The 136,711-nt window shown below is 54.7% G+C and overlaps 11 protein-coding genes across 14 annotated transcripts in view; 6 read left to right on the top strand and 5 right to left on the bottom strand.

Annotated features, from left to right (window-relative positions):
- The window catches only part of DMRTC2 (DMRT like family C2), a 4,775-nt gene extending 2,606 nt beyond the window's left edge, over positions 1–2,169 (bottom strand). Inside the window, exons 1-5 of the mRNA XM_004620707.2 lie at positions 1,943–2,169; positions 1,701–1,858; positions 1,384–1,460; positions 731–911; positions 61–187 (exon numbers count right to left, since the gene is read on the bottom strand). Of these exons, the coding sequence (XP_004620764.1) occupies positions 61–187; positions 731–911; positions 1,384–1,460; positions 1,701–1,858; positions 1,943–2,169 (770 nt within the window). The remainder of the gene's footprint in view (positions 1–60; positions 188–730; positions 912–1,383; positions 1,461–1,700; positions 1,859–1,942) is intronic.
- Positions 2,170–6,901: 4,732 nt separating this feature from the next.
- On the top strand, positions 6,902–8,936 carry LYPD4 (LY6/PLAUR domain containing 4). The gene is given in 8 exon segments (XM_055146440.1): positions 6,902–6,923; positions 6,926–6,967; positions 7,125–7,260; positions 7,921–8,108; positions 8,111–8,173; positions 8,176–8,253; positions 8,509–8,549; positions 8,922–8,936. Coding segments are annotated over 8 exon segments (585 nt in total).
- A 14,609-nt stretch (positions 8,937–23,545) lies between these two features.
- On the bottom strand, positions 23,546–28,813 carry LOC101543446 (CEA cell adhesion molecule 21). Its single transcript, XM_004620767.2, has 4 exons — positions 28,750–28,813; positions 26,286–26,873; positions 23,626–23,897; positions 23,546–23,581 (listed from the first exon to the last, which is right to left on the bottom strand). Exons 1-4 carry the CDS (start codon positions 28,811–28,813, stop codon positions 23,546–23,548), a joined length of 960 nt encoding a protein of 319 aa, XP_004620824.2.
- Positions 28,814–38,166: 9,353 nt separating this feature from the next.
- Positions 38,167–41,829, bottom strand: ERICH4 (glutamate rich 4). The gene is made up of 2 exons (XM_004620768.2): positions 41,650–41,829; positions 38,167–38,589 (listed from the first exon to the last, which is right to left on the bottom strand). Exons 1-2 carry the CDS (start codon positions 41,827–41,829, stop codon positions 38,356–38,358), a joined length of 414 nt encoding a protein of 137 aa, XP_004620825.2. The 3' UTR covers positions 38,167–38,355.
- A 2,884-nt stretch (positions 41,830–44,713) lies between these two features.
- On the top strand, positions 44,714–51,823 carry DMAC2 (distal membrane arm assembly component 2). The gene is made up of 6 exons (XM_004620769.2): positions 44,714–44,770; positions 46,969–47,165; positions 48,925–49,005; positions 49,907–50,043; positions 50,341–50,503; positions 50,796–51,823. The coding sequence occupies exons 1-6, from the start codon at positions 44,753–44,755 to the stop codon at positions 50,977–50,979; spliced, it is 780 nt and encodes a 259-aa protein (XP_004620826.2). The 5' UTR covers positions 44,714–44,752; the 3' UTR covers positions 50,980–51,823.
- Positions 51,824–54,267: 2,444 nt separating this feature from the next.
- Positions 54,268–55,777, top strand: B3GNT8 (UDP-GlcNAc:betaGal beta-1,3-N-acetylglucosaminyltransferase 8). Its single transcript, XM_004620770.2, has one exon. It carries the CDS (start codon positions 54,447–54,449, stop codon positions 55,617–55,619), a length of 1,173 nt encoding a protein of 390 aa, XP_004620827.1. The 5' UTR covers positions 54,268–54,446; the 3' UTR covers positions 55,620–55,777.
- Positions 55,778–56,159: 382 nt separating this feature from the next.
- BCKDHA (branched chain keto acid dehydrogenase E1 subunit alpha) lies at positions 56,160–75,987 on the bottom strand. 2 transcript variants are annotated; one of them, XM_004620771.2, is made up of 9 exons: positions 75,866–75,987; positions 65,241–65,420; positions 65,063–65,149; positions 62,268–62,376; positions 59,540–59,701; positions 57,499–57,705; positions 57,204–57,345; positions 56,903–57,074; positions 56,160–56,548 (listed from the first exon to the last, which is right to left on the bottom strand). In XM_004620771.2, exons 1-9 carry the CDS (start codon positions 75,962–75,964, stop codon positions 56,378–56,380), a joined length of 1,329 nt encoding a protein of 442 aa, XP_004620828.1. In that variant the 5' UTR covers positions 75,965–75,987; the 3' UTR covers positions 56,160–56,377. The 2 variants fall into 2 exon arrangements, with proteins under 2 accessions (XP_004620828.1, XP_055002279.1); XM_055146304.1 differs by lacking the exon at positions 75,866–75,987 and adding an exon at positions 75,309–75,830.
- A 471-nt stretch (positions 75,988–76,458) lies between these two features.
- Positions 76,459–85,880, top strand: EXOSC5 (exosome component 5). The gene is made up of 6 exons (XM_004620708.2): positions 76,459–76,674; positions 81,692–81,805; positions 82,606–82,727; positions 83,154–83,294; positions 84,975–85,064; positions 85,731–85,880. The coding sequence occupies exons 1-6, from the start codon at positions 76,533–76,535 to the stop codon at positions 85,821–85,823; spliced, it is 702 nt and encodes a 233-aa protein (XP_004620765.2). The 5' UTR covers positions 76,459–76,532; the 3' UTR covers positions 85,824–85,880.
- A 2,349-nt stretch (positions 85,881–88,229) lies between these two features.
- Positions 88,230–97,518, bottom strand: TMEM91 (transmembrane protein 91). Of its 3 annotated transcripts, none has more exons than XM_055145414.1 (5): positions 93,023–97,518; positions 91,811–91,938; positions 91,366–91,577; positions 89,189–89,338; positions 88,230–88,546 (listed from the first exon to the last, which is right to left on the bottom strand). In XM_055145414.1, the coding sequence occupies exons 3-5, from the start codon at positions 91,561–91,563 to the stop codon at positions 88,388–88,390; spliced, it is 507 nt and encodes a 168-aa protein (XP_055001389.1). In that variant the 5' UTR covers positions 91,564–91,577; positions 91,811–91,938; positions 93,023–97,518; the 3' UTR covers positions 88,230–88,387. The 3 variants fall into 3 exon arrangements, with proteins under 3 accessions (XP_055001389.1, XP_055001390.1, XP_055001391.1); XM_055145415.1 differs by having other exon boundaries at positions 88,230–88,361; positions 93,023–97,508; XM_055145416.1 differs by having other exon boundaries at positions 88,230–88,387; positions 93,023–97,502.
- Positions 97,519–101,438: 3,920 nt separating this feature from the next.
- Positions 101,439–112,384, top strand: B9D2 (B9 domain containing 2). Its single transcript, XM_004620710.2, has 4 exons — positions 101,439–101,660; positions 102,064–102,155; positions 110,238–110,363; positions 111,858–112,384. Exons 2-4 carry the CDS (start codon positions 102,068–102,070, stop codon positions 112,169–112,171), a joined length of 528 nt encoding a protein of 175 aa, XP_004620767.2. The 5' UTR covers positions 101,439–101,660; positions 102,064–102,067; the 3' UTR covers positions 112,172–112,384.
- Positions 112,385–112,856: 472 nt separating this feature from the next.
- TGFB1 (transforming growth factor beta 1) lies at positions 112,857–130,924 on the top strand. Its single transcript, XM_055145792.1, has 7 exons — positions 112,857–113,917; positions 117,318–117,478; positions 120,609–120,726; positions 121,806–121,886; positions 121,998–122,145; positions 129,612–129,765; positions 130,578–130,924. Exons 1-7 carry the CDS (start codon positions 113,566–113,568, stop codon positions 130,734–130,736), a joined length of 1,173 nt encoding a protein of 390 aa, XP_055001767.1. The 5' UTR covers positions 112,857–113,565; the 3' UTR covers positions 130,737–130,924.
- The last annotated feature ends 5,787 nt before the right edge of the window (positions 130,925–136,711 follow it).

Genomic DNA, 136,711 nt, shown 5'->3' with positions numbered 1-136,711 from the left:
TGCGGTGGGGTCCAGACCAGGATTAGGCACACAATGACCACAAGTCCTTTCTATACTCACGTGCGGGGCAGGACAGGGGGCCCTTGGGATTCTCCGGAAAGAGGAGCCGTCAGTATAGGGCGAGGTCCTGGGCAAGTTGGGAGAGACCCATGGGTGGGCAGCCTGAGGGAAGTGCCAGGGTCAAATCCTAAGAAAGGTAAGAGAATACAGAATTTAGAGGGGTCATAAGTGATGGTGTGGGGCTGGAGCGAAAAGTAAGGCTGGTAGGACATTTGCCTCACACGTGGCCAACTTGGGTTGAGCCCCAGCATCCTATATGGTCCTCTGAGCACTGTCAGGAGTGATTCCTGAGTGCAGAGCCAGGACTAAGCCCTGAGCATCACCGGGTATGACCCCAAAACCAAAAAAAAAAAAAATGAAGTCATGGCGTATCTTGGTCTTCCTCTTGCCTACCCTGTGTCTTCTTCCATCTCTCTCCCTCTCCCCCTCTTGTTTTTGGGACATACATGGTGGTGCTCAGGGATTACTCCTAGCAGTGCTCAGGAGACTATATGGGATGCTCAGGATCAAATCTGGGTTGGTTGCATACAAGGCAATGATACAGCAATGATTCCTGGGTAACAACAGGTCATGGCTCTATCTCGGTCCTGTTTCTCTGTTACTTTCTCTTCCTGATAACAGTGCTACACTGGCATTCACATGTGTTGCATGAATGTTAAGGTGCTCTTACCAGGAAAGGAGTGCAGGGGAGCAGCAGGTTCCTGGCACAGCAAGCGGCACACCACTGGGGGTGGCATTGAAAGGCTGGGAGGCAGCCAGTGTCCAGGGGCCCAAGGGCCTGGAAGCATCGGAGTCCAGGGCAGAGGCAAGGCTTCTGGGGGGCAGCTGAGCAACAGAGGCCCTGGAGAGTTCTCCTGTGAGGACCCAAGGTAAAGGGATGGGGGTGTCAGGTACCAGGTAGGGGGAAGAATGGTTTATGTTGGAGGATGGTGATAGGACCCCAAAAACTATAGAGCTTGGAGCTCAAAAGATCTCATCTCTGGGGCTGGAGTGATAGCACAGCAGGTAGGGTGTTTGCCTTGCACGCGGCCGACCCGGGTTCAAATCCCAGCATCCTATATGGTCCCCTGTGCACTGCCAAGGGTGCATTCCTGAGTGCATGAGCCAGGAGTGACCCCTGTGCATTGCTGGGTGAGACCCCAAAAAGAAAAAAAAAAGAAAAAACATCTCATCCCCTCATTTTGCCCTTCGCAAAGAAGTGACTTGCCTGAGGTGATATAGCAGGTCAGGACTGAACCTGAAAAAACCTAGGCACCGAGGAAGGGACTTGGGTTGGAGCTAGGAGTATCACTTTCTCAAGGACCCGGTCCCGGCTCTGCTTACCTTCACAGGGGGTGTTAATGCCAGTGGGACTGCCCCATGGGGGGTCTGAGGCAAGGGCCCCGTGTTCTCCTTTCCAGCTGTGGGGAGAGAGCTTTGGTGAGCCCTTTCCTCTGACCCCCCACTCCTCTCCAACTGGATTCTTCACCCCACCCCCACTTCTATATGCTAAGCCCACTGGGTCCTCCGGGCACTTGCTCATGTGTCACCATGGGGAAGGCTGAGGCCCAGATAGGAGGAACCTCTCCTCCAGAATTACCCCTCATCCCCCTATTTAGGAGTTCTTCCTCATGGAACCCTCTCAGGTGGTACACACTTACAGGGGAGTCCTGGGTCAGTGGTTCCCTTCTTGATTCGGCTGGGGGCTCGTGGGGGGGCCGCCCCTTGCCTCATTAGGCCCTGAGCCAGGTGCCTCTTCAGCTGTGCCTCCTGCTGCCTGCGCAGAGCCACCTGGGCAGCCATGACTCTTCGGCGCTCCCTGAAAGTGCGGTGTTGGGGTGCGGGTCAGTGGTTCCAGCCCCAGAGTCCCCACCACCACTCCTGGGGAAAGGCTCATACTCACAGGATGAGGACACACTTGTGACACTCGCACGCCTGGAAAAGGCAGAGGCGCTTGTGGCCCTTGAGGTGGGCGGTGACCCCGTGGTTGCGGCAGCGGGCGCAGGTTGGGGACCGGCTTGTAGCTCTTCTGGCCTGGATAAACTCCATGCCTTGGGGGGCCTGGGACTCCCCCAGAGGTCCCAAGTCTGAGGGGCAGTGGAGAACAGCAGGCATTTCACTGGGTTCCATGGCTCTAGGGGCAGGAGTGGAGGGTCAGGGCGGCCTGGGGGATACCCCATGAAGGCCACAGGGGGGTGTCGGTCTCTCTTGGACCCACCCAGGCATGCATCTTGTACCCCCACCTCTTCCTGGGTGACTCCCTTCTTCAGCCCACCTTTACATCTGTGTTCTTGCAACCCCAGTACATTCTCTTCCTATCTTGGGGACGGTTCCAGCCACAGATCCCAGGTTGGAGCCCCTTCCGGGCTCCCTTCACCTGACCCGACACCCAACAACCTGTGGCAGCCTCTTTACCAAGGATCTGCTTTCATCCAACTGCTACCAAGACTTTTCTTTTTTTTTTTTTTTGCTTTTTTTTTTGGGGGGGGGTCACACCTGGCGATGCACAGGGGTTACTCCTGGCTCTGCACTCAGGAATTACCCCTGGCCGTGCTCAGGGGACCATATGGGATGCTGGGATTTGAACCCGGGTCGGTCGCGTGCAAGGCAAACGCCCTACCTGCTGTGCTATCTCTCCAGCCCCATTCCAAGACTTTTCTGCCCCCTCCCCCCATCTTTTAATCCTCACCCTCCTGTTGGAACCACATTCGCTGCTCTGAGTTTTGTGCTTGCTCCCTTCCACCCCGCAGTAAGGACTCGGTCCTCAGAGATTCCTCACGGTTATTATTCCTTTCAGTAATGATTTTCATCCAATCAACACCAGCCCCTGCCAAGTACCAGGTCCCCAAGAGTTCTTTCCATGCACCCCCCGTGCCTCCAAACAGGGGGCAGACCCTTGCCTGTACCCTGAGCTCCAGGTACCTTTGCCCGCACCCACAACTCACTGCAGTACAGCGCCCCCCACCGGCTGCAGTGGTGACGGAGGTGCACTCACTCCCTTTCTGCGTCTGCACCCTCAAACTGGGTGGCCGCCGCCCTGCCCCCCTCAAAGGTCCCGGGGAGGGGGTGAGGCACAGAGGAGCGTGCCGAGGCGAGGGGAGAAAGGCGCGAGCAGCAGCGAGAGGAGGGTCGAGGAGATGCCCGGGGACAAGGGGCCCAGCACAAGAGAGAAGAAGAGAAGGGACCAGGAAGAGCGGGGTCCTGTTTCCTTTGTCAACCCGGTGGGTTACCACAGCCTCGAGCAGCACCGTCGTCGTTGTCGTCTCGCTAGTCAAATAATCAGACCGCCTCAGTCTGGAGAAAGAAGCTTGTGAGGAAGATCGAAGAGGAACGGCTGGGCTCGTGCTGGTTTTCCCGCCCCTTTCACAAGGACCAATAAGCTTCCAGCGCGGCGTTCCGTTGCCGAGGCCGGTGGCCAATGCGCTACAAGATCCTACACCGAAGGCCCGCCCCTTTCTCTTGTCCCGCTTCTCCCGGAGTCAGGCTATCAGGTCAGCCAATGGCGCTTCGAGTTAGTCTCCGGCCCCTTCCTTCTCTCTCTGGTTTCCCTTCCCCGATTGTTCATCCCCTTTGAAGTCGGTGGCCAATGGGGCGTCGAGTATCGTTTTTTCCCTGGCGAGCAGGGCCCTTCCCCCTCAGGAACGGCCAACCCGGCCCCGCCCCCAGAGCGTTGATCTGCCTTGTGAGCTCTGGGTCTTAACTCCCTTGGGTCGCCCAACGCCCGGGCTTTCTCGTCCTTCCCTCTCGCTGCCTCAGCAACCGAATCACTCTTTTTTGAGCCCTTCCCCGACTCTGTGATTTCCCTGCCCCTCTGTCCCTCACGCCCCTCCTCCTTGGGCTGCGTCCCCCTTTTTGCGGTCAGTGCTCTGTTCTCAGCCTCAGTCTCCCGCTTTCTCGCCGGCTTGTCAGTGAGACAGGCAGTCCTTGGCTTCTGTCCCTTGTATAACTTGAGCCTCACCCCTGCCCTCATCCCTTTCTGGGGCTGCCTCGAGTTTCCTGTCATGTCAGCCCTTCCCTCCCTCTGCACATCGCCTGAATTTCACGGCACCAGGGGCTCGGCGCTAATAGCCGACTTCTCTCCGTTTTCTCGGTTATCTCTCCATTTCCATTATCTCCCCCTCCTCCATGTCGTCCCGTTTCTCCGCGCATCCCTCCTTACCCCTTCTTTCATGCTCTAAGATCGTCTCCCCCAGCCCAGTCTTTGTGGTCCATTCGTATTTTCTTGCTCTCCCACCACCCCCCGCCCCCACCGTGCTCTCTCATCTCCCTGAGAGATTTCCCGTCCCTCTGATTTCTCTTCCATCGGGTGAGTGTTCCTTCCTTTTCTTCCTTGCGCCCCTGAGTCCCTGAGGATTTCATCCCAATCTCCCCCAGTTGTGTCCCGTCTCGGATCCCGATCATTGGGGTCCTGTGGTTTGCATTCCTGGTTGGGGTGTGTCCTGATTTGCCCTTACTTTGCGGGATTCTTTACCCATCTCTTACCCCTACCAGGTCCCTCCTCTTCCGTGGGTCTTAGCCCCTTTGTACCAGATTTCTGGTACAAAGAACCGGGTGTCGGCCATTTGGACCAAAAGGATGACAGAAGTGACCAGCAGCTGGACTTCTGTGTAGAAGAACAATGCCAGGCAAAGTTGGAAAGGTGGTTTGGGGTCACTGGGGAGGGATGGAGAACTCCTGAATGCCAGCTAAAGTAGTTGAATTCAGTTCTTTATTTTTTCCTTTTGGTTTTGAGGCCATACCCGGTGGTGTTCAGGGTTTACTCTTGGCTCTGCGCTCAGGGTCACTCCAGGTGGTGCTTGGGGAGGACCCAATGTGGTGCCTGGGATTTATTGAACCAAGGTTATTCAGCTGCAAGGCAAACACCTTAAACATAGCGCTATATCTCTGACTCCACAACTTTTGGTTTAAAATGATTATTGATTTACAGGAAGTTGTAAAAATTTTTTTGAGAAGCGTACTTTAACTCCTTCCTCTAGACCACTGTGGTGATATATAAAGTGCAGGAAGGAAAATTACACTGGTACAATACTCTCAATTAGATTCACTTTCATCAGACTCACATGCCCTGTTTGATATGTAACATATATATATATATATATATATATATATATATATATATATATATATAGCTTTTTGGGTCACACCTGGTGATGCACAGGGGTTACTTTTGGCTTTGAACTCAGGAATTACTCCTGGCAGTGCTCAGGGGACCATATGGGATGGGATGCTGGGGATCGAACCCAGGTCGGCCTCATGCAAGGCAAATGCCCTACCCGCTGTACTATCACTCCAGCCCCTCTTTTTTTTTTCTTTTTGCTTTTTGGGTCACACCCGGTGATGCATAGGGGTTACTCCTGTCTTTGCACTCAGGAATTACTGCTGGCAGTTCTTGGGGCACCATATGGGATGCTGAGAATCGAACCTGGGATGGCTGGGTGCAAGGCAAATGCCCTACCTGCTGTACTATTGCTCCAGCGCTAATATGTAATATTTTATTAACATTCAGTTCTATATGGTTTTGGAGCCACTTTTGGCTGTGCTTATGGCTTACTCCTGGCTCTATGCTTCTTCAGGGGATATTCCTGGCAACTCTCATGCTGGGGATTGAACTCAGATGACTGCATGCAAAGCAAGTACCCTACCTACTGTACTATTGCTCTAGGCCAATATTTGGTTCTATATACATTTTACTTAATTTTTTTTCTTTTTATTAATTTTTGTTTTGGGGCCACACCCAGTAGTGCCTGAACTCCTGGCTCTATGTTTAGGGATCATTCCTGGTAGGGGTGGGCGAAGTGATAGAGGATTGAACTTGGGTCAGCTCTGTGGAAGGCAAATGTCTTACCTCCGATACTAGCTCTCTCTGGCCCCTACAATTGTTTTCTATTTTTTTTTTTTTTTTGCTTTTTGGGTCACACCCAGCGATGCTCAGGGGTTACTCCTGGCTTTGCACTCAGGAGTTACTCCTGGCGGTGCTTGGGGGACCATATGGGATGCCGGGGATCGAACCCGGGTCGGCCGCGTGCAAGGCAAACGCCCTACCCGCTGTGCTATCGCTCCGGCCCCTACAATTGTTTTCTAAAAAAAATATTCTAATATTCATGTAGAGTCCCTTTTGAACCAAAAATTGTTTAGTAATATGTCAGTTAACTTTAACATGTCCTGCGTTGTTCCGGTCTTAATATCTTTGGTGGAAAAACTGTCTAATAGGATTGTTTTGAATCAGCCACCACCCTCTGCTCCCCACTGTGTGCCCACGGGAGGAGTTAAGCATGAGGATCAGAGCTAGGATTTGAGAAGCCCTCAAAGTGGGTTTGGGATGGAATAGAGAATAAACTGTGGACATAGGAAGACCCGTGTCTGGGGGTCTCAGGGAACCTGTGTCACAGAAACGGAACATCGTATTTATTTATTTACTTCACCTGATGATGTTCAGAGGTTACTCCTGGGTTTGCACTAAGGAATTGCTCCTGGCGGTGCTCATGGGACCCCAGCATATGGGATGCTGGTGATTTCTTGTTATTGTTTTTGGCATATTGAATATGCCACAGGCAGTTTGCCAGGCTCTGTGGTGCGGGTGAGATACTCTTGGTAGCTTGCCGGGCTCTCTGAGGAATTGAACCCGGGTCGGCCGCATGTAAGGCAAATGCCCTACCTGCTGTGCTATCGCTCCAGCCCATGCAAGGCAAACATCCTACCCATTGTACTATTGCTCTGGCCCCTGACCATTGATTGTCTTTCTGCTCCAAAACAGAGACTGAAAGACAAATGACAGAATTCAGGAAATGACGAGAACCAAGCTTGAACCTAGACTGAAACTGGATTCTGACTGACTTCTGGACAAGGAGCCAGAGCCAGGACCATGGGACCCCAGCATTCATATCCTGTCAGCTGCTCTGTCTCCTAGGGGTCATCTCCGCTGTGCTCCGTATGTCCTATGGGGCTGGATCTCTGGGATTCCCAGAGGATGGGGGGCTGGCTCCATGTGGCAAGAGATGGCTGGGTGCCTCAGGGGACAAGCTCTGGAGACTGAACTCTTGGAGGGGCTGAAAAGACAAATGAATGGAAGAGCGTTCTCTCTCCAGGGGCCAGAGCTCTCTTATTCTTTGAAGCAACATCTTCATTCATCAGAGCTGTTAACTTGCATTACTGTAGGTGGTGTCTAATGAGGCGTATGGTGTGTAAACTGAATGAGGGCCGTGAGGAGATGCTGGTGCTCATTGCTTATTGGAAGGAGCTGGCTAGGCTATGTTTCCTTTTGCTCACTCTGCTGACTCCACAGATCCTTTGGTGGCAGGGAGCATCACCTTCATCTATGAACTCTGTTCCCTGATTCCAGATCTTTCCCCTATTCTATATCTGGATAAGAGAGGGGCAGGACCTGGCTGGCGGTTGTGTGGGTGGACCAGGCAGAATGGAGAGGGGGGAATTCCAGGAGGGGGTGGGGTAATCTGGGAAATAATAAAGAGTGGGGGGACAGAAAAGAGAGAGGGTCCGGGGTTGGAACGATAGCACAGCGGGTAGGGCACTTGTCTTGCACGCGGCCGACCCGGGTTCGGTTCCCAGCATCCCATATGGTCCCCTGAGCTCGGCCAGGAGTAATTCCTGAGTGCAGAGCCAGGAGTAACCCCTGTGCATCACCAGGTGTGACCCACAAAAAAAAAAAAAAGCAAAAAAAAAATAAAGAAAGGAGAGAGGGTCCTATTGGGAGAGGAGTGAGGAGTCACACTTGGAGACCTTGAGATCTGAATCCTGGCCATTGAGTGAATGGACAGGTGGAGCAGTCAAGGTTATCATGGGGAAGAGCAGGGCTGTGGGTGGGAGTGTGGTCTCAGGCTGAGGCCAACAACACTGATCAGAGCTCTCTCTCTCTAATCCTTGCTCCTCGGGGACCAAAAGGGGAATTGTAGATTATAAAGGCTGCAGCCCAGTTTCACCATACCCTCAGAAAGCCTCCTACATCGTGGCACTCCCTGGAATTTCCAATGCTTCCTACATCCGCATCTGCCACATATATCTCTGCAATAATCTCACCAACATGGATTCTTTTCTCAAACTCAAGGCTTGCATTTCTCTACTATAACCTGTTCTTCCCAGGTTTGTCCAACCTCTCTGGGTAGACACACTGGGGAATGCTTCCAAGTTATGTTTCTTCTAAGTCTTGCCCCTGTAATGCTATTAACTGTTACAGTTCCACCTTAAACTTTCAGGCAGGTGAGAGGAACGTTCCTGATACGCTGTGTGTGTCCTGCTTTTCCATGATTTCCCACAAGAGAGAGGAGCTTGCATTCAGAGAAGGGTTGAGGATTGTGGAAGCCCAGATATGTGACCTCCAAGAAGGTAGGAGGAAGGTGCTGGGATTCCCCATTCAAAATGGGGGAGCAAATGCCCTGGAGTGTGAGGGAATCTTAAGGTGGGGCATGGTCTGAGTCCTTAAAGGTCCCTGACTCCTCCTTTATTTCCTTGCAGGACCTTAGAACTCCACTTTCCTCCTCATGGGCTGTGCTCATGTACAGGGCAAATTGCTAACACATTTTCAGACTATTAAGACCATCAGAGGGGCTGGAGAGATAGCACAGCGGGTAGGGCATTTGCCTTGCACGCGGCCGACCCGGGTTCGAATCCCAGCATCCCATATGGTCGCCTGAGCACAGCCAGGGGTAATTCCTGAGTGCAGAGCCAGGAGTAACCCCTGTGCATCACCAGGTGTAACCCAAAAAGCAAAAAAAAAAAAAAAAAAAAAAAAAAAAAAAAAAAAAAAAAGACCATCAGAGTGTGGGAGGTCATTGGCATCTTAGAGAGGTTCCAGACTGTGGGTACTGCCCCCTATGGTCCGGGGGTTTTGTCAGGGGCAACATCGTAGGCCTCCTGTTTGCCTTTAGATTGAGCTGGACTAGATGACCCCAGATCCCTTCAAATAACTGAGTAAAGAATGAATTATCTTTCTGTTCTGTCCTGTGGTGCATAAAGGTTTCAGATGCATGAAAATATGAAAAGGCCTGTGAAGGGAGGTGGGACATGGGCAGGGCATGGTGAAGTGAAGGGGTGGAGGGAGGTGGTGGAGGAGGGTTGTGGCAAAGTGAAGGTGTCATGTTCAGCAAGTGGATGGAACCCAAATATTTCTTTCCTCTACCCTCTTCCTCCAGGGCTCTGTGCTTAAGTCTGGGTTCAGCCCCTGACTTAGCAGATGCTGGTAAATTCTGTCCCTCTTTTCTGGACCTCAGTTTCCTTTCCTCTAAATAAAAGGACTTAGGAATTAGAGCTGAGGCTCATCAGGTGATTTTATTTCATTTATTGTTTTTTTTGGAGGCCACACCACTGATGCTCAGGGGATCATATGGGTTGCTGGGGATTGAACCCAGATTTGACTGCATGCAAAGCAAGTATCTTACTAGCTCTAATATCTCTCTGGTCACTCATCAGGTAATTTTCAAAATGGGTCACTACACTGTGTCAGATAGTGTGCTAGTGTGTGTATGAGGATTTTACATACAGGTTCTAATTTCATCTTCACTGGAAGTTTTAGTCCTCTCTTACAAAGATGAACTGACTCTAGGAGGTGAAATTACTGACTCAGATAGAATCCCTCTTGTCTTCTCAGCAGTTATGTATCCGCAGAGGGAACTTTATTAAGATATGTGGATGTCTGAGTTGTTATCCTCTATAAGGCAACTACTTTGTAGATTAATATCAATGTAATTAATTTTATTTTAAATTTTATTTATTTATTGCTTTTTGGGTCATACCCAGAGATGCACAAGGGTTATTCCTGGCTCATGCACTCAGGAATTACTCCTGGTGGTGCTCAGGGGACCATATGGGATGCTGGGGATTGAACCCGGGTCGGCCACATGCAAGGCAAATGCCCTACCCACTGTGCTATCGTCCCAAGCCCTGTAATTAGGTTTAAAGGTAAATTGATGTTAATGTAAATTAATGTCAGTTATTTATTTCCCTTGTTTTATGACTGGAGTGATAGCACAGCAGGTAGGGTGTTTACCTTGCATGTGGCCGACCTGGGTTCAATTCCTCTATCCCTCTCGGAGAGCCGGCAAGCTACCGAGAGTATCCTGCCCACAGGCAGAGCCTGGAAAGCTACCCATGGCATATTCAATATGCCAAAAACAGTAACAATAAGTCTCAAAATGGAGACGTTACTGGTACCCGCTTTAGCAAATCAATGAACAACGGGATGATAGTGCTACAGTGCTACAGTGCTTATAAAGTGGGGAGGCACTGAGGTTATTTTTACTAGAGGTAAAGCATTTATTGTGTATTACCTTATTCATTTTGCTTTTTACTGAGTACTTATGATCATGTTTCGTTTTCCTTTACAAGTAAAGAAACAAGTTTAACCATGGACCTCGCCTTTGTTCCTAGTTTGGAGTAGTGGGATGTGAAGTAAGCATTTGTGGCCTAAGAATGGAACTGGTATGAAGAACTCAGCTACTATGGGTAGTGACTGAGTTCAGAAGGGTCTCTGGACAGCAGAGGAGGGCATGGTGAGTGCAGTGTGTCTGAGTTGTGACCAGAGAGCTATGGAGAAAAGCCCCTGGGTCACTGACGGAAGGTGGTTTTATGGGAGATATTTACTAATGAGATTTATACGATCTGAAGAGAAATGGGAGCGATAGCATAGCGGTAGGGCATTCACCTTTCACGCAGCCGACCCAGGTTCGATTCCTCTGCCCCTCTCAGAGAGCCCGGCAAGCTACCAAGAGTATCGCGCCCGCACGGCAGAGCCTGACAAGCTACCCGTGGTGTATTCGATATGCTAATAACAGTAACAATAAGTCTCACAATGAGAGATGTTACTGGTGCCCGCTTGAACAAATCAATGAGCAACGGGATGACAGTGATACAGTGATTTACCAATGGGTTTTATCCTTGTGACTGGTTTGGCTACTATATTTTAGAGGAAACTTGGTTAGAGGAAAATAGTTCAAGGCCTATTTTCATATATTTGTGTTTGTTTTGGGGGGGCTTATCTGGTTGTTCTTAGGGATAGTTACTCCTGGCTCTGTGCTCAGGGATCACTCCTGGTAGACTTAGAGACCAAATGGGAGACTGGGGATCAAACCCAGGTTGGGCTGGAGCGATAGCACAATGGGTAGGGCGTTTGCCTTGCACGCGGCCGACCCGGGTTCAATTCCCAGCATCCCATATGGTCCTCTGAGCACCACCAGTGGTAATTCCTGAGTGCAGAACCAGGAATAACCCCTGTGCACTGCCAGGTGTGACCCAAAAAGCAAAAAACAAAACAAAACAAAAAATCAAACCCAGGTTGGCAAGAGCCTTATCCACTATAACATCTCTCCAGCCCCCGGAGATTCTTTTAATCCTACAAGCCAAGGAGGTGAGGACATCAATAACCTTCAAAGAGAATTGACCGATTCAATCTGTGCTCCAGGGCTGGAGTGATAGTACAGCAGGTAGGATACAGCCTTACATGCTATAGATCTGGATTGATCCTCAGCATCCCATATGATCCCCTGAGCACCACCAGAAGTAATTCCTGAGCACAGAATTAGAAATCTAGTAAGCCCTGAACAAAGCTGGATGTGGCACACACAAAAAAAAACAAAATAAAAACAAACAAAATCAAATAAATTTGTGCTCCAACTAGATAATCCCAATCCTGTTACCAATGGTGAGACATATTCACTCTGCAAAAACAGATTCACTGCATCACTATCATCTCGTTGCTCATTGATTGCTCCAGCGGGCACCAGTAACATAATTGACTTGTATCACTTGTTATCCCATTGATCTTCAATTTGCTCGAGTGGGCACCAGTAATATCTCCATTTGTCCCTGTCGAGTGCTAGTGTAGTCCAATGATATCTGCTTGCTCCAGGAACAGGAAGAGCCTCCAATCGTTCATTCAGGATTTTGACAAAGAAGTCTGACTAACTTGTTGGTGGGTGGCTACGCAATCTTTTGATGTCCAGTGGAATCCAGACGGTAACAGCTCTAGTTCAGCGGACGTCTCTGAATCGCATTATATGTCCAGCCCATCTGATTTTTGACACCTGATTTTGACAGTAGCAGTAATGTAATTGACCATGGTAAATTGTCTATTGTCATCCAGTTGCTCATCGATTTGTTCGAGCGGGCACCAGTAACGTCTCTTATTAAGAGACTTATTGTTACTGTTTTTGGCATATCCAATACACACGGGTAGCTTGCCAGGCTCTGCCGTGCGTGCAAGATACTCTCGGTAGTTTGCTGGGCTCTCCAAGAGGGGAGGAGGAATTGAACTCGGGTCGGCTGCGTGAAAGGCGAATGCCCAACCGCTGTGCTATCACTCCAGCCCTCTAACCATGGTAAATAATGTAATGAATCTTGCAAATGTATCATTTAACCACAAGGTAGACTATCTCCCTTGGAGGTTCTATAAAACGATAAAACAGATAAACAAATAATGAAAAGAAATAGGATATCACAAGTACTTTGCATCTCCCCATATCATCTTCATTCCTCCACTCTTGAGTAACCACTACCTTACATTTAACTTGGCTTAGATCATTTGTGTTTTTGGATCATGCCTGGTGGAACTTGGGATTTACTGGAGAATCAATGTTGAAGATCTCTCACAATGGTGATGTGGGAATTACAGGGTGCTAAGGAATGAATCCAGGCCTCTTGCATGTAAAGCATATATTTGGTTTAGATATTGATATCCATTAATTTAAATAATAAGAGCTATTTTGAGCTGCTTATTATTATTTATTGAAAATGGTATCATGTAATTTTCTGGAAGTTGCTTTTCGTTTGGCTTCCACAGTGGTGCTGGAGTCCACCAGAACTGCACAGAGTGGAAATTGGGAGGCCGTGTCAGGCGAGTAAAGAAACCTGGAATTTTGTGCCTTCCAGGCAGAGGTTCTAGCTCTTGACCTATATCCCCAGTCCTGAAACTTTTAATTTATTTACTTATTTATTTACTGGGGTGCCATATCCAGCGATGCCCAGAGAGTCAAGAGTAAGCCCTGGGCATCGCTGGATGTGGCACCCCAATAAATAAAAACGTGATCCTTGGGATATAATCTGGTTCAGTGCATGCAAGGCAAGAACCCTACCCACTGTCCTATCCCCTGGAATGTTTAAAAACTCACTTACTGTCGTAGTCCTAAGATTCATCTATATTCTGCTGTGATATTTCACTGGCGTGTCCATCTTACTGTGTTCTTATTTCATGTACAATTCTTTTTCTTTCTTTTTTTTTTTTTTTTTTGCTTTTTGGGTCACACCTGGCAATGCACAGGGGTTACTCCTGGCTTTGCACTCAGGAATCACCCCTGGTCATGCTCAGGGGACCATATGGGACGCTGGGATTTGAACCCGGGTCGGCCGCGTGCAAGGCAAACGCCCTACCCGCTGTGCTATCGCTCCAGCCCCTCATGTACAATTCTTTTTTTTTTTTTTTTGCTTTTTGGGTCACACCCAGTGATGCACAGGGGTTACTCCTGGCTTTGCACTCAGGAATTACTCCTGGCGGTGCTTGGGGGACCATATGGGATGCTGGGAATCGAACCCAGGTCAGCCCAGTGCAAGGCAAATGCCCTACCTGCTGTGCTATTGCTCCAGCCCCTCATGTACAATTCTTGTAATGATGCTGGACCCCTCTTCCCAAAGTTTTTGCTACTGACGACCTTTGCTGTAGTGAACACTTTTTCATATGATCCCTCATGCTTGTGTGTGTGAGTTCCTCCTGGGATGCTGGAGTGGAGTGCTACACAGTAAGTTTGAGAGATAATGCCGGGGCTGGAGCAATAGCACAGCGGGTAGGGCATTTGCCTTGCACGCGGCCGACCCGGGTTCGATTCCCAGCATCCCATATGGTCCCCTGAGCACCAACAGGGGTGATTCCTGAGTGCAGAGCCAGGAGTAACCCCTGTGCACCGCTGGGTGTGACCCAAAAAGCAAAAAAAAAAAAAAAGAGAGAGAGACAATGCCAATTTGTCTCCCAAAGTGGTTGTAGTAAGCATGTTACTGATTGAACAAAAATAATTTTTTTAATGTAGGAGTACAGCTATTTAGCAGCCATTGATTAAGATGATTGAATTTGGCATAAACTTCATATTACTTTTTAAAAATTCAGAATGTTAATTTTATTTTATATAAAATTTTATATTAAATTTAAATATTAAATAATAATTTTATTATTATTTTTAATCACTGTGAGATACAGTTACCAAGCTTTCCTGTTTGAGTTTCAGTCACACAATGATCGATCATCCAACCCTCCACCAGTGCACATCTTCCACCACCAAGGTCCCCAGTATCCCCCCCACCATCCCACCATCCCCCACCATCCCTTTGCCTCTGTGGCAGACAATCTCCCCCATGCTCTCTTTTTTTTTTTTTTTTTTGCTTTTTGGGTCACACCCAGCGATGCTCAGGGGTTACTCCTGGCTTTGCACTCAGGAATTACTCCTGGCAGTGCTTGGGGGACCATATGGGATGCCGGGGATCGAACCTGGGTCGGCCGCATGCAAGGCAGACGCCCTACCCGCTGTGCTATCGCTCCGGCCCCCCCCCATGCTCTCTTTTGTATTGCTTGTTATGAATAGTGTAAGATGTCACATGGCCACGAGCGTGGCTATGTGCTCCTGAAATTCTAAATTTTTAGATAATTAGGGTCTGGAGAAATCTCTGCAGTGAGCTGCTTGGGTTTGGAGATTCCTTTTGTGTGTCTCTGGATCATGGCCAATAAGGAGCTTAAGTAGTAGCCAGAGACAGTTTGTGGGCATGACCTCCAGGATCCCATGGGGATGAGGGATGAAAGGGACTGGCCCATCCCCTATCCCTTGAGGCCTGGAGTTTATCGTCATTGAACTCTTGTACCTGCACTTTTTTTTTTTTGTACCTGCACTTCTCATTGTATTCTGGAAGTTGGCAGCCTCCGGGGGTTTTTAGGGAACAGGTGGAGGAACGACTTGTTCATCTGAGGCACCTGGGTGAAGTCAGCCTGGCTTGAAGTCCAGAGGCATCTCTGCAGGAAGCTTCTCAGTTCAGAGATTCTTTTGTGTGTCTTTGGATCATGGCCCTTGTTTCCATCTTTTCCAGGGAAATAAACTATCGGCATATGCCCTGCAAGGTGTGGCCGATGGCCCACATTGCGCTATACTGGCCCTAACTGCGGCTTTTGATCTCTTTTGAGATTTATGGGTCTCTGAAATAAGGCCAATACATGAGCTTGTGTAGCTGAGTCAGACATGATTTGTGAGTGTGGCTCCCACATACTTACCTAAATTTTGGCTGTTTAATTTTTCGGTAAACTTAGTCCCAAGTTGTTGGGGTCTGATCAAAGGCACAGCGGCAACTTGGGGGTATCTGGAAGTCTGAAGGCACCATCAGGCTGCTGATGCACTCGCCCTGCAGGTATAGGTTGACCTACTGGTGGCACCATATAGCCCCTCACCCCCAACCACCGAAAAGAATTCTTTTGGATACACATACTTTCCAAAGTTTTAGACTTGTGAATTTTGTCAATCAGGTGTGTGTGGAATGATATCTTATTGTGACCTGGATTTGTCTCTGCCTGATTACTAAGAAGGTTGATGTGATCCAAAAATCCCAATGGCAGTACCACAAAGATAGCAGTCATTATGTGGGATGGTGCCAAGAATTGAACTTCCAGGCTACAACCTGCAAAGCACTTTCCCACTAAGCCACATCTTCAGACCCTAGTTTTTCTCACTGATGTATATGAGTTCCTTATGTGTGCTTATGGGGTCAAAGCAGTAATACAGCAGGGAAGGCATTTGTCTTGCACACAGCCGACCTGGGTTTGATCCCTGGCACCCCATTGATCCTCCGAGTAATTCCTGAATGCAGTTGCTGGATGTGACCCAAAAAGCAACACACACGCACACACACACACACACATATACATATATATATATATATATATATATATATATATATATATATATATATATATATACATATGGACTGGAGCTATAGCACAGCAGGCAGGGTGTTTGCCTTGCATGCGGCTGACCCAGGTTGGATTCCTCTGTTCCTCTTGGAGAGCCTGGCAAGCTACCGAGAGTATCCCACCCACAAGACAGAGCCTGGCAAGCTACCCATGGCGTATTTTTTTTTTTTTTTGCCTTTTTGGGTCACACCTGGCGATGCACAGGGATAACTCCTGGCTCTGCACTCAGGAATTACCCCTGGCCATGCTCAGGGGACCATATGGGATGCTGGGATTTGAACCCGGGTTGGCCGCGTGCAAGGCAAACGCCCTACCCACTGTGCTATCTCTCCAGCCCTACCCATGGCATATTTGATATGCCAAAAACAGTAACAAGAAGTCTCACAATGGAGACGTTACTGGTGCCCGCTTGAGCAAATCGATGAACAACAGGATGACAGTACTACAGTGTAGTGCTGTTTTGGGAGATGATTTTTCATTTCTTATATATATTTTTATTTTTGCATTTATTAAAAAAAAAATAGTTGCTTCCCCAGCGGGGTTTAATGGCACAAGGGGACAGTGCTGGAAACACCTGACTTGGCATTGTGGAGTGTTGGCTCAGTGTTTGGGCCTGGTGGTGCTTTGGTTACCAAGGTCAAACCTGGTGTTATTTTTTTTTCTTTTTGGGTCACAGGGGTTACTCCTGGCTCATGCACTCAGGAATCATTCCTGGCAGTGTCAGGGGACCATATGGGATGCTGGGAATTGAACCTGGATCGACCGAGTGCAAGGCAAACGCCCTACCTGCTGTGCTATCGCTCCAGCCCCCCCCCCTTTTTTTTTTTAAACCTGGTGTTATTTTGAGGACATTATGGTGCCAAGGATCAAACTCAGAGTCTGACACCTGTTGGGCATGTGTGCAACCACTTTTTAGAAATTTGTTTGTTTGGGGGCCACACAGAACACCTACAACTGGCTCTGTGCATGGTACTTGCTCTCGTCCTTGTTTGGTGGGGTACCATGTGGTTCCCAAGTTGAGGACTGAACCCAGGCTTCCCGCATACAAAACCACATGACACCACCACTTGGAACTATCTTCTAGGTTCTGTCTTCACTTTGTAGGTATTTTTACACCCAACAGTGCTCAGTGCTTAGGGAACCAAATGTGGTACTAGGGAACAAACCTAGGTAAACTACATGCAAGCAAGCACTTTACACACTGTACTCTCTCCAGATCCTCCAAAAAATGTGAAAACAAATAGCATTGTTTGTTTGTTTGGGGGGTCACACCCAGTGTTGCTCAGGTTTTCTCCTGGCTCTGTGCTCAGGGATCACTCCTGATTGTTCTCAGGAAACCATGTGCTCTGCAGAGCTTAGGCAGTGCTGGGGACCTGAGCTAAGGTTGGCTGCGTGTAGGGCAAATGCCTTACCTCCTGTATGTGTATCTATGTCCTTGAACAACATGTTTCTAAATAACTGTGGGTTAAAAGGGAAAAAGACATACACACACACACACACACACACACACACACACACACACCGCAACAAAAACCAAAAAGCCAGGGAGGTAGCTCCATGATAGAGCACTTTCCTTACATGTATGAGGCTGAAGGTTCTACCCCCAACATTACAAAATAGTAAATAAATAGGATTTCCCCCAGAGGAATTTTTAAAAAGACACATAATTCAGTAATACTGAAAAAATTAAACTCTAAAACCACCAACTGTGGATGGATTTTCTGTAGTGCACAGAGAATAGCTTTTCGCACTAACTGCTTAGATTAGAATGAATAAAGACAAGGGCTGGAGAGATAGCACAGCGGGTAGGGCGTTTGCCTTGCAAGCGGCCAACCCGGGTTCAAATCCCAGCATCCCATATGGTCCCCTGAGCACCTCTAGGGATAATTCCTGAGTGCAAAGCCAGGAGTAACCCCTGTGCATCGCCAGGTGTGACCCAAAAAGCAAAAAAAAAAAAAAAAAAAAGAATGAATAAAGACATAGGCCAGAATGTAGCTCAGAAGTGAAGAGCACTGCTTTCATGTTGGAGGCCCTGGGTTTCATCCTGGCAATGACAAATAGGAAACCTGTAAAACAATAATCTTAAGTTCCTACCACAAAGCGAGCTAAATCACAGGACCAGGGATATAACTTAGCACTTGCAACACGTGTGTGATGTCCAAGTATGATTCCCCCTCCTGCTATTCCTCTCCATACAAAGAGAACCCGTAAAATGAGCCTCAACACAGAGGAAAGAATAAAAACAGGAGCCCCCAGGGGCCCTGGAGTGGACAGACTGGCCCTGAGGCCATAGAAGGACAGGCTGGGCCTGTGGGGCCACAGCTGCTGCTTCCGGTAGGATGTGGTGGGTGAAGATCGGAGGACTGCGAAGGCCCAATCTTTTCTCTTGGAGGGTTCTAGGCAAGTGGAGGAGCCCTCAGGTATTGGTTCGGCCTTGGGATACTGGTCTTCTGGCCTCACCCATCCCCAGAGGGATCATTGAGCTGCTGGAAGATCAACAGGTGGCAAAGGTACAGACAGGCCTGGGGCTAGGCCTGAAAAAGCTGGCAGGGGTGGGGGTGGTAGTGTTCAGCTCTATTGCTCAGGGGAACAGGAAAGGGGGTCAAGGATCAGGATGTTATTCAGGGGATGCTCCCTGGAAAGGGGACTTACTTTGCTTTGCATCAGTCCTTCAAGCAAGCTCCTAACATTTTGTTATGAATGACAAAATTTAGTCTTTTTGAAAAATAACTGAGTAGTAGTCTATTGTATAAGTGTACCACAGTTTCTTTTTTTTTTCTTTTTGGGTCACACCTGGCAATGCACAGGGGTTACTCCTGGCTCTGCACTCAGGAACCACCCCTGGTGGTGCTCAGGGGACCATATGGGATGCTGGGAATTGAACCCGGGTCGGCTGCGTGCAAGGCAAACGCCCTAGCCGTGTGCTATTGCTCCAGCCCAGTTTCTTTATCAATCCCATATGGAAGGGAACTTCAGGAGCATCCATATTTTATTTTAGCTATTATTGGACTGGAGCGATAACACAGCAGGTAGGGAGTTTGCCTTTTATGTGGCTGACCCAGGTTCAATTCTTCTGTCCCTCTTCTTGTCGGAGAGCCCGACAAACTACCAAGAATATCCCGCCTTCGAGGCAGAGCCTGGCAAGCTATCTGTGGGGTATTCGATATGCCAAAAACAGTAACAACAAGTCTCACAATGGAGACATTACTGGTGCCTGCTTGAGCAAATCGATGAGCAACGGGATGACAGTGCTGCTACATTATTGACAATGCATAATTCATTGTGGTAGACATAACTTTTTTTCTTCTTTTTTTGCTTTTTGGGTCACACCAGCAATGCTCAGGGGTTACTCCTGGCTCTGGACTCAGGAATTACTCTTGGCGGTGCTGGGGGACCATATGGGATGCTGAGGATTGAACCTGGGTTGGCTGCATGCAAGGCAAATGCCCTACCTGCTGTACCATTGCTCCGGCCCCGACTTCTTGTGTTTATTTATTAGTTATTAGTTTGGGAGCCTCACCTAACAATGCTCCAGGGTTACTCCTGGATCTGTACTCAGGAATTATTCCTGATGGTGTTCCAGGGACCGTATGAGATGCTGGGGATTGAACTTGGGTAGGACACATGCGAGGCAAACACTCTACTCACTGTACTTTCGCTCCGGCCCTCTTGTGTTTATTTTTTGTATTCTTTGGATAGATACTCAGATAGATAGGAGATATATCTTGCTTTGCATCAGTCCTTCAAGCTCCTAACATTTTGTTATGAATGACAAAATTCAGTCTTTTTGAAAAATAACTAAGTAGTAGTCTTTTGTATAAGTGTACATATATATATGTACAAGCATATATATATATATATATATATGCTTCCCATATATCATATGGTAGCTTTGTCTTTATTTTTGTATAGGGTCTTCCACAGCTGACATCACTTTGGCAGTGCTCAGAGGGCTATACAATGCCAGGCAACAAATCTGAGCCTTTTGCATGCAAGGCCTGCACTTTACCCCCTTAAGCTATCTTCCAGTTTCTGTATTTAGATACTGCCACAGCTTCTCCTTCCCCTCCTCCACTTTTTCCTTCTCTTTCCCTCCTCATCCTTCTTTTGAACCCAAGGCATGTGTTACTGCAGAGCTACATAACTGGAATGTGTGTCATTACTGAGCTACATACTTCACTTCCCTATATTCAACTTTTTAAAGAAAAGTCCATAGTGTTTTCTAAAGTGCTTATAACAATCTATCACCGTCACCATATCACTGTCATCCCATTGATCATCGAATTGCTCAAGTGGGCACCAGTAACGTCTCCATTCGTCCTAGCCCTGAGATTTTAGTAGCCTCTCTTTACTTGTTCTTCCCAGCGGTGCCGCATTGGAGGTTCTTTCAGGGTAAGGGGAATGAGACCCATCGTTGTTACTGTATTTGGCATATCGAACATGCCACAGAGAGCTTGCCAGGCTGTGCCATGTGGGCAGGATCTCTCGGTACCTTGCCAGGTTCTCTGAGAGGGAGAACTAGGCTATAAGAGGTGAAACTATGCTTCTGGGAGCTTTCTTTTATAGTCTCTGGATCTTGGCCGTTGATGGGATAACAAGGTGTGTGTGTGTGGGGGCAGTTTGTGGGTGTGGCTGCCAAGCTACTGGAAAAGGGGGGATCTGGGTGGAGGAGGCCCAGTTCTGATCCTGATCCAAGCAGGCTTGGAGATCTCAGCCCCAGGTCCTGCACACCTGGGTTCCTCTGCCGGTTCCTTCATGCGTGAGGCTCGTCCAAGTGTGTGGAGAGTGGCCTTGAGCATGGCTATGGCTAGGTTCCAGTGATCTTCGGCTGCCGGGGCTCTGCTCGGGGCAGGGAGGAAAACTCAACCCACTCCCCTCCAAAGGGCCCCAGTGAAGACAGCCAGGCGCGGGGGCAAGAGACTCTGCGTTGGTGTCTTGGTTTTGGAACTATAACTGTTGGGTGGTCAGAGTTAACTACTGGTTCTGTGCTCAGATCACTCCTGATGGGGCTTGGGGATCATATGTGGTGCAGGGATTGAGTCTAGGTCAGTTTAAGGCAAGTGTCTTACCCACTGTGTTATCTCTTCAAACCACCCATTTTATTCTTTTGTTTTGTTTTGTTTTGTTTTTGGGTCACACCCGGCAATGCACAGGGGTTACTCCTGGCTCTTCACTCAGGAATTACCCCTGGCGGTGCTCAGGGGACCACATGGAATGCTGGGATTAGAACCCGGGTCAGCCACGTGCAAGGCAAACGCCCTACCCGCTGTGCTATTGCTCCAGCCCACCCATTTTATTCTTGTTTGTTTGTTTTGGGTCATACCCAGCAGTACTTAGAGTACAGAGCCAGGAGTAGTCCCTTAGCACTGCCAGAAGTGGTACAAATCCCCATCCCAATAATAATGATATTAGTTGATGGTTTTTGTGGGTCATATGTGCTGGGCACCATAAAATTTCACATTGGGGGCTGGAGCAATAGCACAGCGGGTAGGGCGTTTGCCTTGCATGCGGTCGACCCGGGTTCGAGTCCCAGCATCCCATATGGTCCACTGAGCACCGCCGGGAGTAATTCCTGAGTGTAAAGCCAGGAGTAACCCCTGTGCATCGCCGGGTGTGACCCAAAAAGCAAAAAAAAAAAATTTCACATTGGCCTCATCTGACGTCCTATAAGGGAGAGATGTCATTCCCCCCTCTGTAGAAAGTAGATCTGAACATAGAATCTGGAAATAGTCCAAAATCTCAGAATTGGGGAGTGATTAAAACTTTGGGGTGCCTCTCAAAAAGTGCTTTTGGTCGTAAACGAAGTGAAACTTATCACTTACAAGGGCGGGGACTGGGGGGCGGGAGGGGATGGGAGGGGGCGGGAGGTATACTGGGGTGATTGGTGATGGAATATGGGCACTGGTGAAAGGAAGGGTGTTTGAGTATTGTATAACTGACATAATCCTGAGAACTATGTAACCCTCCACATGGTGATTCAATAAAACTTTAAAAAAAAATTTCAAAAAAATTTTTTAAAAAAGTGCTTTTGGTGACCAGCAACTCCAGCACAGGCCTGACAGTTTACTATTTTGTTAGGGTGGTGCTCAGAGGTCATCAGGTATAGCCAGTGGTTCTTTTTTTTTTTTCTCCTTTTTGGGTCACACCCGGCAATGTAAAGGGGTTACTCCTGGTTCTGTACTCAGGAATTCCTCCTTGGGAGCCTATATGAAATGCTGGGAATCATAAGGGTGCAAGGCAAACCCCCTACCTGCTGTACTATCGCTCCAGCCCCCTAGTCAGTGGTTCTTGAGGGGACCAAAGGGTCTCAGCATAGAACTAGGGGCCTAGCATATGAAAATATAAATATGTGCCCTACAGTGGGGAGAGTACTTGCCTTGAATGCAGCTGACCCAGGTTCCATCTCTAGCATCCCATATGGTTCCCTGAGAACCAACAAGAGTGACTCCTGAGTGTAGAACCAGAAGTAAGCCCTGAGCACCGCTGGCATCTACCCCCCAAACAAAAACGATGAATAAATAAAAATTTAAAAGAACACATATATGCTCTAGCCCTATGTATTACTTCTTGAATCCCTGAATAACATTTTCCCAAATTCTGCTTTTCAGTTTAAACCAACAACGTAAACTTAAGAGGGCCTGGGAGACAGTACAAAGGTTAGGGCACATGCTTAGCAAGTATCTGACAAAGGTTTGATTCACAATATCACATGATCCCTGAGTGTTGCTGGGTGCATCCTTGGCACCATCCCCTCCCCTGACTGGCACCACCGGGGTGGGTGGCCGATTATCTTCAGCACTGCAGACCTTGAGCAGTATCAAACCCTTGTGCCCATGGGGCTGGAGCGATAGCACAGCGGGTAGGGTGTTTGCCTTGCACTCGGTCGACCCAGGTTCAATTCCCAGCATCCCATATGGTCCCTTGAGCACCACCAGGAGTAATTCCTCAGTGCAGAGCCAGGAGTAAGCCCTGTGCATCTCCGGGTGTGACCCAAAAAGAAAAAAAAAAAAAACACCCTTGTGCCCATGTGTAGAACAGATGGTGCGGTTGGCTAATAATTTCCCTAGGGGATCCTGGACCTCTTGAGCATTGCTTGGAGAATGCCCCCACACCAACTAAGAGAAGGGAAAGAATACAAGGGCCTGGAGATGTGGCTGAGACTAAGAATTTCTGGCATTCGTGCAGACACAGTCTGATCTCAGGAACGGCCCGCAGCACCACATGGAACCTGTTGTGACCCTGAGCATGACGAGTGTACCACCTCCAGTGGGCACCGTCACCCAGTGTGTGAGCACCACTACCCAGCTAGCACAGCAACAACGAAAGGAAGGGATCAGTAACCAGAATCCTACGTTGTTCAGCATCCGAGTTGACATTTAATCTCATGAATCCCCCAATAATCATCAATAATAATGAACCTAAGATCCGGCTATTTTTTTCCCATTTGATACATGAGGAAACATCAGGAGGGTGAAATCTCATCTTGGGTCAGACAGCTGGCTTCTCAGACCTGAGATGAGATGCCTTTAATCCTGCTGCCCCTTTCACGTGGCTCTGTAGGCGCTACAGTAGCAGCAGTTTGGGCTCTTCACCCACCACCTGTGAGATTAACCAAAAGGGGAAATGGAAACGGAGGGTTTCACCTGCAGCTTCAGGTAAGCACTTTTTGCGGAACTGACAGGGTTGGAGACCTCACACTGATACGCCCCTGCATCAGCCTTGGAGGCAGGCTGGAGGGCGAGGGTCATGTTGTCTGCAGACAGCTTCCTGTTCCCTGAGGGCTGCAGAGTCTTGTCATTGAGCAGCCACTTGATGGAGACCCCAGTATCTGTCGTGGAGCAGGTCAGAAACACAAGGGTAGCACCTTCTGTCACTTTGGTGTGGGTGGCTTGGATATGGGGCTCTTCTACTGGATCTGTGGAGAAACAGAGCAGGGAGAGACGAGAGGGGCTAGGACCAGGAACAATCCCTGAGTACAGCCAGATGTGGCCTCAAAACAAAACAAAAGAGCTAAAATGTATTTAAATTGGAATGAGAAGTACAATTGGGTATCTTCGCAGATGATACCCAATTGTAACAGAAAACCCTAAGGAATCCATAAAGTGTTATAATGAATGAATTTAACAATTTCACTAGACATAGAATTCACATAAAATATCAGTTGTGTCACTATATATTAGCAATAATCAGGACATTTTAAAAATGTATGTTATAATGTGAAAAAAAAGTAAACTTGGGGCTGGAGCAATAGTACAGCGGGTAGGGCGTTTGCCTTGCATGTGGCTGACCTGGGTTCAATTCCCAGCATCCATCCCATATGGTGCCTTGAGCACTGCCAGGAGTAATTCCTCAGTGCAGAGCCAGGAGTAACCCCTGAGCATCTCCGGGTGTGACCCAAAAAGAAAAAAAAAGTAAACTAGAGGAACAAACTTAGCCAATGAGGAAAAGGACTTATACATGAAAATCTATAAAACAAGCTGAAAGAAAAAAAAAAAAACAAGCTGAAAGAAATTAATGAAGACAGAAATAAGTGGGCACACAATCTATGTTCATAAATGGAAGTACTTCATATTGCTAAATAATATTTCTACAGAGATCCACAGATTTATTGCAATTCCTATCAAATACTAAGAAGTTGCTTTGCAGAAATAGCAATTTCTATGTATGTAGAGAATGTCAAAGGAAGACAGATATCCAAAATAATTTTCTTTTGGGGGGGGTCACACCTGGCGGTGCACAGGGGTTACTCCTGGCTCTACACTCAGGAATTACTCCTGGCGGTGCTCAGGGGACCATATGAAAGGCTGGGAAATAAACCCAGGTCGGCTGCGTGCCAGGCAAATGCCCTACCCGCTGTGCTATCGCTCCAGCCACCTTCAAAATAATCTTGTAAAAGGATAAGTTGGAGTAACCTAGTTTCAAAACTGCAAAGTTATCATGTTGGAAATAATGTGGTTTTAAAGAGACCAATGGAATGGACAGAAATGGCATAAATAAACCCCTACTTACATGATCCTTTGATTTACAACAAGGTTGCCAGCATCATTAATGAGGAAATTACCTATTCCTCAGGTTGGTGCTGGGAAAACTACTCATTCATATGCAAACCAGGGATGTAACACCCTTTCCTATCCTGTCAAGTTAGCATAAAATGAGCATGCACTATGAATCAAACTCAAAATACCAAGAAGAAATCTAGAGGAAGAACAGATTTGAAAGGGCTCAAGAGAAAGTATAGCAGGTCAAGCGCTTGCCTTACTTGCAGCCAACCTGGGTTTTATTTTGCTCATCCTCCCTGGTCCCCTGAGCCTGCTAGAAGTGATTCCCTGAGTGCAGAGTCACAAGGAACTCTGCACTGCCAGCTCTGGCCCACAAACCAAATTAAAAAAAAAAAAGGCTTATTTGAAATTGGATTTGTCAATGATATTTAAGATGTGACACAAAAATATAGACAGCAATGGAAAAAGTAGGTAAATTGGTTACATCAAACTGTTTCCATTTTTCTTCTGCGCATTAAAGGATATAGTCAAGAGAGTGATCGACAGGGCTAGAGAGATAGTACAGTGGGTTGGGCGCTTGCTTTGCACGTGGATGACCCAGGTATGATCCCTGGCATCCCATATGGTTTCCTGAGCACTGCCAGGAGTGACTCCGGAAGCAGGCTTCTTCCTTCGGAGTACTGGCCTATGCACATAGGTATTGGACCACCTGACACCTATGGGCTTCCTCAGCTGCCAGCCTACTGTACTAACACTCCGCAACCCTGCCCCCCGCCCCGTTCCTTCACCCCCCCCCCACCCATGTATATGGACTTGAGTGGATCAGACGTGACCTGGCCTCAGTCAGTGTGGCCCTGGGCTGAGCCCTGTCTGAGACCAGCTCGGGGCCCACAGGAATCTTTGCTCCCCGTCACTCCTTCCAGGAGGCCACCCCAGCTCTAAATAGGCTCCCCAGGGCCACGGAGTCAGGAGGCTCGGTGGAAGACCTCCCATACTGAGCCACCCAGGGCTGCACTTAGGCCAGTATCTGAGTGAGCCCCACAGTGTCTCTCTCAGGGTTGGGTTCTTGGTGCAGGGACTGGACCAAGACTGACCTCTCTCTGCTGGGCGACTGACTCCCCTAGACCGGCCCTTCTCTCTAACAGGGAAGCCTGCAGCCCCAACTCCAGAAAGAAATGCTGTGTGTCTTTCTTTCCTTTTGTGTGTGTCCTGCACACATGCTCAAATACCAACACTGGGGAGCTCTATGTGAGCAAAAGCAGCCCCTTGCCCACCTCCCCTGAAGTCAGAGAGGGATCACTCACGGTACACCTGGAGCTGTTTTTCTCCAGTTAAAAGGTCGATATTGGCTGTCAGGACTTGCAAGCGGTAGATCCCTGTGTCTTCCTCATAGAGGTACCGGAGCAGCAGAGAACCATTGGAGTACAGGGTCTCTCGGCCACTGTATGCAGGCCCATGAACCAGGGTTTCTGGGTTTTTCTTCAATCCTGCAATGATGTTCTGCTGTTCCATTGTTCCTCTGTACCAGTATAATGCTCTAATAGTTTCTGGCTGCCTGGGGATAAGCAGGAGAACGTTCTTCCCTTCCATAGCAGCGCGCGGCACCAATTCCACAGTAATGATATCAGCATTGGTGTTGGCAGTGGTGCTGGCAGTGGTGCTGGTAGTGGTGTTGGCAGTGGTGTTGGCAGTGGCGTTGGCAGTGGTGTTGGCAGTGGTGTTGGCAGTGGTGTTGGCAGTGGTGTTGGCAGTGGCGTTGGCAGTGGTGTTGGCAGTGGCGTTGGCAGTGGTGTTGACAGTGGTGTAGGCAGTGGTGTAAACAGTGGTGTTGGCAGTGGTGTAGGCAGTGGTGTTGGCAGTGCCAGGCATGCTCCAAAAAGGTAAGAGTGTGGCTGGAATCAGAGAAAGTCAGAATATTAGACCTTCAGATTAGATTAGACATTCGCCATTTAGATTAGACATTAAGAAAAGTATGTCCTGAAGGGCTGAGAACTACTACAAGGATTAAGACATTGCCTTGTTGAGTCTGGAGCAATAGCACAGCGGGTAGGGCGTTTGCCTTGCATACGGCTGACCCAGGTTCGATTCCCAGCATCCCATATGGTCCCCTGAGCACGGCCAGGGGTGATTCCTAAGTGCAGAGCCAGGAATAATTCCTGTGCATCACCGGGATGTGACCAAAAAAAAAAAAAAAAAAAAGACATTGCCTTGCAAGTGGTTGACCCAGTTTGATCTTTGATCCCTGGCACCACCAGGAGAGATAACCTGTCTACAGAACCACTGGTGTGGCCCAATTCACTCACCCCTTCCTCCTTCTGCTAATTGAAAAAAAATAGAGGGAGGTGTCTGGGAGACAGAAAATCTTAAGTCCTGTAGGTTTTGTTCAGCAGCAGGATCCTTTTTTTTTTTTTTTGCCACACCTGCCAGTTTTTAGGGCTTACTCCTGGCTCTGTGCTTAGGGGGTCACCCTTAGTGGGACTCAGGGGATTGTATGGGTTCTGGGGATCGGTGTGCAAGGTAAGCGCCCTAACTGCTGAGCAACTCTTTTTTTTTTTTTTCTTTTGAGACTGTAAAGTTGGGCCAGAGGCTAAGGCAGTGAGGTGGCACAACACCAGCACTATAACTGAAAAACTTCACAGGGTCCTGAGTCTGGAATTGTCACAAATGGGTGCACCGTATCCGGTAAAACAGGATCTGATAATGATCAATGGCCCAAGAAAACTAACCAATTGAAATAACGCCCACTTCTTGGCTCCCCCATTCCTGATTTTGTTTCAACCCTATAAATCTTACAGTTTTTGCCCTCAGCGTGACTCTGCAGGCTCTTGGAGACCTGCAAACCTCCCGTGCCCCAAGCACATAGATGCTGGGGATGGAACTTTGGTTGGCTGTGTGCAACGCAAATGTCCTACCCACTGTAATATCACTCCGACCCCTTGCTTGGGAGCTTTTAATAAACTCTTGCTGAATTCTACTTCTCTCCTCTCCTCTCACTGACTCACTACTGGACCTTCCAGAAACCACCATTACTTTTGCTCTGTCACCTTCTCCTTCCCAGGTGTCGCCTCCTTCCTCCCTCCTGTCCCAGATCCCGCTCACTCAGGGCCCTGGAGAGATGCGCCCTCCTCCTGCTCTGAACCCCCCCCTTCACAGTGGACCCGTCCCTGCTGTCCCTCCCTGAACCTTGTCCTTCCCTAACTGCACCTCCTAGATTCCTTGTGGTCTGTCTTCCTGGCCTTGGGACTTGAGCCCGTGAGGACGGGGCCCATGGTATGGCTCCAACCCTGTGCTGAGTGACGGGGCTCCAGGTCCACCGCCTGGTTCCCCGAGTCCTGACACGGTGCCTGAGGACAGCACTCGAGGCCCCAATCCGTGGAGATTAACGGAGACTGAGGGCGTCTCATCCTCTGTGCAGCTGGGATTTTCCTGCCCCTCCCGTCACAGCATGAGAATTCCCGTGCCAGCCCCCACCCCGATACTGTTTTGCTCTGTTGTTTGGGCCATACCCGGTGTGCCCAGTGGTGCCTCCTGGCACAGGGTTGGGGACCGTGCAGAGTTGGGGGTCGAGCACATGCAAAGATGGGCTTCAGCACTTTCACCTGTTCCCCGAGGGCCCCCTTCCCAATCTCACCCTGCCCCCCTGTGTTCTCCCACTCCCTGCCCCCCACACACCCATGCAAAGAGAATGCTCTGTCCCCTCTCAGAGCTCTGTGCCCCCAGAAGACCCCAGCCTGTTTCCCCTGCCCACCCCAGGAAGGTCCCCCTCACCTGCAAGCAGGAGCCCCTTCCAGGGCACGCGCCCTCTGTGGGCAGGGGCTGAGGGGGGCTCCATGTGTCCACTGCTGCTGGCTCCCACCGGCCGAGAGAAGCGCTGGAACCCCAGAAAGACACTCAGGCTTCGCCTGGACAGACAGACATATGAGCCCTGGAGCTTCCTCCTCCTGAGCTGAGCGGCTCCCAGGAAGGAGCCTGGTCATGTGGTGGGGCTGGCTCTGTCCCCTCCTCTCTCTGTCCCCTCCCTACTCCTCCTCTCTCCCTCTCCCAGCCCTTCTCCTCTCCTGTCTGCACTTTGCTTCCTGGGAAAGACTGAGACCTCTCCCTCTTCAGCTGGGATTGCACATACAACACACTTGTGTACACATACATGCACACATACGTGCACACACACCCTGGTTGTGGGGGGAGCTCAGTTCTGGGGTGATTGTGTCCAGGCTTCCCAGATTTCCAGGTGGGTGCACTGCTCCCTGCCTTGCTGCTCTCTCCCCTCTCCTAGATTTTCCCTCCAGAGCTGGAGCCCGGGGTTTCCTCGGGAGTTAGTGTCACTTGGTTCAGCCCTTCAGTGACCAGGAACCACCTCTGGCACATTATAAAGGTGGTGCATGCCCAGGGGAGGGAGGCCTTAAAATGCTACAGCAGGGGGCTGGAGTGATAGCACAGCGGGTAGGGCGTTTGCCTTGCACGCAGCTGACCCGGGTTAGATTCCCAGCATCCCATATGGTCCCCTGAGCACTGCCAGGAGTAATTCCTGAGTGCATGAGCCAGGAGTAACTCCTGTGCATCGCCGGGTGTGACCCAAAAAGCAAAAAAAAAAAAAAAATGCTACAGCAGCTGCAGGAAACGAGGACCCCACCAGGTTAGACCATGACATGTGTGTAAGACCATGACCCTGTCCTGTGTTGGGGTCTTCTGTGACCCTAAAAAATGTGAGTTCCAGCTGGCAGTTGTGGGGACCCGAGAGTGTCTTATCTACCTGGCCCTCAGGGGGTTCAGGGTCAAACCTAGGCTACATCTGAAGAGCCTCTGTCAGGCGGGTAAGAAAGACCGCTGGTTTCACTGGGGTCCTGAGATATTTCCCTCAGCTTGTCGTGACAGCCATATGAGCTGCAGCCTGCATGCCGATGACCGAACATTGGATAAAGTGATCACCATGGTCTCTCGGAAGTAGCATCTGTGGCATCCTGGTAGACCCACCCACCAGCATCAACACCCAGGGGCATGTCCGAATCAGTGAGCGTCTCTGCTCACTCTGTTCCTGACTAGCCCAATAGATACGATCTAGTTCATCCACAGTTAGCGTGGCGGCTAGGATAATGGGAATACCCTGCCAAGCCAGATCACATAGTCTGTTCAGTAGTGGAACACCTTAATATAGAGGTAGGCAGCAGGTGGGTGAGGGGAGAGGTGGGTAGCGAAGAACATGGCAGGAGAAGAGAGTGGGTGGGCAGCGTAGGAGGCGACAGTGGAGAGAGAACCTGTCGTGGTGGTGGCTTCAGCATGTGGGGCATGGGGCTTGGCTGGGGTGAGAGTCTCCCACAGTTGCTAGGGTGTGAGAGGAGGTTGGTTCAGGCAAGGGTAGATGAGAAGGAAGAGTCCGTGGGGGTGCAGCGAGAAGCTGGGAGAAGCGCCTTCCAGGGGAAGGGGTGGAGGAGCGGTCCGTGGAACAGGAGGGAGGAGGGGTTCAGGAGGTTCAAGTCATCCTCGAGAATTGGTGGAGAGTAGGGAGGGGTCTTAGGGGTGTCATGAGCAAGGAGACCTTGGAAAGTGTGAGGGGTCTTGAAGAAAGAGGGGCGGGAGTGCAGGAGAAAGCAAGCCTGGACGTAAGGAATTTCTGTCCATTTATTGTTATGTTGGCAGTACGTCTTTAGGCTGGTCAATGTGGGATGGCTGTAAGTTCCATTTCTGGGCCAGTGGATACCTTCATTCAGTGGATAAGGGGTGACTATCTGTTTTGTTTTGTTTTGTTTTGTTTTGTTTTGTTTTTTGCTTTTCGTGTCACACCCAGCGATGCACAGGGGTTACTCCTGGCTCTGCACTCAGGAATTACTCCGGTGGTGCTGTGGACCATATGGGATACTGGGAATCGAACCCGGGTTGGCCGCGTTCAAGGCAAACACCCTACTCACTGTGCTATTGCTCCAGTCCCAAGGGGTGACTCTCTGGAACTAATTTTAAGGCCTTAAGGGAGGCCAGGAGACAATCCAGTGGTTTAGAAGGGTCTACTTCAGAATTTTAACTGCCTGTAATGTTCTTAGGATGCAGTAATGAGAGTCTTTTGGACAGAGATCCAGCATCCTAGTCCCCTTGCAAAGGGGCCCAGAAAATGGGAATGTCAGCAAGACAGTAAGGAGGGGACGTCTCCTCATCCTTTTTTTTTTTTTGCTTTTTTTTGGGGGAGTCACGTTCAGCGATGCTCAGAGATTACTCCTGGCTCTGCACTCAGCAATCACTCTTGATGGTGCTTGGGGAACCATATTGTATGCTGGGAATTGAACTGGGTCAGCCGCATGCAAGGCAAATGCCCTACCCACTGTGCTACCACTCCAGCCCCTCCCAATCCTTTTGTTGCTTGAATGGTGGGGTGTTCTGAACTCTGGTGGGAAGATGGGAATAGCAAACGTTCTTAGCCAAATCTGGACTCTGGTTAGGGAGTCTGAACTCCACTTGGGGGAGACTGACTCCGGACAGGGGCGACCCTTATAGGAGCTCACGGTTTATAGTCAGGGTGCCTGGACAGCTCCACAGGGACCAAAGAAAATCTCTGAACAGCAATGGAACTTACTGAAAGCCGAAATATGGGGGATGGAAGCGAGGCGCCTGTAAGGATAAGACGGATGTACAGGGATATAAAGGAGGTCTGGGGTGGGGGAGGAATACACAGCTCAGAACCAGGTCCTGTTTCTGCCTGAAGAGGGTTAGTGCCAAGGTCAGGCCCAAATCAAGGACTGGAGATAGTACAGTAGGTAGAGCACTTGCCTTGCTTGTGACTGATCCGGGTTCGATCTCGGCACCCATATGGTCCCCGGAGTCCTTCCAGGAGCAATTCCTGAGTGCAGAATCAGGAGTAAGTGCCCAGTAGCGCTGGGGCCACCAAGATCACACCCTCTGGTGCTCAGGGGTCAGTCACCAGGGGTCAGTTGGCATTGCTGGTGGAGGAATGTGGTGCCATGATTAAACTTGGGATCCTTGCATGCAACGCCACGCACCATAGCCCTTCCAGCCTGCTAGGGGCCGGTGATGAGCGACCTGGATAGCGAAGGGGACCTGAGATTTCCCTTCATCCCCTGTGAGCTGTGTCCTCCCCTGATCAAGTCCCTCTCCCACCCTTCCTGCTCCCCTCTCCTTGCCCCTCACCTACACAGAAGCCCCAGGCCCCCTCTCGGAGCCTAAGTTCCCAGGACACCCCTCGAGTCTCTGTTCAGGAGGGGGTGGGGGATCGAAGCCTTTTCTGGTCCTCGGGAAACAGGCCTGTGATGGAGCTGAAGGGGCTACTGTTCCACTGTTTTCTGAGCGCCCTTTATTTTTTTCTGTGGGTGTCCCAAGCAACTTGTGGGGGGGGGGCAGGGGCAGGGCAAGTCACTCTTGGAAATGGTTGATCAAGTAGTTATAGATCACATCTCTTTACAAACATCTGAAAGAGTGCGTCTTGTGAGAAAAGGAAGGGAAAGGAAGTTTTATAGGCTTCTTTTGTTCTGTTTTGGTGTCACACCCAGTGGTGCTCAGGAGCCACCCCTAGCTCTGTGTCGGGACTCGTACCATATGGGGCCGGGAGCTGGAGGAAGAGTTCAGCGGGTACGGCATTTGCCTTGCATGCGGCCGACCTGGGTTTGATTCCCAGCATCCCATATGGTCCTCTGAGCACTGCCAGGGGTGATTCCTGAGTGCAGAACCAGGAGTAATCCCTGTGCATTGCCAGGTGTGACCCAAAAAGCAAAAAACAAACAAACAAACCATATGCGGCCGGGACTCAAACCTGGGCCTCTTGCATGTAGATCAGCCCTTTGAGTGGTCCCTCTGGTCCTGTGAATGCCTTTTTTAGATTTTCATTGAAAACCATCATATTTAGGGGCCGGAGCAATAGTACAGCAGAAAAGGTGCTTGCTTTGCGTGCACCCGACCCAGGTTCAATCCCTGGCACCCCATATGGTCCCCCCCACACTGCTGTTGAGTCGAAAAAAAAGATATTGGGTTGAATGGATAGCTGCCCACTTTTGACTTTTTGTAACCTCGCCTTGTTCTGCTTCTGTAACCATGCTTATGCCCTTGAGCTGTACATAACAATGCACTATTACTGAGAATGCAGAGCCCAGCCGGTCCCACGGCCCTGCAGATAGTGACTCCGGACCAGAGCCCAGATAGCGACTCTGGTCCCACGGCCCCTGACGCAGAGCCCAGATAGCGACTCTGGTCCCACGGCTCCACAGATAGTAACTCCTGACGCAGGCCTAGATAATGGTTCTGGACACACGGATCCGGAGAGATAGTGGCTCCGGACAAGACTACGTGACTACGTGACTGGCCCTGAGGGCTCAAGCCCTATAAAAAGGCTTCCCTAACTAGCGCAGACTGCTGCATCCACCTGAGGTGCAGCCCCAGCATGTTGGTCTGAATAAACTTTTTCTCTTGCAAGAGTCTTCTCGACTATCCCGTCTCTCTCTCTTGCGGCTCCGGTCCCAACACTGCCAGGAGTGATTCCTGAGTCCAGAGCCAGGAGTAACCCATGAGCATCTTTGAGTGTAACTCCCAAAAAATATCCCATCACATTTAAACAGGTAAAAGGAATACTACTGGGGATATCCCCCCCACCCCATTAAACCTAGAATTACTGTACAATCCCTGTAGTTCTCTTTCTCATTCAGAGCATACATTCCTAATTGTTGATTTTTGTACACCCATATTCGAGTTCAGGGGGCTTATTTCTCTGCCCTTCTGAGGCCTCCCCGGGTTACACAGCAAACAACTTTACCTCAGACTCATTGGGAGCAAAGACTCAACCTAGGATGTACATATGGAGAATATGGGCTGGAGAGATAGTACAGTAGGGAGGGCATTTGCCTCGCACATGGCCAACCTGGGTTTGATCCCCAACACTACATATGGTCCCCCAAGCACTATCAGGAATAACTTTTGAGTACAGATCCTGGAGTAACCCCTGAGCACTGCCAGGTATGGCCCCAAACAAACAAACAAACAAACAAGCACATATGGAGAATCCACATGGTTATAAATACTAAAGTAAATAGGACAAATCAAGGGGTTACACTGGGCAAAAGAATAGTATAGGATCTTGGGGTGTCCAGAAAAGGGAAGAGAACCCCCAAGAAAGTCGGGGGACTTAGACTGGCAATGAGCAGAGAATGAAGTCCTGTTTGTCCCCTGCTGTCTGCCAGAAGACAATTTCTCTAGGTAAACAAGGATCTTCACTCCCATTCCTTCCCATTCCAGTTGTCGCATGATGTTCTCAAGGGTGGCACTGAAGAGTTTCGGTGAAATGGTATCACCTTGCACCCCTGTCTTTACATCAATGATCACTTCCTTGTAGAATGGTGAGATCCTGGTGGCGAATCCACAATACAGCTCACGGAGGATTTTGATATACTGAGTTTGAATGCCCTGTTTGACCAAGGCTTCGATGACTGCCTCAGTCTCAACAGAATTGAAGGCCTTTTTTAAGTCGATGAATGTTAGACAGAGCGGCATCTTGAACTCTCGCAAAACTTCAATGAGTTTGGTCACTGTGTGGATATGGTCTATCGTGCTGAATCCTCTTCGGAACCCGGCTTGCTCGCATGGGTGCCCTTCGTCTAGTGTTCTGCCTATTCTATTCAGGATGACACGAGTGAACAACTTGTAGACGACAGACAGCAGGCAGATTGGGCGATAGTTGCTGATGTCGTGGATGTCTCCCTTCTTGTACAACAGAACGTCCTACTGGTTTTCCAGTGGGACAGAACCTTGCATTCAGACAGGTAGCGTGTGAAGAGTCCGGCCAGTGTATTGATGAGTACTGGTGGCAGATTCTTCAGGTGTTCGGGTCTGACCTTGTCTGGACCGGGTGCTGTTCGAGTCTTTACCAGCGAAATGGCGTATCGGATTTCAGAAGGGAGAACGTTGGGAACGACATATCCATCCTGCAGATTTGGTATGTGGGCAGGTGGACATGGCTGTCAAAGAGATCCGAGTAGAAGTCGTGAATAATTTTCTCCATTGCCTTTCTGGAGGATGTGATAGATCCATCGGGACGTCAGAGGGCAGTCATCTTGGTCTTGTAGTTGGCGAAGGACAGGCGAGCGTTGCGAATACTTTTCCCGGCTTCTGCTGCACTGGCCAACACTGCTGCTCTTCTCTCTTTGAGGTCTTCCTTTATCGGCAATTACACCACCTCCGCTTCGCTGATGGCATCGTTCTCATAATGCCAAACATTAGCCAAGCGGCACAAATGCTGGCTGACTTCGACCGCGAGTGTGGAAATGTCGGATTGCAGCTGAATCTCAACAAGACGATGTTCATGAAAAACGAACTGGTCCCTGAAGCTCCATTTGCTCTCAATGGAATGAACATCTCCGAATGCAGCAGCTATGTGTAACTGGGTTGAGAAATCAACATGAGGAATGACTTGGTGCCGGAACTGCGCAGGAGGAAGAGAGCAGCGTGGAATGCCTTCAAGAGCGTCGAAAAGGTGGTTAAGAGAATGAAGAACCTCTGACTCCGGGCACATCTTTTTGATTCCACCGTTCTTCCTGCACTTACATATGCCTCAGAGACCTGGGCCCTATACAAGCAGGATGAGAATGCTATTAGGGTATCCCAAAGAGGAATCAAAAGAGCTATGCTGGGAATATCATGTCTCACTTAAGTGAGAGAAGGAATCCGGAGTTCTGACCTCCGTCGACGGTCAAAAATCAGGGATGCTGTCTCGTTTGTCAAGGCATCAAAAATCAGATGGGCCGGTCATATAATGTGATTCAGAGATGACCGTTGGATTAGAGCTGTTACAGACTGGATTCCACGGGACGTCAGAAGACCTCATGGCCGCCCACCAACTAGATGGTCAGATTTCTTCGTCAAGTCTCTGAGTGAATGATTTGAGGCTCTTTCTGTTCCTGGAGCGAGCAGGTATCTTTGGGCTACACTAGCTCACGACAGGGACAAATGGAGATGTTACTGGCACCCGCTCGAGCAAATCGAAGATCAACGGGACTACAAGTGATACAGTGAAGCAAGGATATCTCTGGGCCTGAGAGATAGCACAGGGCTAAGGCACTTGCCTTGATTGCAGATGACATTGGTTTTATCCTGGCACACCATATGGTCCCCTAAGCACCGCTGGGAATGATCCCGGAGCACACAATCAGGAGTAGTCCCTGAGCACTGCTACATATGCCCCACCCCCTGAAGAAAAGTATAAAGCTATTCTAATACTGTCCATAAAGCTAGCTAATTTATCTAGCTCATAAAGAAAAATCTGTGTTTTTTTTTGTTGGTGGGCATTTGGGGCCATACCTGGAAGTACTTGAGGATCATTCCCAATACCACTCAGGGGGCCATGTGGAGTCAGGGATTGAGTCCTGGGCTCACTGGCCTTTTGAGCTATTTTCTCCACTCCTTAATCTACCTTCACTATGGCCGGGATAACAAATGCTTAGGAACAAATGTCTTAAGAAGTTCACTCTGGAAGTCTTGGAAGAAATCTGGATACGAGGAGAGGCTGGTCTTATGCCATGTTTACAACAATGTCCTTCACAATATCCAAAGAGTAGGAACAACCCACGGTCTGCATGTGTGGATGGATGGATGGTAGGTGGAGGGTAGATGGGTTGGATGGGTGGATGGATGGATGAATGATGGATGGATGGATGAATGGGTGGGTGGATGGATGTATAAATGGGTGGATGGATGGATGGGTGGGTGGATAGATGTGTGGATGGATGAATGGGGGATAGATGGGTGGGTGAGAGATAGGGTGAAGGATGGGTGAATGATGGCTGAATTTATTTGTGTGTGGATGGGTAAATGGGTGGGTGGATGGGTAGATGGACAGGGGATGGTTGGAAGGGTGAATGATGGGTGGGTGGATGAATGAGTAGGAGGTTGGATGAGAAACCACAGATGAAGAAAGGAAAAGTATGGGAGCATGCAGTATGGTAGAAGTCAGCTCCAAAGGCATGAAGTCCTGGCATGGTGACCTTGGCTATACCTGAGAAACAGGCTGCTCTGTGACACCAGTCAGACTCCAGGGTGCCAACATATACATGAAGTCCCCAGAATTTCAAGTTTTTGGTTTCTGAAGCCCCATGTCAAAGTCACGGATTGGGGCTCTGCAATCCACTCATGCCCCAAAGTGTGCAGCACAGGATGTGATCACCAGCATCACCAAAAAATTTTAGTTTTTCATTATAAACATTTAGTAGTCAAAATGAGTAGAATGGAGCTTTCCAGGGGTGGCGGAGTGTTGCAAGAAGAAAGCGTTCTTTTCACAGTGTCACAGTGACATCCTTGTATATAATGTAACTGAACTACAGACTCACAAGTCGTGAAAATGGTAAATTTATGTTAGTTTTACCAAAATAAAACATTTAAAAATAAACAGCCGAAGTTAGTAGTATATTTGTTTATTCCAGATATCCAAAGTTCTGTCCTTTCAATGTGACTCATGTTTCTAGTGATGAAACCTTTACTATTTGTATTATACTGACTCTTTAAAAATTCAGTCTTGGGGACTGGAGTGATAATACAGCTGGTAGGGCATTTGCCTTGTAATAGGCCGACACTGGTTCAATCCCCGCCATCCCAAGTGATCCTCCAAGCACCACCAGGGGTAATTTCTGAGTGCAGAGCCAGTGCAGAGCTAGGAGTAAACTGTGAGCATTATCAGGTGTGACCCAAAAAATTAAAAATAAAAAATCAGTCGAGGCCAGGGTGACAATGTAGTGGGTAGGGCACTTGCTCTTTATACAGCTGAACTGGATTTGACCCCTGGCATCCCATATGATCCCTAGAACGCTGCCAGGAGTGATTCCTCAGTATGATACTAGGAATAACCCCTGAGCATTGCCATGGTATGGCCCCTAAACAAATAATACTACTACTAATAAAATAAAATAAATTCAGTCTGGTTTGACACTCCATTCATACCTGTTTCAAGTTCTCAACAGTCACGTGTGCCCTGAGTTTCCCTTGATCTCAATTAAACTGATGGCCTTGATCTCAGTTAAGACTTCATCTTGGACTGGAGTGATAGTACAGCAGGTAGGGTGTTTGCCTTGCATTCGGCCAACTTGGGTTCTATCCCCAGCACCCAGTACGGGCCCCTGAGCACAGCCAAATGTGGCCCCAAAACAAAACAAAAAAAAATGTCATCTCAAGAATCTAGTCCATACCTGCAGAGACCCACATCCCCTCAGGATGTACCCACAGTTCATGTGCAGACACCCCACGGGCTCAGCCTCGCCCCCATCCCCCAGAGAAGGCGCTTGTTCAAGGAACATGTGTTGGTCCTCCATCCATGCTTGCAAGTGGATCTGACCAGCAAATCCCTCCCCTGCATACATCTGCATACATTTGCATCCCATTCCTGTGTCTACCAGGAGCAGGGTCTCAGATGGTCATCTCAAAGTCAGGGAGCCGATAGCCTGGCACAGAGCAGGAGACCCCCAGGGGTCCTTTCTCCCGATTCTCTGGCTCTTCATCCTCTTCATCTACCTCTTCCTCAAGGGGCTCCTCCTCCTCTTCCTCTTCCAGGAAGGCCAGTTCCTCCCGCAGTGCCTTCAACTCCAGTCCCAGGCTGCACAGCTGACCCAATAGCTGGACATCCACCCGACGGAGGTTCCCCTGTCAGTGGGAAGTAAGAGTCATGGGCACCCCAGTCCAGATGTCAAGGATCAGCATCCCTCCCTCCTGCTCCCAAGAAAACAGGGTGGGAACAGGTCCCAGCTCAAGTCCTGACCAAGATATTTTGGTTCTTTTTTTTTTCTTTTTGGGTCACACCTGGCAATGCTCAGGGGTTACTCCTGGCTCTGCACTCAGGAATCATCCCTGATGGTGCTCAGGGGACCATATGGGATGCTGGGAATTGAACCCAGGTTGACTGTGTGCAAGGCAAACACCCTATCCACTGTGCTATTGCTCCAGCCCCGATACTTTGGTTCTTAAGCCCGGTTCCTGAAATTTATCCTAGGCCCATCTGTGGGCTTCCTTGTAAAACCCAGTTTTGGGACCAGAGATGTGACCCAGTGGGAGAGCCCCTGCCTTGCATGTGTGAGGCACTGGGTTTGATTTCTGGCAGCACCAAATAAACAAAATAGATAAACAAAAAGGTTATTTGAACTGAGAAGGTGGCTCAAAGTGCATGCTTTACATGTGGGAGACTGGGCTGCATCCCTGGCACACTGGGATCCCTGAACTACCAGGAACAAACCCTGAGCAATGCACCAGGTGTAGCTTCTGAACACTACTAAGTGGCCCACCATAAAGAATACAATTTGGTGGACTGGAGCCATAGCACAGCGGGTGGGCATTTGCCTTGCATGTGGCCGACCCAGGTTCGATTCCCAGCATCCCATATGGTCTCCTGAGCGCCGCCAGGGGTAATTCCTGAGTGCAGATCCAGGATTAATCCTTGTGCATCACTGGGTGTGACCCAAAAAGAAAAAAGAAGAATAAAACTTGGGGGACCAGGGAGATAGTCCACAGGTGGCATGCTTGCCTTGCACATGGATGATCTCAGTTTCATCCCCAGCTCCCCACAGGGTGCCTCAAGCCCTACCAGGACTGATCCCTGAGTACAGAGCCAGGAGTAAGCCCTGAACATAGCCAGGTGTGCCCCCTCCCAAACAAACAAAAGATATCCAACATTGGCAAGAATACCGATACTCTATAGCTGACCACTTAGATTGTAGTTTTTAGGGGGTGACTCCTAGGGAAAACTTGGGAACCATGTGGTGCCAGGGATCAAACTTGATCACCCTGTAGGCAAAGCGTGGGTTCCAGCCATTGAGTTATACTCTGGCCCCACTCTTGGAATTGTTAAAAGAAATAAATGGGGCTGGAGGAATAGTACAGTAGGGAGGGCACTTGTCTTGAACATGGCTGATCCCAGTTCCTATATGGCATCCCATATGGCCCCCTGAGCACTGCCAGGAGTGATTCCTGAGTGCAGAGTCCAGGAATAACCCCTAAGCATTGCCGGTGTTGCCTCCAAACAAACAAACAAGCAAATATCTTAGATTTATCCTTTTTGGCAAGTCTAAAATGGAGGCACTCATGCTAAGCCTGCCAAGACCTTCTACCTAATCTGATTGCAGTGTGAAGTTCCATGGTGTTAGCCTTCCCCAGGAATGCATTGCCAACTGGTCAACTGGAACTTTCTGATCATTAATGATGAAGGTCATGTTTTCAGTCTCCCCAGTGGATGGGGTCAGGAAGGAGGAAGGAGAGGGAAGAACTCCAAGCTGAGGAGATGACCTGAGCCTGAAACCCTTCCCTCTTCCTTTATCTTGTCTTCTCTCTGCCTTTCCTTTTATGCAACTTATTTTCGGGGGAGTCATTAAACCCAGCAATGGGCAGAGGACCGTGCAGAGTTGGGGAGCAATGCAGGTCTGCTACATGGTGCCTGTGTTCCAGTCCTTGGACCTCTGTCCCTGATCCATCTCTCATCCTGCCCTCTCTCCCTCCCTTCCTCCCTCCCTCCTTTCCTTCCTTCCTTCTGGATTGAGCCAGGACACAATTAGGTCTTGGTGTGTGTGTGTGTATGTGTGTGTAAGGGCTTACTTCTGGCTCATTCAGGAATGACGCCTGGTGGTGCTCTGGGAATTAGTCCTGGTTGGCTATGGGCAAGGTTAAATGCCATACCTCTGTCCTATCTCACAGGCCCCTTCAATTAAGTTTTTTTTTCTTTTTGGGTCACACCTGGCAATGCACAGGGGTCACTCCTGGCTCTGCGCTCAGGAATTACTCCTGGCGGTGCTCAGGGGACCATATGGGATGCTGGGAATCGAACCCAGGTCGGCCTCATGCAAGGCAAACGCCCTATCCACTGTGCTATCGCTCCAGACCCTCAACTAAGTCTTTCAAGTGAATTCAATTGCGGGGCCGGAGCAATAGTACAGGAGATAGGGCATTTGCCTTGCATGTGGCCAACCAGGGTTCGATCCCCAGCATCCCATATGGCTCCCTGTGCACGCCAGGAGTGATACCTGAGCAAAGAGTAAGTCCTGAGCACCAGCAGGTGTGGCCCAAACCCTTCCTCCATCCCCCAAAGTGAAGTCAGTTGTTTGTTTGTTTTGAGGGTGTGAGGTGGTTGGCCACAGCTGGTGGTGCTCAGGGACTATTCCTGGCTCTGTGTTCAGGAGTGACCCCAGGAATTGCTAGGGGACCATAGGAGGTGCTGGGGAGTCAAACCATGGTCGCAACCACTGCAGCTATGTTTGTGCCTTCCTCCTGTATGATCTCCCCTTGGCTGGGTTTTCATTAGTTAACCATATCCAAAGGCTTCCTCCCCGTCCAGGATGCCCTAGTACTGTGCACTCACTCTCACCTGCCTTCTCAGGTTGCCCGTTATCTCAGTCACCCAGAGTCACCCACCCCCGCCCCCAATGTACCCTCAGTCATTTCTCACCTATTCCCACACCCCTGCTCCTTGCTCTCTCTCTCTCTCTCTCTCTCTCTCTCTTTCTCTCTCTCTCTCTGGCATCAGTCATGTGGCCTCTGTTCTATATCTCCCTCCCCAGGCACCTCTGTCCTGGTCCCCAAGTGCTGTCTCCTCTTTGCATGTCAGTCTCTGTCCCTAGGGCTGTCCCTGTCTCACTTTCTGTCTTTCTATTCCCATTTATTCCCCACAACTTCTCTCTCCCCCACCTCGAGATCCACCCCTGTTCCCCACAATTCACTCACCAGCTCCTCCCAGATCCATCGAAGACTCTTGCTGGCACTGGCACCCCAGGATTCTGCCCTTGAAGATGAGAGGGTCGAGCCAGCCGTCTCTGCTGGGGGGACCCCCAACAGGGCCCGGGGTGGTGGGCCGAGCTCCGGGGGCACCATTTCTGCCTGCTGCAGTTGCTGCCACAGCTCCATGTCTCTGAGCGGCTGCAGGATCAGGAAGTGGCAAGGTCCAGAGTGAGCCAGGCCTGTGGGGGTAAAGGGCAGTGGAAGGGTGGGGGGCAGGATGGCATCCCAAAGTCCATTGTCTGATGGGAACCAGCTGCCTGGCATGAGTCAGTGTCTTTTCCTCCTCAAGACTTTGTTCTGGGGCCAGAGCCACAGCACAGCCGGTGTTCATATTGCACGCGGTGGATCTGCGTTAGCTTCCCCGGCACCCCACATGGTCCCCCCGCGCACTGCCAGGAGGGATCCCTGAGTACAGAGCAAGGAGTAAGTTTTGAGCACTGCTGGGTGTGGCCCCCTGAGATGAAGACTTTGTTCACAGGGTCCACCCACAGCCCCCCCAACCTCTATGGCAGAGGCCCAACACCCCAGTTCCTGCCTCTGCTATGTGTCTCCAGCCCTCTCCTGGGTTCCTTCCTGCTCTTCCTGTGCTGCCTTCTGCCTGCCTTGAGCCCTGCGTCACCCCCGGCTGGGTCCTTGCTCAACGGTGCCTGAGCTGCAAGTGTCCAGGCTGGGGACCCACAGCTGAGCTAGCCCCCCACACACCATCTCTCTCTTGTGCTCCAAGCAGCCAGGCACTGTACCCATCCCATCTAGCTCCCAGTGCCCCTGAAGTCTCTGGCCCTGGTCCTGATCTCCATATCCCGCCAGCCTCAGCCCTCCCCTCCCCAGCAGAACTCTCCAAGGCCAGATCACGTAATTGTATTTACTTCACTATAGCAACACCAGATCACAGCCACAACGGCCCAGAAAAGGCAAAGTCATTCTTCGCAGCTCCTGAGGGCATAGTCTACGGTAAATCATGGGGCTGGGCTCTTCCTGAACACTGTGGAGAAGAATCTCCTTCTAGGCCATTCTAGCTTCTGGAAGCTGCCTGCACTCCCAGACCCCTGGCCCCATCTTGTGTCACTCCCCCATGCTAGTGCTATCATCCTGTACTCTCTGGCCTCCATCTGGTAGGATCCTGGGGTGATCCAGAATTTAACCTTCTCCACCTCAAGATTCTTAGAAAGATAGTTCAGTGCATAAGGGACTCATCTTACATGCTGATGACACATTCAATCCCCTGTAATGCTTAGGGTCCCTGGAGCACCTCCATGAGTGATCCTTGAGCCTGACAGAGTCAGGAGTAAGCCCTGAGCACCGCTGGTTATGGCCCCCAAATCAAAACAAACAGAACACCTTTATTACATCTTTCCTGTACCATAAAACGAATATATTCTCAGGGATGGACAGAGGGTACAGTGGGTACCCTCATCAGCCTTCCAAACAAAATTTTAAAAAGTGAAATATTCGCAAAGTCAGTTTTTGGGATCAGCATGTGGATCTTATTTTTCTTTCCCTTTTTTGGGGGGTGGGGGCCGTCTTCAGTCCTGTGTTGATTCAACAATGAGGATACAGTCGTAGATGTGTATCATTCGAGGATTCTGTCCTGTGTACACATCATAAAGTGTAATTACACAAACGACGGCTCACCTGTGAGCACAGTGCTGCGTGTCGGGACCGTGGTTGCACAGTGTCTGTCACTGACCCCAGGGGCATTAAGCACATGAGGACATTCAATCCATCCTATGCTGAGCTCTGACTACCAACTGAGGAAATAAGTGTCCCGATTATAGAGTTTGTCTGGGAATGAGCGTAGTGTCCTCTAACCTTTGTCCACACCTGGCAGAGCTCAAAGCTTACTCCTGGTTCTGTGCTCAGGGATCAGATGGGGTAACAGTTGAGATGCCGGGGATCAAATCTGGGTCAACCACGTGCAAGGCAAGAGCCCTTCCTGCCGGCCCAAGGGTTTCCTGCCTCTCTCTGCAAGCTGATTTCCAGCTCTGATCCTTTGACTTGGCTGTCATCTCTTCCAGGGAAGACATCCCTACCTTTTTGAAGGGCTTAAGTCTCCCCTTAAACACCAATTCTGCAGAGACTTACTCCCAAGTAACTCCCTATCATATTGTTGCTTTTATTTGCCTTTTATCAAACAATTACAATCACCTTGATTATTCATGTTTCGTATCCATTCTCTCCCCATCTGGAATGTTGACACCCTGCTCGCCATGGAAACCTTGGCAAACACAACAGAGCTTGCCTCCTGGTGCTGCGCAGTGAACATTTATTTTGTCTTGTTTTCTTTAGTTTTGGGGTCACACCCGGCGTTGCTCAGGAGTTACTCCTGAGAGTGTTGGGGAACATGGGAAGCCAAGGATTGAACCCGGGCTGAACTGTGCAAGGTAAACACCCTCCCTACTATGGCTCCATCCCTGGGCAGTGAACATTTGTGAAAACAGTGACTAAATAAGTCTCTTCACAAGACTTCCCAGGCTGAATCTTCACGCTGAGATGAGTTCTCACTACTCATCTGAGCATTATTCATGGTGTCTGCGAATTACATAGTGGTCAGGATATCAAAACTGCAACCACAAATACGTCTTGAGATCTGAGGAGCTGAGGGGTCACTCCTGGCGGGGCTCCGGGGACTACATGGGGTGCCCGGGAAAGAACCCAGGTCGGCCGTGTGCAAGGCAAGCTCCCTCCCTGCTGTACTAGCGTTCGCTCAGCGGGATATCTGACCCTCGGGTACAGCAATCTACCTTTTCCCCTTGTCAGGTCTGTCTTAGAGAATTTTACAGTCATTCCATTTTAAGGAGACACCGAGCTGGAGGGAAGCCCAGGGACACCGTGACTGCAGTCGGGAGGGACGGGTTGCCCACCCTCCTAGAGAAAGGCTGAAGAGAATAGGGGGAGGGGTTGTCTGTGGGGGGAATTCATCAATCCCGTCAGCTTGAAAGTGCGTGCGCCTTTAAGAGGAGGGGAATGGGGGCGTGGTCACAAGAGAAGTGAGCGCCAATTGGGTGGAGTAAGACGAGACCGGCCCCTTCCGTTTACGTAACCCAGCAAGATGGTGGCGCCCAGTGCGGTAGGTGACCGAAGCTCTTGGAGCCCCCGAATTAACTTCGCTCTTTCTTAAGGGCTTTTGTCTGCACCCCGGGAGTAAGGAACTTTAGGAGCACGGGAGGCCTCTCCCTCTACGCCTCGCGCTGGCAGTGCGGACGTGTGGCTGTTGGAGGCCGGGAGGGATCAGCGCCCGGCAGCCTGCAGCTGCGGAGCGTCTGCGAGGACAAGGAGGCGGAACCTAGCGCGAGACCAACGGGAAGGCAGGGAGTAGTTCCGAGCCTGGCTCGCCCAGCCAATCAGGAAGGGATGCGACTGTTTGCCCTAGGCGTGGTGGGCGGGCGTGGGAGTGCTGGACTGAGAAACTGGGATTTGGGATCTCAGGGCGCGAAACCTAAGGATGTGAATAAAGGAAACGCTTCGGAGATTTGGGAATGTTGGCAGGAGCCGAGAGGTGAATTCAGGAGTTTCAAAGGAAGACGTCGGAGGTATTAAAGGGAGATTTTGCGATGTTTGTGTAGAGAATTCAGAGTTTAAAGTCTCAGAATGAATTTAAGAAAGATGAGATTCGAAGTTTGGGAGGGGAAGAGGAATTTGGAATGAAAATTAATATTTGGGCAAAATTTGGAATAAAGAGGATTTGAGAGACATCAGGCGGGCTAAGAGAGGACTATGAAATTGAAGCAAAAGTTCAGCAGCTTTAAAAACAAAGGTAAGTTTAGGGCCTGAGCTATAATACAGCAGGAAGGGCGCTTGCCTTGCACGCAGCGGAGCCAGTTTGATCCCTAGCATCCCATATAGTTACCTAGTCTTGCAGGAGTGATTCTTGAGTGCAGAGCCAGTGCTTAGGTAAATTTAGGATGGGGCATAGTATAGCGGGAAGCAAGTCCCTGGCATCCCTATGATCCCATGAGCACCGCCATTAATTCCTGAGTGAAAAGCCAGGAGTAACCTCTGAGGGTCTCCAGATGTGGCCCCAAAACAAACCAAAGAAAAAAATAGCAGAGGGCAAATGGGAAGGAAAAAGGAAAGCAGGCAAATAAGTAAAAGGTGTGTGTGTGTGGGGAGGGTGTCATCCATCAGTTTTACAGTGAATGACTAAGTTATTCATGATGAACATAATATAAGGTGTTGACCTATACTGTCACTGTCATCCCGTTGCTCATCGATTTGTTCGAGTGGGCACCAGTAACGTCTCTCATTGAGAGACTTATCGTTACTGTTTTTGGCATATCCTATACGCACGGGTAGCTTGCCAGGCTCTGCCCCGCGGGCTTGATACTCTCGGTAGCTTGCCGGGCTCTCCGAGAGGGGCGGAGGAATCGAACTCGGGTCGGCCGCGTGAAAGGCGAACACCCAACCATGGGAGACTTATACTGTACAATTCCATGTACAGTATAATTCCATGCTATAAGACTTTGGAAGGAACAAAATGGTTTTTCTTTTCCATACCTAGCAGTGCTCAAGGTTTACTACTGGCTCTACACTTAGGGCTCATTCCTGGCAGTGACTTAGGAACCATAGGGGGTGCTGAGATGAACCAAGATTGGCCACAGTACACGGCAAACACCCTTTACTATATCTCCAACCCCAATAAAGTGTTGTTTTGTTGTTGTTTTTTAAGTAAAAATGGTTTGGAAAGAAATTAATATGTTTATATATTGGGGGGAATGATGGGTTATTGAAGGCTCCATCAAGAATTAGTTAAAATTAGGGGGAGTATTTGGAACTTAAGAGGTTAGATAATGGGGGCAGAGCAGCGAGGAGGGCATTTGCCTTGCATGCAGCCGACGGTTTCCATCCCCGACATCCCATATGGTCCCCTGAGCACTGCCAGGAGTGATTCCTTAGTGCAGATCCAGGAGTAATCCCTGAGCATCACTAGGTGTGACCCCAAAAGACTTCCCCTTCAAAAAAAGTGGTTAGATAATGGGGGTTTTAAGAGAAAAATAAGGACTTGGGACAATTTGGGAAAAATCAAACTAGAAAGAGGATATTAAGCAAGCTAATAATAGTATATATTAGCTAATAATAATATCCTAATATTAGGATATTAAGGGGAGACACTTGTGAAAGACATGAGGAGCCCTTTGGGGTTTCCAGAGTCTCAATTTGAAAGGTGTGAAAACAGAACTGAGGGAGCCCTGAAGCTTGGGTGTGGTGGGGGATCTGTGAGGCGGGAACAGGGGCCCCTGCTCACGGCTCAGGCCCTCTCCTCTTTAGTCCCAGCACCTGGTGAGGCCAGTGTGGAACTGGGGAGCCAGGAGTGTCCGTGGCCTGAGCAGTGTGCGTGCCCCCGAGGGCAGTCAGAAGAAGGGGTGGACGCTGCTGCAGTCCCTGAGCGATCGCTTCTCTGACGTGAAGTTCCTGAGGGAGTACCTGCTTCAAAGGCAGATAGCAAAGGTGCACAAGAAAAACAGGTGAGAATTCCTGCCTCAGACCTCACTGAGGACCCAGATCCTGGTACGCCCGTGCACTGCGCGCACGCACACACACACACAGTCCACTCTCACACACAAACACATACGAACACACATACTCTCACATACACACATAACAGTGTCACACACACTCACTCGTACTCTCACACACACATTCACACATAGACTGTAGCACTGTAATCCTGTTGTTCATCGATTTGCTTGAGCGGGCACCAGTAACGTCTCCCTTGAGACTTGTTACTGTTTTTGGCATATCGAATACTCCACAGGTAGCTTGCCAGGCTCTGCCGTGGGGGCAGGATACTCTCGGTAGCTTGCTGGGCTCTCCAAGAGGGACAGAGGTTGAACCCAGGTTGAATCCAGCCCGATAATGATAGCACCCTTTGTCACACATAGACAAGCACACATAAACACACACATAAACCAGTCTTACAGTCTCTCACATATACACAAACACAATACTGTCTTTCACACACACACAAATACTGTTACACACAAACACAAACATTCTCATATACACCCACACACTTATACGTACACACACTCACACATTCTCTCCTCCCTTCCCCCCCCCCACATACACACAATTGCCCGGCACAAATACCCGCCTTTTGCCTCTCCATCTTCAGCCTGCTCCCATCCCAATCACCATGGCCCTTGGAGGCAACCAGCTGGCCACTGCCTCCTCCCAGTGTCCCTGGCACCTCAAACCTAATGTCACAAACAGTGAACCTGCATCTCCCCTGGAAGATTTGCTCACGCCCACTCCTTCCCCATCTCAGCAGCCACTGCAATGCACCCCCGACCCACACCCTTGTGTAACCATCTGGACTCCTCCCTGCTTCTCTGTCCTCCACAGTCCCCTGTTAAAATGCCATATGGTCCCTAACCACTTCTTCCTCCTCCGGGTTGTGTAGGGGGGCTTGGTGTTTTCCTTTGCCCCCGAATCACTGCAGCTTCCTGGTCACTGGTGCCCCCTACAGGCTATTGACAGGCAAAGCATGCAGTTGCTCCTAAGGTTGGTGGCCTGCTTTGCGAGAGTCCTAGGCTCTGCTTTCATCACCACACGGTCCCCTGAGCACTACTGGGTGTGCTCAGAAACAAAGAAAAAATGAAAGTAAAATAGAAAACATTGCTTTGGCTTAAAACCCTCAATTGACTTCTACTTGTTGCTAGAATCAAAGTCCATATCCCAGACCTCAGATCAGAGCAAGCTTTGAGGCCCCTCCCTCACTATTTACCCTGCGGTGCCGGGGAGGGGTGGAACATGGGGCCTCCCCGGGGCTAGCACTTAGCCATTGTCCCTGTCACCGTCCTGATTTGAGCTTCCATGCAACCTGTGCCTGGACCTTGGCATCTCTGCCCACCACATAGCTGTCCACTCAGGTGGCACCATCTCCTAGGGGCACTGCTTAGCACCCAAGCTAAGGGAGCCTCCTGTCACCGCCACCTGCCCCCCTCCCCCCAGCCACGCCGTGTCATCCCTGTGTGTCATTTTCACCATGGAATCAAAGCTCATCAGTTTGTTTTGCTTCCCCTGCTGTAGTCTAGATCTGCCTGGACCAGCCCCATCCCCAACTGTGGTCATGCCCCTCTCCCCGTTGCCCGGCTCCGAGGTCCTCTGCATCTGTATCTGTGTCCTGTCTGTCTTGTGCCAGTGATCCTGACCCTCCCTGCAGCCGTGGGGCGAGGTGGGAGCAGTGTGCCCACCCTCACCCCATTTGTCATCCCTCTGCAGGTCCTTTGCCCACCTCCAGAATCGCTATGGCCCGGACATCGCTGGCGCCTGTTTCATCCTGAATCTGGGCGGCTCAGTCAAGTATGAGGCTCATGTCCTGGGTGTAGAATGGGATGTAGAATGGGATGGTCATGTGTTTGGGGGCCACACCACCTGGCAGTAGGTCTTATTGCTGGCAGTGCTCAGGACCCAATAGCATGCTAGGGATTGAACCCAGGCTGGCCATTTGCAAGACCAAGCACCCTGCATAGTCACTGTACTATTGCTCTGGCCCTAACAATGAAGACATTTTTTTCAGGTTGTTTATTTTGGGGCCATACCTGGCGATGCTCAGGGCTTATTCCTGGCTTTGCACTCAGGAATCATTACCAGTGAGGCTTGGGAGAACCGTATGGGATGCTGGGGATCGAACCTGGGTCAGCTGCATGCAAGGCAAGCGCCCAACCTGCTGTACTAACACTTCGGCACCAACAATGATGAAGTGTTTTGGGTTGTTTTTTTTTTTTCTTTTTTTTTTTGGCTTTTTGGGTCACACCTAGCACTGCACAGGGGTTACTCCTGGGTCTGCACTCAGGAATTACTCCTGGCGGTACTCAGGGGACCATATGGGATGCTAGAAATCGAACCCGGGTCGGCTGCGTGCAAGGCAAGCGCCCTACCCGCTGTGCTATTGTTCTAGCCTCAGTGATGAAGTTTTAAAATAAAGTTTCTATTTGGAGCACTTTCCCCAGCCCCACCCTTTGAAGGGGTGCGGAGTCTGACATGCCCCTTCAGTCCATATTTTAGCGCTTGCCTGCCGCAGTCAGGAATCTCTGACCCCCAGCCTCCATGTATGCACAGTTGAAAGCTGAGCAGGCTCGCTGTCCTGCGGGGCCTGGCAGTGGATCCGTGCAGACCCATTCTCAAGTCCCTTAGTGCGGGCTGGCAGAGGAAGGGACCACAAATGTCTCTGTGACCTGCCACATGCCCGCCCACTCCCCAGGTTCCAGGGCCATGAGTGGTTGGGCTTAAAGGGGCATGGCCGCTCCTCCCTTGACATCAAGAAGCTGCAGACAGTGCATGTGGAGGCCGTGGACGCCAGTGGCTGTGCCATCAACTACCAAGGCCTGGACAACCTCAGTAAGTGTGTGTGTGTGTGTGAGTGTGTGTTGGGGAGAAGTAGGCACGGCGTTCATTCATGGTGGGCTCCCAAAGGGCTCTCTCCTCCATGCTGTCACCCTCTCCTCTCTGCAGTGTCCCTGAGGGCCTCAGTAAGAGAGAGAGAGAGAGAGAGAGAGAGAGAGAGAGTGTGTGTGTGTGTGTGTGTGTGTGTGTGTGTGTGTGTGTGTGTGTTGGGGAGAAGTAGGCACGGCAATCGTTCATGGTGGGCTCCCAAAGGGCTCTCTCCTCCATGCTGTCACCCTCTCCTCTCTGCAGTGTCCCTGAGGGCGCTCCAGTCCCTGTGGCTGCAGCGCTGTCCCCACATAGATGACTGGTGTCTCAGCCGCCTCTACCAGCTGGCCGACTCGCTGCAGGAACTCTCGCTGGCTGGGTGCCCCCAAGTCTCCGAACGGGGCTTGGCCTGCCTCCACCACCTCCAGTGAGGCCTCCACTCGGGGGGCATCCCCCACCACCCCGAGGGTGGGAGGGAGGTTCCCTTGTCACCGCCTCTGGGAGCAAAAGCATGGGAGGGGGCGGGGGGTGGAGCCAGACCAGGGTGGGAATGACACACCTCTCCACCTGTTCTCCTGGGCCTTGAGGAAAACTGCTAGTTTGAGAATAGTGGGGGCTGTGGGATGTCCATGTGCAACGGACACAGTGGAGTTAGGGGGATGGTGCCAACTTTAGGTGGGGCCCTGATCCTCAGGCACTCCCCTGCTTTGCCTCCTCAGGAACCTCCGCCGGCTGGACATCTCGGACCTCCCGGCCCTGTCCAGCCCCGGCCTAACGCACATCCTGGTGGAGGAGATGCTGCCCGACTGTGAGGTTGTGGGGGCTGGCTGGGCCCAGGAGCCTTCTGGGGGCACAGCCAATCCCTCTCCTGCCTGTGCCTCGGCCCCCTCCCCCTCCAGCTAGGCTGCAGGTATAGACAGGTTGAACGCCACTGGCGTCCTGCTGATGGAAAGGCTGAAGCATGCTGGTATAGACAGTGCCTGGACTGACTGTTTCCCATGTTCGGGCTCCCGGTGGGATTCACTCAGCCTGGAGTCGGAGCAGGTCGGAGGAGGGAAAGCCCAGTGTTCCCCACCTCCTCAGGCTGCCTGGAGGTGGCACCCCAAGTTCAAGGCCCTGCCCTCCTGTTGGGCAGCCTCTTCCATGCTCCTCCTTTCCATCTTCCTCCTCTCTGACCTGGGGTGGGAGGGTGAGGGCCCCTGTTATGTAGTCCTCAGAGCTGCAGGCTCCCTGGGGGTCCCCCCAACTCTGCAGTTCTAGATTTGGCAACTCTTGAGCATCCTCACCTGGCCTGTGCAGAAAGCTGCTCCCATGAAGGGCTGCCCATCCCCAGCACGGCATCCCCGGCCCACACTCGCCAGGCACCAGGGCGCCCCAAGTCCCGTGGCGTTGTCTCTTCCTGATTCACTGACTCTGGCTCCAAGCTCAACTTCCTGGACCACTCTGTGAAAAGTGATCTGGATTCTTCTGTGCCAAGTGGTCTGGCCAGCTGCCAGCAGAGGGCGCCAGAAGGCCAGGCTTCCTGGTGCCAGCCAGGGAGGTGTCACTGGGCCTGCAGGGCTGGTGCCCGGTCCCGGTCCCTGAGTACCAGGAGTACCAGGCCAGGCGGCTCACAGCTGCCCCTGGCACTCTAGTGAGGCCCCTTACCAGTGTACCCTTCGTTACTTCAGTTTGCTGGTACCGTTGGCTAATTCGGTCTATTAAACTTGATATTATTAAACTTGTAACTGCCCTGTTGCAGCTCCAATGGTTTTTCTTCATTTGCCCCCCCACAGTGCTGGGTTTGGAACCCCAGAGCCTCAGGCAGGTGCTGGACTGCTGAGCCCCTCCCTGAGGCCCCTGTAGTTTCCTGATGGGATCTGCCCTCACACAGAGGGGTTGGGGGGCGGGGTGGGGGTGGGGGTGGGGGCGGGGGCGTGCTCCAGAGAGACCAGCTGGTGGTCTGGCCCTGGATATACACTGGGGACCTGAGGGGGGTGCAGCTGCAGATGTCCTGGGGCCCCTCCCCCTGCCCAGGGCTTCAGGTGCTGGCAGCTCTCTGGAGTGTCCTTGACCACAGACCTGCTGGCTCCCTGGAGCGCTTTCACTAGGCTTCAGAACGCCCCACCCGTTCCTTCCCCAGAGGGAGCACAGAGCTCAGAGGTGCAGGCTCCGAGGCGAGGCGTGGCTCGTTTGTTCATTCCCAGCGGCCACGGCTTAAGGCGCCTGGGACCGCTTTGGGTCCTCAAAGGTGGGTTCCAGTGTCGGGGACGGGGGTTTCTAGAGAAAGGGCTGCGTGAGTGATGGGGCAGGTTGGAGGAAGGGATTCTCCTCCTAGAAACCGCTTGCCTGCCCGATGGGGAGGATGGTCTGTTCCTAGACAGGCCAGAGTGGCTGCAGACCAGCGTGCGGAGGCCTTGAGTCTCCTGGCTGACACATGTCGCCGGGCAGCGGCTGTGTGCCGTCTGAGGGGTGCCAGAGGGGAAAGGGACATACCCTCCGTCCCATGGCGCCTGCCCAGCAAAGCTTGCCGGTTTCCATTCCAAGGCTCCTCTGGGGTTGGTTTCAGAGAAAAATGACTTCCCCCCAACTCCTGGGCAGGTGCCTGGAAAGAGGGTGTCCCCTCTTGAGTCTCACCCCAGACACCCACTGCTGACTGTCACGAGTCCACAGATACTCAGGGACACGTGCCTGCAATGCTCCATGAGGAAGTGGCTGAGAAAAAAAAAGTATGCGCCAAGAGTGAGAAAGGGGGAAAGGAAACTTGGGGCATCGGAGCAGGGAGGGTGGGATCACACCTAAGGGCTGGAGTCTGAGCGCTGGGCGTTCCGGGCTGGAGGTGGGGGGGCGCTAATGAGGTGAGGCACCAGAACTGGCCCCTGGCTGGGTTTCCCCCTTGGGACCTGCGCCTCCACCCTGACATCTTCCCCAAGAAGGAGCCATTGGCTCCCTCTGCTGACTCCCGGGCTTCTCGCTCCTGATTGGACCAGACAAACGCCCCTGGCAACCAGCCTTGCCCCTTGGAGATTCCCAACACCCCCAGGAGGGGCCTTGTCAGCTGGGCTTGAAATTCGGCCCCTCTGGGAGAAGCCCCAAAAGTTGAGAGGGCCCAGGCCCCCCCCCTTCAAGCCCTGGAGGGTTGGAGGAGGCTTAGAACACCCACCTGGCAGGGATGTGGGGAAATGGCCCTGAGCAGCAAGGCGTTCGCCTTGCACCCGCGAGGCCCTGGGTTAATTCCCGGCAGCACTCGAAAGGAATAAAGCAGGTTTTTAAAAACGGGTGTCAGGGCTTGGCCAGCCCCAAGCCAAGGCCGTCATTTCCCGCAGCTTCTCTCCGTTCCTGGTCTCCACTTCCTCCTCACTCTCCCTCCCTCCAGCTGGTCCTGGGGCTCAATTATTCAAAGTAGGGGGTGGGGGGGTGAGGAAGTCTGCGCTGACCAGAACAGCGCCTGACGAGCGGGCCCCGCTGCGGGGGTCAGGGGTCTGCCTGGACTCTGGGGAGGGCCGCCGGGTGCCCCCAATTTTGGGGAAGGTCGGGGTGAGAAGCCCCACCCGCTCCCCGACAGCTGATGCCAAGCCCCGGAGGCGGAGGGTGTAACCAAGCTGACCGCGGTCCCAGGGGCGCACGGGAGGGGCCGCGGTGGGCTCCGCCGAGGCTCTCCCCGCCCGGCCCCCACTCCTCCAGACCCCGTCTTCCACCTGCCTGACACTGCGCCCCCGGCCTCGCGCCCCCCGCCACGCCCCCGGCGCCCGCTGGCCCCTCCCCGCCGCCGCCCTGGTGTCCCCTCGTCCCTCCTCCTCGTTTTCCTCCTCCTCCTCCCCTCGCAGCCCCCTGCAGGGCTGACCCACGCCCCAGCCCCGTCGGGCGGTCACTGTCGCCTTCTGCGGCCCCGCGCTCCTCCGTCGGACCCGGCCCCCGGCCCCCGGTTCTCCGCACCTTTCCCGCCGCCGCCGCCGCGGCCGACCGGCCCCGACACGCCGCGCCCCGGCAGCCGGGGCTCCCCCGGGCCGGCGCGGCCCCGCCCGGCCCCGCCCCCGCCTCTCGGCCCGCGGCGGGGCGGGCAGACGCCGTCCCCGCGCAGCCCGGCCGGCCAGGCGGAGGCACGGGGCGGGCCTGACGGGGCGGCCGGGCGCCCAGCCCGCGGGAGCCCACCCGGAGGTAACGCGGCGGGGGCCGGGGCCGGCGGGGCCGGGCTGCCCCCGGGGGCGAAGGGGCCGACGGGGATGGGGAAGGTGGCGGGCTGCGAGCGGTGCCGCGGGCCGGCCGGGCCCCGGGCGGGGCTGGGCGCTTAGCCGGCGGCCGCTGGAGACTTCGCCGGGGCGGGCAGGGGCCGGGGGCGCCCATCCCTGCTCCCCGGCAGTGCCCGCGGCCGCCCTCCGCCGGGCCGGGTCATGCACTGCCCCAAGTGCCTGCTCTGCCTGGCCGCGCTGCTCACGCTCCTGGGCCTCAAACTCTACATCGAGTGGGTGTCCGAGACGCGGCTGAGCAGGGCCTACCCGGCCCCCCGGGGCACCCCGCCGGGCCCCACGTCTGCCAGCGCGGAACCCACGCTGCCCGCGAACCTGTCGGCCCGCCTGGGCCAGAGCAGCCCGCTGCCCGCGGCCGCCTGGAACCAGCAGCAGTGGCGGCTGCAGAGCCTGCCCAGCCAGGACTGCGGCGCGTGGGGGGCGGCCGCCGCCGCGCACATCCCGGACTTCGCCTCCTACCCCGAGGACCTGCGGCGCTTCCTGGGGGCTGCCGCCTGCCGCAGCTTCCCGCCGTGGCGGCCGCGAGGGGGCGGCAGGCAGGTGGCCAACTGCTCCGCCCGTGTCCCCTACCTGCTGCTGGCCGTCAAGTCGGAGCCGGGGCGCTTTGCCGAGCGACAGGCCGTGCGGGAGACCTGGGGCGGCCCCACTCCCGGTGTCCGGCTGCTCTTCCTGCTGGGATCCCCCGAGGGCCAGGGGGGCCCAGACCTCAGCTCCCTGGTGGCCTGGGAGAGCCACCGCTACGGTGACCTCCTGCTCTGGGACTTCGTGGATGTCCCCTTCAACCGGACCCTCAAGGACCTGCTGCTGCTGGCCTGGCTGGGCCACCACTGCCCCGGTGTCAGCTTCATTCTACGCGCCCAGGACGACGCCTTCGTGCACACACCCGCCCTACTGCGCCACCTGCGCGGGCTGCCCGCCCGCTGGGCCCACAGCCTCTACCTGGGCGAGATCTTCACCCAGGCCAAGCCCCTGCGCAAGCCGGGGGGCCCCTTCTACGTGCCCGGCTCCTTCTTTGCTGGGGACTACCCGGCCTACGCCAGCGGCGGCGGCTACGTCATTGCCGGGAGCCTGGGCCCCTGGCTGCTGCAAGCGGCCACCCGGGTGGTGCCGTTCCCTTTCGACGATGTCTACACCGGCCTGTGCTTCCGGGCCCTGGGCGTGGTGCCCCGGGCCCACAAGGGCTTCCTCACGTCGTGGCCAGCTGACCGCGCCGCTGACCCATGTGACATCCGTGACCAGCTGCTGGTGCGGCCCCTCAGCCCCCAGGACAGCATCCGACTGTGGAAGCAACTTCAGGATCCTCTACTCCACTGCTGAGCAGAGGGACGGAAGGGGCCTGGAGGGCGTGGTGACTTAGTCTGTTTTTGTGCTGTTGAAAAAATACGCTCACTCTGGGGCACAGCGGGTAGGGCGTTTGCCTTGCACACGGCCGACCCAGGTTCGGTTCCCAGCATCCCTTATGGTCCCCTGAGCACGGCCAGGGGTAATTCCTGAGTGCAGAGCCAGGAGTGACCCCTGAGCATCACTGGGTGTGACCCAAAAAAGCAAAAAAAAAAAAAAAAAAAATGCATTCACTCAGTGTGGCCTGGAGTCATCTTTGTTCCACGGAACAGCCAAGCGCCACCAGGAACCCTCCGAGCCCTGTGGGGAGGCTCAGCTGTAGGGGGCCACTGTGTCCACCCGTTTCTAGAGGAGGATGGAGGCCGTGGTGGCCCAGCCCTCCCCGCCCATCTTAGGAAATGGAGCCTCTCCGTGACCTAGGCTGTGTCTAGCACAGAGAGGCTGGGGGCCCCCCAAGCCCATCACCTGGGACTCCCAGTTCTGAACGCCAGGAAACAGACCAGAGGCCCCAGAGCCTTGTGTGGAGATGTGGTTTGGTTTATTCATTCACCGGCCCTGACTCAGAACTGCAGGGCTGGCTTCTCCCAGGGCTGGCCTCTCCCAGCCTGCCCTGGGGGGCCCCAAGCCAAGGCTCCCTCGCCCGCCCCCGCCCCCCGAGAAGGCACTCAGAGCAGGTGAGGAGGGGGCTGACGGAGCCCTCTCAACTGTAACAGCCCAACGGAGGGGCCACGGCCTCACTTGTCAAAGTGCTCCAGCGGGTAGTGCTCGCCGTAAGTCTGCAGGTGGCGGGCCAGGGCCTCCTGCTGCTTGCGGAGCTGTGCCGGCATCTCTTGGTACACGTCTGAGAAGAGCAGGTTGGGGTTGGGCTTCGGCTTCCGCTCGGCCTGCTCGAAGGCCTCCATCACCTATGGACATGAGACAGGGCGTAGTGGGGCAGACAGCTTCCAGGACCCCATGAGGGCTTTCTGGTTTGCAGAGGGAGAAACTGAGGCACAGGACGAGGGTCTGGCCAGCACTGGTACAGCCATGGCAGAGCTGGCCCGGCTGTACTGCTGCCCACTGGGTCGCACGGCCGCTACCACAACCACCTTTGAAGCAGGAGCCCCAGAACCCTGTGTCAGTGGCAAGGGTGCCCAGGGCCCACAGGGCGGCCATGCCGAGGGCCCTGACTGGGGGGAGCCCATGGCCTCCAAATCTCAAGCTTCTCCCTCCTTGCTCGGTGAAGGATTCCCAGGGGAATGTGGGGTTGGTGCCCTCACCTTCTTGCGGGACTGCTTCCTCCAGGCCTTCTCCTGCTCGTCGTCCCACCAGCCGCGGCTCTGCAGGTAATGGCGCAGTCGCGAGATGGGGTGGTCCTGCTTGTCCCAGTAGTTGACCTCGTCCACAGAGCGGTAGGCAGAGCTGTCGTCACTGGTGCTGTGGTGTCCGATCCTGCCAGGGGGTGGGCGGAGGGTTGGGAGTGGAATAAAGGCTTGGGGGATAGGACGCGGCTCTGGGGACAGTGACCCTAGGGAGCAGATGTCACGGGCAATGGCCATGCAGCCGGGGACAGGCAGGCACCTGTAAGTCATGGCCTCGATGAGGAAGGGCTGGTTCTCAGCCACGGCTCGACGCCGGGCCTCCTTGGTGGCGTTGTACACAGCAAATACATCGTTGCCGTCCACGCGGATGGACAAGATGCCGTAGCCGGGGCCTCGCGCCGCTGCAGGGACAAATATGGCCGGTGAGGGCCTGGATGAGGACCTGAGTCTGACTTCGCTGAGGCTCTAGTGCCTCAAGTCTGATTGTCCCAGGTGATTGTTTGGGGGTCCGCCCACCCTCCGCAAGGCCATGACAGGGCAGGAGGGCGCCATACCAATGCCATCCCCGCGGTACTGCTCCGAGGTGGGCGTGGAGATGGCATAGCCATTGTTCCGGCAGAAGAAGATGATGGGGCACTCCAGGGTGGCGGCGAAGTTGAAGCCAGCGTGCGCGTCCCCCTCACTGGCCGCCCCTTCGCCAAAGTAACAGATGACAGCCCTGTTGTCGTTGGCCCGCTTAGCTGCGTAGGCAGCGCCCACCGCTGCAGGGAGCAAGAGGAATATAAGCAGGGCAGACACCCCCCATTCACCCCACACTCACCCCCCAGACTTACCCTCACCTCACCCACACTCACCTCTCAGACTTTCACTTCACCGCACACTTGCCCCTCAGACATATACATGACTCACCCACATTCACCCCTTGACACACATTTCACCCCGCACTTGCCCCTCAGACATACACCTCTATGACACACAGATCTCACACGCTCATCCCTCAGACTCACACCTCACACCACAATCACCCCGCAGACACACACAGACCTAACCCAATTTCACCCCTCAGACACACACATCTCAACCACGCGCACTCAGATGCCTGCAAACATACCTCATCCAGACTCAAACACCTCACCCACACTGACCCTCAGACACACACATACCTCACCTCTCAGACTCACCAATGCCTCGCCCACATTCACCCCTCAGATGCACAGACTTCATCCACACTCATGCCTGACTCACACATGCCTCATCTATACTCACCTTTCAGATTCACACACACGTCATCCCACTCACCCCTCAGACTCACACAGACCTGACACACACCACTCAGATTCATACACACCTTCCCATACTCACCCCTCAGATACACAGACCTCACACCACAATCAGCCCTCAGACTTACATACACCTCATCCCATATTCACCCCTCAGACTCACACACTTCATTGCGCACTCACCCCTCAGACTCGCATATACCTTACCCCACGCTCGCCCCTCAGATTCACACACACCTAACACACACTCGCCCCTCAAACACACACACACACTTCACCCATACTCCTCAGACTCACACACATCTCACCAAGACTCATTCCACGAACACACACAGACATCAGCCACATTCACCCCTCAGATGCACACGTCTCAACCCATACTCCTCAGACCCACATATACTCACCCACACCCACCCCTCAGACTCACACACTCACCTCACACATACCCTCGACTCAGGGCCCCTGGGGAAAGGAAACACCTGATCTCCTCACAGACCCTCATCCAGCCCTGCCCCCATCTGCTCCCCTCAGCTGATGCAGTGCCCTCCTTCTAGCTGCCTGACACTCCCTGGTGCCACATCTGCCCTGGGCCCCCAAAACCAGATCCCACCCGGCCCCCTCCCTCCCCACTAGCGGTCTGTGCTGCCATCACACTCCCTCCCCACCTGGGCTTCCCCTCCCAACCTCCCAGCACTCTCTACCTTGACTGGCCCCATCACCCCAATCTCCCATGGAGGCACTAGAAGGGCTGAGGGTTTGTCTCCTGTTCTTGGCACCCAAAACGGAGTCCAGAGATGGAAATGGGTCAGCTGAGCAGAGGGTCAGGTCACTGCCCTGCAGTATGGGAATCCTCCCTCCCTTCAAGCAAATGGCACCTTCTCCCAGCAGCTGCCCGCCTGCCTCCTGGTCTGGGCGTGAGCATGCTAGCAGGGGTAGGGGAAATGCCCTGCGTGTGCCCTGCACAGCCCCACACGTGCATCAGTCTGATACCCGGCTGCCACCACAGAGGTACAGGACAGAAGCAGCCACTGGGCTTCCAGCACCCAGAGGGCACTGGAGGGCACTGGCTCCATGGGGGCCCACAGCTCGCTAGCCTCGAGTGAGAGGGGCCCCTGCACCTGGGTGAGAAGCAACTTCACCATCAGGAATGACAGGAAATAGCGTTAGTTTCCCGAGGCCTCTGTGAACAGCCCCGGGCAGGGTTTTCACCCAGGGACTGCTCTGGGGAGCCACGATTCCCACTGGCTCTGGCTTGGTCACGGGGACTTGGATACCCCACCTTTGAGAGGCCCCAGATAGGATGGGCTGGTCTCACCTTGGGGGATCTGGGTGGCCAGCGGGGAGGAGATGGTGACGAAGTGGCGCTCCTTGCAGCCATAGTGCACGGGCATCTGGCGCCCCTTGCCCAGGTCGTTGACATTGCCGTAGCACTGGGCCATGAACAGCTCCAGGGGGTAATCCCGGTACATCAGCACACCTAGGAGGGGAGAAGCAGGTGGGGTGTCAGTCAACTCGGGGGGCTGGGTGGCGTGCTCCTGCCTGGGTTCCATTCCCCAGCCTGCGAAGGAGCAGGCCTGGCATGCACAGTGCCCCGGGTGCAATCCCCAGCACTGCAGTCTCCTGAGCACTCTCGGATGGAGCCCTGGGGATGGCCCCTCCCTCCAGGAAAGCAGTAGGAGCTGCTGGCTGACACCTGTGGAGCAGAGAAGCCATTGACTCTGGGAGCTGCGGTGAACCCCTCTCTGCTCAGAGCCTCTGCGATGGGAAGGTCACCTGCCCATCTGAGGTACCCACCAGGCGGGGAAGGGGCTTGGCCTACTGAGGGGCATGACTGCGGTGGACAGAGATGGGGCCAGAAGCAGGGCTCCTGTGCCCCGCGGAGGAAGATAGACAACTGTCACCCCTCACACCCCACAGACATAAGCTGGGCATTAAAGCGGCAGCGACTTCCAAAGTCTCCTCTTTACTTCAGCTGGGGACCCTCAGACCCACTCACAATCATGTCTTGGACTTGATGGGCCCTGACGGATCCTGATGGACTAGGCACGTGAATTCCCTAATCTCAATTGAGTGCTGTTCGTACTTTCCGACATGCCCCCCAACAAGCCCAAAGTCCCACTGTCTGCGGGCAATGGGACCACTCTGCCACTCGGAGGACAGGGAGGTGGGATGCAGCTCTGCCCATCGGCTAATGGGGGTCCTGTGAGGAACAGGTGCCCCCGGACACTGGTGCTGCCCAGTCGACTCTAACACAAACAGACACAGATGATCGGGGTTCATGAGGACTGGGGGGTGCTCAGCCTCACTTTAATGTGCCCCTTTCATGTCTGTGACTGGCCTTCCAATGGACAAGCACACTGACAGGGCCATAAACGAATAGACTCACATGGATGGGCCACGTGTATCTAAGCAGACCAGAGAGGCAGAACGTAGGCTGGGGCAGGAAAAGGGGGTCATGAGGTGGTCCTCAAGTCAAGGGATGGCCACAAGCCCCTGATATGGGCTTCTTCACCCTGTGCCCCAGGGCGCCCCTGAGAGGGACTAGGCCGGGTGTGGCTGGGATGCAGGACATGCAGATTTCCAGGCCCGGGGGCCTGGGGCCAGTCTGTACTGGCCAGCATGGTCCTACAGGAATGACCCTGCTAGCTGGATGCTGGCTGCCCCACAAGTGTCTGCATGAGTGTCACTTCCTGCCAGCACCCCCACAGTCACCCCGCAAACTTCTCAGTTTACAAGACAACGCTTGGGGGACCTTCCAAGAGGCCAGGAGCCAGGCTGACTTGAGGGTACCCCCTGCCCCTCCTGTCAGAGGCACCTCAGGCTAGATGTGGCTGACCACAGGACAGCTCAGCTGCCCGCGGGGCCTGAGCATAGCACATCTGCGCTTTCAGCACTGAGAACAGCGCCCTGAGGAAGGGCTTGGGGAGTGTTCTCTGGGCTCTAAGGACCCTTGTCCACCACAGTCGCTGGGCACAGGCGCGAACCTCCTGCTCCCTCCTCCGGGCTCTCTCTCGGAGCTGGAAGACTCCTGCCTGCAAGGCCCCAGCAGCCCATGTGGACCCAGACTCCCAGCACAGCGCGCCCCCACTCCCGATTCCAGAGACGTCCTCCCGGCTGCAGGGAGAGGCCCTGTAGCAACACTGGTGGCTGCTACCTTGTGGGCCCAGGCTTGGGCGAGCTCATTTCCCAGGTCAATACTGCTGACCCTCAGACAGCACTGGGGGCGTCTGCCCTCCAGGTGGAGGGAGTAAACTCAAGGGCCATATGGGTCTGGGGAGGCTGGACATGGAACCCCTGCAGCAGAACTGCATGGCCTCAGCTCCTGGACCCCGCGACCCCCTCAACTGCCGTCCTGGGAAGGCTCCCCACCTCCAGTTATGAACGAGGAAACTGAGGCAAGGAGCAGGTATGTGTTCCCCCAACTGCCTGGCTCCAGAGCCGGAAGCTCTTGCAATCCCCTGGGCTGCCCCCACATATACACATTGTCTCTCTGTCTCTCTGTCTCTCTGTCTCTCTCTCTCTCTCTCTCTCTCTCTCTCTCTCTCTCTCTCTCTCTCTCTCTCAGCTCCTGGCTGATGACTCCTGCCCCATCTTCCTAAGTGCCCATCGATTTTCTTCTTTCCCCGGCTCTGCCTCCGAGCTTTGCACATGGCAGCCAGCCAGCCCTGGGCCTGGCCAGGCGCCCCACAGCTGCTCCCAAAGGACCTGCCTGGAGGGAGGCCAGGAGAGCCACTGCCCACCCACTGCACACTGCCAGCAACCCCACCAGGCAGGCACCCAGAGTGTCCAGGGCAGAGAGGACAGGCTCAGTGGAGTCCAGTGATGATGGTCAGCGGTGGACCGTGACGCTCTTCCTGCTGATGCCCACCCCCATTGGCTCGCTCTGACTTGCAACAGATTACCAGCTCTTTGGCCGTACTTCCTGGTCTCAGCTGCTCCCGGAGTGGGACCCAGGGGCCGGGCACCGGGGTAGTCTTCCCCTCATGTACTGCAGACCCAGGGCCTGGCATCACTTTGCTAGGTCAGGCCACCCACAGACATACCTGCCTCCCGGTACTGGCCGAACACCAGGTCCGTGTTGTCCATGGCCGCTGCGCTGCCTACATGCGTGCCCTCCTCGCCGTAGTTGGTCATGTAGAAGGAGATCCGGCCCTGTGGGGAGGCCGCAGAGGCTGAGCGGGGTTAGGCGGGCACTGACAGGGACCTGCAGTGCCCGGCCGATCACTGAGGGCTCTGTGGTCAGAACAGACATTGCCCGGAGGCCGGCATGGTGCCAAGCCACGTTCCGGAGGGGTTCTACCAGTCTAGCAGAACAAAGGGATGCGGTCAGGGGAAGGGGGAGCACTGGGGCAAAAGCCTGCAGTGGATAAAGGTCGGGGGTGAAAGTTTTGGGACAAGGCGACAGTACGGGCTAAGGCCAGAGGAGACACTGTGGGGTGGGAAGGGGCAGCGTGTGGGGAGCCTGGGAAGCAGAGAGAGCTCGAGGATCCCAAGAAGGGGAGCTGCCAGCAGCTCTCTGCAGAGACACCCCCAGATGCCTCTCTGGCAGACATGTGGGAACAGCTGGGGAACAGGGGTGCTGGAGGCAGTGGGGAGTAGGGGGAGCGGAGTGTCCTGCTGGCACCTTTCTTCCAACGCCACCCCAGCACCTGGAAAAGCCGCTCTGGTGCCCGTTTCTCTGACACGCAGATACAGCCTCAAGACCAAGTTCTACTCAGTCTTCAGGAAACGTCTGCCTGGGAGTTTTTTATTTGTGGGTGAGGGTTCCCAAGCAGAGGTCAGTGGGTTTAGTGCGGGGGTGGGGGCAGGGGGCTGTGGTCTCCTCCCTGATGGCCTTCCTGATGGGGTACTGGGAGCCACAAGGCTATGGCTAGGGCCATCAGATCTGGGGTGCAAACTTGGGGCCTCCAGCCCTGGGGCTACTCCATGGGCTGACTCCGCTTGGTTTTCTGGAACGTGCCTGTGCCCTCCTTCATGCCCAGGAACTGGACACGGGTGGCAGAAACTGGCACCAAAGCCTGGGTGAGGCAGGAAGCCTAGAAGAGGGTCGCAGGCCGAGGCGGGGCAGCAGTGCGGGTTCGGCAGCCAGGCCGCGGGGAGGGCAGGGCAGCAGACACTGCCCCTCTCACTGAGATTGGCCTGAGAGATAAGCATGGTGGGTGTGGAGCTGGGGCGAGCGGCAGATGCAGCCCCTCTCACTGAGACTGGCCTCAGGGCTGTGGGGCAAGTCCGGAACACGGTGTCCGGTCATGTCTGAACAGGCTGAATTCAGTGTGGGGCGTCCAGGGCCAGGAGCCAGGAAGCCATGGGAATCAGGCACCAGGGTGACTGGAGGCTGGGCAGGGGTGAGTGGGTAGGGGAGCCCTCCCAGCAAAGAGACAGAAATCAGCTTCTCGGGCAGGGTGGTGCAGGCAAGAGCGAGGACCTGACTGTCCAGGGATGTGTTCTACAGGTCTGGCCCAGGGCAGCAAACACAGGGACGAGATTTTCCTCTAAGCAGAAGTCCACTGAGAGTTCACGGCCTCCCGGTGCCAAGTAAGTGGGCGCTGGCCGCTACTGAGAGCCTAGAAGGGCTGTGAGGTGGGCTTGGGGAGTGGCCTGAGCAAGGTTCAGCTGAGGAACCAGGCTCCAAGCCCCGGGCAGGCAGCATCTGCCAGGATTCAGAGATCCCATTTCTCAGTGTTCCTTGCAGCTTAACACACGTCTGAGCAGAGAGTTTCTAAGAGGACTATCTAAGAAGCTCTATGGAGGTGGGTGTGGAGAGAGTCAGAGTGTGTCCCCTTCTTCTACCTCCTGCATGGAATGAGACATGGTGGCAGCTGTATGGGCAGCCACTTGGTTCATGAGAGGCCTTAGAGGCTAGAAGTCCACTCTGGGGTTGCGCCGTTATAGCAGCCTCGAGCACTTGTCTACAGATTTCTCTTAAGGAACAGAAAAAAGGACTATCAATCCACTTAAACTACTGCTTTTATTGTTTTTTTTTTTTTTTCAGAGTTGGAGGCTGACTTGGGTGGAGTGGGGAACAGAGGTCTGCAGGCTGAGCTGATGCTACAGAGAGGTTCCCTCTGCCACCAGGCCAAGTCTCAGGCACCGGGCCTCAGGGAATTCCTACTGGAGCCTCACAGCAGGGCCCCCCCCCCCACACACAGTCCCTGCAGTTTCACACTCTGAAGCCAGGGAGGCAAACAAAGGAAGAAAACTGTCCTGCGAAGGCCCCGTTGGTGCCTGGACTCCCTATTTGTAGATTAAAAGTCTGTGAAGGAAGGAAGTCGAGATGAGACAGGAGAAAAGGCCCAGGAGAGTATGACAGCGCTGCCCACTGGACCGGGAGAGGGGCCTGGAGACAGCCATACCTGCAGCAGGCCACCCCGAGTCAATGCAGCCCCTCTGTCAGGCAAGAATGGGGCGAATGGGTTGAGCACAGGCTTTCAGGGAGGAAAATGGCATCAAGAAACCCCAACCCAGGGCCTGAACAATGATAATATGATCCCTGGCACCCCATATAGTCCCTTGAGCACTGCCAGGAGTAATTTCTGAGTCCAAAGTAGGGAGTAACCCCTGAGCATTGCGGGGTGTGGTCCCCCCCCCAAAAAAAAACACCACCACCAACCAAAAACAATGCCCAAACCATTTTAGATCCTACAAAGAGGATTTGGACTGGCCAGTGGCCTCTACTGAGGATGCTGGCCCAGCTGGAGGGTTTCCCTGGGCCTCAGGACAGTGGGCTCCAGGGAAGAAGCCCATCTCCACACACCCCACAGGGCGCCTCAGAGGGCTCTGGAGTGCCCCGAGCCCTGGTCCCGAAGCCCCTGAGGCCCCACCCCCACCGCCCGCGCACCTGCCGCTGGGATTCGTAGAGGATGCGGTCCATGGTGTTGAGCAGCGTCATGCTCCGGTAGAACTTGAGGACCTGCTCCTGGGGCAGCTGCAGGCGAAGGCAGACACAGGCATGGGCTGGGTGGCACCAGAGAGGGGCCCGGGCCTGGGGGGCGGGGGGAGGGCAGGGCGCCTCTCACATGGGGGTCCTCGCTAGGGTTGATGATCTGGCCCTGGCGGTCCATGACGCGGTAGATGGGGATCCCGGAGATGACATTGGGCTGGATGAACTCTAGCTTGTCGATGAACTCTGCCGAGGCCCCCGGGAACTGTGGCTTGTCATCCAGCGAAGAGAACTGCTGCTGCTGCCTCCGCGGGTGCTGCGGGGAGACGGGGGAGGGAGGTACATACACGCCGGGTCAGGGCTGCCCCCGGTCAGGTAGGTGCACAGGGGCTCAGTCTGGTGCACTTCCTCCTCCCATGACCTCCATGTGACAGAACCCATGTGTGCCTTGTTCTTGTGTGTACAATACACACATGATCACACCTTGGCTGGAGCGACAGGACAGTGGGGAAGGTGCTGGCCTTGCACACAGCCCACCTGGGTTCCATCCCTGGCACCACAGAGGGTCCTCTAAGAAGCCCCACCAGGAGTCATCCTTGAGTTCAGAGGCAGGAGAAAGTCCTGAGCACCTCTGGGGGTGCCCCCAAACAACAAAAAAAGAATAAAAAGAAAACAAAGGGGGAAAAAGGGAGCTCAGTGGCAGAGCACCTGCTTCACATGTGTTGACCCCCAGCACTGCCCAGACACACAAATATACGCGAGAAGGGGAAAGTTTACAGACTAGAGGGTCAGAGCCAGATCAGAGGCTGAGCAAGGGCTCTGCTGGCCCACATGATGGTCCCCCAGCACCACCGAAAGTGACCCCAGTACAGAGCCAGGTGTGACCCCAAAGTAGACACAAAAGAATTTGATGTTAAAAAGTGGGAGCCAGAGAGATAGCACAGCATTTGCTTTGTACGTGACTGACCTGGGTTCAATCCCTGGCATCCCATTTGGTCCCCTGAGCACCACCTGGAATAACCCCTGAGCATCTCCAGATGTGACCCAAAAAGCCAAAAAAAAAAAGGGGGGGGCTGGAGCGATAGCACAGAGGGTAGGGCGTTTGCCTTGCACTCGGCCGACCCGGGTTCGATTCCCAGCATCCCATATGGTCCCCTGAGCACCGCCAGGGGTAATTCCTGAGTGTAGAGCCAGGAATAACCCCTGTGCATCGCCAGGTGTGACCCAAAAAGCAAAAAAAAAAAAAAAAAAAGTGGGTAACTTGCGGCCAGAGAGAGTACAGTGGGCAGGTGGCCTACCTAGCTTCACACAGTCTCCCGAGATGCAACAGGAGTGATCCCTCAGCACAGCCGGGTGTGGCCCCCAAACAAAACAATCCCAACTCAACTCAAGGGCCATAGCGGTACCACTAGAAGCTCAAAGAAGCCCAAACCTTTGCAACGCCTGGGCCCTGCCTCGGCATCTGTCTCTGTTAGCCCAGAAGCACACAGGCCCCACACAGTGCACCTGTGTCTGCCCAGACATGGGGCTCCTTGCGACCCCAGGAACCCTCAGACAGAGCTGGACTCTGCAGGCTGAGGCAAACAGTTGAGGTCCCCTGTCCCAGCCAAGGACCACGGGGTCACAACCCCTGCCTCAAGGGTCTCCTTTGTCCTTCTGGTTTTTGGGCCACACCTGGCAGTGCTGACTCTTGACTCTGAGCTCAGGAATCACTCCTGATGTGCTCAAGTACCATATGGGGTGCTGGGGATCAAACTCGGGAGGGCTGCATGCGAGGCAAGCGCCTCCCCGTTGTATTATGACGTGGCCCAAGGCGCTCCTACTTCACTGAGAACGTGACCACCTTGAGGAAGGCGCCAAAGCCCAAGGCTGGGGTCAGGGGGTTTGCGGAGCAAGGAGTAGAGGTCTAGCTGCCTCAGTCTCCCCTCCAGCCCCAGCCCCATCACGGTCAGTCCTGCTGACTCACTCAACAAATACTTGAGCACTCAATGAATATTATTTTCCAGCCTCAGGCTGGGGACCTGAGGGCTGGCAGGCCTGAAGGCAGGTGCTGAATGGGCAAGCAATGGGGTGGTTCCTGCAGGGCAGGGAATGAGGCTCTGGGTGTGTGTAGTGGGGGAGAGCTTGTCCCCGGTTTGCTGCCTGGCAAGCACGGCATGGCCCCAGGCACTGTAGCTCCCACAATGATTAAAATAATAGTAAGGACCTGAGGGATGGCACAATGGGGAGGGTACTTGTCTTGCACACAGCCCACCCAGATTTGAGCCCTGCCACTGCATATGGTTCTCTGAGACCCGCCAAGAGTAAGCCCTGAGAGCTGGAACATTGTATGACTGAAACTCAATTATGAACAATTTCCTAACCGTGTATCTCACTGTGATTCAATTTAAAAAAAAAAAGTTATCCCTAAATTCAGCCAGGAGTAAGCCCTGAGCACCGCAGGGTACAGCCAAGATAACAATAAATAAATAAAATAATAATAAGTACTGCACCAATTTCAGAACAAGAAAGCAAGCAAGCAAGAAAATATTCTCCTCTGAGGCAAAGCCCTGGGGTATGCAGTGACAGTGGGGGAGGGGGGTGCAGGTGACAACAGAACCATCCCTTGAGGCACATGGAAGCAGAGGGGTGGGGAGGTAAGCGTCCTGCAGGGAGAAGAACCCCCAGAGGCCTTGGAGGGACTAACAGACGAGGAACACTCCTGAACAGTCTGGGAAGCTCCATGCCCCTCCCCCACGCTCTGGGCAGCGCAGTGAGGAGACCGGGTTTCCTACTCCTATGCCTTCTTCACCCTACTCCCTAAGGCCCAATTAATAATGTGAGGTCGGAGAAAGCCAGTCTGGGTTCCCAGGAGCATCCCTGGGCACCTGGGCACCCATCCCTAAGCACAGTCGGTGGGGGCCACCCCCCACAAGTCAGGGCTGGGTCAAGGCGAACAAAGGCGCTGAGGCTGGTGTGCATGCCTGGCCCTGGGCTCGATGCCCCCGTGCCTACCAACCCAGCTCAGCCAGGGGTGCCCAGTGGCCCCCAGCACAGAAGGTTCAGAAGCAATGCCGGCCTCAGCACTGGACCATCTGGCCAGTTAGTTGAGAACCACCAGGAGTGGCCACCAGGCCCCCTAAGCACAACCTGGGAGACCCAAAAGGTTCAAACTGGGCTTCAAACCTAGCATGGTGGCCACAGGGACCCCCAAAACTCCTGCTCTGACCCCAGCTTCCACAGGAGCCCGTTTCCAGACTCACCTTCCCTCCCTAGGGTCCTGCTCCCTCCCAGTGCATGTGCAAGCTCTGGGCCTGCGTTTACTTGCTCTGCGCCTTACCAGGCGCTGCGGGCCCTGGGTCTAACTGGGCCTGCACATAACCAGACTCTGCATCTAACCAAGCTCTGACTCTGCCCTGTGGCCCACCTCTGGAGCACATGGTGTCCTGGCCTGAGGATAAGTGTGTCCTGTCCCCCACATCCTCTGCAGTGAAGCAGGGGACCATCCGAGGCCCCAGGGAGCACACGTACCCTGGTAGGAGTGAAGAAACAAGGAAACGCCCCATGGGCCCCGAGTGATAGCACAGCGAGTAGGGCGTTTGCCTTGCGCGCAGCTGACTGGGGTTCAATCCCCAGCATCCCATATGGTCCTCCAAGCATAGCCAGGAGTAATTCCTGAGTGGCTCTCCAGGAGTAACCCCTGAGCATTGCTGGGTGTAGGATAACATGGGATTTGTCTTTTAGCCTTGCCTTAGGGAACATAGATTATCTTAAAGCAATGTCTTTTCTGTATGGACACAGGAAAGCTGTGCTTGTAAATTGGGAGTTGATTGACTCCAATAATATTTACTCCTGGGCATCTGCTTTCTTAACTCAAGTTGCCCTCGGTTCCTAGCACCCCAAAAGCAAGATCCCGACGAGTGCTACCCTGGCATCGAAATGGACCCCCACCCTTGAGTTTTTTTTTTTTTTTAAGAGTAAAACCATTTCTTGAGGAGATTAACAAAATCTCATCTAAGGAGATCCACTCAAGGGTGGGGGTCCAAACAAGGATGTATCAGGGTGTGAGCTAGTAATCTACTTAAAAAGTTATAGTAAATCTACTTCTAATATTTCTAGCAATGTCATTCTGTGTGAGCACAGTAAGAGATATAAAGTTTGGTTTTTCCTGAGGGCATCTCCAGACCACAGTCCTCAGGCCAGGTTAATCTTCCTAACCCCAGCAGGATCCTAATCTCATCGTTACTTTTGGATCATGACAGCATTGTCCATGATCATGCCCTCAACTTATAGTTGAGTATTGTGGCGCTTTGGCCTGGCCCATTTCGATGCCAGGGTAGCACATAACTCACCGCTTGCCCTGGATCCGTCCTGTCCCTCGTCGGGATCTTGCTTTTGGGCTGCTAGGAACCGAGGGCAACTTGAGTTAAGAAAGCAGATGCCCAGGAGTAAATATTATTGGAGTCAATCAACTCCCAATTTACAAGCACAATATTGTCTTCCTGTGTCCATACAGAAAAGACATTGCTTTAAGATAATCTATGTTCCCTAAGGCAAGGCTAAAAGACAAATCCCATGTTATCCTACAGCTGGGTATGACCCAAAAAGAAAAAAGAGGGAAAAAAAGGAAACACCCCGTGCAAAAAAGGAAACGCCCGTGCTGGCAGCTCAGCTTGGCCCGCTCTTCTCCACTTGCTGCCGAGGGAAGTGGCTACACAGGGATGCACCTAGGGGCGCTATCAGGCTCCCCAGTCTCAGAGAGGATCAGAGGCTCTGCTGTCCCTCTCCCCCCAGATCCTAATTCCAGTAAGTCTCCAAGCAGGTGTGCTACAGACCACAGCTAGCGGCCGAATGCAGTGACGTTCCCGGCCTTGGACGAGGCTGACCTAGTGCCAAAATCTTCACTCATGGCGTGGCTCTCTGCAGACCCACCCTGTCTATGCAAACTTCCTTCTGTCTCCCCGATCTTCCTGGCTGCAGGTTACGTGAAAGTGGGGCTCAGGACACATGACGTGCACCTCCGCGGAGCACAGGACAGCAAGGGGTGGGAGAAGGGTGACGACCTACTCCATGGGCAGGAAGAGGAAATGGGGAGAAGGCACCCCAAGACAAAGAGGGTGGGAGAGAAGGGCTGCCGGCAAGGAAACAAGGACTCTTGGAGTGCGGGAAAGGTGAGGGCAGGGTAAACCCAGACCCTGCAAGGCTGCTGGCAGGACCCAGGTGCTCCTTGTGGGCAGAGCCACCCCCCTCCTGGTGCTGTGAGTGATCCCCAGAGTCCCGAGAGGTTTAGCCAAGAACCAGGTCCTAGGTGGTTTGCAGCAGCCCCGCCCAGGGCCCGGCACACAGAGAGCACCTTGGAAACGCACTGAGGAGTCCAACAGTCAACCCGGGACAAACAGCGTCGGCTCCAGAGCGGTCCAGAGCTGAAGGCTGAGGAGCTCCAGAGAACTGAAAGGCGAAAACTGGGCCCAGCTTCGCTCACTCAGGGCGGGAAAGCTCCAGGTAGCCCTGGGATCAGCCCATCACCACCACCACCACACACAGACACATTGCCTTGGGCAGAGCGACCCCGAGTGGCAGGAGAAAGAATTTCAGCTCCTCAGGCAGGTGGGGAAGCACCGGTCTGGGGGATGCCAGAGTAAGGAGCTCCACAGAGAAAGGTCAGAAGCAAGCAGCTGCTGGGCAGCTCCAGAGAACCTTCTGCTCGGCCTCAAGCGCTGAGTGAGATGTGAGCTCTAGGCAGGACAGCCTGGCACTGGGGCCCCGCAGCCCACGACCTCACAGGCTGTGACCGGAGTAGCTCTGTCTCCAGGCACTTCATCTGGGCCTCCTGCCCTAGTGGCCCTGCACGTCGCGAGGGAGCCCCAGGGAGCTAGGTGGTCTGTCCAAGGGCATGGAGCTCATGATGGGAGGCTGGCACAAGGAGCCAGGGAGCACTGCTATGTGCACCTGGGGAGAGAGGAGCATGCGGAGAGTCCAGCACGAAAAGTTCTGGAGCAGTCCTGTACCATGGCCTCTGCGCACAGACCCTCAGTGTCTGCCCCTGGCTCTGCCCTCCAATTTGAAGACATGCTGCCCTCTCTTGGGGTCTCGGGACAGGAGAAGCCTGAGGACTGCAACCCTGGGAAGAAGAGACGCCAAGTCCTGAAGCCGACCGAGCCTGGGGGTCTTCACAGGACGTGCTTCCTGAGAGTCATGTCCTTGGGGCCCAAGAGATGAGTCAGAGGCTAAATCATCTGGCCCAAGTTAGACCCCCACACCCTGGGCAGCTCGGCACTCTGCTGTCCCAGCACTGCGAGAGATTCCTGACCGGAGGTGAAGGGCAGAAATGCCCGGGAAACTACTGAGGACAACTAGTCCTTTCATTTGCTTATTTTGGTTTGGAGGCCATACCCTGTAGTGCTCAGGGATCACTCTTGGCAGTGCTCGGGGGACCATGTGGGGTGTCGGGGTCAAACCTGGGTCTGCAGAGTGCAAGGTAAGTATGCTATCTACTCTCCTATCTCTATCCCCCCTGCCCACCACCTTTTATATCTCACCCATGTGAGATGCAGCCAAACAGAATGGGACTGGCTGAGGGATGGGACAAAGGGACACTTGAAGGGGGGAGGACAGGCAGGTAACTTCCACTTTGACCCTAGGCGTATGTCCCCACAGCAAACTGCGGCTCAGGAGCCTCTTTGACCCCACAGCCCTACACTCGCACCAGGGCAGGAAAAACAGCAGATTGCACCCAGGGAGCACTGCCAGAGAGCCCGGGAAAGCCAACGGGACCAAGAGCAGCGAGTACCAGTGAGACAAGATGGACCCCAGAGCTTCAGCAACAGACCAGTGGGCCCTGGGAACTAAGGGGTGCAAGACCTCTGCACGAGGCGGGACATGGAGGGACAGAACCAGTGAGAAAGCGGTGCGGTTCAGGACTGGACCAGGGGTGGCCAAACAAGGCGTGGAATAAGCACAATGCCTACACGCAACCCATGGGGCCCCAAACTACCTTCTCTGTGAAACCTGTGATGAGCACGCAGATGCCACACGCAGGAATCAGGGGCCACATGCCGGAGCCAGCAGGGCCAACCGCACCCCAACGAAGCGTGTAATCCCATGAAGGGCGACAGCTAAGAGCATATGAGCTCAGCGGGTCAGAGTCCTGGCCCTGACATGGCCGTGTGGGAGCACCAGCAGCCCCCAGTGAGGACTAGCTGGCACAACCAAGCAGTTGGACGCCCCAACCAAGCCCAGTGACCACATAAAATAGGGGAGGACTGGGGAGACAGTGCGAGAGGTTTGTGCAAGGCCCTGAGTATGATCCCAGGCACCAAATATCCCCTCCCATTCCATCCCCATCAGGTATGGCTGGGGGCTCCCAAGCACAGGACCGGCCCACAGCACGGGTCCCAGCAGGAAAGAAGGAATCCATGAGCGGGGCTGTTTGGAGCCATGAACCATGAAGGGCTTCAGGGTATACAAAGAAGATCGGGACAGTCCTTTTGTCTTAGGGTCATACTCAGTGGTGCTGGGGGATCCGCCAGGCTCAGGCTCAGGGCTCACTGGGCCTCACATTTGCAAGGCAATGGTTCTATTGCTGAGCTCAGGGTCCTCAGGGTGGGGCAGTGAGGACCATCTCCCCCCCGCTCCCGGCATGGACAGGCCCTGGCCACCTGGACATGTGATGACCTCCCTGACAAATACCAGAGTCTGAGCCTGTGGGATTCCCGGGGTTCCCACCACACAAGGTCCCTAGTCACGCCCACTTACTAGGCTCTGAGAAGCGGAGCAAGCTGGCCGAGAGCCTACCTGTTTCTGGGGTATTGCCCCAGAAACCAGCTCAGGGCTCCTGAACAATCACATTTCCTTCCAGCTCTTCTTCCTGAGCTCTAAAACAGCTGTGTGCCTCTGGCGGGAAGAAGGGAGGGGGCGTTGGGCAAATCTCCAGGGCACCAGGGCACTCAGGAAAAGGGGCGGGGGATGCACAGCTGCCCCAGCCTGGGCCAGGTCAACACCACACGGACTCCTGGTCTGCCCATCTCCACCTGGACTGGCTAGAACTGCATGACCCAAAGGGACACCAGTGCTCATTTGTTAAATTTAAACTCAGTAAAATGAAAGAATGTGAAAACTTCAGGTCAACAGGGGCCCTGGGTGCCGGAGCAGGGCTCACATGTCACCACCTGAGTTCCAGCCAATGAACTGGCAAAAACCTCCTTCACCAAATGCTATGATTCTGTCCTCCCACCACCCCCAAGTCATCTTTCCAGCCTTAGGGGGGAAAAAAAAACAAGTGGGAGGAATAAGAGACAGGATGAAAACACAAGGACTCTAATGTTTTTTTTCTAAAAAAATTTAAACTGAGGAGATAGACTGGGTGAGGGAGGGTGACAGGAGGGAAAATGGGCACACTGTTATTGGTGGTGAGAAATGTACACTGGTGGGGGGGGCGGGAAAGGATGTTGGAACACTGTGACTGAAACCAGACCACGATCAGCTTTGTAATTCTGTATCTCACCGTGACTCAAAAATTAAAATTAAAATAAAAAAAAATTGTGGATACATAAAGCCAATAATAATAATAATAATAATAATAATAATAATAATAATAATACTGAGGCTGGAACCGCCAGGAGTGATTCCTGAGTGCAAAGCCAGGAGTAACCCCCCCCCAAAAAAAAAGAAAAAAAATACTGAGGCTGGAGAGATAGGCCAACAGGTAAAGGTGCTTGCCTTGCACGTGGCTGGGCCAGGTTCCATCCCTGGCACCACCAGGAGTAAGCCATGAGCACTGCTGGTTTGTGGCCCAAACACTGCCCCATCAAAAGAGTATGAACCTGAAAGATTTGCTTTCCTCACCAAAAAATTTAAAAAAATAAATAAAAATAAAAAATAAGGGCGGCAAGGGGGAAAGGCAGCAGGGCTGAGCCGAGACGGAAGCGAGGTAATCATCCCTGGTGACCTTTCCTTCTCCTGCCCCCAGCCACCCCCTCCCGCCCCACGGGCCAGCCAATGGGCGAAGGGGAACCGAGATCAGCTGTGCGGGATCTGACTGAGCCAAAAAAAGCGTTCAGCAGCCCTTCCAGAATTACCTGCTTCCAGGGCCTTCCCTGCCTGGATCCCCAAGCTTTAGCCCAGAACCCATGCTCGTCCCCCTCCTCCTGGGCACTGCAGCCCTCCGAAGGTGGCGAGTCAAGGTCAGCTCCAACACCTGCAGGTCTAGGTAGATTTTCCTGCAGGGCCTCACCTAGCTGGGCTCTCGCCCAAGGTCACCTCCCTGCTTCTCCCCAATTCCAAGGTCAGCTTTCTGACCCTGCTCAGCACCCCTCCCCATCCACAGTGGCCAACATTCCCCCTACCCTCACCACGCGCCAGATCTAGTTCCCAGCACCGTGTCTAAGAATATCTGCAGCTGCCTTAGTAGGTGGGTGTGGTGACCATCTGACCAGCGGAAACCTTCAAGCTGAGAGGGGCAGCCCCTTGGCTTGAGTTTGCGTCGATGCAAACAGCAGATGAGGGATAAGGACCCCCGCGCTCTAGCTTCACCCCCACCTCCCCCCTCCAACACTCACACCAAACCCACTACTCTCCTGTCTAGGAATCTGTTTTTTTAACCAGGCAATACTAAGGGGTTACTCCTGGCTCTGCACTCAGGAACTACTACTCCTGGTGGTGCTCGGGAAACCATATGGGTTGCCAAGGATTAAACCCAGGTTGGCCTGGTGCAAGGCAAACGCCCTTCCTGCTGCACTATTGTCTAGGGCGCTTTAATTCCGAGCTTTTCTGCAGTCCACAGCTTTTGTCTCTCTAAACAGGAACTTCCAGCTAGCTTTCTTTCTTTTCTTCTTTTTTTTTTTTTTTGTTTTTGTTTTTGGGTCACACCCGGAGATGCACAGGGGTTACTTCTGGCTCTGCACTCAGGAATTACTACTCCTGGCCATGCTCAGGGGGACCATATGGGATGCTGGGAATCGAACCCAGGTCAGCCGCGTGCAAGGCAAAACAGCTGTGCTATCGCTCCAGTCCCCCCAACTAGATTTCTGTTGCATGCACTTGTCATTAGCAGCATCAGGGGAAAGGGATCCCGACCTGTTAGATGAGAAATAAGGTGTTTCTAAGGCGTCAGAAATACGGGCAGCAATGCAATACAGCATTTCTAGGGCAAAGTGAAAGAGCCCTCCCCCGCTTAAATCCACAGCCGCCGACCTATGGCTCAACCGAGACCCGACAAGGTCCCTACCTGACATTCCATGAGGGTCCGGGGGCTCCCGGATCAAACAGCTTTTCGTTACAGTGTTCATGATGAAATCAGAATTCGAGCCAAGCAGCAAAGAAAGGCAGGACACGATAAAAGCGGGGGGCGGGGGAGCCCCGTCTCGAGGAAACGCGCGGGGGTCTCCGGCCAGAGGGGGCTCCTGACTAAGGCGCTCTCGTTCTCTAACTCATCTTTCGGGGCGCAGCCGGCGGTCCCATCGCCCTCAGATGCCAGACCCAGCTCGCAGCGCCGCCTTGACCAATTTTCACAACATCCTTACGAGGGCAAAAGGCCTCCCTCCCGGACGCTGGGTGGCAGGGAACGAGGACACCCCCAGCGGCCCACAACGGGGCTGCCTCGACTTCCCTCTCCTAGAGGAGACGAAGCGCTGCCCTTGAACGTCCTCCCCAAGCCTTTCTCGCAGTCCTTGTCCAGTGACAGCCCTTCCTTCCATTTCTGCAGGGACCGCACGCTTCGAAGACAGCGAGAACGTCTGGATTCTCCCCTTGGGGAAACCCTCCCCCGGCGGCCCATACACTCACAGAGGTGACCAGCCCCCGAGTCCCAAGCCGCCGCAGAAACAGGCCAAAGTGGCCTCGTCTTGGCCCCCACACTCTCGCCAGGGCCGCCGCCACCGCCATCTTGGCCGACAATTCCCCGGCGATCCGCCCCCCGCCAGCTCCTTCTCACCAAGGGCTGCCCCTTCGTGCGCCTGATTCAAATGCGAGTCACTCTGCCAAGAAGACACAGGACACCATTCCTTCTATCCTTAAGGAGCGTAGGTAGGTGTACATTTTTTACATTTTTATTACTTTTTTAATTTTTTAGGTAGCTGTACTTTTAAAAAGATAGCTTTCCCAACATTTCTCTGATTGCCTCATCGGAGTTGTCTTTATAACAGGCAACGAACAGGACGACCTCATCGGGGCCTCGGCCTTTTAGGACTTGGGGACCTCGGGTAGGAAGAACCCGCGCCAAGGCCCGCCCCCTGTTTACTTCTGTCCAATGGCTTTCCTGAAATTTCAAGGCGGGGTGGGCGGGGCCAGGTTGTTAGTAAACGCGGAGCCACGTGCGGCGAGGAGTTTGGCCGCGGGAGGGGGGAGGCAGGGGGCGTGCCTAGTTGGCGCCTGCGCTCTGGGCACGCCGCGTGTGCGCAAGCGCGCCTTTCATGGACGGAAACGGCTCTACCTGCACGTGAAGCTGGAGGCGATGGAAGTGCTGTCTGACTCCAAGGTGCGTGCTGAGTCTGAAGCCCAGGCTGGTCCCAGGGGCCCGGGTTGCAGCCTTCGGCACTTTGCCTGCGAACAGAATTTGTTGTCCCGACCGGATGGCTCGGCCTCTTTCCTGCAAGGTAAGAACCTCACCCACGTCAATAGGGGACTGTGCGAAAGAGTGGCCTCTCCTCTGAGCCTCGCCGGTAATTGCCCTGCTGAAGTGACGCAGGACGTCTTGCCGGGGTAAATATTTCAAGTTACACCCAGCCTATTCCCAGCTAGGAAGCTGAAATCCCCGCCGCCGTAGTAAATGCTTCTCGCAGTGAGAGTTACAGACTCGCCCGTGAGAACGAAGACTCCAGGCGCTGGGGGGAAAAGAAAGGTTAAGGCATGCTGCACCGAGTTCCATCGCTGGCACCACATACGTTCCCCTGAGCACCGCCAGGTACAATCCCAAAACAAACTAAAAGAACGCATACGCCAGGATAGGGTAGCAGCCTCCCTCCATTAGATTCTTTTTAAGGGGGAGTGGGGCACACCCAGCAATGCTCAGGGGTTACTCCTGACTCTGCACTCAGAAATTACTCTTGGCGGTGCTCAGGGGACTGTATGGGATTCTGGGGATCGAACCCTGATCTGCCGCATACAAAGCAAACGCCCTCCCTGCTGTACTGTCGCTGGGTGGCCTCTCATTAGATTATTTTGTTTGGGTTTTCGGATTTTTTATTTTGGAGCTACACTTGGCGATTCACAGGGGTTACTCCTGGTTCTGCCCTTAGGGATCACTCTTGGCAGTGCTCAGGGACCACATGGGATGTCGGGGATCTAGGTTGACCAGGTCCAGAGCAAGTGCTTTATCCAATGTACTCTCTCTTTAGCCCCATCACTCTTTTTTTTTTTTTTTGAGTCACACCGTGCATCTATACACAGGGGTTACTCCTGGCTCAGGCACTCAGGAATTACTCCTGGCTGTGCTCGGGGGACCATATGGGATGCCGGGAATCGAACCCAGCTTGGCCGTGTGCAAGGCAAACGCCCTATCCGCTGTGCTATCGCTCCAGCAACCCCATCTCTCTTGATTCTGCCAATTCTGCCCCTGTAACCTACAGCCCATGTAGAGGCATGTCTGTATGAACATGCCATGGGTTGGTGGTAGAGTGTCCTCAAGTAGTTCCCAGACTGGGAGCTTGAAGGTACTGACCCCTCTCACCAGTAAGGTTGGCTGGGGCACACCTCTCTCCATCTGAGAATATCCCTAGGATTTGGGGCAGGGTTTACCTTTCTTTTTTCTCCCGGGCTACACCTGGCAGTGCTCAGAGTTTACTCCTGACTCTGTCATCAGGAATCATTCCTGGTGGTGCTCTGGGGACTATATGAGATGCCGGGTATAAAACCCAGGTCCACCTCATGCAAGGCAAATACCCTCCCGCTGTCATATTGCTCCAGTGTTACCTTTTGGATAACTGTCTCCTGAACCTAATTAAAAAACGTAGTTCCATTCATGCTGCTGATTGATGCTCGGTTTCATCCCCAATATCCTATATGGTCCTCTGAACACCACCAGGAGTGGTTTCTGAGGACAGAGCCAGGAGTGTGACCTAAAAAGCAAAATAAATAGATAGATATGTAATATACTGTAAAGAAGTTAGATATATATAATTTTTTTTGCTTTTTTTTTTGAGGGGGGGTCACACCTGGCGATGCACAGGGGTCACTTCTGGCTCTGCACTCAGGAATTACCCCTGGCGGTGCTCAGGGGACCATATGGGATGCTGGAAATCAAACCCGGGTTGGCCGCATGCAAGGCAAACGCTCTACCCGCTGTGCTATCACTCCAGCCCCAGATATATATAATTTTGGCATCATATTTCTCTGAATTATAAAAAGCAAATTTAAAGCAAAAGAAGCACATGGATGTTTAGACTGTGAACTTTATGAAAAAGCAAACCGAAATCCAGAATTTCCTTGAAATAGTTTTGCTAGCTAACCTAGTAATTGGACTGGAGCGATAGCACAGCAGGTGGGGCATTTGCCTTGCACGAGGCCGACCCGGGTTTGATTCTTTCGTCCTTCTCACAGAGCCTGGCAAGCTACTGAGAGTATCCTGCCCGCACGGCAGAGCCTGGCAAGCTACTGTGGTGTATTCAATATGCCAAAAACAGTAACAAGTCTCACAAGGGAGACGTTACTGGTGCCCGCTCGAACAAATCAATGAACAACGGGACGACAGTGCTACAATGCCGTGTCTCAGGCAAATATTCCTCTGTGGAGCACCCAAGCTTTTGGGAGAGCTAGAGATGGACATGGAGTCTGAGAGAGCCACACCCTGGATGTGAGGCCAGGGATCCTCGAGTTCGTGGGGTAAGGCCCTGTTCCCTGGGGTCTACCCTATCACTTCCCTTCAGGTTCTTTTTTTTTTTTAAGGAACTTTTTTTTTTTTTTTTTTTTTTTGCTTTTGGATCACACCCAGCGTTGCCCAGGGGTTACTCCTGGCTCATGCACTCAGGAATTACCCCTGGTGGTGCTCAGGGGACCATATGGGATGCTGGGAATTGAACCCGGGTCGGCCGCGTGCAACGCAAATGCCCTACCCACTATGCTATTGCTCCAGCCCCCCCTCCTTCAGGATCTTTATGCCCAGGAGCCAAGAGCCTCTGCCCCATCTCCTTGGATGAGGTGAATGGGGTTCCCAGAAAGGGGATTCCCTTGTTGTGTGGTAACACTTCAAGCCCACCTCAGGGGAAATTCCACCCTCCCAACCCCACTCGTCTTATTTGGAGGGCTGGAGGGAAAACACACCCAGCAGTGCTCAGGGCTTATATCCAAGAGTGTCAGGGCTTATTCCTGGCTCTGCTCAGCGATCATTCCCGGTGGGAATCGGGGCCCTCCGTAGTGCCAGGGATCAAACCGGGGTCAGCTGTGTGCGAGGAAGCTCCCCAGCTGCTGTACTCTGACTCCAGCTTAGTTCTTTTTTTTTTTTCCCCCTTTTTGGGTCACACCTGGCGATGCACAGGGGTTACTCCTGGCTCTGCACTCAGGAATCACCCCTGGCGGTGCTCAGGGGACCCTATGGGATGCTGGGAATCGAACCCGGGTCGGCCGCGTGCAAGGCAAACACCCTACCCGCTATGCTATCATTCCAGCCCCTGGCTTAGCTTTTTGCAGAATCCAATTGCCTAAAGGAGCTGCAATCTTCAGGAAAATGATAGTCCTGTCTTCTAGAACCCCCAACTACAGGACCCAGAACCAGGGGAGTCCTTGGAGACCCCCCCAAACTGTTGCTCAGGGCCTAAGAAATAACAGGCTTAGTTCAGCCTTCGCATGCTGGAGCTCTGGGCTCACTCCCAGGCACTGCACGGTCCCCTGAGCACTGTCAAGTGTAACTTAGTACCACCCCCAACCCCTGCCAAAAAGGCGGGGTACACAGTGGCCTCCGGATATGGTGAGGTGAGGTTGGTTCAGGGAGCTGTGTCCTAAGACCCCTGCCCCTACCCAGTCTGCCATTGCAGTTTGGGGGGGACACAGGACCCCCCATTTGTGAGCTATGTCCACCCCTCTGGCCGCAGGCCATCTGCCTATGCCCAGCCCGCTATATTCTAGACTCAGCAGGGCCCTGGCAGAGCAGCGCCACCCCTGGGACTGGGTTTTGGTGTGTTTGTTTGTTTTTTGGGGTCACACTGGGTGATGCTTAGGGGTGACTTGTGGCTCCACACTCAGGAATTACTCGTGGTGGTGCTTATGGACTGAATGAGATGCCGCGGATGAAACCCTGGTTGGCTGCGTTCACAGCAAACACCCGACCTAAGTGCTCTAGACCCCTCAGGCTGGTTTCTCTATCAGCGCTAAAGAGTGTGTCAGTGTCAAGCAGAGAGATAAGGGCTGGACTCCAGACTTGGTGGCAGAGCCGTGATTCTCCTTTGGAAGAACCCCCAAAATAGAAAATGAACAGAAACAGGAACACCTAGGGGTCAGAGTACAGCCAGGAGGGCGCTTGCCTTGCAGGCGGCCAACCCTGGTTCAATCCCTGGCCATCCCATAGGGTCTCCCTAGTTTCAGGAGTAATTCCCAAGTACAGAGTCAGGACCACAGGGTGTGGTCCCCAAAAGAGACCCCCCCCCCAAAAAAAAAGCAACAGTGATGGTTAATGTCAGTTGAAGCTTTAATAATTTTGTTTGGGGGGCTGGAGCAATAGCACAGCGGGTAGGGCGTTTGCCTTATACGCAGCCAACCCGGGTTCGATTCCCAGCATCCCATATGGTCCCCTGAGCACCGCTAGGAGTAATTCCTGAGTGCATGAGCCAGCTGTGCATCGCCAGGTGTGAAAGAGAAAGAAAAAAGAGAAAAAAAGAGAAAAATAATTTAAAAAAAAATTTTGTTGGGGTTGGAGTGATAGCACAGCGGGTAGGGCATTTGCCTTGCACGTGGCCGACCTAGGTTCAAATCCCAGCATCCCATATGGTCCCCTGAGCACCGTCAGGGGTGATTCCTGAGTGCATGAGCCAGGAGTGACCCCTGTGCATTGCTGGGTATGACCCAAAAAAAAGCAAAAAAAAAAAAATTTGTTTGGGCGTCATACCCAGAGGTGCTCAAGGACCACTCCAGGTGGGCTCAGGGTACCATGTGGGGTACTGAGATCAGATCCGGGTCAGTGGCATGCAAGGGAAGTAAATACCCTCCCCGCTGTCCAGTAACTCCACTTGGCCTTTTTTCATTTCCTTGGGCATGGACGTGTAGGAATCTTGCTGTAAAATCTATTTATTTCTTTTGTTTGGTTTGGGTTTGGGGGAAGGGGCACACCTGGCTGTGTCCAGGGGCTACTCCTGGTCTGGTGCTCAGCGGGCCATGTGGTTTCAGGGATGAAGCCTGGGACCTCATGCATGCAAAGTGAGTGCTCAGCCACCGAGTCACATCCCGGGGCTCGGTGATTGGGAACTGAGGGAAGGGAGCTGGGTGATGTGCCAGGGAGACACCCAGGCTTGGGGTGCTCTGGCCTCCCCACGCCCCTGCAGGGCAGAGCTGTGACCCTCCCCGTTGGGCAGGTGTGAAAACAGGCAGAGAGAGGTGAAGTGGCCGCTTGTGGTCCTGGCCAGCGGGACTGGACTGCAAGGGGGTGAGGCAGGCCTGTGTGCTAAGGTTCCCCCCACACCACTGCAGGGGACACCTCTGTCCTGGCGGGGGTGTACGGGCCAGCTGAGGTCAAGGTCAGCAAGGAGATCTTCAACAAGGCCACGCTCGAGGTGATCCTGAGGCCCAAGATTGGACTCCCTGGTAAGGACCACGGCCGCCTTCCCGACCACCCCGCGCTTACTCCTCTCCCGGGCTACCCCTTGCCCCGCTCTCCCTGTCGTGCCCCCTCTCTTTCTCCTTGTCCCTCTCTCCCTCCCTTCTCTCTCTCTCTCTCCCTTCCTCTCCTTCTCATTCTCTGTCTCCCTCCCTTCCTTCTTCTCTCCCTCTCATTCTATCTCTCCCTCTCCCTTCTTTTCTCTCCCTCTCTCTCATTCTCTCTCCTTCTCTCCTTTTCTCTCTCTGCCTCTCTCTCCTTCTCTCTCTCCCCCCTCTCTTTTTCTCCCGCTCTCCCTCTCTCATTCTCTCCCTCTTTCCCTCTCTTTCTCTCTCATTCTCTCTCCCTCTCTTTTTCTCCCTCTTTCTCCTCCTCTCTCCCTCTCTCCTTCTCTCTCTCTCTCTTCTCTCTCTTTCTCTTTCTCTTATTCTCTCCCTCTCTCCTCTTCTCTCTCCCCCTCTCTCCCTCTCTCTTCCTGTCCCTGCCTCTCTGACCCATCCCCTTCTCTTCCTGGCTGCATCTCCCTTTCCATGAGCCTGTTTTTTCGCCCTTAGTCTCTGCACCCCTTGCTTCACGTCTGGGGACTGGGCCCCGTGGGGTGGGAATGGGCAGCCAAAGAGGGGGAGGGTTCTTCCTGCCCAGGGACGCTTAGGCTGGTGCTACTGGGTGACCAGGAATCCTGTCTCCCTCCTGCCAGGGCTCTAGACCCTCTCTCAGGGTGCGGGTGGGGCAAAGGGAAGGGCCCCAAAGAGAGGGGACCTGGGCCAACCACCCGCATTTTCCCCAGGTGTAGCGGAGAAGAGCCGGGAGAGACTCATCAGGAACACATGTGAAGCTGTGGTCCTGGGGGCCCTGCATCCCCGAACCTCCATCACTGTAGTGCTGCAGGTCATCAGTGACGCTGGCTCTGTATCCTTTCACCCCAGCCAAGGTTGCCTTCTCCAGGAAGTCCTCCCAGATTGCCTCTCGTCATTGGCCATATACATGTCCCCTATTAGTCAAGTCATCTCACATCCCTGAGCTCCCCCTGGCAGTGCCTCTCTCCCTGTGCTCGGTGAGCCAGGCCTGCACAGGGCAGGGTGTGGCGATATGAGGGTGCTGGGGGTCGCCTGCTGTAACCTACCACTTCTTTTTGTTTTGGGCTTGCACCTAGAGTACTCAGGTATTACTCCCAGCTCTCTGTTCAGGAATCACTCCTGGCGGTGCTTGGGGGACCATATGGGGTGCCAGGGATTGAAGCGGGGTCAGCCATATGTATGACAGGTGCCATCCCCACTGTCCCTATCTCTCCAGCCCCTGTGCCCACCGCTTCTTAACCTTTCCCGTCGCGCTCAGCTCCTGGCCTGCTGCCTGAATGCCACCTGCATGGCCTTGGTGGATGCGGGGGTGCCCATGAGGGCCCTCTTCTGTGGGGTCACCTGTGCCCTGAAGTCTGATGGGACCCTCGTGCTGGACCCCACAGCCCGGCAAGAGCAGGTAGGTGTGAAAGGGTCTCCCCTGTGACCTCTGCCCCCTGGCTCCGCCACTGAGAGGCTGGAGGGATCGTGCAGCAAGTAAGACATTGGTCTGCTCCCCCAAGCCCTGCCAGGTATGACACACCTCCCCCCAGAACCCCCCAGTTAGAGGTACAGGAGCCCAGCATGCAGTTCCCATGCTGGCTTTGGCTGCACCGTCCCGGGCTCAGTGTTAGGACATATTTGCCGGGTGCACACGCAGACCAGCCAGGAGAGCAAAGCCCAGGTAGGGCATTTAATGCCCCGAAATGGGGACTGTGGTCATGGAGGAGCTGAAGGAACCAGAGCAGCGGAAGTGGGGCTGGAGAGATCGTGCGGGGGCAGGCACTGGCTTTGCACTCAGCTGGTCCAATTCAATTCCCACCTCCTCCCTGAGCACTGCAGAATGTGGCTCTAAAACCAGGAGGACAGGCTGGAACAATAGTATAGCAGGGAAGGCATTTGTCTTGCACACGGCTGGCCCAGGTTAGATCCCTGGTATTCCATATGGTCCCCTGAGCACCGTCAGGAGTGATTTAATTCCTAAGTGAGTAACCCCTGAGCATTGCCATGTGTGATCCAAAAACCAGGGGAAAAAGTGGGGAGGAATGGGCAGAAAGGGGCCAGTGAGAAGGTCAGAGGGCTCAGCATGGGAGCCTCAGATTTGGTTTGTTGTTGTTGTTGTTTTGCATTTTGGGTCACCCCCGGCATTGCACAGGGGTTATTCCTGGCTCATGCACTCAGGAATTACTACTGACGGTGCTCAGGGGACCCTATGGGATTCTGGGAATCAAACACGGGTCAGCCACATGCAAGGCAAATGCCCTACCCACTGTGCTATCGCCCCAGCCCCTCAGATTTGTTTTGTTTTGGGGCCATACCCAGAGATTCTGAGAGCTGACTCCTGGCTCTGTGCTCAGGGATCACTCTGGGAGGGCTCAGAGTATCCATGGGGCGCCGTGTGCAACCCTGGTTGGCCATGTGCAAGGCTGGCACCCCTCCCGCTGTGCTACGGCTCTGGCCCAGGAACCTCAGATTTGATCCTCGGCATCACATAATCTTCCTGGGGCGCCCCAGGACCCAGTCCTGTGTATCCCCTGAGCATGGCCCAGGACAGCCCAAGAAACAGAAGGGAGGAAAGAAGGAAGGGGAGGGGGATTGGGGAAAGCCTCTGGGGTATGACAAGCAGGGAAGCAGCATGGGGGAAGGGGGACAGGAGGAACCCACCAGAGCCCTGTGGCTGGCATTGGGTGTGGGGGGGTGGAGGCAGGGGGCAGGAAGTGGGGGACGCAAGTGCAGCAAGTTCCCATGGGCTCCATCCACTTTCTTTTTGGTGGGGGCACTTTTGGGGCCACACCCGGCATTGCTCAGGGGTTACTCCTGGCCCTGCACTCAGGAATGATTCCTGGTGGTCCTCAGGATACCATATGGGATGCCGGGGATCGAGCCCAGGTCGGCCACATGTAAGGCAAACGCCCTTCCTGCTGTGCTGTCAATCCAGCCCCTCAATCCACTCTTACATACTGCCTTCAGCCAAAGGGCAGATGGGCCCAGATCCCTCCCATTCCTCAGTGGATTTGGCCACTGGGAGCCACGCCGCGTCCCAGGGGAACTAACTAGGGGGAGTCCAGCCCCGTCCCCACCCAGTGCCCCTCATCCCCAGGAGGCCCGTGCAGTCCTGACCTTCGCCCTGGACAGCGTGGATCGGAAGCTGCTCATGTCCAGCACCAAGGGCCTCTACACTGATGCCGAGGTACCAGCCCTGCATGGGATGGGGGATGAGGACAGAGCATCCAGAGGGGGAGGGGAGCCCCTTCCTGGGGTCTCTTCAGGAAATGGAGGGGGGAGGGGAGCCACAGAAACCTTTGTGGGAATTTTCCAGGAGAGCCTTATTGGTGGTCCCTGAAGCCCTGCCCCCACCGTGCCCTCAAAAATTAAAATTAAAAATCAGTTTGCCTGTTTGGGCTATATTTGCACCTCTAGGAGCATTTGCAGCCTGGAGCACCTGTGAGTCTGACAAGCTGTGTCAGTCCAGGTTTGGGGAAACCAGGGGGCCCGGGATAGAGCTCACTGGAGGAGCCCTTGCCTTTGCAGGGGTGAGGCCCAGGTTCCAGAACCAGAACCACAGAAACCAGAATGATTTGAAAGTCTCAGAGCCTTGACTAAAATTCTACCCACAAGATGGAAGGTTCTGGAGCACTCGGGCCTGGGGGCTCTTGCAGGCGTCGGGCCACTGCCACCCAGATCTCCCCTCTTAGAGCAAGGCCCCAGAGTGGGGACACAGTGTGCCGGGAAGCACCCCTTCCGCACCCGGGTCCGAGTGGGAATATGGCTGGGCTCAGGGAGCTGCTGGGGCTGGGCAGGCTTCGGGGTGCAGTGCGGGGCCCCCACTGACCAGTCTCCCCCCGACCCCCCACAGCTCCAGCAGTGTCTGGCCGCGGCCCAGGCGGCCACCCACCACATCTTCCGCTTCTACCGGGACTCGCTGCAGAGACGTTACTCCAAGAGCTGAGGGGCGCCCCCCCACCCCCACCCCCACAGAATAAACCGGCCCTGTGTCCCCTCTCTGCTCCGAGTGTCCGGTCAGCTGTGGTCCTCAGCTGCCCAGAAAATTGGGTGCCCAGAGCCCAAACCACAAGACAGTGGGAGAGCACTTGCCTTGCAGGCGGCTGGCTTGGGTTTGATCCTGGGCACCCACAGGTTCCCCCGAGCCCTGCCAGGAGTAAGCCCCGAGTACCACTGGGTGTGGCTCAAAATGAAACGAAATCTGGGCTCCTGCCCCAAGTGGGGGGGGTGACAGTGCCAGCCCCCCAGGAAACAGATTCCTCATTCCAACAGGTGCCCAGGGCCCTTTCCAGGAGGACCACCTGTTAGACCCGAAAGCGGGTATGATCGCAGGGCCGGGGCAAGTTCATGGACCAAAGCAAAGGCCAAGAACCCCGGGCTCCAGCCCCAGTCCCACATGGTCCCTCAGCACGGCTGGGAGTGGCACAAGCACCGGGCGAGGGGGTTGGCGAGAGCAAGTTCCACACACCCAGTGGGTCACCTGATGTGAGGGACACCCGGGGGTAATCCAGGAGCCAGCTTTCTGGGCCACAAGCCGGGCAGAGGTTTGGGGGGTTGTGGGGGCTGTTCAGGCAGCCTGTGCGGCTGGAGCAGATAGCAAGGACTGGGCTGTCGGGGGCGGGCAGGGGTTCCTGGCCTCAGGGCTCTGAGCCCGGCCCCACACACACCAGCTGGGGTGGTACTTGGAGCCCATGAGGGGTTTTTTTATTTTTTGGTTCTTAGATGGTTTTTGTTTGTTTTGGAGCCGCACAAAATTGATGCTCAGGGGTTACTCCTAGCTCTGGGGACCATATCGGATGCCGGGGATCAAATCCAGGTCAGCCGTGTGCAAAGCAAGCGATGGCCATTGTACCATCACTCCGGCCCCTGAGCCCTTGAGTTTTACCCTTTCTGGGCCCCCCACCCTTGAGGATGATCAGGATTCCCTCCTCTGGCTCAGGACCCCACACTTGCCCTGGGGCCTTCTCGGGTGGGGGGCTCCCCATAGTCAGGATCGCTACTGGTGCATGGGGGCAGCCCTAGGTTTTGAACTAGTGGCCCTGTGCTTGCCGGCCCGGCGCAGAGCCACCTTCTTCCTGGCCCCCAGAAGTCTCTGGAACTCTCCATTAGAGGGTGACAGTCAGGAGCAGGTCCCCCCACTGGCCCGTCACTGCTGCTCCCACACGGATACTTGAGGGTCTGGGCTGGCGCCTGCCGGGGCTCCTGCAGAGCCAGGGGCTTAGGGTGTCGTTGCCATTTGATAGCTCCCTCCTGTTTCGAGGAACATTTGGGCGTCCCAGCCCTTTGGAAGTGACTCCCTGTCCTCTGCTCAGCTGCGCCTTAAGGCCCTCTCCGGACCTTTTCAGCCACGGACACTGCAGGGCTGATTGCAACCCACCCTGCTCAGTTCATGAGATCAAGTGGTCACCCTCATGAAGGGGTGTCTCCTGGGTGCCTCCCCCACCCGAACAGGAAGCACATCCACACCTTCAGTTGGCCACTGACAGTGCTGGTGGGCACTGGGAGGGGTGTGGCCTGTTCTAACAAAATGCCCTGGAGCTGGTGCGTTCCCAGAGCCAGAGAAGGAAAGAGCCTGACACCAGCCAGCCTCTGGGCCTGGCCCACCTTATGCTCCCCACTGGGGAGTGAAGCCCCACCCCCACCCCCACCCCCAGGACCCAGGATGGAGCACAGAACCTTCCTTGAATTTGCACTCCAGCTGCTTTCCCTTCTCTGGCCACCAGGAGGGGGCAGTCTTGCCACCCGCAGTGAAGAGCTGGGGGCATGGTGACGTCCCTTTGCTCCTTGAGGTTTGGGAAAATGAGTCGTTTTGCAAAGGAAAGTGAGGCTCCGACAGAAGTGGATGAAGGTGGAAAGAACTGGATCTGGCAGGTTTGGTTTAGTTGTTTTGGTGGCTTGGAGGGGAGGGGGAGGGGCACTACTGCCAGCTCCATGATCAGGAATCTCTCCTGGCAGTGCTGGGGGACCGTGCAGTACCAGGGATTGAACTGGGCTGGGCCACCTGGGAGGCCAGAGCCCCCCTGCTCTCTCTCTGGCCCCATTATGCACTTTAGAAGCCCTTTTGCCCCTGGCATTTGCCCCTCGGGGCTTGCCAGGAACACCCTGGGGACAGCCAATCTCCCTGACCTATCCCTTTATTTTTTGGGTTTTGAGGCCACACCTGGGGTGCTCAGGGATCACTCCTGTCAGTGCTCAGGGGGCCGTATGGAATGCTGGGTATCGAACCTGGCCGGCTGTGTGCTAGGCCCGCACCCTCCCTGCTGTCCTATCGCTCTGGCACCAGACCTTTCCTTAAGCTGTCCCCATTCCCCTCCACGCCATCCCCAACAAACATGATAGACACGGTTCCAACTGTAAATGCATCTGGAGTTTAATCTTGCGTGGCCGCCAGGAAGAGGAGGGGGGTCCGGCTTGCTCTGGGTTCCGGATGGTTCTGGAAGCTGCTTCACCACGTCATCCACTCGGCTTGGCGAGGCCTCAGCCTCTGGGTTCACAGGACCGCAGGGGTGACTAGGGTGGGTCCCGGAAGGCCAGGTAGGCCGCCAGGGTCACCAGGGCCGCGGCGTAGGTGCACACCCCCAGCCCGACAGCCAGGACCCCCAGCAGGAAGGCACGGCGGGAGGCAGCCCCGGCCCCCTGGAAATCCCCCTGAGCCCAGGCCTTCTTGGTCTGTGGAGGGGTTGGGGGCAGTCATTCAGGCCTCCCCACCCGTCCACCTTGCTTCCCCCGGCCCTATCTCACCCTGACACCAGGCACCGGGACACAGGTAACAAATGAAAACATCCGCGTTATGTATTCATGAGCCCCTGTCCCAACACATCTGAGCTTCCCAGGAGCCTCTCATTGGGAATTCCGCCCATTTTATAGATGAGGACACTGAGGCCCAGAGGGGTGCTGTGCAAGCCTCTGATTTAGTTTGGGCTCTGCCACCTCTGGCTGTCCCCATGAGACTCTTTCCTCCTGGAATTTGCCTCTGGGATTCCTCCTCCCTCCCTCAGTTCCCCCAGGTGAAACCCCTTGGGTTTTTCTTTTTCTTTTCTCTTTCTGTTTCTGGGGAGGGGGAGGCACACCTGGCCCAAAAGGTTTTTTATTTGGGGGAGGGGGTAGGGGCACACTGGGTGGTGCTCAGGGGTTCCTCCTGACTCTACATTCAGGAATCATTCCTGAAGACCATGTGGGATGCTGGGGATTGAACCCAGGTCGGCCACATGCAAGGCAAGCGCCCAACCTGCTGCGCTCTGGCTCCAGCCCCTAAACAAGGTTTTTCTCCTTCACCTTGAATCCACTCGTGCTCCCACTTCCCAGACTGACCTTCTGGGCCAGGCAGAAGGCAGTGATGCCCACGGGCCAGAAACAGCACAGCATGGAGAAGACAGCCAGGCCGAGGTGGTCGTGGGGCTCGAGCGGGGACACAAGGTCACCCTCATCCCAGTCCGAGTCGCTATCGCTGGAGGATGTGTCCTGTGGGTGGGAGACAGCCTGGGTGTGTGTCACATGCCACCTCTTGCCCACTCTTTGCTCCCCATTGCCCCTGAAACCAATCTCAGACACACACATACACCCAGACCAATTCCAGACACACACACACCACCCTGGCAGAGCTCACGCATGATCAATTCACACACACACACACACACACACACACACCGGCAGAGAGGAAGCTGCAGCTCCACACCACCCTGGCAGAGCGCACACACACACACACCCCGCAGCACACACACACCCCGGCAGCACACACACACCACACACGCACACACCGCACATGCATACACACACACCCCGGAAGAGAGGAAGCTGCAGCTCCCGTCCCTAGAGCTAAACCTGGATGTGTGTCGCATGCCACCTCATGCCCACTCTTTGCTCCCCATAGCCCCCAAAACTAATCCCAGACAGACAGACACACACACACACACACCGGAAAAAGGGATGTCCGGAGAGTAGCTCTTTGGCCTGCCCACGACCTGCCCACATTGACTTCTTGACACAAGATTCTCAGTGAGTTTTTTTTTTTCCTTTTTGGGGACCGCACCTGGCATTACTTGGGGTTTACTCCAGGCTCTGCTAAGGAATCACTCCTGGTGGGCTCTGGGCAGGATTGGACGGCTGCGTGCAAGGCCAGTGCCCTACCTGTGGCTCTCTTCCTCTCTGTCTCCCACTCTTGTGTTTTAGAACCAAGCGATGGCCCTGGGACATGCACATGTCTTGCATAAGTGAACTCTGAGGCTCCATCCCCGCTCAGTTCTCCCCTCCCCCAGGCAGTGCCTGGTGTGGGTTTGGTGGCCTCATCTGCCATATATGATCTTGTATCGAATACCTTACAAGGATCTTTGGGGGGGCCTCTAAGCCGTGCTCGGAGATCCTGGGGTGTGGGTGGGGGCGTGGAGGTGGCACTAGCTAGTCTGGACCAATCATGCAGCTGGTTCGGCGTGAATGTAATACTGTGATCTGGAAAACTAGTGCAGTAGGTAGGGCATTTGCTTTGCATGCTGCCAACTCAGATTCGATCCCTGGTACCCCACGGGGTCTCCTCTCCCAAGCACTGCCAGGTGTGATTCCTGAGTGCGGAACCAGGAGTAAGCCCTGAGAACTGATGGTGTGGCCTCAAAAGAATGCGGTGCTGGGGGCTGGAGAGATAGCACAGCGGGTAGGGCGTTTGCCTTGCACGCGGCCGACCCGGGTTCAAATCCCAGCATCCCATATGGTCCCCTGAGCACGGCCAGGGGTGATTCTTGAGTGCAGAGCCAGGAATAACCCCTGTGCATCGCCAGGTGTGACCCAAAAAGCAAAAAAAAAAAAAAAAAAGAATGCGGTGCTGTTTGGACCCTGCAGAGCTGGTGGCACCTGGGCCTCCTGGCAGTGCTCTGGCCTGCAGGACTGTGCACCTGTGGTGCTGCTTAGATCTGGGTGTGCACCCTGGGAGGGTGCCCTAGCTGCTGTGCTCTCTCCTGGGCCCTGGAGACAGTTTAGTTTGGGGGTGATAAGGGGTTTCTCCCAGCTCTGGGGCTATGCATTGCTGGGGATTGAATCCAGAACTCCTGTATGCAAAGTGTGTGCGGCCTGTTTAAGTTCTTTGGCCTACTTTGCAAGATTGTTTTTTTAAGTTGGGGCTTTAATTTTTTTGGTTTTGGGGGCCATACCTTGCAATGCTCAAGGCTTACTCCTGGCACTAAGCTCAGGAATCACTCCTGCTCGGCTCAGGGGACCATATCTGGTGCCGAGGAACGAACTGAGGTCAGCTGTGTGCAAGGCAGATGCCCTGTCCGTTGTACTATCATTATCATTCCAGCCCCACCCTGCATGATTTCAAAGTTACAACAAGTCATAGTCCAGGGGGGACAGAGAAAGGCCCCACTACCTGGCATGTATTTGCCAAGCCCAGAAAAAGGAACCTTCTAGTCAGACCTCAAACTAGATTAAAAAATGATCTCCCTAGCCTGCCAGATGCTCCTGGCACCCTGCCCCCCCCCCCATTAAGACACTGCTCCTACCTCAAGGTCAGGGGCCCTTGGCTCCCCTAGGCCAGCGCTCACAGACGGAAGTGGCGGTAGGCACGGCCAGGCCCTCAGTGACTCAAAGATTGCCTCCTGGCCTAGCTCCATCTCACCAGGCTTCCAGATGGGGAGTTCGCAGCTGCCAGCATCCACCAGCAGGGGCTGCTGGAGCTCTTGGGGACTGGTGCTGTCCATGCCAGAGGGGCTTCCTGGAGAAAGAGGAGGCAAGCTGTCGAAGTCTCACCATCCTTTGCCTGCCTGCTTGAGAGAGAGGTGCAGGACAGGGGCCAATGAGCGCCACCTCAGCCCATTTTACAGACGGTAAAATTGAGGTCAAGAGCAGATGTAAGGCCGGCTGGGGGTGTGCCAAGAACTCGAAGCATTTGTCCTGCGATATGGGCTTTCCCCAGGGAAAAACCCACCTACCTGTTGGCACACTTACCCCAAACTGGTGTTTTCCAAATTGGGTAACACGTCCCGAGGGGCGCTGGAATGATGGGGGGCAGCAGTCTCCGGAGCAAACGGAGGGGCACTTTCTGTTTGTTGATTTAAAGGGGAGATTTTTTTTTCCTGAAAAGGAGAGATGGTCAAGGAGATAAGACAGAGGCCAAGACATCTGCCCTGCATGTGGCTGACCCAGGCTCTGTCACCAGCACCCCATAGGGTCCCAGGCCCCTCCCCCTAAAAGAAAAATAAGGGAACAGAGGCCAAATGAGTTTGGGAATCCCACCTTCAAAGGCTCCAATGGACCAAACACACACGGATTCAGAGCTCTGTGCCCCCAAATCTTCACTATCTCCTTGCCACCCAGGCAACCACCCCCGCCCCCGCCCCTCAGGACAAACGGGTCCCAAGACTTACCTGCCCCAAACAACCGCTCTTACAAAACTCCCCATCAGCGCCCAAGCCTCCCCTTTATTATTATTTAAAAAAATTTTTTTTGCTTTTGGGGTCACACCCGGAGATGCTCAGGGGTTACTCCTGGCTCCACACGCAGGAATGACTCATGGCAGTGCTTGGGGAACTATCTGGGATGCCAGGGATCGAACCTGGGTCAGCCTCAGGGCAAGCACCCTCCCCCACTATACAATCTCTCCAGCCCCTTATTTTTTAGTGGGTCACATTTGGCATTTATCAGGGCTTACTCCTGGTTCTGCACTCAGGATTTACTACTAGTGGTGCTCTCTTTAGGGGACCATGTGGGATGCCGGGGATCCATGCCGGGGATCGAACCCGGGTCAGCCACATGCAAGGCAAACACCCTCCCCTCTGTACCATCTCTCGCCCAACCCCCAACCTCCTAACATACCCCATTGGCTGCCCGCACCCCCCAGCATCATATGCCCTTCTTCCCTTCCTTTGCACCCAAACATATGCGTCGGGATCCCCTCCCCATTAGTGTCAAATCCAAGACCCCACGGGGCTTCCTGCCCATCCCCCGACTCCCCAGCACCCTTTGCCGAGTCTAAGCAGAATCCAACTTTGCATCCTTCCCTCTCCCCAGCACGCTCTTCCCGGGGACACAGACACACGGCCCTGGAGGGGCCCTCCCTCACGCCAAACCTGGCTGGAGCCCGTTTCCTCCCCAAGCCTCTGAACCCCAACACCCGGACCCGGGGGAGGGGCGCTGTCCCCGCGTCCGCCCGTCACTCACCGGTCCCAGGCCCCCTGCACTGACGCGGCCCTGGAGCTCCGGGTGGAGGCGCTCACTGAGCCCCGCGTTCCTTCTCTGGACACTCAGGTCCGGGGATGCTGGAGGCGAGGTTGGGGCGCGCTGTGCTGGTGGGGGGGGGGGGGCAGCAGCGCGCGGGGGCGGGGATGGGGGCGGTCCCGAGGCCTGGGCGGGGCCTGGGGGGCTGTGAGTGCAGATCTGGATCTCAGGATCTTGCGGGCCTTCGCTTGTACCCCGGGCCGGGACCCAAGAGGACGTCCCCGATCCTCCAGGTCCTGGCGCGGCCCTGCCTCCCCGGTCCCAGAAATGAGAGCGGCCGGGGCTGTGTGCACGCACCCGCGTACCCGCAGCGCGTCTCGCCCCGGTCCGTGCGCGCGGCTGGCCGCGCCTGCATCCTTCCGCGCAGCCCTATGCCCGCCCCTCGTGCTGGGGGGACACTGAGGCCCAGGGCTGCAGGGGCCGTGGATACCCCTTTCTGGCCCCAGGGGAGGCAGAAGTGGGGTGCGCTGATTCTTGGGCAGTCCAGGCGGCTCTTAGGAGTCGCAGCGGACACCCGTAAGGTGCCTGAGTGCCCTTCCCGTCTCGTGAAGGCGCTTGCCTGCTGCATGATCTCTACATAGAGAACACACCTTTCTGAACCCCAGTTTTATTTCAGGGACGAGCAGGATTCTGGAGCCACATCCAAGCAGGGCTCAGGGGTCGCATCTGTTGGGGCTGTGGATGGCAAGAGATGCTGGCATTGAGCCTGTGTCCGCATTGCCATGCAAGCACCCTTTTTGTTTTTGTTTTGAGGCCACTCCTGGCGGTGATCGGGGCCAACTCCTGGAGGGATCACCCCTGACAGGGCTGGGGGACTGGGGGACCGTATGAGGTGACAGGATGGATCAGAATCAGCAGTATGCAGAGCAAAGCCCTATGCCCTGTACTATTTCTCTGGTCTGCAAGGAAGGTACCTCAGCCCCTGTGCCCAAATCCCAATTCCTTTACTGAGCACCTGGGGTAAATGCTCTTTGCTTTTAGATGTGGCAGCATACAGGAACTTGCCATAAAGCCTTTCCGTGAGGCGGATAACCAAGCCCCAGTTGCCCAAAGAAAAGCACTTGGAGCCTGAAGTGGGTGAATACTCGGGTTTCCACCATCTCCGTTAGTTAGTCTGATTAGGAGACCCTACCCCCTCTCTCCACATACCCTCACCCACTGTCATGGGATTCCCCTTGCAGAAGTCCAGGCGGGAGGGGGCGGCCAGGCAGGAGGATTTCCCTCCTGATGGGAGGCCAGCCAGAGTTCCTACTGCCACAGGGCTCAAGGGCTCCGAGCCAGGAGTCCAGAAGCTGGCGCTGGCACAGTCCCCGCTCCCAAGCGAGCAGCTGGCTTCTGTATGTGCACTTGGCTCAGCCAGGATTTCTGGCAGATGGACAGAGCCCAGAGGGTGGATGACAGGGGACAGGGCAGGGCATTGGGGGCCCCACCTCAGCGCTCCCTGCAATTTCACCTCACCCCAATTTCCCCGTCACTCATCACCATGAAACATACACATTCCTGTAGTTTGTACTTGGACTCGGCCCTGCCCCAGGGCTTCCCCAGGATCCACCCCAGATTGTCACCTGAGCCTGCCAGGAGTGATCCCCGAGATCCCTTTCCTACCTTTGGGGTTAAAGACATGCATTCCCCAGTTTCCCTAGGGGTCCTTTTGTTCCCCTAGACGACCCAGGACCTCCATTCATTTCCTATTACTTTCTGTACCCAACATCAACCTCAAGCTCTCTCTCTATCTCTGCGGGATGAGAGGTTGACAAGAGATTCCTGGAGTCTTCAATAGGCTTAGCAGGGAAGTGGCATTCTTGGTTGCATTGCAAGTTTGCTGAAGAACATCGTACTTTCTGGGTTTAAGGACCACACTCAGTGGCATTGGGCAACTCTCCCTGACAGTGCTCACGGACCATCTGTGCCAGGGTCAAACCAGCCCAGAGCCATAGTCCAGCAGGTAGGGTCCTTGCCTTGCCAACCTGGGTTTGATCTCAGAAATCACAATGATCTCCTGAGCCCCACCAGGTGTGATACCTGAACGCTACCTGGGTATGCCCCCCCTCAAAAAAAAGAGTGCGTGGGGGTGGGAGTGATAGCACAGCGGGTAGGGCATATGCCTTGCATGTGGCCAACCCACATTCGATTCCCAGCGTTCCATATGGTCCCCTGAGCAACCGCCAGGAGTAATTTCTGAGTGCAGAGCCAGGAGTAACCCCTGTGCATCGCTGGGTGTGACTCAAAAAGCAATAAATAAATAAATAAATAAAATAGCGCCTGAGAGATCATCAGGTAGGGCACTTGCTAACATGGGGCTGACTCAGGTTTGATTTCTGGCACCCCAGATAGTCACTTAAGCCTGCCAGAAGTGAGTGATCCTTGAGCACAGAGCCAGGAATCACTTCTGAACAGAGACAGGCGTGGCCCCCAAACAAAACAAATAAACCGCACAGAAAAAAGAAAGAAAAGAAACCTGAGTTAGCAGCACACAGGGTGAGAGCTTTAAACCTCTCTGGCCACTGGAAGGCGCCCTTGTCTATACCCACAGTCCAGGAGCCCACTGTAGTCTAAAGTCTACACCACAAGGCCTGGTACATCTGGACTCATCAGGGGGATGGGGGAGCCCAGCGCTGATGGAGCCTCTCAATGCTGCAGCCCAAGTCACTTCATCTGCTCGGGGCACAGTGACATTTGTAGGGCTGGGGAGACAGCTCAGAGGCTTGGCGTGAGTATATGCTTTGCGTATGTGCGTGTATATGTGTGCGTGTTGGTTTGTTTTGATTTGGGGGCCACACCTAGCTTGTGCTCAGGGCGTGCTTACTCTCAGCTCTGTGTTCAGGGATTCCCCTTGGAGGTGCAGGGATTGAAGCTGGGACAGCCGTGTACAGGGCAAACACCTTATTCACTGTACTAGCTCCAGCCTCAGGACTGTAGGATTTGCGTGCAGGAGGGCACTGCTTCGTTCCCTGAGCACTGAGCCATGTGCAGTCCCTGAGCACCATCGATTGTGGCCCAAATTAAAGAACAAGGGGCCAGAGCAATAATAAAGTGAGAGGGCATTTGCCTTGCATGTGGCTGACCCGGGTTTGATACCTGCCTCTTCCATATGGTCCCCCGAGCATCGCCAGCAGTGAATCCTGAGTGTAGAGCCAGGAGTAACCCCTGAGCATTGCTGAGTATGACCCAACCCTCACCCCCAAAAAAAAGAACAAGAAGACATTGGCAGCATCATGGCGTGGACATATGTGTCTCTGGGCAAGGGGTGGTCACGTGGGCCAGACTTACACAATCTTCCAGTCCATCTCCAGAGCCCTGGTGACCTACCAGCAGAAATATGTGCATTGGGCCTCCAAGACGGAGATCAAAGACAGCCCAACCCGGCCCGGCTGATCCCTGGGGCTGTGAATCCAAAACATCTGAGGCCCTGGAGCCCCTGTTCACTACCAGAAACTACCCAGGAGCCCATCATGAGCGTCAGGGCTCCCCTTTGTGATAAACGATGATTGGAGGGACATGATGTTTATACTTCTCTTGTCTTCATTTGGGGGTGGAATGATAGTACAGCAGTTGCCTGGTCCACATCCCACCTGGGTTTGATCCCTAGCATCCCATAAGGTCCCCAAAGCACTGCCAGGAATAATTCCTGAGTGCAGAGCCAGCAGCAACCCCTAAGCATCGCTGGGTATGGCCAAACATACCCATGGCTGGGTATGGCCAAACAAAGCAAACAAAAAACCAATCAAGTATCTTTGCAGTGATGACTTATTACAAAATGGAAAAGGGGGGCAAACTCAGTAGTACAGCAGGTGGAGAATTTACCTTGCATATGATTGTGCTAGGTTTGATCCTGGCATCCAAGGGTAACCCCTAAGCCTTGCTGGATGTGCCCCCCCCAAAATAAAAAACCTCCCTTAAAAATGGAAAAGAGAGACCAAAGCGATAAAACAGTGGGTAGGGTGCTTGTCTTATATGTAGTTGACTTAGGTTTGATCGCTGGCCCACATATCACTAGGAGTGAGCACAGAGCTAGGAGTAAGCCCCGCAGCACTGCTGGGTGTCGCCCCAAAACAAAAATTTTAAAAACTTCCATCAGGGCCCGAGAACTAGTACAGTGGTTAGGGTGCTTGCCTTGTACCCCCGACAACTCATAAGGTCCCCAAGTCCCACCAGGAGTGACCCCTGAGCACAGAGCCAGGAGCAAGCCCCCGAGCACTGCCAGATATGGCCCAAATATATAGAATAAAGAGGACCAGAGAGATAGTACAAAGGTTACGGCACTTGCATTCCATGTAATGGTGGGTCAGGAACCTGTTGGCATCCACAGCAGCATGTGAGATCCCCAGAGCACAGATCCAGGGCTAGTGACAGCAAAATCATAGTTCTTAGTTCTCAGAACTATGATTTTGCCCTAGTTTTTTTTTTTCTTTTTTGGGTTACACCTGGCATTGCACAGGGGTACTCCTGGCTCTGCACTCAGGAACTACTCCTGGCGGTGCTGGGGGACCATATGGGATGCTGGGAATAGAACCTGGGTCGGCTGCATGCAAGCAAACACCCTACCTGCTGTGCTATCACTCCAGCCCCGCCCTAGTTTTTAAATCTTTTTTAGAAATGTGTTTTGTTGACACTCTTGGCAATGCTCAGGGGTTACTCTTGCTCTGAGCTCAGGAATTACTCTGGGTGGTACTCAGGGGACCGTATAAGGTGCTGGGGATGGAACCTGGGCGGGCTGCATATAAGGTAAACACCGTACCTGCCATACTATCTCTCCAGCCCCTAGTTTCTTCACCTTAAGTAAGACTGATAGCGCTAACACCGTGTGCTCTAAGGATTAAAGGAAATCACTCATACAAAAGGCTTAGTTTGCAAGGGCCAGTACAAAGAATGCAGTAAGAGAAATGTGGCTTTGGGTCAGAGTGATAGTACAGCAGGGATAATGTTTGTTTGCCTGGCACATGGCTGACCCGGGTTTGATCTCCGGCATCCCATGTGGTCCCCTGAGCACCACCAGGAGTGATTCCTGAGTCCAGAACCATGAGTAACTCCTGAGCATCTCTGGTATGACCCAAAAAGCAAACAAAACGAAACAAAACAAAACACCGCTTTCAAGTAGGTTCATCCCTGCAGTATTATCCTATTGGATTATTTTCTCATATATTAATTAACCCATTGAACTTGGAGCTGGTGGCTGACATTTGTAATTCCTATTGTGTTAAAAATAATAATGGGGTGTGGTGCCACCAGCAGGTTAACCTGTACCCGTGGGGCAAGTGCATCAGCAGCTTGATGGTGTCTTCAAAATCTGGCCTCTGTGCCTCTGGCCAGATCTCAACAATTTGGACCATGTTTCCCAAGAAATTAAATAGCCAAAAGTTAGGTATGTGGGAGCCACACCTAACAAACCACCTCCAATTCAGCTCTACAAGCTCATTTATTGGCCTGGTTTCAGAAACCCATAAATCTCAAAAGAGATCAAAAGTCACAGTTAATCTCGCACCTGTACAAGGCTGAACAGACCAGGGTAAATTAGAGTGGGGCAGGTCAGCCTGGTGCCTGTTCAAGCAGAGCCCCTGACAGCTGTTTGCTCCCACAATCCAAAATCACCATGGGGCTGGAGCGATAGCACAGCGGGTAGGGCATTTGCCTTGCATGCGGCCAACTCAGGTTCAAATCCCAGCATCCCATATGGTCCCCTGAGCACTGCCAGGAGTAATTCCTGAGTGCAGAGCCAGGAGTAATCCCTGTACATTGCCATGTGTGACCCAAAATAACAAAAACAAAAACAAAATCGCTGCCATGTTTCTGGCCAGACTCCACCATCTCTGGACAGACCTCACCAAGATATTAACCTGTTAAAAATTCAGATATGGAGTTTTTTTTTCTTTTTTGGTCACACCCAGCGTTGCTCAGGGGTTACTCCTGGCTCTGCACTCAGGAATTACTCCTGGCGGTGCTTGGGGGACCATATGGGATGCCGGGGATTGAACCCAGGTCGGCCACGTGCAAGGCAAACGCCCTACCCGCTGTGCTATCACTCTGGCCCCACATATGCAGGTTTTGTGACAGAAATCTCCAGGCTTTCTCAGAGTTGATATGAGCTACTTCCCCCCAGCCCCTCATTTCTCTATACTCCTGGAAGCACTGGCAGTCACTCTCGATGAACCAACTCCAGTGCCATGTAAGCTCTTCTATTTACTTCAGAGACCCATAAATAAATGTCAAAAGAGATCAGAAGCTGCAGTTAATCTCAGACCTGCACAATGCTGAACAGACTGGGGTAAATTGGAGGAGGAGGGTCAGCCTGGTCCCCACCCAAACAGAGCCCTGGAAGCCGTTTCTCCCACAATCCAAAATCGTGGTCATGCTCTCAGCGAGACTTCACCATCTCAGGTCGGACCTCACTGAGATACAATCTGCTGAAAATTTGAGTATGAGGGTTTTGTGACTGTAATCTCCAGGCTTTCTTGGGGTCAGGATGGGCTACCTCCCTCTACCTCCCTGTACTTCTGGAAGCCTTGGCAGTCACGTCCACACCCCAAAGCTGTCACCCAGTTGAAAAAAAGTTACTTTAGCCTTACCTTCTGATAAAAATACTGAACAAACATGATGACCTCTTAGTATCTGTATTGCAAAACATAATGCATAAAAGGAGAGATAGAAAGAAGAAAAGTGGGGGCTGGAGCAATAGCACAGCAGATAGGGCATTTGCCTTGCACGCGACGGGACCTGGGTTCGATTCCCAGCATCCCATATGGTCCCCCGAGCACCGCCAGGAGTAATCCCTGTGCATCGCCGGGTGTGACCCAAAAATCAAAAAAAAAAAGAAAGAAGAAAAGTGCCTACCATAGAGGAAGGCTGGGGGGGCGGGTGGGACTGGTGGGAGGGAAATGGGGGACATCGGTGATGAGAAATGTACACTGGTGGAGGGATGGGTGTTGGATCATTGTATGACTAAAACCCAATCATGAACAGCTTTGTAATGGTCTATCACGGATATTCAATAAAATAATAATAATTAAAAAGTCTGCAACTGTATCTCATGGTGATTCATTAAAAATTAAAAAATAATAGTAATAATAACAAATGGGACTGGAGAGATAATATAGAAATTAAGGCACTTCCCTCACGTGCAGCTGCTCAAGATTCAATCCAAGGCAGGGCATAGTTCCCTGAACATACCGGGAGTGACTCTTGAGCATTGTTGGTTGTGGCAGTTCCAACCCCCTCCCTCTAAATTAACTAATCGGTTCCCTTTGTTTTTGGATATATGGGGGAAGCCACAAATGGCGATGCTCGGGGATTACTCCTGGCTCTACACTCAGAGCTTGGCGCTGCTTGGAGTGTCATACTGGATGCCAGGGATCAAACATGGGTCGGCTGCATGCAAGGCAAAAACCCTACTGCTGTCCTATCTCTCCAGCCCCTACATCGCCTTTGGAACTTGTGTGGAAGGAAAAGGAAGCAAGGACCAAGCCAGCCACACTCAACTGGAATTGCGGGCTGGAGTGGTAGTACACCGGGGAGGGTGTTTGCCTTGCACTTGTTTGCCTGCGAATGAACCAGGTTCCATCCCTGGTATCCCATATGGTCCCCTGAGCACTGCCAAGAGTAACTCCAGAGTGCAGAGCCAGGAGTAACCCCTGAGCATCGCCAGGTGTGCCCTAAAGAGCCAAAAAAAAAAAAAAAAAAACCAAAACCAACTGGTACATGCACCTCCTCAGCTTTCAGCACCACCGACTCCTTCCCATTGTGCTCTATCCCCACCCCCCATACCCGACTATTGCACAGCGATGAGAACCGAGACCCAGAGCCTTTGCAGGGTCACGAGACGTGTTACTGGCAGTCTAATTTGCAAGAATCGGACTTTCTGCAGAAAAAAAGATTCGGGGGTTCCTCATTTCTCATACCCCTTTCCCCTCCGTCTCCCTACTCCCCCACCCACATTGCTCAGAACTGGGCTGTACTTCTGAGAAGGAAGTTAGATTTATCAGGCCTCAGGAGCCTTCGGAGAACTAAAAAAGGGAAGGGCACCTACACTCTCCAATTCCTCTGAATGAAGGTTTTGATTTTGAGTGTTTTTATTTTTTTTCCAGTTATGAAGTAGGAGGATGTACGTAACCACCTGAGGGCGATTCTACCTTAGTCTTGGTTCAAGTCTCTGGGTTGTGGGCCGAGTCAGTGACGACAGGCGCATGGCGCATACAAGGATTTGCTTATTTTGAGAAAAGTACTTCAACTTTCCTCAGCCACACTCAACATGGCAGTCGTCCAGCCACGCCCCAAATGGCGAAGGGAGCGACGACGTCCATCACAGTTAGCCCGCCCCCAAGCGGAGAGATGGGGCCAATCAGTTACTCAGAGGGCGGGCTCAAGACGAAGAATGAGCCGCCGTTGCCCCAGCAACCACCCAGGAGCCCGGAGGCGGGCTCGGCTTCGGAGGGTTCCGCGCTGCAGCTTTCTCGTGGTTGGGAAGGTCCTGGGAGAGGCGCGAGCCTGTCCTGGAAGGTCAGCGCCCGCAGAGAGAAGGACGGGCCAGACCCATGAACTACAATCCCTGACGCCGCTTTGGCTCTTCCTAACCGTTAGGAGCGCGGAGGTAGGAGAAACGCATGCGCGGAAAGCGCGGCCTTGGAGGCGGCCCTGCCCTCAAAACGCATGCGCTGCGTCGAGTGTGCCTGTTCGAACGGATGGGGCGGGGCGTTGGGCTTGGGGGGCGGGGTCCCGGGCCTCGGGGCGGGGCTTTGCGCGCAGTCCGCGGAAGTGTTTGTTTTGCGGGGATGGGGAATGAGTCGAGTTAGATGCCAACTTCTCAGCTTTAGGGTTCTTTAGGGTTCCCCGAGGTGGGAGCACCGCTAATACCTCCGCGTGGTTTGAGGGAGCGAGCTTGCATTCCTTGCTCTGCCTCTGGCTCGATGGGCATCAATTTCACCATCGGCTAGAGAGTTATAATTATACCCTGCTTACCGCACAAGACTGTGATTTTATTTTTCCTCTCTCAGGGCCATGGCTGAGGTGCACGTGATCGGGCAGATCTTGGGGGCCACCGGCTTCTCAGAAAGCAGCCTTTTCTGCAAGTGGGGTATCCACACAGGTATTCCTGTTGCTCAGCTCACTCCCCCACAAGACCCCAGCCCCAGCTCACTCCCCCACCAGACCCCCAGCCTAAAGACTCCATCCTTCTTTATCCTCTGTTCGGAGCCCCCGATCCTTACATGCTCAGGGTCTCAGCACACTTTCTGAAACTCAGGCTTTCTCCTAATCTTTTTCCCATTCCATTTCCCCCCTCTCCACTCCCCCTTTTGGAAATAGAAAAGTTTGTTGAAAAGTAGAAGGAAAAGAAAGAAAACTTCCCAGCTGGAGAGGAACTTAGTATAGGACCAAGTACCCATTCCGTTACTGGGGGTATAGGACTAAATATGTATTTCTTAGTATAGGACTAAGTTTCCACGAAATTTCTGGGGACCCTAGCTCTTCCTTTCTGAATGCAGAACCCCTAAGGACTATAGTCTAGCACCCCACACTCTCAGTTCTTTTTTTTGTGTTTTGTTTTGCTTTTTGGGTCACACCGGTGATGCACAGGGGTTACTCCTGGCTCATGCACTCAGGAATTACTCCTGGGGGGACCATATGGGATGCTGGGAATCGAACCCGGCTTGGCCGAGTGCAAGGCAAACGCCTTCCCTGCTGTGCTATTGCTCCAGCCCCCCACACTCTCAATTCTTACAGCTGAGCCCTGGGGTCTGAGAGAGAAAACAGATATTAAGGCACTTTACTTTGCCTTGTGCATAGTGAACCCTCATTAGATCCCTGAGCACTGTCAGGAGTGACCCCTGAGCACAGAATTAGGAGTCAGCCCTGAGTACCACTTGCTGTTGTCTGCTCCCCTCCACCCTCCCCCAACACCCCCACCAAAAAAATAACACCTTTAAGCCCTAATTCAGCTGTTTAGACTTCATTCACCTTCTTAGAAATGGCTGGGAGCCCTTCAAAGCCTTAATTCTGTATATTTTGGTTGATGGTTGGTGGTTCTTGGGAGCTACTCCTGGCTCTTGAACCCTGTAGCGTTCAAGGTTCCATGTAGTGCGGGTGATGGATCTGGGATGGGCTGAATGGCTGTATTCGCAGTCCCACTGGGCCCCCATCATGGAAATAAAGGGCTCAGCACATAGAAGGTCTTCTGTGAATGTTCTCGTGGTGAGGGGCCGAGTCACTGTCCGGGTTCCCACGGGGTCATGCTGTCACCCGCCTCCTCCTAGGATCATTGATATGTCTTGGAGCTGGGCTGGAGCTACTGAGGATCCAGCCAAAGTTCGAGCTGATCGGGCCACTCACAGCTGGGGAGACAGGGCGAATAAACCGATGAAGTGTGTGCGAGGGGTGAGGTGGGGGACCAGAAAGAAGGGGACAGACGCTGACTTTTGGGTAGACTTGACGATGGGAGGATGAGAAGCTGAAACCCTCTGAGAAAGTGGCCCTCAAGAGAAGGACTGATCCTGGGAAGCTGGGGGAAGCCAGGCCTGGGACCATGAAGGGCCAGAGCTTTTTGTTTTGTTTTGTTTTGTTTTGTTTTTGTTTGTTTTTTTTTGTTTTGTTTTGTTTTTGGGTCACACCAGCGATACTCAGGCTTGCTTCTGGCTCTGTCTGCATTTAGGAATTATTCTTGGCAGCGCTCTAGGAACCATATGAGATCCTGGAGATCGATCCTGGGTTGGCTGCATGCAAGGCAGACGCCCTTCCCACTGTGCTTTTGCTCTGACCTTGAGGGCTAGAACTTTCTAGGCAATAGGAACAGCTGGAGGAACACTGAGAAGCAGGTCGAGAGAGCTGGGGAGGCTGCAGGGGGTCAGGAGGGCAGGAGACAGTGTAGGAAATTGGGGCCATGGGACTGAAGTGATAGTAGAGCAGGGGGGAGGGCGTTTGCCTTTCTTGCGGCTGACCTGAATTCAGTCCCCGGTGTCCCATATGGTCCCCAATGACCCCCCAACCCCGCCAAAAAAAAAAAGAAGAAGAAGAAGAAAGAAAGGAGGCATGGACCAAGCCACACAGTGCACTGGAGCATGTAGGGTGGAGAGAGAATTTCCCTGAGTCCTCTGGGTTCTTAAGGCTGGTGTGGCAGTGAAGTCCACATCAGGCGGATGGGTAGAAGAGAACTCATTTAATTACAGACATCTGGAGACTCCGAGCTGGGGTTCTAAAGCCAGTGGGGCAAAAGGAGGGTGTCTGCCAAGTATCTATCTGTCTATCTCTCACCTCCCTTGCCACAGATGGGACGGGCCTGGGACTCCCAAGACAGAGGCGGGGCGCTCACATGATGGGGGGGTACTCGGGTGATGAAGACCAGATGCTGGGGAATGAGCTGTTTGCCCTGCAAAGAGGTTTCTCTCATAGGATGACTTTCCCGCAAGCCTCCGGCAACTCTCTGCGCGCAGATCTGCCCCATGGCTGTCCTGTTTCTCCTGTTTCCCTTTGCAGGATCACTGGGTTTTCCTTAGAACACCATGTACTTCGCTTGCTTTTCCCCTAACCAAAAACAAAACAAAACAAAAAACACAACCCAGCTTGGGTTCCTATACCTTCTCCTATACCTACTCTTTCTATACACATAGACTTTTCCCTTATCATTTCCATTGCACACTTAAATTCGAATTTCTGGGGAAGGGTGTACCATACCCAGGAACTACTCCCGGCAAGCCTCAGATAGGGACCGATGGGATACCAGGGATTGAACTTGGGTCGGCTGCATGCATGCAGGGCAAACATTCTACCCACTATACTATCACTCCAGCCCCCTTAATTTAGAATTTATTTTTTTTTGGCTTTTTGAGCCACACCTGGCAGTGCTCAGGGGTTACTCCTGGCTCTGTACTCAGGAGTTACTCCCGGTGGTGCTTGGGGGACCATATGGGATTCTGGGTGGGTCACATGCAAGGCAAGTGCCCTACCTACTGTACTGTTGCTCTGGCCCCCTTAGCTTAGACTTCTTAGCCCTTCAGAGCCTTCATGTCTTCTTTTCCTTCTTTACATGAGGGCAAGTTTGGGTCATACCTAGCAGTGCTCAGTGGTCACTCCCAGCTCTGTGCTCAAGGATTACTCCTACTACTTGGGAGACAAAGTGGCGTTTGGAGTCCAGCCGCCCCTCCTGCATGCATAGAATGATTGCTAGCCTGGTGAGCTTGTTGGCCTTGAAGAGCCATAGTTTTTGGGGAGGGTGGGGGTCTGTGTTGGGGTCACAGTTGGTGCTCAGGAGCTAGTGCTGACTGTGCTCAAGGTCATGTTTTTTTTTTTTCTTTTCAGGTCACACCTGTCGATGCTCAGGGGTTACCCCTGGCTCTGCACTCAGGAATCACTCCTGGCAGTGCTCGGGGGACCATATGGGATGCTGGGAATCGAACCCGGGTTGGCCGTGTGCAAGGCAAACGCCCTGCCCGCTGTGCTGTCACTCCAGCCCCGGTTTTGTTTTGTTTTTGTTTGCGTGTCACGCCCAGCAATGTTCAGATGACTACTGGCTCTGCACCTAGGAATTACTCCTGTCTGTGCCTGTGGCACCATATGGGATGCCAGGAATCGAACCTGGGTCCACAAATGCCCTCCCCGCTGTGCTGTCGCTTTGGTCCCTTAATTGCTCTTTCTATCTGGGCCATCTGCTTCTTCCTAATACAGTTGTTCGAGGTGGCACATGGTCTATATAGCAGTAGGCCCAGCTTTCTTATTAGTCTCCTGCAACAAGAAGCCAGAAACAAATCTAAGTTGAGTAATTTCATGTTTCAGCAGTTTGTTTTATTTGGGAATCATCTGGATAGCCAGTGACTTTCCGACATTTAACTTCGCAAAACTGAAGTTTCAAGTTACCAAAAACATCTGAGAGATGGAACAAAACTGTTGCTGACATTCCCTTACAGAGTCTCACCCAACTCCATCTCTTGCCGCTGTTTACCCCCAGCTGTTAGAGATCAGTGGGGCTTAGCGAGCAGCTTTACCTGACCATGGAATTCCAGCCTGGCATTTCCGGGTTGAAAGGGCAAGTAAGTCTCACATTAATAGACTTGGTTTGGCGATGCAGGCTTAGCACCACCAACTCTGTGTTGGGCCTGATGCCTCTTGATGCTAGTCAAGACACTTCCCAAAACCAAACTGGTCGTCCTGGCGCCAGAGCGATAATCCAGTGGGGAGGGCATTTTCCTTGCATGCAGCCAGCCTGGTTCGATCCCCAGCACCCCAGCTGATCTCCCAAGAACACCAGGAGTAATTTCTGAGCACAGAGTAACCCCTGAGTACCACCAAGTGTGACCCCAAAACCAAAAACAAACCAACACAACCCAAATCAATTCTTGGTTTTTTATTTTATTATTTTTTATATTTTTACTTTTCAGACCACACCCATCTGTTCTCGGGGATTGCTCCTTGCAGTGCTCTGGGGACCCTCTCTGGTGCCAGGGATTGAATTTGGGTTTGCCACACGTAAGGCCAACCTTACCTCCAATATTATCTCTCTGGCCCCTATTTTTCTTTCTTTCTTCTTTTTTTTCTTGGGGTGGGGGGCGCCATACCTGGCTGTGCTCAGGGATTCCTAATGGTGGGCTTGCAGGGATCATATGATTTGCAGAGACCAAACCCAGTTGGCTGTGTGCAAGACAAGTTCCTTACTTGCTGTACGGTCCACTCTGGCACGTCTGTTTTTCTTCTTCTTTTTTTTCTTTTTGGGTCACACCTGGCGATGCTCAGGGGTTACTCCTGTCTCTGCACTCAGGAATCACTCCTGGCAGTGTTCGGGGGACCATATGAGATGCTGGGAATCGAACCCGGGTTGGCTGCGTGCAAGGCAAATGCCCTACCCACTGTGCTATTGCTCCAGCCCCGTCTGTTTTTCTTTTGAGATTTTTTTTTTTTTACCCCCTTTGGTGTACAACTGCATCATTATAGTTATTTTTTTTCATGGCCTTATCATTATAGAATTTTGTTTTTCAGAAATCCTTTCAAGGGGTGGCAGAGAGAGCTCAGATGGAGCAAATGCCATGCAGTGCCCCAAGTTAGGTACTGGTTCTGCAAGTCCCTCTGTCCTCCAGCCCCCACGCCCCCAGGTTGCCTTCCTAAAAAAAAAAATAAAATTCTTCTAGGGACTGGAGCAGGAGTACGGCAGGTAGGGCGTTTGCCTTGAACCCAAGCCGACCAGGTTCAATTCCGGCATCCCATATGATCCCCTGAGCACCGCCAACAATAATTCCTGAGTGCAGAGCCAGGAGTAACCCCTGAGCATCGCCCAGTGTGACCCAAAATGCCAAAGACAAAATAACCCCCCCCCAAAAACTTCCTTATCTCTTGTGATCAGCTGTGCCTGCTCTCTGGTGTATTTTGGGAGGGGTCACACCCAGTGGTCCTCAGGGCTGCTCCCACCTCAGTGCTTGAGGGGGCCTGTGGGCTTGGGGATGGAACCCAAACCAGGTGTCCTGCATACAAAGCCTGCACCCCAAGGGCTGGAGCGATAGCACAGTGAGTAGGGAGTTTGCCTTGCATGCGGCCGACCTACCAGTAGTAATTCCTGAGTGCGGAGCCAGGAGTAACCCCTGTGCATCACTGGGTGTGACCCAAAAAGAAACAAAACAAAACAAAACAAAAAAACCAAAGCATTCACCCCAGATTGCTGAGCTTGCTCGTACTCTAGCTGTGTTTTTTTTTTTACTCCCTTTTTTTGGAAACAAACTTCAATGCTCAGTGGTTACTCCTGACTCTGTGCTCAGGAATTACTCGGTGCGTGAGGGACCCTATGGGATGCTGGGGGTTGAACTCCGTTCGGCCATGTACAAGGCAGACGCTCTGCCTGCTGTACTTTTGCTCCAGCCCCATTGGCTTTGTTTTTTCTTAATCTTGGGGAGTCAGTTTTCTGAATTTTGTGATCGCATAAGAGCTGCCGGGTGGACTGAGGACACAGATCAGAGGCTGTGTCTGTGCTCTGCGTGCAGGAGCCCCGAATTGAATCCTGGGCACCAGAGGATTCCCCCGGTGGCTCTGGGTGTTGCCCCAAGCCCACACAAACAAGGACAACAACAAAGTTTATTGGTTTGAGTTGCTATTTCAGTTGTTAAGGTAAGAAGGCCCAGACAAGGATCTTCTGAATTGACAAAAAAATGAAATTTGAGGCTTTTTTCAATTTAAGTGCTCTCATCCTTAATTGTATTGGAGAGACACCTATCCAGAGAAACAGGGAAGGAAAAGGAAGTTGTTTGAAATGTTGAAGCTTTCTTCTGACTTGCCCTGGGTGTGGCTCTGGATCCTGGGGCGATAATATCCTTCTCACCCTCGGGAGCCCCAAGCTCGGCTAACTCTGCCAGAATACTTTCTGTTTATCCAGCAGAAATCTGAAAAGATACTTGAATTTTTTTTTTGGGGGGAGCACGTGGTGGAGGGGTTGGGTCCACAGTTTGCAGTGCTCAGGGCTGACTCTTGGCTCTGTGCTCAGGCTTCACTCCTGGTGGTACTCAGGGGACCATGCGCAGATCGAATCTGGGTCTGCCAAGGGCAAGCCTGTACTGTGCTCTGGTGTTTAGAAGGATTTGTTGTTGTTACGTTTTTATGGATCACACTTAGTGATGCCCAGGGGTTACTCCTGGCTCTGAATTCAGGAATTACTCCTGCCTGTGCTCAGGGGACGCTATGGGATGCTGGGAATTGAATCCCAGACCCTGTGCAAGGCAAGCGCCCTACCTGCTATACTATCTGTCCAGTTTCCTGGACCCCAATTTAAAAAAAAAATGGCTTGGGAGCAGACAGATGCTACAGCAGGGAAGAAGCTTGCCCTGCACACAGCCAGCCCAGGTTCAGTCCCCAGCACCACATCGGACCCCCCTCCAACCCACGTGATCCCCGAGCGCAGAGCCTGGAGTAAGTGCTGAGCACCGCAAGGTGTGTCCCCAAACCCAAACCAAAACAAAACTCAATTTTTGCCACCATGGGGACAGTCTGGAAGACGTGGGGACAGTCTGGAAGACGTTCCCTCTATTTTGTTTTTGTTTTGGGGCTACACCCGGTGATCCTCAGGGTTACTCCTGGCTCTGCACTCAGCACTTATTCCTGGTGGTGCCTCAGGGACAATATGGGATGCCGGGATCACACCGGGTCACCAAGAGTCCTCCCTGCTGTGCTCTGGCTCTCTGGCTCGGGCCCTGCGTGATGTTCCTGCTGAAGGCTGGTGACCAGGGAGGTCACAAAGCCAAACCCTTTAGGCACCAAACGCAGACGTTGGTCTGGGAGGTTTTGGTTGGGCTGTCTTGTGTGGGGCTGGGCGCAGGTCGACAAACCACTTTGCATGGCTTTGAGACCCCTGAGCCTGCCCTGAGAGGGGGGAGGGCGGGGGTGGGGCTGGGGATTGTGCTGCCCTGACTGGCAGCTGACCACAGGTTGGCAGTGGGTGTGGTGCCGATCTTACTCTCACAATGATCAACTTTTCCCATCCCAGGTATTTTTTTTTTTTCTTTTCCTTTTTTTCCACTCTTTTTGTTTGTTTTGTTTCAGGGCCATGCCCGGCGGTATTCAGGGCTGCTCCCAACTCATTGCCTGAGGATTGCTCCTGGCAGTGTTTGGGGGGACCATGCGGTGCCAGGGATTGATCTGCCACATGCTCTGCACGCGTGCCTTGCTCTGCCCATTGGGTTATCTCTGTGGCCCCTGGGTGACTTTTTTTTTTTTCTTAAGCAGACTTCTAATACTTACTAGAAGTATTCTACTTTTAATACTTCCTTTACTCCTTTCAAGTCAAGATAGAACGATCCGTGGGATTTTTCATAAACATATTTATTCTATCAGTGTTTTGTCCTCAGACAAAAACATAATAGTTATTTATTATCCAATCAAATCCACTGCGGCTTCTTTTTGGAAGAAGGGGGTTTGGGCCATATATGCAGTATTCAGGCCATACTCCTGGTGCTGTGTACTCAGAGATCACTCCTGGAAGGGCTTGGGACATACCTGGGGATCAAATCAGGGTCATCTGTATGCAAGGCAAGTATTTTACCCCCTGGCTTCTCTTTCTGGCCCTGAGCACTGAGATTCTCTCTGAGATATTGGACTCTAGAACGCCCCCCTCCAGAGATTCCACAGAGACCCCTGCCCTCCAAATTCAAGGCTGCACTACAGCATGCTCCCTGCCTGCCCCATCTGTGTGCCCTGGCTCTCACTACAGGGGCGGCATGGAAACTCCTGTCCGGCGTGCGGGAGGGCCAGACGCAGGTGGACACGCCGCAGGTAGGGGACATGGCCTACTGGTCCCACCCTATTGACCTGCACTTCGCCACCAAAGGCCTCCAAGGTGAGTTCCAGGCCTGGGGTGCTGGGTGGGGGAGGGAGGCTGGGGGAAGAGATGGGGATGAGTGAGCAGCAGCCAGGGATGCCGGGATTGGAAATACCGGGTCCGGTCCCTGCCCTCCTGTTTCCTTGAGGCTCCAACACCAGCCCGGGAGAGGTGGGGCTATAGAGAGCCTGGAGCTAGGGCCGGGTCCTAGGACCTGGGAGAGGGGCAGGGCTGGGGGCGGTGAGCAGGGCAGGCTTTCAGCTTTTTTTTTTTTGCTTTTTGGGTCACACCCAGCGATGCTCAGGGGTTACTCCTGGCTCTACACTCAGGAATTACTCCTGGCGGTGCTTGGGGGACCATATGAGATGCCGGGGATCGAACCCGGGTCGGCCGCGTGCAAGGCAAACGCCCTACCCGCTGTGCTATCACTCCGGCCCCTCAGCTTTTTTTGTTTTGGGGGCTGTTTTGGGGGCCACACCTTGCGGTGCTCAGGGATAATGGCTGGTGGGACTAGGGGGGCCAGGGATGGAACGTGGGACCGGGGGGCAGGGGGGCCCTGATGGATACTCCCAGCAGATGTGAGTCTGAAGCACCGCTGACTACCGCAGGGACAGTGGTGGGCCTGACTGGTAACTGTCCCCTCAGTCCTTCGAATGGCAGAACCTTCACACTGTGCCATCCCCTGGCCTCTGCCCCCTGGCCTTTGCCCTTCACCCAGTACAGTCCTCAGGGCCCCTGCTGGCTCTTCTTGTGATATGCACAACACCCTCCTCTTCCCTCACCCCCCCCCCCCCCGGCACCCTGCCAGTCTGCCCTCACCATTCACCCAGACTACTGCCCACCCCTGCGGAGTTCCCCCATGAATCCCGAGTCCCACCCACCACAGCCCCCCTCTCCAGGGTCAGTCAAACCTTGACCCTTGGTTCCTTCCCTCTCCCCCAGCCCCTGCAGCTGCATGCCGTGGGGGCCCCTCACCCCAAGGCATCTGCTGCAGCCTCCAGGCCCAGAGCACCCCTTCCTAAGATGCATCACCCCGCCCCCACCGCCTGCTCCCAGGCCTGCTCCCGGGCCCCACCTCCCCACACACCCTATAATTTGCTTATTTACTCCCTTCCCAGGCAGGAATTCTTGTCTGCCTGCCCCATGGCTGTATCCCCAAGTTTTGAAGGAATCGGCCAGGCACATGGGTTTAGAACGGGGTGAAAGGGGGATGATCTCCAAGGGTGCCCCGTTGTATCCAAGGCCACTGGGAAGTGGGGGGGGGGAGGTGTGTGAGTGGAGGCAGATGGAGGGGTCCTGAGTCAGAGGAGTATGGGAGGACCCTGGGAAGCAAACGGGGTGGTGTGTGTGGGACAGGCTCCCAGGATTAGGCCCCAGCAAGTCTGAGAGGAGAGACCCTGGAGGGGCGTTCGCAGAGGCCAGACGCAAAGGGCGTGGAGGACGTGGGCCTTTGGGGAGCTATGGCAGGCTGCGGACCAGCAGATTCCCCACTTCCCCATCCCTGTCCTGCAGGCTGGCCACGGCTCCATCTCCAAGTGTGGTCCCAGGATAGCTTCGGCCGCTGCCAGCTTGCAGGCTACGGCTTCTGCCACGTGCCCAGCAGCCCCGGCAGCCACCGGCTGGACTGTCCCACTTGGCGGCCCCTGGGCAGCTGGAGGGAGCAGCTGGCGAGGGCCTTCGTGGGCGGCGGGCCCCAGCTGCTGCACAGCGATGTGGTGTACAGCGGGGCCGAGCGCTACCGCCTGCACACGGTGGCTGGGGGCTCAGTGCACCTGGACCTCACGCTGCTGCTGCGCCACTTCCAGCGCTACGGTGTGGAGTGCTGAGCCGGGACCGGATGCCTGCGCACCCCGAGACCCAGCCCAGGGCCTCGACCCCGCTGAAGCTGACGCTGTCCTGGCAGGGACGTCTAGTGACCGCCCTTCTTGGGGGCCGGTTTCCCCATCTGTAAAATGGAGGGGGGGGCAGGCAGTGCCAGGTGGCGCTGGGGAACCCCCGCTTCGCTCAGAAGTGTTTAATAAAGAGCAGTTTTTCCATGAGCTCTAGTGCCTTGCTCGAGCTGCCTCATGACGCGGGTTGGGGGGTACACGGGGCTCCCACCCCTATTTTCCCACTCATCCCCGCCTTCCTCAGGCTTCTGTGTCCGTCTTGGGACTCCCTGAGACGTCCGGTCCCCGCCCTCTGATTGAGCACCTCTGCGCCCCGGGTCTTCCTTCTCTCGGGACCCCCGCCCCCAACCCCAAAGCCTCGCGCATCGCGGCCGGCTGGGTAACGCTCGCGGCCGCCAGGAGGCAGCACCCGGTGCGCGGGGCGGAGCCGGGGTGCCCGCCCCTTTCCCCCCGGGGCTTCAGGGACCCCCCTCGGAGCCCGCCCCCGCGAGCTGCGTTCGGTAGCCCGGCCCCCCCACATGCCCTCCCCCTGGGGGCCGCCCCCGCCCCGCGCGCTTCCTGGGTGGGGCCCGGGGCGGCTTCAAAACCCCGCGCCGGCCCCGCCGGTCCCCGCAGCCGCCACCGCAGCCCCGCGCGCCCAGCCCGGCCCCAGCGCGCCCCCCTCCCGCCGCGGATCCGCCGGACAGCGCGGCCCCCCCGAGCGGGGGGCAGGGGGGACGCCCCCCCCCGGGGCACCCCCCGGCTCGGAGCCTCGGCCGGGAGCGGAGGAAGGAGCCGCCGCGCCGCCGCCGCAGCCCGAGGCCGCCCCCGCCGCCGCCGCGGGAGGAGGAGCGGGAGGAGGGACGCGCCGGGAGCGCAGGGGAAAAGTTGGGAGACTTTTCCGCCGCCGGGAGCCCGGGGCGCGGGGACCGCTGGGCCCGGCGCTGCCCCGCGAGGCGGCAGGACGCGGGGAGCCCGGCTCGCCCTCTCGCACGCACGGCGCTGCGGATTCCCGCCGGCCCCCGGCCCCCCGGCCCAGCCCTCGGGCGCGCCCCCACCCCACCGGCCTCTCTCCGGAGCCCTCTGGGCTGCCGCCGCTGCTGCACCGCCCGGGCCCCGGGACCCCGCAGACCTGCGTCCGCGCTCCTCTCCAAGACCACCCACCTCTGGTGCCCGAGCTCGCGCGCACCCCTCGGGGTACCGAGACACCCACCCGAGCCGCTCCACGCGCCCCCCCTAGACCCTTCTCCCTTCCCTCGGGAGACCCCCCGCCCCAGCCCCTGCAGGGGCGGGGCCACTCTTTCCCACCCCAGCCCACCCTCCCCGCGGGGCCGGGGGGCGCCGCCTCCCCCATGCCGCCCTCCTGGCTGCGGCTGCTGCCGCTGCTGCCGCTCCTGCGGCTACTAGTGCTGACGCCTGGCCGGCCGGCCGCCGGACTGTCCACCTGCAAGACCATCGACATGGAGCTGGTGAAGCGGAAGCGCATCGAGGCCATCCGCGGGCAGATCCTGTCGAAGCTGCGGCTCGCCAGCCCCCCGAGCCAGGGGGAGGTGCCGCCGGGGCCGCTGCCCGAGGCCGTGCTGGCCCTGTACAACAGCACCCGCGACCGGGTGGCCGGGGAGCGCGCCGAGCCGGAGCCCGAGCCCGAGGCGGACTACTACGCCAAGGAGGTCACCCGCGTGCTGATGGTGGAGACCAGCAACAGTGAGCGCCGCGCCGGGGGACCCTGGAGGGCGGCCCGCGGGGGGTCCGGCGGGGAGGAAACTGCCCGGAGGAAGAGGACCCCGAGTTGCGGGGCGGCCGGGTGTCGCGCGGACGCCCCTAAAGGATGGGGACAAGCTCCCTACCCCCCATCCCCATCCCACCCAGGAACTCTGGGTCTGGCGGAGGCGTTCGTGAACCAAGTGGACGGGGCAGGGGAGCTGGGGGCTGCAGAAGGGGAGACGCCCCGAGTTTGGGACTCTAGAGGCCCCTGGAGAAACTGACCCAGAACTCAGGGGTCATGGGGGCGGGAAGGTTCCAGAAGGACGGGGGTGGCGGGGGGGGGGGGAGAGAACAAACGAAGTGAAGCGAACCCCGGAGGCCAAGGTGGACGTAAAGTGGAGCGCAACCGCCTTGGCAGGGGACGCGGGGTGCACACGCGGGGCCCGAGCGAGGGGGGGGGGCGGGGGTGGCCAAGTGTCGCCCGTGCACGTGAGAGGGGGACGCGAGCTCGCAGGAACCCCACATGTGGCTCTCGGAAAGTGGGGGGTTCAGGGCGAGGGTAGACGAGCGTGGGAAAGGTGGGCAGGATGGGGCGCCCGGAGCCCCCGGAGCCCCGCACCCCGCCGGCGGGCAGGAAGCGGGTAGGTGGGTGGGTACGAGTGCAAGAGCGCGGGGCGAGAAGCCCACGTGGGTGCCACGCGCGGGGGGCGGAGTCTGCGCTCCCGGGAGAGGGGCCCGGGGGGACCCGCGGGGCGAGAGGCGCCGGCCAAGCCGGGACCCTGGAGCCCGGGCTGCGCTCCCCGAGGCTGGGGAAACCCCAGCGTCCGGCCGCCGCACCCTCTCTCCCTTCCCTTTCCTGCCCGTGCCCGGGGGGCGGGGACCGCGCCGGGCCCGGGGCGAGACGGGGCAGGTCGGCTCCCCGCCCGCGCGGCCGCCGCCGCCGCCCTCTGCACCCGGGCGCGGGGCGGGCGGCAGCCGGACCCGCCCCGTCGGCGCCCCGCGTGGCCCCGAGCCCGCCCGTGCGCGCGCGCGCTCCGGGGGGCATTTTTCTCTCTGGGTGGGTGATTGGAGGGGCGGGGCCGACCCTGGTGGCTCTCCCCCGGGTGTCTCCCTCTGAGACACTGGTTGGCGACTGCGTCCCGGAGATGAACCTCCCCACCCGCACCCACCCGCAAGGAAGTGATACCCCACCCTTTTCGGAGGCGTCGCCTGGGTTGAGAGAGCATTTGCACGCGAAAGCCTGCCACCCTCTTCTTCCAGACTCCCATCCTCCCTTCCCCAAGCCCCAACATCTCTCTTGCTGGGGTCCCCCCCTCCCCCCCACCCCACGTCATTCCTGCATCTCCAGGAAATCTCTGGACCCAGCGCCGGGCTTCCTGCGTTTTGCTCCATCTCGACTCTTCTCCGCCACACCCCCTCTCTGGGTCTCTGGTCTCCACCGCTCCCAGTGACCTTTCCTGCCCCTCCTTTTCGTCCTTCCTATCTCTCACCCGCAGCCAGGCTTCTTCTCTTCCTTTGGGGTTTGTAGAGTTAGCCCCGCGCCAAGATAGGGCTTCTTAGCCCCCCCCCCCAAGCTTGGCTACAGTGAAGGGGAGTAGGGGAAGGGGCCCCTGGACTTCTAATCCTCTCTACCTTTTGGGAACCCCCACTCAGAGTTCTAAGACAGTGACCCCACTGGGCCCAGGGGCTGGGGGCCTGCAGGAGCCAGACCCCTCTCCAGATGGGACGGTAGTAATAATGCTAATTATTACTCCTCGTCTGGGAGACAGTCGAGATTCGAAGTTAAGCTGTCTCGGAGCTTAATGGACTGGGTGAAGCTCCTGCTTCCATCTGTGCCACAGGATGGCTCCGCGAGCACTGTGAGAAAGACTCCCGAGCCCTGAACACTGCATAGTATGCCATGCTCTCCTTCCCATTCCCCACAAAAAGACGCCCGTCTTTGCAATCCCAGCTCTCGAGTTTAACTCCCCACGCTTGCTTCCCAGCCGTGTGACTTGGTGGCCAATGCTAACCTCTTTGTGGCTTGTTTTGTGGTGCCAGAGATCCATTTCCGGGTCTCACACCCGGGAGGGAACTGCTCTGTTTCAGAGCCATATCCCCATCAGCGCCTCCATCTTCCTATCAATAAAATTGGGTACAGTGATAGCTTCCTCCCCTCTTTCTCCTTTTTCTTCTCTTCTTCCTCCTTGTCCTCCTCCTCCTCTTCCTCATGAAGTGCTCCTTTAAATATTTGAACTTTGGAAGGTCAGGGATGTGGTGCAGTAGTAAAGCTTATGTCCTGCTTGCCTGAGGCCCTTCAGTTTCACAAATTTTTGTTTTTTGCTTGGGCCACGCCTGGTGATGCTCAGGGCTTACTCCTGGTTCTGTGCTCAGGAACTCAGGGACTCTAGGCGATGCCAAGGATCAAGGATTGAATCCAGGTCAGCTGCATGCAAGACAAAAGCCTTACCTGCTGTACTATCACTCTGGCCACACAAACTGTTTTTTTGAATAATGAAGAATAAAGTGTTCGTCTGGGAATGCCCCCAGCAGGCTGTGAGTGCTCTTGAACTGTGCTCACCGCTGATCCTGTGTCTCCCTCCTTGTGTGCTCCTGATCTGCCGTGGTTCTTGTACAGAGCAGAGTCTGGCCAGAGTGAGAACCTTCCGGCCCCGGCCCGGCACTGAGATCCATCCGGGAAGTGTGCTGGGGCCAGGCCGGGAGGCAAATGCTCCTGAGGTTCGCCAGCTCTGAGAAGTGCCCAGGCGGTGCAAGTGCAGAGGCCTGACTCCCTGCCCTGCAAGTTTCCCTGGAGAGCTGGGTGACATCTGCCAGTGTCACCCTGTAAAGTGTAGTGCCCTGTACTAATGGGCATTTTTTTTCCCGCTTTTTGGGTCACACCTGGTGATGCTCAGGGGTTACTCCTGGCTCTGCACTCAGGAATTACTCCTGGCGGTGCTCAGGGGTCCATATGGGATGCTGGGAATTGAACCCGGGTCAGCCGTGTGCAAGGCAAACGCCCTACCCACTGTGCTATCGCTCCAGCCCCTGGGCAGTTTATTTTGAAAAGAAATTTATTGGGGCCAGAGCAATAGTACAGCAGGGAGGTCACTTGCCTTGCATGCAGCTGACCCGGGTTTGATCTCCGGCATCCAATAGGGTCCCCTGACACTGGCCAGGAGTAAGTTTTGAGTGCTGAGCTAGGAGTACTCCTGAGCACTGTTGGGTTGTCCTCCCCACCCCTGAAATTGTTCTTTGCTTCTCTAAATCTGTGCTCCAGGGCTAATCTTGGCTCTTTGTTCTGGACTGTTGAGTGCCTGGGCTCTGACCTGGGACTTTTGATTCTGGGTCCTCCCCTGCCCCAACCCCTTCTTCAGCTTGGGCTTAGCCTGACCTCTGCATCCTGGCTCCTCCCCCCCAGAGATCTACGACCGGTTCAAGCGCAGCTTGCACAGCATCCACATGCTGTTCAACACGTCGGAGCTCCGGGAAGCGGTGCCCGAACCTGTCCTGCTCTCCCGGGCTGAGCTTCGTCTCCTGAGGCTCAAGCTGCAAGTGGAGCAGCACGTGGAACTGTACCAGGTGGGGCAGTGTGGGCGCCCCCTGGAGGCACCTGCGGTATGGCAGGGCGGGGGTGGGTTATTTGTGTTTGTTTTTGGGCCATACCGGGCTGTGCGCTAGCACAGCAGTTAGGGCGTTTGCCTTGCACGCAGCCGGCCCTGGTTCGATGCCTGCGTCCCTCTTGGAGAGTCCAGCAAGCTACCGACAGTATCTCGTCCGCACACCAAGGTCTGGCAAGCTCCCCGGGGTTTGTTCAATATGCCAAAAACAGTAACAAGTCTCACAGTGGAGACATTACTGGTGCCCGCTCGAACAAATTGATGAATGAAGGGGCGACAGTGCTACAGTGCTACCTGGCTGTGCTCAGGGATTACACCTGGCTCTGCATTCATGAATCACTCCTGGTGGTGTTGAGGGGACCATTGGAGATGCCGGGAGATGCCGGGGGTCGAACCAGATTTAGCCGTGTGCAAGGTGAACGCCTGACTGCTAACACTCTGGACCAGGTTTCTGTATCTAAATTTTTGTTTTGTCTCTTTGAGTCACACCCGGTGCTTCTCAGGAGTTACTCCTGACTCTGCACTCAAGAATTACCCCTGGCAGTGCACAGGGGATCATGTGAAATGCCAGGGACCGAACCCGGGTTGGCTGCATGCAAGGCTCCGCCGGCCTGGCTGTACTATCGCTCTGGCCTGTATCTTAGTCTTTCCAACTCGGGGTTCCTCCATGGTTTACACATGTGGAAGGTATGGGGATTAGGAGAAACCAGGACTCTAGATTGGTATTTTTTGGTGGGAGGGGCTCCCACGAAGAGCTGTTTGGTTTGAGGCCACCAGAGGTGGTGCTCAGGGCTACTGTAACCTGGCTCCACGCTAAGGAGCGACCCCTGGTGGTAATTGGAGGGACTATGTGTGGTGCAGGGCGTGAACTGGGGCCAGCCATGTGCAAGGCAAGTGCCTCAGCTTCTGTATCATCCTTCTGAACCCAGATTTATTTGTTTTTGGGGTCACACCTGGTTGTGCTCAGGGATTCCTCCAGGAGGACTGGAGTGCCAGGAGGTGAGGAAGGTTAAACTTGGACCTTTGACTTGCAGAGTCTGTGTTCAACCCTTTGAATTTTCTCTGGCCCCAGGACTCTTGTTTCTTTTCTTTTTTTCTTTTTTTTGGGTCATACCCGGCGATGCACAGGGGTTACTCTTGGCTTTGCAATCAGAAATTACTCCTGGCAGTTCTCAGGGGACCATATGGGATGCTGGGAATTGAACCCGGGTTGGCCGCGTGCAAGGCAAATGCCCTACCTGCAGTGCTGTTGCTCCAGCTCCCTGTCCCTAGGACTCTTTTTTTTTTTTCTTTTTGGGTCACACCCGGCTATGCACAGGGGTCACTCCTGGCTCTGCACTCAGGAATTACCCCTGGCGGTGCTCAGGAGACCATATGGGATGCTGGGAATTGAACCCGGGTCGGCCGCGTGCAAGGCAAACGCCCTACCCGCTGTGCTGTCGCTCCAGCCCCCCTAGGACTCTTTTCATTTTTATTTATTTTTATTTCTTTGCTTTTGGGGCCATACCTGGCGGTGCTCAGGGATAACTCCTGACTCTGCACTCAGGGATCACTCCTGGCGGTGCTCAAGGGACCCTATGGGATTCAGGGGATCGAACCCAGGTTGGCTGTGTACAAGGCAAATAAATGCCCTCCCTGCTGTACTATCACTCCAGCCCCTCTTTTTATTTTTGTTTTGGAGTCAACCTGGCTGGGCTTAGGACTTACTCCTGGCTCTGTGCTCTGGGTTTAGTCCTGGGGGGCTCAGGGGACACTATGGGGTGCCAGTGATTGAACCAGGATGGGCTTACTGCTGTCCTATCACTCTGGCCCCCAGACTCTTAAATTGGACTCTCTGGGGCCAGGAATGGGACTCAGGAAATGGAGCACTTGGCCATGAGTGTGTGAGGGCTTGAGTGACACCCCCCCAACCCCCTAAAAAGTGGGAAATTAGAAAGGTTGGAGCCATCTGTCCAACCTGGAGGCCACATGGGGACTGTTGAGGTTGATAAAAAGGATAAAAAGGATATAAAGGAGCTTCCTGGACACATTCTGGTGCCCCGTGTGGCAAACCCCCCCCCCCACATGGGGGGCTGTGGTGACTCCCTGATAAGCAGCTTTTCCTGTACCAGGGAAAGTTCTCTCAGATGATCGCGCTTCCTTGGGGCCTGGGTTTTATGACCTGGACTCCTGGGAAAGTGTGGATAGACCCATGAGAGAACCAGGCTAGAGACAGGCCCGGGGCCCCGCGGGCTGAATGCTCGCTTTGCCCGCATGCAGGGGCCTAGAGTTCTCTCCCCGGCTCTGTATGGCCACTGGAGCACCCCCAGGAGCACCGAGCTCAGAGTCACCCCCAAGGGGGGGGTGTGGACCCCAAACAGCCCTAAACAAGAGAATTTGACTTATCTTAGCTACATGGAAACTAAGACAGGGTTCTTCAAAGTGGGGGACCCCGCCCCAGGCCCTTCCTTGTGCCCTGGAGCGGCCCATGGAGTGTATTGGTCTTGGGAGACCATGGGGCGGACACTTTGTTTGTTTTCTCAGAGAAGGTGAATTTCTAGGGGGAACACTGATTTTTTTTCTGAAAAGGGGGCTGTTGGATAAATAATTGTGGTTCCCCCCAACCCCATGGTAGAGCCTTCAGCTTTATGCCTGCAGGCCCCCTCCCCCTCCGGCCTCCCCCTTCCCCTCCCCAACCCTGTCCAGCTCCAGGGTATCCCCAGGTCAGGTCCTGGCTTCATGTACTTCATCTCTTGCAACTTCTTGGCCTCTGGTTATAATCCTGGGGGCAGTGAGTTTGGGGCCGGATGGGGATTCGTCCCACAAACCACCTAAGCCGAGAGGGGCTTGGTGCTGCCCCAGAGGGGAAACTGAGGCTCATAGGAAGGAAAAACGCTCCCTGACGCCCCACAGGGGACAGTGGTTGGGGGACGGGGTGGGGGGGGTGAGTGGCTCAGGTACATGATTCCCTGCCCTGGTGCTTCACCTCCTGCCCTGGGGGGCCCGGTGGGTGATTCCTGCAGGGGTGGGTGCAGTTGTGTGTGTGTGAAGAGGGGGCGTGGGAGGGGTGCGGTGGCTTCTCCTCAAGGTCCACCTGCTCTTGTCGTACCCAGAAATACAGCAATGATTCTTGGCGCTACCTCAGTAACCGGGTGCTGGACCCCAGCGACACGCAGGAGTGGCTGTCCTTCGACGTCACGGCCGTGGTGCGCCGCTGGCTCAGCCAGGGAGGTGAGGACGCTCGCCTCCCGCACCCCGCTTCTCCACTGTCTGCCCTGGGGCGACCCTGCCTCGAACCCCCCCTTCCCGCACCCCACGCTGGTGCCAAATTGGCCAGGAACTGGCCCTTGTCCCAGACACGCAGACCTGAGTGATTAATGGTGAATTCACTTCCTGAGCACCTGCCCCGAGCCAGGCCACGCTGGGGACACAGCGGAGAAACCCAAACAGCCCCACCCGGGCCCGACCAGAACTCGTGGTCCATTCCTGGGATGGAGGGGGGGGGTGTCGCGGGAGGGGGAGGCAGCTGGAAACCAGGTAGCCATGACTCAGTGGGCAGGGTTGGGCTGGGGAGCCCTGATGAGGTGCCTGGTCTCATCTGGAAGCATGAGGGAGGGCTTCCTGGAAGAGGGGACATCGGTGCTGATGTGTGAGGGAGGAGCTGAGCCTTCTCACCCCCCACTTGAGAGAGGAGGGGCAAGACGAGGGGCAAACTGCTGAGGCCTGAGTCCAGGCAGTGCCTGCCACTTTCTTCCCCCCTCCCCCGGAAGAGGGTTGTCAGGTCAATGACGGCCCAGACCTCAGCGGCCACATCCATCCCCTTGCCCTTACCTGTCTGGGAAAATGGGTGTGGGGGAGGGTTGGAGGAAATGGAGTGCAAGCCTCCAAAAGTACCCAGCACCCGGGGCTGTTGGCCAGGCCTAAGGGGAGCCAGGGAATGGGGTCCTTGTCCCCCTGCATCCAACTTTCCACCAAGAATCTTGAGAGGAAGAAAAAAGTGTCATATCGAGTGATGCTCAGGGCTGACTCTGCACTCAGGGGTCACTTTTAGCGGGCTCGGGAGACCCTCTGTGGTGCTGGGGATTGAACCCAGGTCGGCTGTGTGCAAGGCAAGCGCCCTCCCCACGGTGCTGTCTCTCCAGCCCCCTCAAAAAAAAAAAAAGGTTGGCTCTCTCCTGGGGGGCCTCCCTGAGTAGGTGTCAGTGGAGGCAAAGGAAGCTTCAAGGAAGAAAGTGAAGGACAGAATCCCCCAGGTGGGGGCCTGCACTGCCTCCCCCCAACTCCTGAACAACCCCCCCTCTTCCCCGCAGGGGAAATCGAGGGCTTCCGCCTCAGTGCTCACTGTTCCTGTGACGACGACAAGGACAATAAGCTGCACGTGGACATTAACGGTGAGGCGCGGGGGTTCCCAGGAGCCTGAGAGAGTGTGGGGTCCCGCACCCCTGCACCGCCAGCTGAGAATCGGGGTTGTCTCTCCCCGCCCTGCTCCCTGCTCCTTGCAGGCCTGAGTAGCAGCCGCCGGGGGGACCTGGCCACCATCCACGGCATGAACCGGCCCTTCCTTCTTCTCATGGCCACCCCGCTGGAGCGGGCCCAGCATCTGCAGAGCACACGCCACCGCCGAGCCCTGGACACCAGCTACTGCTTCAGGTGAGTCCAGCCGGGGCACGGCTGGGGCAGTTGTTCCACCTGGAGGCCCCAGGGAGGGGGTCTGAGTCAACCGGGCAGGGGAGGGCACGACCTAGAGCCCCGAAAGCTGAAGCTCGGGGGCTCGAGCCATATAGCACAGCGGGGAGGGTGCTTGCCTTACATGCAGCCTACCTGGGTTTGATGTCCAGCATCCCAGATGCTCTTCTGAGCACCGCCAGGTGTGATTCTCGAGTGCAGAGCCAGGAGTATATATAACCCCTGAGCACCCTGGGGCTCATCCCATTAAAAAAAAAAAAGACCGATCTTAGTTGGTTTCTAGTTGGGTGTCCGAATCAGGTGGAGAGTGTGAACCTGGGCTGGAGTGATGGCTCAGCGGGTTAGGGGCCTTGAAGCCAACCCGGGTCAATCCGTGGCATACCATGCAGTCCTCTGAACCCCACCAGGAATGATCCCTGAGCACAGAGCCAGGAGTGAGCCCTGAGCACTGCTGGGTGTGCTGCATCCCAATCCCCAGCGGCCAAAAAAAAATGTTGTTGAAAAAACAGTCTCCAAAAAACAAAACAAAATGAAACAAAATGTTGAGCTTGATTAGAGACTGTAGGGAGTCAAGCATTTGCCTGACGCCTGGCCAAGCCCAGTTAGATCCCTAGCACTATGTAGGGTCCCCTGAGCACAGAGCCAGGAATGACCCCTGAGCACTGCTGGGTGTGGCTGAAAAGCCACGAGCCAAACAACGATGAAGAGGTCGTCCAGATGGCAGGCGCTTGCTATGCTGTGGCGGTTGCGTCTTGAGATCCAGGTTCAGTCCCCGGCACCACATGCAGTTCCCCCAATGCCGCCAGGGGTCGCTCCTGAGCACAGCCAGCTGAAGCCAACCCCTCTCTCCCCACCAAAAGGAAGAAGGTTGAAGCGTGAGAATTCAACTTTGGGACGGGGAGGCCCTATTAGGCTTTTCAGGGGGGTCCTGGATTCCTGGGCTCGAATGGTGGTGGGGACTCCTGCATGAAGTGGGGTGCAGTTCCCATGTAGAGAGAGAGACTCAGTTGCAGCCAGGGCTGTGCTTGTTTGAGGCCTGGTCCCAGCTGGGAGTAGCCCCTGAGCACTGCTGGGAGGGCCCCTCCAAAACACACAAGCAAAGTGGGGCTGGAGAGATAGTGCAGCGGGACTGTGGGGCGGCTAGAAAGCGGCAGGTGCCCCTTGGGAGGGGCTTGCCCTGGGGAGGGGGCGCACTCCAAGAAAGTGAGGTGTTGGAAAGACCTGCAGGGTGACGGGTCAGAGCTGTAGTATAGCAGGGAGGGCGCTTGCCTTGCACACCGCCACCAAGGTTCAATCCCTGGCACCTCACAAGGTATCCCGAGCGCCACCAGGACTGACCCCGAATGCAGAGCCAGGAGCAATCCCTGAGCACTGGGTGTGGAACAAAAAACCCACAAATCCAAAATCAAACGGAAACATTCAGTGTGAGGACAGGGACACAGCTCAGGGGCTGAGCACTTGCCTTGCGCGTGAGGCTCTGGGTTGGATCCCCAGCATCACAGACTCACCAGATTATCACCAGCCTCTGACTTCTCTTTACTCTCTTTTTTCATATAATATTTCTATGATCCTTCAGAGCTCTGCTGCATTCTAAAGTTGGCTCTGGGGCCAGAGAGCTAGTACAGGATTAAGTTGTTTGCCCTCCATACGGTCAACCCTGGTCTGATCCCTGGTACCATATAGGGTCCCCTGACTACTGCCAGAATTGATCCCTAGGGCAGAATCAGGATTAAGGGGCCAGAGCAATAGTACAGCGGGGAGAGTGTTTGCCTTGCTTACACCTGACCGGAATTTGATCCCTGGCATCCTGTATGGTCTCCCGAGCACTGCCAGGAGTAACCCCTGAGCATCACCTGGTCTGACCCAAGAAGGGGGAAAAAAAAGACAACCAAATGATCAGCAGTAAGCCACTGGATGTGGCCTCCAAAACAAAAGAAAGAAAGAGAGAAAGAAAAGAGAAAGGGTGGGCTGGAGTGATAACACACCAGGTAGGGCGTTTGCCTTGCACGCGACCGACCCAGGTTTGATTCCCAGCATCCCGTATGGTTCCCCGAGCACCAGCAGGAGTAATTCCTGAGTGCATGAGCCAGGAGTAACCCCTGTGCATTGCTGGGTGTGACCCAAAAAGAAAAAAAAAAGAAAAGAGAAAGGGGAGAAAAGGAAAAGAAAGAAAAGAATGAAAAAAGAAAGGAGAAGAAAAAGTAAAAAAGAGCCGGAGTAATAGGATAGCAGGGAGAGCATCTGTCTTGCACGTGACTGACCCGGGTTTGATCCCCGACTTCCCATATGGTCTCCTGAGCACCACCAGGAGTCATTCCTGAGTGCAGAGCCAGGAATAAGCCCTGAGTATCACCTGGTGTGACCCAAAAGCAAAGGAAGAAACAAAGAGAAAGAAAAAATAAAAGAAAGGAGAAGGAGGGGGCTGGAGAGATAGCACAGCGGGTAGGGCGTTTGCCTTGCACGTGGCCGACCCGGGTTCAAATCCCAGCATCCGATATGGTCCCCTGAGCACGGCCAGGGGTAATTCCTGAGTGCAGAGCCAGGAGTAACCCTTGTGCATCGCCAGGTGTGACCCAAAAAGCAAAAAAAAAAAAAAAAAAAGAAAGGAGAAGGAAAAGAGAAAGAAGGAAAGGAAGAAAAATAGAAGAAATAAAAGAAAGGAGAGAGGAAAGTAAAGAGAAAAAAAGGAGAGAAGGAAACGAGAAAGGGAGAGAAGGAAGAGAAAGAGTATGAAGAGAAAGAAAAGAGAAAGAAAGCCGGAAAGCATGAGAGCAGGCCGTGCAGCTGTGCTCCGGCCCGTCCACGCCCAGTTCCTACACTCCGCCCGGGAGTGATGCCCAGGTCGGGAAGCTGATTGCCAGCAGCCTGTCCGGCCTTCCAGAGAGGCGGGATCTGGGCCACCCCGGAAAGCTAACGTGCAGAGAAGGCAGCTGCAGCCTGCTCCCCGTCATTGCCAGCTTGGAGGGCATGTGAACCAGCACCCTGGCCCCCCAGTTCACAGCAGCCCCCCACATCCGGGCTGCGGAGACCCGGCTGGCTTCTTCATCCCTGCTGTGGGACGGGACAGGGGCGGGAGATGGTCTATTGGTTCTATCTGTTTTATCCCCCGCCTCTTCGATGCTACCATAATTATTGGGGATTGTGCCCCTGCTCAGGTGTGCTTGGTTGTGGTGGTCCCTGGGGGTGGGGGTCCTTTAGTTTGAGAGTGCTCACACTTTTGGTGCTCACGGGGCGATGACTTCCTGGATTGGGTGCTTAAACATCTTTTTTTAAAAAACAATTTTTTTTTTTCTGCTTTTTGGGTCACACCCAGCGATGCACAGGGGTTACTCCTGGCTTTGCACTCAGGAATTACTCCTGGCGGTGCTCAGGGGACCATATGGGATGCTGGGAATGGAACCTGGGTCGGCTGTGTGCAAGGCAAACGCCCTACCTGCTGTGCTATTTTTCCAGCCCCAAGCATCTTTTGTTTGTTTGTCAGCTGTACCTGGCAGTGCTCAGAGGCTACTCCTGGCTCTGTGCTTAGGGATCACTCCTAGCAGGCTCAGGGGACCATATGGGGTGCTGGGGGTAAACTGGTTGGCCATGTACAAGGCAAACACTTTGCCCGCTGTACTCTGGCTCCAGGCCTCTCAGAGTATACATTTTTCCCCTTTGGTTTTTGAGTCATGTTCATTTTTGTATTTTGGGGTTTTGGTGTTTTTTTTTTTTTTTTTTTTTGTTTTTTTTTTGGCCACACTCATTGATGCTCAGGGATTCTGGCTCTGCGTTCAGGGATAACTTTTTTTTGTTTGTTTAGGGTTTTTTTTTTTTCTTTTTGGGTCACACCCAGCAATGCTCAGGGGTTCTTCATGGCTCTCTGAACTCAGGAATTACTCCTGGTAGTGCTATGGGATGCCAGGGATCGAACCCAGGTCAGCTGCATGCAAGGCAAACGCCCTACCCACTCACTGCACTATCACTCCAGCCCTTAGGGATCACTCTTGACAGTGCTGGGGGCACCATATGGATGCCAGGGATCAAACCCAGGTTGTCTGTGTGCAAGGCAAGTTCTGCCCACTGCAGAATCTCTCTGGCCTTCAGTTTTGGTGGGTCTCGGGGGACCAAGCATGGCTGGGCTGGAACCTAGACCTCCTGCTTGCTTGGCCTTCATTTTCTTTCTTGGTGTTCCATGTCGAGACCTTTCTGGATGCAGTGGTCTGGGGAGGGCATGAGCTTCAGAGCCCTTGGCGGGGGGAGCAGAAGCGGAAGTGGGTAGGGTAGAGATAAGATCACCGGGGACGGACGTGGTCACATTGTGGGAGGCGCTTGCACCTCGACATTTGTGCCTCTTTGAAGCTTCTCAGAGTGTGAAGTTCCTTCCTCCCTCCCTTCTTCCCTTCTTCTTTTCTTCCTTCCTTCCTTTTTCTTCTTGTTCTTGGTCCTCAGGGCTGACTCCTGACTGCTCTCAGGGCTAACTCCTGGCAGTGCTTGGGGGAGGATCGATTCCAGTTTGGCTGTGTGCAGAGCACACGCCCTCCCCACTGTCCTGTTGTTTCTCTGGCCTCTCTTTCCTCTCTCTTGCACGCTTTGTCCTGACAGTGCTCCCAGCAGCTCTCAGGAGCCTGTGGTGTTGGGGCTGGAGCCTGGCTCCCTGCATGTGAAGCCTGTTCTCTGCCTCTGAGCTCTTTCCAGACCACAGAATTGTTTCTTTATCTTTTTCTTTTGGGACCACACCTAGCAGTGCTCAGGGCTTACTCCTGGCTTGGTGCTCAGGGATTACTCAGGACGCCCCCTCTGTGGCACTGAGAATTTAACAGGGGTCGCCTGCGTGCAAGGCAAGTGACTTAAGCCCTGTCCTACCACTCCCATATTTCTTAATTTTGTCCCAATTATAGACCCTTTTTCCCCCCTCTCAATCCTCCTTCCCCTTATCTCGGAAAGTAACACATACTTACTGTTGAGAATTTTTTTTTGGGGGTCTTTTTTGAGTCACACCTGGCAATGCCAATGCCAAGGGCTTACTCCTGGCTGTGCACTCAGGGATCACTCCTGGCAGTGCTCGGGATATAGGATGTTGGAGATTGAACCCGGGTCGGCCCTACCTGTTGTACTATTGCTCCCCCCTCACTGTTGAGAATTGGAAAAATATAGAAGGAGATCACCCCGTGTTCTCCCATACATAAAACGTGACTTTGGGGGCTGGGAGATGGTCAGAGATCTGGAACTTTGCCTGTGGACTCCAGGTTCAAATCCCGGTGCTGCATGGACTCCTGAGCACTATCCCAAACAACCCCTGAGCACCAGGCAGGGAGTAGCCCAGGAGCTGTCACATGTGGTCCTGAATCCCAAAAATAAGTCACTGTTGGGGGTAGTACAGCGGGTAGGGGTTTGCATTGTATGCGCCAGTGTGGATTCCATCTCTGGCACCCCAGATGGTCCTCCAAGCCCTGAAGACAGAGCCAGGAGGAAGCCCTGAGCATAGGTGGATGTGGCCCCAAAAGCAAAACCAAAGAAAAGGTGACTCAGCATTTCGGTGTTTCCTTCCCGTCCTTTCCTGCAGGACAGGATTTGGGCCCTCCTGTCCCCACGGCACTGTCTCCTTCCCATTGTGTGTCCTAGGCTGCCCATGAACCCAGCCCCTGTCCATCTCAGCACTGGCCTCGGGGCCAGAGGCTCCGGGTCTTTTCAGACGAACTTCTTCAGCCCTGGACTGGCGAGGCCCAGACCCTGACCACAAACCCGGGGCAGAGGCTTTACGGTGCAGAGGTGGGGTGCGACCTACCCCCCTGCCCCTGGTGCTGTCACAACCCCGACTGTGCTGTAGATGTGTGATGTTCACCGCACACGATTGTCCTCTGGGCGACGGGGGCAACGAAATAAAATAAAAATCCAGATTGATCTGTCTGAATCAAAGAGCAGGTGGCAGTAAAAGTTTTCTTTCGTTCCTGTTTTGGGGCCACACCCAGCAGTGCTCAGGGGTTACTCCTGGCTCTGCACTTGGGGATCACTCCTGGCAGGGTTCAGAAAACTGGAAGTGGTGTCAGAGATCGAACCTGGGCCAGCCTCGAGCAAGGCAGCTGCCCTGCCCGCTGACTTATTGCTCCAGCCGCGCAGTAAGTTTCACGGAGGAAAATAAGTCAGAGGGAGGGTCAAAAGGGAATGTGTTGGGGAGCTGGAGAGATAGTTCAGGAATGAAGGCACTTTCCTTGTTCACAGCTGACCCAGTTTGATCCTTGGCACCCCACACGGCCCCCAGGAGTTGAGCCCTGATCAGCACTGGGTGTGACTCAGAACAAATCAAAAGAGAAATACATTGGAGACTTTTATTTCCTGTTTCGATTATTGTTTTCCCCCCTTTTGGGCCATTCTGAGTGGTACTTGGGGAACTGTGTGGGCTGAGGATCAAACCTGGGAGTTCCACTTGCGAAGGATGTGCTTTAGCCTTTTGAGCCGTCTCCTGGCCCCGAGCGTACCCTGAAGTGAAGTGAAGAAAGCATAGGCCAGGGGAGTCAGAGCAATAGTACCGTGGGGAGGGCATTCGCCTTGCGTTCGGCTGACCTGGGTTCAATCCCCGAGCACCACCAGGAATGATTCCTGATTGCAGCACCAGAAGTGAGCCCTGGAACAAGCCCTTAGCATCACCGGGTGTGGCCCCAAAACAAAAACAAAAAACAAGCATGGGCCTGAGCAATAAATTGTACAGCAGGTAGAGCTCCTGCCTTACATGCGACCAATCCGGGTTCAAGCCCCAGCACCCCATGTGGTCTCCTGAACCCCACTAGCAGTGATACCTGAGCACAGCTGGACCCCCCCAACCAAAAATAAAAGTGAAGAAAGGTAGTTGCCTGGCCTCCAACCTGGGGAGCACCGAGGAGGGTGACAGATAGCTAGTGTGGGTGACACAGAGGGAGCTGGGATCAGCCACTGCTGTGCAGTTCAGAAGGGAGACGTGGGCATTTGCTCTCAGTCCCAAACACATTTGGAGCAGAGGAGCAATCTCCGGACGGGCCTTGCGGCCCAAGAGGGCTTGGCTTGTGCCGAGTCTCCCAGGGGTCCTGCCTGGCACACAGCGGCAGTTCTGAAAGCTTTTGTTGCACAAGAGGAAGGGATCTGTGCCAGCGGGGCTGCACTTCTTTGGGGGGATCCAGCGTGTGAAGGCACCAGGAGTTAGTACAGGTCCCCTGTGGTCAGTCGCTTGGCCGCCTACAGCCTGTTTGGAACCTCCGCATGAGATAATGTTTATGATGATGCGTGTAGCACAGTGCAGGAGCCGAGGAAATGTGCCGTCAGGGTTTGCCACGGTCAGTGCTCTGTTGCGATTGTCGCAGGGGGTACCAGGGAGGTCAGGATGGGGTGGTCTGTGTCGGGGGGGGGGGGGGAAGTGCAGACTAAGCCTGCCTGGGCACGACCCCCAACCCCCTCCTGACTTGCTTCCTCCTTGCCCCCAGCTCCACGGAGAAGAACTGTTGTGTGCGGCAGCTCTACATTGACTTCCGCAAGGACCTGGGCTGGAAGTGGATCCACGAGCCCAAGGGCTACCATGCCAACTTCTGCCTGGGGCCCTGTCCCTACATCTGGAGCCTGGATACACAGTACAGCAAGGTGCGCTGTGCCCACAGCCTGGCTTGGGGGCGCGGGGGTGCCGGATCAGGAGGGGAGGGAGAGAAGTCAGCTCGCCTCCTCGGGTAGGACTAAACTAGACTGAGCTAAACTAGACTGAGGCAATGGCTGGCAGTAGGGAGTGAGGGGGGGGGACAGAGGTGGGGGTGGTAAGGTGGAAGAGAAGCTGGAGGTACAGGGAGCCCCACAGAAACGTCATGGCAGGGCAGGGCAGAAGCAGGGAGATGGAAGGAGAGTTGGAGCACAGAGGGACAAAGGCAGGAGATGATAGGGAGAGACAGATGGCAGGAGAAAGACAAGATTTAAAATACAAGGTAAGGGGGCTGGAGTGATAGTATGCAGAGAGGGCATTTGCCTGACGGGTCCTTGGCATTCCATAGAGTCCCGTTCCCTCCCTCCCCCCCACTGCCAGGAGTGATTCCCGAGTGCAGAGCCAGGAGTAACCCCTGAGCATCGCTGGGTGTGGCCCAAAATAAAAACAAATAAAAAGTAGAAAATGGAGAGAGCGAGGAGGCAGTGATCCACTGCCGGCTGATCTGCTTTGATCCCCAAAGGATCAGGGGTGATCCCTGAGCACAGACCCAGCACGGAACCAAGAGTCAGCCCAGAGCACCGCTGGGTGTGACCCAAAAGCCAAAGAGAAGGTGGGGGGCGGGGAGAGAGAGAGAGAGACAGAGACAGAGAGACAGAGGGAACGAAGGGATAAAACCAGCAAGGTGGGGAGAGAGACTGGCGGGGAGAGCACCCTCGCCACGACCCCCGACCCTGACCCCCGCCCGCCCGCCCGCCCGCAGGTTCTGGCCCTGTACAACCAGCACAACCCCGGCGCGTCGGCCGCGCCATGCTGCGTGCCGCAGGTTCTGGAGCCGCTGCCCATCGTGTACTTCGTGGGCCGCAAGGCCAAGGTGGAGCAGCTGTCCAACATGATCGTGCGCTCCTGCAAGTGCAGCTGAGGCCCCGCCTCCGAAAGGCCCCGCCCCCGAAAGGCCCCGCCCGGGAGACCACGCCCCGAAGGCCCCGCCCCGGCAGGCCGGGCCCCTCCCCCTACCGCCCCGCCCCGCCCCCCGCCGCGCCGGGGCTTTTATTTAAGGACACCGCGCCCCTAGCCCACCCAGGGCGTCCATTAAAGGTGACAACGAGAGGAGCGGGGTCTCTGTGTCATTGGGCTATGGGCTGGGGACCCTCGCCCCGGCTGGCTTGCTGCTCCGTGTCCTCCCGGCTGGCGCCACCGTTCACTGGGCTGCCCCACCCCGCGGTGTGCTCCAGGCTCCCTTTGTTGCATGCTAGTTGGGGCTCGTTTCTGAGCACTTGGGGCTGTAGGCTTTAGGGTCATTAACTCTGATCGCCACTCTGGCAAGCCCTGAGCGGTCAGAGCGCAGCTAACACCCTCTTTCAAGGCGAGGAAACAAACCTCAGAAGCTCCCCTAAGCCCCAACCCCGAACCCCACTTTCTAGGTAGGAGACAGACTTGGAGAAGTAAACCGTAGGCAGAATGGGGATGAAGGAGGGGAAGGTGGGCTTCCCGGAGGAAGGTGGCGGTTTGGGGCTCTGAAGCAAAGTGTGAAAGTGGAGCCCGGGAAATGAGCTGGCAGGCAGCTGCCCGACTATAGTAGCAGAGGAAGGAGGCCAGTGTGGTTGGAGGGAACTGGCAAGGGGAGGGCGCTGGGAGCTGAGTCAGATCATAACACTTGCAGGAGTAATAACAGTTCTCCATGCCAGGTACAAAGCTACTAACTCTGCATTCTCCCCACCGCTGCCTGTTTGCCTGTTTCTTTGAGGTTCTGTTGGTGCATGGTCTTCACGGTTGCTTTACCGCTACAAGGGCAAAGTTGAAAACGTTTCTTGGGACAGGAGTGATAGTACAGCGGGGACGGTGCTTGCTTTGCACATGGCTGACTCAGGTTTGATCCCTGGCATCCCATAGGGCCCCCTGAGTACGGCCAGGAGTGGTGGTTCCTGAGTGCAGAGCCAGGGGTAAAGCCCAGCGTATTACCACGTGTGGCCCCCAAACAAAAAAACAATCAAAACATTTCTTGGGCTCTTATTTGCTGCTGCGTGCCATCCATATAATTTGTGAGACCCAGAGGAGCTCCGTGATTTGCCCAGAGTCCCCAAACTGAGCTTGGAAGTGGAGGCGCTGGGGTTTGAACCCAAGCTGGCCAGGACCAAGGTCCCAGGTGCTTGGAGGGTGTCCTGATGGTGGAGAGAGCATTTGGGGGAAAAGGGGTGGCTTAAAGATGGTACAGGGGTGGCCTGTGGCCTGGGCGAGGACGGGTTTCCCACGCGGTCCTTTTGCCTTTCATCTTTTTAGTTTGTTTTTGTATTTTGAGTCCCACCTGGCTGTGCTCAAGGCTTACTCCTGGCTCTGTGCTTAGGGATCACTCAGGGGACAGTACGTGGTGCTGGAGTCGAACCCAGGTCAGGTACATGTAAGGCCCAGCGCCCTCCCCACTGTGCTCTCTCTTTCTAGCCCGCTTTGCTTCTCGTCTTGCTGGTGGATTTTCCTCTGGTTCCTCTTTCTCACCTCTCCTGCGCCCTCTTCCCCCCCCTGGTTTCAGTTCCCCTCCTAGTTCCCTGCTCTGGGGCCTGGGGGAGGCTGCAGGTGCTGAGCTTCCTGGCACCCCCCCCCCACAAACACCCCCCAGGGAGAAGAAAAATGAAGGATTGTCCCTCTCTACACATGTGGGAGACACAGGCCTGGTGGATAGGGGAGGTGGGGACGAGCTTTGTAGACAAGGGCATGCCACCACCACTGTCACCAGTCTCTTATGGGTGGGGGTGGGGACACTTGGAACGATGCAGATTGTTTATGAGAATGCGGCCTAAGTCCCCGCACATGCTCACATGCACGGATGCTGAAACACGGGGCCACAGAGCGTGCCGGGATCAGAGCCAGGCCCGGGGTCTCCCCCGTGCTGCCACTGCATGGTCTCCTGAGTTCGCTGCATGTGGCCCCGGAGGCCCTGAGTGCCACTGGTGTGGCTCTGGTGGCCCCTGGCACCCGGTACAGAGCCCACTTGGCCAAGGCTTACCAGGAGTGGCCCCCGGGGTCTCTGAACCCTTTGGGGGAGCCCCCTGAAACAAAGCAAATATGGACAGTGTCCTCAGAGCCTCTGAAGACACACGCTGGCGCCAGGACCCCTAGGATAGCCCATGAGTCCCTCATACACTCAGCCCCCGACTCACACACCTTCATACACCCGGGCACCCCCCCATGGACACTCAGCCCCTCACTCGAGACACTGATACAGGTACCTGCTGGCGCACCTAAACCACACAAGCACTCATCCTCACATGGCCCCAATACACACACCCCTCCCACACACATCCCCTCAGACTCACACCTTCTATGCACCCCCACACACACATGCCCTCATACACACACCCTCACAGACACATATCCCTTCACACAGTCCCTCACACACACACCCTGAGACTCATAGCCCCACTTGGACCTGCACCCTCAACACATATCCCCTCAGACTTACACGTCCTCCACCCCCTCAGACTTACCTCCTCGGACACACACACTGCTCTCAGATACCCAATCAGACACACACCCTTTGACTCACACACCCTCAGACAGCCCCCCTCAGACTCAGCCCCTCAACGATGCACACAGCTCTTCACAAACATACGTCCCCTCAGACTCACCCCTGCACAGACTTGGCCGCTTACAGGCACACACATAGCCTCACAGATGCTCACAGCCTCACAGACTTTCAGAGATACACACACACTCACAGTCCCTCACACACACACACACACACACACAGACTCAGACACACACAGACTCAGTCACACACACACTCACAGTCTCACACACACAGACTCAGTCTCACACACACTCACAGTCTCACACACACAGACTCAGTTTCACACACACACACACTCACAGTCCCTCACACACACACACACACACACAGACTCAGACACACACACAGGCTCAGTCACACACACACTCACAGTCTCACACACACAGACTCAGTCTCACACACATTCACAGTCTCACACACACAGACTCACACGCACACACACACACACTCATAGTCCCTCACACACACACACAGACTCAAAGTCTCACACACACAGACCCAGACACACACACACACACACACACACACACACACACACTCACACTCACAGCCCCCTCAAGCTCAGCCAGACAAAAAAATCTTCACTGGGACGTGACCCAAACCCAGCCTTCCTTTCACTGTAAGCAGCAAACACAACCACACAAATTACATTCCGGAGGGTCCGGGTCACGGCTCCCCCACAGCCGACTCGGAGACGGTGCCACGCACACACGCACCTCCCAGCATCAGAGCCCCGTCAGGAAATGAAACAGAGGCCCTGGCCCGGACCCACGACAGTGACACAAACATCCTCCATGGGGTCACAGTCACAAACAGGCCCTGAATGCACGCACATGGCCCGCTGTGGCCCAGTCGCACCCAGACACACCACACACAGAGCTCTGGCACGTCACAGTCACACACAGCCAGCCGCTCCTGCCCACTCAGTCTGACAGCTCCCGGGCCCCCCACACTCCGGCCTGGCCTGGGGAGTCCCCCTGGGCCCCACAGACGGCGGCTGACCCAGTCATCTCCAGACACGCGGTCACACCAGCCAGTAGCTCCCCCACACCCAGGCGCTGCCCCGGGGTCGCGGCCCTCACATGCCCAGCCAGCTCGGGTCTAGACCCGGGACAAGTCCCGGCGCACAGGCGAGAGGCTGCCCGGCCTCGCCACGCCCTCACGACACCCGCCCACCTGCCTGGCAGCTGGCACTGGGGGGTAGGGAGGGGGGAACATGCCGCCTCAGCAGCTTCCCCAGGGCCGCCTGTGCAGCCCCTGCCAGGTCACCCTGGCACCCCCCAGCCCTGCTGGGTGGCCCGGCCCAGTTGGGACAAGTCAGTCCCGGCCCGCAGCCAACCACAGGGGCGGCCCAGGGGGTTCGGGGTGCCCCGCGCCCCTCCCCCGCCTCTGTGGGCAGCTGGGGCGGGGAGGGAAGTCGTGGGGGGAGCCTGGGTTCCGGCTGGAGCCCCAGCTTCCCGTCCAGCCCCCACGGGGCAGGAAGCAGGGGCCAGGGGAGGCCAGCTCAGGCCTTCCTGCCCCCTCCCCCAGACGGGCCAGGCATGGGGTCAGTAGGAGAGGCTGGGACGCAAAGCGGGGCTGTGAGCCTCCCCCCACCCCCCGGGAGGGGAGATCCTAGTGTTGTTTTGAGTTTCTCAGGTGGGATTGAGAACTCTAGGCCCTGAGTGTGTGTGGGGGGTGTGTATGGCTGGGGGGGTACAGCCATATTGGTGATATTTGGGGGGGCTAGTGCCCCCAGTCGATTCCCTGCTCCATGTGTGCGACAAGCTGCATTTCCGGTGTCGCTATTTGCATCCTGTGGGGCCCAGGTATGCTGTGGGATGCCCAGGAGTCGGGGTCCCGCCAATCTGCTCCCCCACAGTGCTCGGCAGCTGCCTCCCTGGCCATGTTCCGTTGATGCCAGGGATGGAGCCCGGGGCTCCCCGTGCCCGGCGGGCGCATCCCCTCGGCCCCGTGCCCCAGTCTTTCCTCTCAGTGCTCTCTCTCGGGGCGGGTCTGGCTTGAAGCGTGGGTGTCGCCTGTGCGTGGGGACTTTTGTAAGTGTCGCCTCTGCATGGCTGTGCTTGGCTGGGGTGATGCTGGGTGGGGTGCGTCTGGCCGGGGGACCCGTGTGTGGGGTGCTGGGCCATCCCTGGTGCCCTGTACCTCTGCCCTCACGCTGGGTTGGAGCGGAGCGGGGGGGTGGGGGCTGTGTGTCCCCACGGAGGCCACTGGCATCCTGAGTGTGGCGCCCGGTGGCCACTGGGCTGAGTGGAGGTTGGGCCTGCGGTGTGTCCCCTTGCCGGCTGGTGCCACGCTGGCTCGGCTGGCTGTGGCGGGCAGGGCAGGGCAGGGGCTGTGGTGGGCACTGGACCTGCGCCCGGCCTGGGTATAAATATCCCAGCTGCCGGTGACTGTTTACTTGGGCCCAGCCCGGGGGCGGCCGCGGCCAGGCAGGTCCCCGGGGGTGGGGGCCATCAGGCCACAGACTTGTGGGCCCCTTCTTGTGCCCCCTTCTGGGTGGGGGCGAGGCAGTGGCCCCTTGTTCTGGCCTCCCAGGGGCCACCACGAGCTGATCCTGGGTACCTCTGCCCGGCTTCCCGGAGGCTGGGAGATAGAGACCCAGGTGGGGGTGGTGGGGCGGCTCGGGGAGGGGATAGGAAAAAATGAGGGAGGAGAAGGAGGAGGAGGAGGAGGAGGAGGGAGGGGGAGGAGCCTGGCGCGAGGCGCCTCTCGAGAAAGGCGGGGGATAAACTCAGACTGGGAATGACAGGGGAGAGGAGAGAGGGCAGAGGGGACGGAAAGGGGACAAGATGGGGGCCCAGAGGTGCTGAGTGGAGGGGGAGGAGGGCGCAAGCGGTGGGGGCTGAGGTGCTGTGGCAGGTCACACAGAGGTGTCAGACGAGGGGGCTGGCGGCCAGGACAGAAGGGAGACACGGGGGTGGGGACCGGATGTCCGCCAGCCCCCCCTCCCCAGGCAGGCCTCACTCCCTGACTCAGCCTCTCCGCCCACCCGAGCCCCAGCACTGGGGGCATCTTGGGGCCTCAGCGGCTCCTGGTGGGGACGGGGGTGTGTCTCACCCACTGTCCCCTGGCAGGCCCCGCCTCTGTCTCGTGGCCACCATCTGACTAACCGGCTGCTCCAGGCCACGACTTCTTTCACGGACCACGCAGAGTTTGGGCGAGGTGTATCACAAAGGGATTTAATGACCAAGTGACCGGCGCACGGTGGCCGTGCTGGGCCCGTGGGGGCACAGGCACCCAGACAGCGGCTCTGGTCCTTGTTCAGGCTGCGCTGGTGGGGGCGGGGGGCTTGCACGGGGCCTGCCCCCTCCCCTCACCCCGAGCCTGGG

Source organism: Sorex araneus, chromosome 8 (genome assembly GCF_027595985.1).
Source record: "Sorex araneus isolate mSorAra2 chromosome 8, mSorAra2.pri, whole genome shotgun sequence".
In the NCBI taxonomy this organism is placed as follows: Eukaryota; Metazoa; Chordata; class Mammalia; order Eulipotyphla; family Soricidae; genus Sorex; species Sorex araneus.
Note: the sequence above shows the minus strand (reverse complement) of the source record. Positions and strands in the feature narration are given on the sequence as shown.

Bases quoted from the DNA above. Each gene is read 5' to 3' on its own strand.
- EXOSC5 (XM_004620708.2), top strand. From the start codon at position 76,533: ATGGAAGTGCTGTCTGACTCCAAGGTGCGTGCTGAGTCTGAAGCCCAG. The intron at 83,295-84,974 runs GTAGGTGTGAAA...CCTCATCCCCAG, and splicing joins CCACAGCCCGGCAAGAGCAG to GAGGCCCGTGCAGTCCTGAC. The intron at 85,065-85,730 runs GTACCAGCCCTG...GACCCCCCACAG, and splicing joins GCCTCTACACTGATGCCGAG to CTCCAGCAGTGTCTGGCCGC.
- TGFB1 (XM_055145792.1), top strand. From the start codon at position 113,566: ATGCCGCCCTCCTGGCTGCGGCTGCTGCCGCTGCTGCCGCTCCTGCGG. The intron at 121,887-121,997 runs GTGAGGCGCGGG...TGCTCCTTGCAG, and splicing joins GCTGCACGTGGACATTAACG to GCCTGAGTAGCAGCCGCCGG. The intron at 129,766-130,577 runs GTGCGCTGTGCC...GCCCGCCCGCAG, and splicing joins TGGATACACAGTACAGCAAG to GTTCTGGCCCTGTACAACCA.
- DMAC2 (XM_004620769.2), top strand. The intron at 47,166-48,924 runs GTGAGAATTCCT...ATCCCTCTGCAG, and splicing joins AAGGTGCACAAGAAAAACAG to GTCCTTTGCCCACCTCCAGA. The intron at 49,006-49,906 runs GTATGAGGCTCA...CCCACTCCCCAG, and splicing joins AATCTGGGCGGCTCAGTCAA to GTTCCAGGGCCATGAGTGGT.
- TMEM91 (XM_055145414.1), bottom strand. From the start codon at position 91,563: ATGGACAGCACCAGTCCCCAAGAGCTCCAGCAGCCCCTGCTGGTGGAT. The intron at 89,339-91,365 runs GTAGGAGCAGTG...TCCCACCCACAG, and splicing joins CAAGGGCCCCTGACCTTGAG to GACACATCCTCCAGCGATAG. The intron at 88,547-89,188 runs GTCAGTCTGGGA...ACCCCTCCACAG, and splicing joins CCTTCTGCCTGGCCCAGAAG to ACCAAGAAGGCCTGGGCTCA.
- LOC101543446 (XM_004620767.2), bottom strand. From the start codon at position 28,813: ATGGAGCCCCCCTCAGCCCCTGCCCACAGAGGGCGCGTGCCCTGGAAG. The intron at 23,898-26,285 runs GTGAGTGATCCC...GTTTCTCCACAG, and splicing joins AAAACAGCTCCAGGTGTACC to ATCCAGTAGAAGAGCCCCAT. The intron at 23,582-23,625 runs GTGAAACCCTCC...TTAATCTCACAG, and splicing joins GTGCTTACCTGAAGCTGCAG to GTGGTGGGTGAAGAGCCCAA.
- ERICH4 (XM_004620768.2), bottom strand. From the start codon at position 41,829: ATGGAGCTGTGGCAGCAACTGCAGCAGGCAGAAATGGTGCCCCCGGAG. The intron at 38,590-41,649 runs GTGAGTGAATTG...TCCCACTGACAG, and splicing joins GATGGATCTGGGAGGAGCTG to GGGAACCTCCGTCGGGTGGA.
- B3GNT8 (XM_004620770.2), top strand. From the start codon at position 54,447: ATGCACTGCCCCAAGTGCCTGCTCTGCCTGGCCGCGCTGCTCACGCTC.
- BCKDHA (XM_004620771.2), bottom strand. From the start codon at position 75,964: ATGGCGGTGGCGGCGGCCCTGGCGAGAGTGTGGGGGCCAAGACGAGGC. The intron at 65,150-65,240 runs GTGAGAGGCGCC...CTTCGCCTGCAG, and splicing joins ACCCTAGCGAGGACCCCCAT to CTGCCCCAGGAGCAGGTCCT. The intron at 59,702-62,267 runs GTATGTCTGTGG...CTCCCCTCCTAG, and splicing joins CGGCCAGTACCGGGAGGCAG to GTGTGCTGATGTACCGGGAT.
- B9D2 (XM_004620710.2), top strand. From the start codon at position 102,068: ATGGCTGAGGTGCACGTGATCGGGCAGATCTTGGGGGCCACCGGCTTC. The intron at 102,156-110,237 runs GTATTCCTGTTG...CTCTCACTACAG, and splicing joins CAAGTGGGGTATCCACACAG to GGGCGGCATGGAAACTCCTG. The intron at 110,364-111,857 runs GTGAGTTCCAGG...CCTGTCCTGCAG, and splicing joins CGCCACCAAAGGCCTCCAAG to GCTGGCCACGGCTCCATCTC.